This window comes from Rattus norvegicus, chromosome 16 (assembly GCF_036323735.1).
Source record: "Rattus norvegicus strain BN/NHsdMcwi chromosome 16, GRCr8, whole genome shotgun sequence".
Lineage (NCBI taxonomy): Eukaryota > Metazoa > Chordata > Mammalia > Rodentia > Muridae > Rattus > Rattus norvegicus.
In genome coordinates this window covers 9178328-9304809 of record NC_086034.1, presented here as the reverse complement: position 1 = coordinate 9304809, position 126482 = coordinate 9178328, and the positions used below count along the sequence as shown (strand labels likewise).

The window sequence follows — 126482 nt, the reverse complement described above, 5'->3', positions numbered from 1 at the left end:
CCCTCCCCGGCCCCCCAACCTGTGCTAGTCATCAATGAGTCAAGACCTGTTCAGTCCTCTCAGATGTTTGTCAGACTAAGCTAAGCAAAGGATGGAATTCTCTTGCAGAGTGCAGATTGTTGGCCTGGCTTAGGAGCTGAAGCCTAAGACCATGCAGCCTCAAATATCGTTTCTAAAGAGAGATAGTGAACCAGGGATATCAGAAGGAGCCAGACCTGGGGGAGAGGGAGAGAGAGAGGGAGAGGAAGGGGAGAGGGGGAAGGGGGGAGGGGGATGGGGAAGGAGGAAGAGGAGGAGAGGGAGAGGAAGGGGAGAGGGGGAGGGGGGAGGAGGAGAGGAAGAGAGAGGGAGAAAGGAGAGGGGAGGGGAGGAGGAGAAGGGGGAGGGGGAGAGAGAGAGGAAGGGGAGGGGGAGAGAGAGGGGTAGGAGGAGAGGGAGAAGGAGCCTCTGTTTTGTCACCAATAGATGCCTTGGGCAGCTCAGCGATCCTGAGTGCACTCTGCCCAGGACACCAATAGCCCAGGATATTTTGAGGATGCTGACAGAGGTGCTTGGAGGCCAGCCAGGACTTTCTTAACCTTCTGCTGGCTGTGTCACTGCAGTGGCAGAAGGAATCCAGACCCCCTCTTTCAGTTTTAGTCTCCATTCTCTCTCTCGATAGCCAGGAGGGCCCAAGGGTCAGCCTATCTGGGTCTGCACCAAGACAGATGAGACTCCCGATAAGACAGGAAGCAACCAAATTCATAGCAACAAAGCAAAGGACGTTCCCTCTGAGCAGCAGGGTTGAATGAGAGGCCACAGTGGGGACAGCAACCTCTGCTAGGCCCTGCATAAACTGCCCAGATGGCAGAGAAGGTGGTCCCTGGTAGCCAGTGGGCTAAAGGGTATCAAAGCTCCACTTGGGGGACGAAGATGCTGGTACAGCACCCAGAAGCCCTACAGTGGCCTCCTTGTCTTTAGGATGTAAGTCAGATACAGAGGGCTGTGAGCTGGGGTCTGATCATAATGATCCTGCTGTCCTCCTGCAGAGACTGGGGGAGGGGGGTCCATTAGCTTCTGTGGTAGTACATTGACTAGGAAAGCAAGGGCCACTTGAGGCGGGACTAGACAGGCATTTGCTTTTCCAGGACAAAATGGAGGTCTTGGTGATCTGACATGGCTTCTGTATTGTGTTTATTTGTGTCAGTTCTGCCTTGGTTGCAATGATAGAAACTTCTGTGAACCCAGGCTGTAGACCCACTGTTCTTCTGTTTTTATTTAACATATGCATTTCTTTTAAAATCACTTCTCCTTTTGAGTCTTTTGAGATTGATTTTGCTATTCATTTTCTAATGTTTTTGGTTAGATATCTATCTCATTTATTTTTCCTTTTTTTTCTGTTAACATAAACTTTCTTGGGTTACAAACTTTCTCATTTCTCCTTTGATGCAATATTTAAAAATTTGATTTGTGTTGTTTTGAGTGATTTCTCCTTTGACACATAATTATATGTCTGGATTAAAGCTTTCAATTATGTGTGCATATGTGTCTGTGTGTGCATGCGTGTGTGTGTTTAACATTCTGTTTGGCGTTGATTTCCACATTAACTGCCCTGTGATCAGATAACTTGACTTGCACAGTACTATTTCTTTTAAGTATTTTGGGGGAGAGGAAATTTACCTTGACACATGATTAAGGGAAGCCCCATTGAATAGACTTAGTAATGGAATCGCTCTTTCAATCTTCTAAATTTTGGCATGTGTTGTATTTAGTTTCTAGGTTTAACACAGAAGTTGGCAAAATACCCCTTTCTAGGTATCGTTTGTTTTATTTATCGATGCGTTCATGCTTAGAATGTTTGTCGTTTTCTTGGAGAATGAAGCCCTTCCACTAGGAACTTGTTCTCTCTAACCCTAAAAACAGTTTCCAGTGTTGAAGACTCTTGCTTCTTTCCATCTGCCCACCATCCTGGCCCTTGCTACCATTCAGGACCCTTTCTTGTTTTAGTTTTGCATATTTTTATAGGGCTTATCTCTTCCGAATGAGCTGACAAGTTTTCCCTGCCATTCTAAGTGCATCTGTCACTGTCACCATCCAGATTGACTCCTGTGTAGGGTCATTCAGTGTCACTATTCAGATTCCCCTTTGTGGGGTGTATGTGTGTGTGTCTGTCTGTCTCCCTCTCTGTGTGTGTCTGTCTCTCTCTCTCTCTGTGTGTCTGTCTGTCTCTGTGTGTGTGTGTCTGTCTGTCTCTCTCTCTCTGTGTGTGTGTGTGTGTGTGTGTGTGTGTGAGATTCAGTGTCACTATTCAGATCTCCTTTTGTATGTGCATGCATCATGGTATATATAAGTGTGTGTGTGTGTGTATGTGTATGTGTGTGTGTGTGAGAGAGAGGGGGGGGGAGGGAGAGAGAGAAAGATTCAGTGTTACCATTCAGATACCCCTTTGTGTGTGTGTGTGTGTGTGTGTGTGTGTGTGTGATTCAGTGTTACCATTCAGATGCCCCTCTGTGTGTATCGTGTGTATCATTCAATGTCACTATTCAGGGTTCTCTCTCTCTCTCTCTCTCTCTCTGTATGTGTGTGTGATTCAGTGTTACCATCCAGATCCCCCTCTGTGTGTGTAGTGTGTATTGTTCAACGTCACTATTCAGGTCTGTCTGTCTGTGTCTCTGTCTCTCTGTCTGTCTCTGTGTCTCTGTCTCTGTCTCTGTCTCTCTGTCTCTGTCTCTCTCTCTCTCTGTGTGTAGTGTGTATTGTTCAACGTCACTATTCAGGTCTGTCTGTCTGTGTCTCTGTCTCTCTGTCTCTCTGTCTGTCTCTGTGTCTCTGTCTCTGTCTGTCTCTGTGTCTCTGTCTCTGTCTCTGTCTCTCTCTCTCTCTCTCTCTGTGTGTGTGTGTGTGTGTGTGTGTGTGTGTGTGTGTGTAACTGGGAGGGAGTATTATGAGAATCTGCTCCATCCTCATACCCTGACACATTCCCATCAAGGAGACCACACCCTCCCAGACTGCTCCTAGCCAGTGGCTGGGGCCAGTGACCTGGAGGCAGGCCAGTCCTAGGAACTTTCTGATCCCCTATCTGCACTGGCCAAAACTTTCTTGCAGCCAGTACACTCTGCTTTTCTTTCCCAGTCCTTTCTTCCCTCCTTCCTTTTCGAAGACCTTTCCCAGTTGCTGCCACTGTGTATCATTCACCCAGCTTAGCATGCTGGCAGCTCTTCTACCCTCCAATGCTCTCCCACCAGCATTGGTAGTGTGCCCTGACCTTGCACCTCTGCGATCTCTTCACTTCGAGGTAACTCCTCAGTTAGCTAACTCCTCAGTGCAAGTGGTTACCTAATTGTAAAGATGTACATTGGATTTTCCGGGCATCCTGAAGATCTTATAGCCTGATGTCCATTAGCATTGTGAGGCTACTTGACTCTCAGTGTTTCCTCGTAATCCACCTGTTGAGCTTAGGGGCTTTCTAAAATGTGTTTCTCTGACCCTGACAACTGCCTGTGTAGGTGCCTGGAGCTCCAGTCAGGTGCCTAATTTCTAAGCTCCTTTCTATAAACAAAGAGATTTGCTATGGGAACATCACTGGTGGCTTGAATAAGAACACCTCATAGGCTCACATATTTAAATACTAAGTCACCAGGAGTAGCATTATTGGAAAGTAGAAGGATTAGGAGGTGTGGCCTTTTTGGAGGAAATGAGTTACTGGGCATGGTCCTTCAGGTTTCGACAGCCCACCCACGCCAAAGCCCAGAATCTCTTTCTACCGATGGCTCAGGAGCTCTTAGCTACTGCTTCAGCATCTGCCTGCATGCTGCCATGGTAATAATGGACTAAACCTCAGAGACTGTAAGCAAGTCCTCAATTAACTGCTTTTTAAAAATGAGAGTTGCCTCGGTCATGGTGTCCCTTCACAGCAATAGAATATTGACTAAGACACATGATGCTGAGAGATACCCAGGTCCTGCATTGCCCACCACCCCTTCACTTTGGTAACAGATCCCCAACCAAACTCCGAGAAGTCCTCTGAGAGTCCTGTTTGTCTCTGTGCATCCCCAGAATCACGGTTGACCTCAGAACAATTGTGTAAATGAATGAATGAGAGAAAGAACTGGGGAGTTGGGTGGGTTTTCCTTTGCCAACCATGTCAAGATCCTTAGCAATCCAGGTTCAAACATCAGGGTCCACACACAGGAGTGCTGCATCCGCACCAAGCACCACCCCGCCCCGCCCCCGCCCCCCACAACTCGCAACTGTGGAAATTCCTGGACCTACAGGATGCGACATTATGGACATCCATTCTCAGCCACCTCATTCGCAGAGACCCTTTCCGCCTCACTCCACCCCTCCTTCCAGGAAAGTTACCTAGAAGACACTTGGTGATTGTTGGCAGCCTGGAGCCTCTCTGCCATCCACGACTTGCAAAAGCAGGGAGGCAACGGATATTTCATTGAGGCCAAGAGGGCACTGTGAAACCCGCTGCGCAGGCGGCCATTCTAGCAGTTAGAGGAAAATGAGTTGAGAGCAGACGGGGTTCACAGGAACCTTTCCTGCGCCACCAAGCCTTCTTCGCTTCTCTCACCTTGGCCCCCGGAGGGTTTAAGAACCTAGAGGTTGGAGTGCATTGGAGTGCACTGTGCAACAGCTCAGAGGCTACAGAGTCTGTGAGTCACACAGCAGGTCTGAGACTGGAGCTCCTGGCTGTCTGTCAAGCTTCGGAGCCTGGGGGGCGAGGAGAGAGAAGTGGAGCTGAGAGCTCTGATCTCTGCCAGGCTGCTAAGGTCTTAGGACTCTGGTGCCTCAGCCGAAGGAGCCAGGGGTGGAGACCCTCTAAGAACCTGAAGGTCCCGCCCCCGAGGCGGGGCCTGGAATCCCGCGGGCTCTGCAGCCAAGTTCCACAACTCACGCCGGAGGACCCACAGCCGGTACCCTCATCCTGCCTCGCTGATGCTGCGGGAAAGCCCAGGTGAGCTGCGTTCCGCGGTCCTACCCGACAGACTCACCGGGACGACGGCAGAATGCATCTCTTTCCCCTGGTCTCTTCCCAAGTCCCGCCTTAGCTTTGCTGGGCCGGATTTCCCTTTCCTCTTTTCCTCTGTCTCCAGCTTCTAAATTTTTCCCCACTTCACTATCTGCTATTCATCTTCTGCCTTTCTCACCTTGTCTCTTCTTTGGTCTCTTTCCTCTCACTTTTTATTTCCTCGTAGGTTTAATATTTGATGGTGGTTCCTCTTGCAGTCCTTTTTTTTTTTCTTAAAAAAAAAAAAATCCACAATTCTGTTTTTTTCGTCCTAGACAGACTTTGTGTGTGTGTGTGTGTGTGTGTGTGTGTGTGTGTGTGTGTGTGCGCGCGCGCTGTACTTCTTGATTTCGTGTCTCCACACATGCATCCCTATACTCTATTATCCTCAACAGGGTTTGTGCTGAACGCTATGTAAGAACCACGACCCAATCCCAGATGTATTTTCCAGTAGATATCCACAAACATCTGGAAATGTAATTCAATGCCTGTTATGGGAAAAAAAAATCCATAAATGATCAAATTGTGTATCTCCGAGTTTTCAGTTTTCAGGGTTAGCAGAAGGTAAATGCCTGGCTTTGATAGGATACTGCGTTTTTTTCTTGACATCATTTTCTTCCCTAATAGGCACAGACAGCGCACCAGGAAAGCCGATCCTTGCAGTAGCATTTAGGGGACAGCTCCAACCATGCGTGCCTTCCACAAGCTGTGCTTGTCAGATTCTGGGGCACAGAGGGGGGTGGTGTTCAGGGCCTGGTTGTAGGAAGACAATGGGAGCCCAGGACTGCTTACCGTTTTGTCTACATTATGAAGGAGGGTAAATGTGAAAATATTTCATGTCACTTTCAAAGATTACCTTAGATCCGTTTTTAAAAGAAGAAACCTAGGAAAGCCAAATTGTCAGGGAGCCAAGTACATCATGTAGATCGAAGCTATTTCTGATGCTTCGTTGAATATTTAGTCTTGGCAAAGACATAATTCTATGTTTAATGGTATTTATATGTCTTTATATCGAAAAGGACATACAAAGCATACACTAAGTTGCTTGTTTTCGAGCATGTTAATTACAAATTAAAGCTTGCAGTCTTGGCTTCTTAGAGAAAAATTTAAATTGGCCTTGTAGTTTATTGTGCTGTTTTATGATAATTTAGCCTGTTTAACTTTTTTATTGATACAGAAAAGGAAGAAGTAAGCCACACAAAACTGAGCAGAAATTGAATCTGGTCAGTGAGGGTCATAGTGTGATTAGTGGAAGAGTTTTTGATGCTATACTAAAGGATTATGGGCAATTAATAAGAACGTGCTGGGACCTTTGACTTGGCAGATCGTGTTCTGCACTGGAGAGTTCAATTGTCTTGTAAGTCATTCAACCACTGACTCCAGTGAGTCTGAACTGGTAATGTCGATGGCAAAGGGGGTGCTTTTCAACTGACTTAGAATTCAGAAATCCAGGACTTGGCTAATTATATTTAAAACAGACAAACCATTAAAAAGGCATACAAAAAAGTGTCTTGAGTTTCGATGTTCTGAATTTCATTTTCCTTCATTATGTCGTGTGTCTGTATGAAAATGTCGATGCCCTTCTCTCTTTAGACAATGTTACTGTTTGAATAGAAAAGGGCCTTGTTGAGCAGCCTGGTAGATAAGCCATGCATTTTATCCTGTGACTGCAACCCTGGCTAGGGTAGGGCATTTGCTTTGCCTTTCTAACAGTACCAGGAACAGGAGTTTCCTTTATTGAGATCTTACACAGACCCCTGTTTAATCCAATTAGAAGCATCCTTAAGTGATATCACTATTCCAGTTTTACTTATAAGGGAATTAACATCCTGAACATTTGTCTTGGGTCATGCACGTAGTGGGGCTAGCTGAGACTGTAACTCAAGCTATGTCTTGGAATCTGAACCCTCAGAGCGAATTCAACCCCATATGTCCTAGCTGAAGGGCCACTCCAGACAGCACTACTTGTTGGCCAGTTGATAATGTCTATTGGAGTGCTTTTCCTTACTCTGTCCTGGCCACCTTTGGCCATGGCTAACTCTGGATGCACCCAGGAGAACCTCTGTGAACACTTGTTTTGTCCTCTGTGACATTGGCTCTGTTTCTGCAGATTCCTGGGGATGGAGGGGGTAATGATGTCATCTACCTCTATGTGGGTCCGCATGGCCAAGCTGGGTTAGCACTAGGTCAGGCCTCACTGTAGTCCTCACTGGGAACTGACTGCGTCCTGGGAACGTAGTCAGCTTTGCTGAACACAAAAGGCATTGCTCTAGATAGAACGCCTTAGCTGGATGTGGGAGCCCCAAGGAAGCCCCCATCTCTGCTTCTCCACGAAGGCCTAGAAAGCTCTTAGGTTTTCATTGTTTCCATATCCCAGAGCTAGGAGAGACCTAGAAACCTGTGCACACTCCGCTCACCATCCCTATACAAAGATGTCAGTATGTGGTTATACTCAGGAATCTTCCAAAAGAATCTTGGAAGACTCCGGAGACTAGAGACATCAGAAGACTGGGTGCACTGTTTTTGTTTGTTTGTTTATGCTTTGCTTTGTTTTAACTTGAGAAGCAAATGCAGGGGACAAGCTAGCAGGGTCCATGGTGTCACTGAACAGAACTAGTTTATGAATTGCAGCTGAGATCCATGAATGGAACAAGGGGGGAAGAAATGGCCTGGTTATTTGCTCATTCATTAGCAGGCTGTGTGCTACTTCCCTTGAGTTCTCAAGGAATGGAAGGGGGCCATGAGGTGACTCTGTCCCCTTGTGATGAGAGCAACAACAATTTGTCTACAAACTGGGTGCCGAGCCAGGTTCTTCAGCACTGTAGAGATACCAATCTAACTCACATTTATGACAACACAGTGAGGTGGGGTACCCAAATGTTCCCCTTTTGCAGATGGGAAAACAGAGGTCCTAGTGTGGGTAACAGCAGAGAATGTTGGAATCCAGGCCTTCTGTCCCTCTAGCCCGTGCACTTGACTTTGGTGATGTGAATGTGGGATGCCACAGAAGCTGGGACAACCGGCAAAGGCATAGACAGCAAGATTACATGGGAGAAAGTAGCCAGAGCCTCCCAGACGTTGGGAGGACGAGTGGGTGGTTTATACCCAAGAATGGGTAATAAGACTGGAGAAAAAATTAATTTCCCAGAATATAGTCCTTGCTGTGTTGGCCAATAGCAGCACACTGGTTAGTAGCTCCAATGGCAGAAAAGATGGGCCGTGGTAAGATTTCTACCCTGCTGCTTTGGGGATCCTGGTGTCAGACAGCACTCAAGAGCATGGGATCATCATGTAATCTGAGGTCTGGAAGAATGGTCTGAGGGTGTTGGAGTTTCATCTCTATTTTTCCAGGTAGAAGAACATGGAGTGGTTCTGAGCCATGTTTGTGCGATTCAGAGGTTGTCTTGTGGACACCGTAGTGAAAAGAACCAAGGTTGGCAAGAAAAGCCCTTTAGTGGAACACACACAATGGTGGGTCGATGAGGACCCGTAGAGGCTCAGGACGGAGAGCCCAGGATGAACCGAAGCTATTGAAGGCAGCCGAGGACAACAAAGAGTCTTTTCATAGGATGTTTGGAGCAAGAAACAAGGACTGCACAGACCCATCATTGCCTAGGGCAGCTGGCGTCTGAGGGAGGGGAGGGGGAGGGGCAGCTCCACTCTGCCCACATAACAGCTGGGCAGAGACCGATCCACAGGGAAACAGGGAGGTAGAGGCGCAGGTAAGAAGCACCGAGCACCGTGTGGGGTCAGACTTCTGTGTCTGGGATGTGGAACCATTTGGAGATGAGCTCCCGAGAGTGCAGTGGCCCTCTGAGAGGCGTAGGGATCAGGGAGACACAGATGCTGCTGAAGATGGATGAGGTTTAGACGTCTGACTCTGACCTTGGGCAAGATGCTAGCATCCAAGGAAGGGTTGAGCGTCCATTCGGGGGAGATAAGCACATGGAGGCAGCGAGGTTTCTGCAGGACTAAGTTTTATGAGTCTCACGTTAGATTCCATTTTGAAGGAGGGGCTTCCATCGGGGCAGTTTTCCTGGAGGGTAAAGGTGGGAACTGGGGCTGAGGGGGACTTTCAAGGGAACCCTGTGCACTTGCACGATTAATCCCAAGAAAGGCTGATGAATAGCCAAGTGCACACAATCACACTTACACACAAATCACACACAGCAAACGTACGTGCTAACACGTGCACACACTCACATAAACATATGCAGAAGTCTCACACGCATGTATACAAGCTCCTCTTCCTGTCTTCCTCGACTTAGTCACTAGTTTGCCTTTGTCTGCTCCTTTTCTCCTTATTTCATTTCAGTTCCCCCTTTCCTTCTTTCTCTTCTCCCCGCTTTAAGAACTGGGATGATGGCATGGATGGGGCCCGACGTTACATAGGTCGTCTAACTCTTTATTTGGGATTCTCCAGATTCACAGTGGTGTCAAGGCCATGTGGGGTTGAGCAAGATGGATTGGGGACAGATTGACAATGAATGTAGTTGGGCGGAGAGGCATGATGCACCTCCTGGCTTCTGTGACACTTATGTGAAGTCAAGCGCATGGACTTGTTGGCCTGTATGCACTTAGACCGAAGATTATCATGGCTGGTATGAAGCAGCTTGGTGAGCAGCTTTCTGTCCCACATGTCCCTGAGAAGAGGGTGGCCACATCTGCTTGCAAGCCACGGAAAGTTCTGGTTTCTGAGATTAGCTGTCTATGGTTGGAAGTGCTGCGTGAGCTGTGAAGGTCTCTGCAAAGGTGTAGTAAAGGCTGTGAACTCATGGAGTTTCAAGGCAGGATCAATGCAAGACAGGCATCACACTGTCTGAATCCAGCCGACTGGAGACGTATCTGAGATGAGAGCGAGAGGCAGAAGATGTGTTTTACTGTGCCACAGGAGTGTTTGTATATTTGTATATATGTTTGCACATGTATGTCTATATAGGTCAGTTCCCATGAATGAGTGTGTGTTTGTGTGAAAGTATATGTGTGTGTATGCGTGTTCTATGTGCATATGCATGTGTGTGTGTGCATGCATGTGTGTAAAAACATGGCCATGCGAATGTATGTGTATGTCTGTGTGAGCTCATGGAATAGAAACTTAGTGGTGGGGATTCAAACAGACATTCTATTACTTGAAAATTGGAGGAGTATTTAACTTCCTCAAAAAGCTGATGCTGGTTTAAGTTCTCTGGGGACTTCTGAAAGAAATGGGTTGGTGGGGGTGTTTGTGCTGTGTGCTTCCTGCACAGGGAGGCAGAAAGCAGCAAGATGATGTGGTTGCCCCATAAGCCCCAGAGTGCCAGTAAGGAGCCTAGCCACTTCCGGGTCACTCTGGCGTAGGGTGGGTCACTCCGGCATAGGGTAAGCTTTTCTAGCGATGAAAACTGTAGAATGCAGCTCCAGTCAGCATTGTGGCTCTGCCAGTATTCTGCAAGGAGATGGCTAGGTTCCCTTTCTTAGTTTTAAATCCAGATGACTAGGCCAATGATCAGGCAGTGTTCAAGCCTTGCTCCACCATCCCCTCAGAGAGCTTCATCTTCAATGTGCCTCCCTCACAGAATGTTGTTCCTTCTAGACCATGGCCCCTCCAGGGCATGGACAGAAGCCAGTTCACATGTAGATGCTCAGGGGTTTGATACAAGTAGACAGTTGACATGGGTAGAGGAGGAATGAGTGGGTTTAGTTGTGGAGCGAGTGGGTCTGGTGAGTGGAGACCAGGGAGACTGGAGCTCTAGACAGAAACAAGGCCAGGAGGAGAGTGGACTGTGCTCAATGTGATGTAAAGGCCCGAGAGCCCACATCCACCCTGCCAAGTGTTCCTCCAGCCCTCTGGCCACTTGTGCCTATAGAAGTTCCTGTCCCTCAGTACCTGAAGTGGCCTAGCATACCTGACAACAAGAATTAAAATCAGCATGCCAACCAGCGGGGGAAACTCAGCCCGGGTGAAAACATGTTAGGATGACCCAAGAAGGCAAGCTGGCAGGTGGTGCCGTTTACCCTGCTAATACAGAAGTGGCCACCCAATGCTCACACATGTGGGGATGGCGCCGAGCCACTGGTGCCACTGGATGGAAGCCTCCGTATGTGTGTTTGCTCCCACGTGTGCACACGTGAGCGTGTGTTGTGTTGACATTCTCCCTGAAAGAGTCCTGGAGGCACAGTCCCCAAGAGCTGGGTGAGGCTATCAGTTCTAGAACAGTCACAGTACTTAGGGTACAAGCAGCAAACATCAGCTGTGGCCAACACAGCAGAGAAGGAACTTATTAGATTATGGGGCAGGGAGGGTCCCGCCATCAGAGGGGCTGGCTGGAGACATGAACTGGAGAAAGACAGGAACTAAGTAGAAGTGTAGAACCCCAGTAACAGAAGCATATTAGACTTGGCTGTGAGGCAAGATGCTGGATTGCAGGCTGTCAAACATCGGCTCTATTGTCTGGCTTAGGAACCTTTTGGTCCTCACAGCACTTCCCGAGGGCTTGCCGTATGCCTCACCTGGGTGCCCTCTGGGGGCTATGGATTGCAGACACTGGCACAGGCCCTGTCTCCTGGGCCTGAGAGATCAGCAGGCTAGGAGAAGTGACATTCATCCAGCCCAGGGAAACCTGTACCCAGAGTCACAGCTGGACAATATTTTGACTAAGGTAGAGGAGGGCAGATGCTGACAGAAGCCATTCCTTTGCTTGATGAACAATCTCCTGAGGGAGCCTCAGGTCTGCACACTAGGGGACATCTGCAGTTTTCAAAGAAAATGGCGGTGAGTTATAGTTTCCACTGGGAGCCGAAGCCACTTCCAAGTCCCAGTTTAGTGATGAGCTCCCATAGTGTGGGAAGAACATCCATAGGATCCTGCAGTAGGATCGATCCCTCAGGAGTCTAGAGCTTTTGTCTTGTGCTTCTGCACCCCGCTGTGGCTGCCTGGTTACTGTAGGCACTTGTAACTGTGATCCTTCTGAAGCTTTCCTTTTGTGAATCAGAGAGTAGCCAGATCCAGGCGAGGTCAAAGCAGGGCCTCTCGGAAAAAGCCCTGAAGCTTCCCCACAACAAAGAGCTACCCTTCTTTCCTCTACCCCTGGCGTGGATGTCAAACCCCTAACTCCTAGGGGGGACTTGGGAAATGCTCCCTAGTGGGGACCAGAGTGGGAGAAAAGTGCATGAAACTCAGCAGCTGAGGCCACTGCGTGGTGTCAGCCAGTGCAGGGTCTACAGTGAAAAGCAGATCATGTATGCAGGCTTGGAAGGGAGTAGGGAAAATCTGGGACAAGGAATCTAAGATTGGTGCAGAGGGATCACGTGGAAGCAGGCAGGAGATGTGGAGAAATGTTAGTTTAGGAGACAGGGAAGAGAGAGAATGCTATGAGGAGCTGAGCTCACGAACGCACGAACCTTCCACACCATCACCGCCTGGTGCTGTGGCTCCCTAGTCTTTGAACACCGAGTCAGAGCCGGACGGAGATGCTGGAGACTGTGCACAGCTTCCTCCCCGCAGGGCCAGCTTGTTGCTGGGTGTCCAGGATCTCCTGTTTTCTGCCTCAGATCAGATCAGGCTCCCTTTCCTGTTCCTCCAGCCTCTGCGGCTTTGAGCCGGGCCTGGTTAATCACAGTAGCTGTTTTCTGTGGCTTCCCTGCCTTTTCCTGAACGGGGTCGTGACATATTATTCTTGTGCCATCGCTCCAAGGGTCTTTCTGGCAGGTACTGGTCTCTACCTGCTACTGGGGTCTATCTGAGCCACTCATCTTTTCTCTCCTTCTCTTTGGGACGACACCGTTCGCACTTCACAAACATCAATGTAAGGCTAGAGAAAGTGGGCTTCTCTGGTGTTGGTCTATATGGGATACTGAATGACCAGTGCCTGCCTCACTGTCTGTTATTTTTTCTTCCTGCAGAGATCAGCGGTCAAGTGCATCCAGTCCAGGCTTCACTGGGGACTTTCCTATCTCATAGCTCCTCCTGGGGGTAGGGACCAGCTCGTTGGAACCCCAAAGCCCTGTAGACAAATGGCTGCTGGAACATCCACCTTGCTTAGCCTGTCAGGCCCTACTGATCACATGGCTGAGGGCAAACGAGCTTCTCTGAGGCCTTCAGTTGAAAAGCGATGGAAGCTCATGGAACCCAAGCAGACCCAGCCGGGGATGCTCGAGAAAATGACCCTTGTGGACTCTGATGCTGCTGCTGCAGGAAAGGAGGGTCAAGATGCAGCCTACACGGACCTGAGCCTGTCAGCAGCACCAGACAAGCTCCAACCGGACAGGCCTCTGGCCTGCAAGGCGTGCACAGAGCAAAGGCAGAATACCTTCACAGAGCTGTCATGCCTCCAGGAGAGGCCAGGGGACATCCGGGCCCAGACAAGGAAGTCGGAGAACCCAGAAGGCCAGCTTGGCACTCAGCAGCTGCCCGTGAGTCTCCTCAGAGCCTCAGGTGATGGCACAGTGTGCCCGGTATGGCCAGGCGCAGCCCGGAGCGAGCAGAAAAGTGCTTTCAGAAAGCCAGCCAAGCGCCCAGCGGAGAAATCTAAGTGCTCCCCCATGCTTCTGGCTGTTGGAAGTGCAGACGACTCGTGGGAGCTCTCAGGACTCATCACCACTGTGGACATCCCATATTGGGCGCATCTGTCAACTTTCAAATTCATGGGTGATTTCTGGAAATTGCACACATTGTCACAGAACATTCTACTCTGCAATGCGTTCCAGGGGGCTCCTACACCATGGCTGGAGCACACCCAGGTGCAAGCACTCACATCCTCGGCATCTTCTGCCACAGCCTCTCGGGCTCTCTTGCCGCCCACGCTCTCCTCCCTGGGCTTGTCTACTCAGAACTGGTGTGCCAAGTGCAACCTGGCCTTTCGTCTGACAGCTGACCTGGTCTTCCACATGCGGTCCCATCACAAAAGGGAGCATGTGGGCCCCGATCCACATTCTAAGAAACGAAGAGAGGAAGTTCTCACTTGCCCCGTTTGCCATGAGGACTTCCGGGAGCGTCACCATCTTTCCAGGCATATGACTTCACATAGTTAGCATGTGGCAACGGAGAAAACTGATGTCCATAGTTTCCAGTAGGAAGTGGTAAGGCACAGGTGACTCCTGGCCTGTGCTAAGAAGGTTGTCAAAGACGTCTCCGAGACATTCCTTTTGCTTCCCAGAGATGAACAACTCAGTTATAATTCGTCACATGTCCCAGTCCTTGTGTTTTCCTGGAAAAATCAGGCATTAAAATGATAAGCTTCACTCACGGGATGGTAGGACCCATGGCTCAGGGAACAGGGCTGCTCCTGACTCTGTCCCTGGTACTCTGCAAGGAAGCACACAAGCATGACACCCTCGGCTTTGCTGGCAAGCAGGCCTGCATTCAACTTGGGCTTCCACTGTGAGCCCTGACCTTGGACATGCTCCTTCAACTCGGTGACCCTCCGTTTTCTTGTTTTGAAAGTGGTGTGATCGCAGGATGTCATCAGAGTACTGAGGAAGGTGTTGTTTGGATAGTGGCCGGCTTGCTCCCCAGTGCAATGTGAGCAGAAATCGTACGGATCATTGCTTGCACTAGCCAGCTACTTTATTCCTGAAATCTCAGGGGTGAACAAACATCGTGTTTCTCTGCAATAAGACTGGAGGTAGCGTGGCTTGGTGGACTCGGCTCAGGCTGCGTTGAAATCTAGGCCCTTTTGCTGCTGGATCATTATGCTGGATATGGCAAAGTCAGAGTGCAAAATGCCCAGAAAATGGGTCACAAGCCCAAGTTTCCCTGGGCCAACACAAATCCAGGCCTAAAGTGGCTGAGTGGACAAGTGGTCTGGCTTAAACCATAACGAAGGAGTGGGGGCTAGTAACTCCACCCCCCTGTTCTCTGGGTCTTCACACCATGAATGCGTGAGAAGAGAGAAACAGACACTTATTCTGCATGACCTCCAGGTGCCACCCTTCCTTGAGGTTCTGAGTAGGGCAGGAAAGAGCAACTGGAGAACACTCAGAATGAGGTACCCAGGAAGTACTTCATACCCTATCATCTACCCCCCAAAACGCTGCAGGACATAGACAGTGAATTGTCATCCTACTGCAGAGGAATTTAAACTTGGAAATGTTAATGACTTTCCCAGTGCCACTTAGTCAGGAGCACTGGCAGAAGAACAAAATCCCATGAACCCCCAGATCTGAGCTCATGTCTTGTTCAGCCTCTGCATGTCTGCTTAGCTAGCATGGTCACGGAGCATACTGAGGAACTTAGAGGCTGGTCTCCTTACGTTCGATTTCAACTTAACCTTGCTACTTTGCATGATGCACACATGCTCATGCATGTGCATGTGCTTGCACACACACACACACACACACACACACACACACACACACACACACACACCACTCTTCTCTTGAGCACTTTCCTCCATCCTGTATACTAAATAGCCTATCAATCTATTCTGTTCACTGTAGCTCTCCTCACAGGAATGAAAGGGAGTTTTTGGCATAGTTCCGTCATCTAGAACAACGCAGACATACAGTATCTGTTGAAAGAAAGAATAAACGTATAAGTTAATGAATGAATGATCTGCCTGACTCTGGCTTTGCTCCTGCCAACTCTTGAGTTGGCTTTGGGGAACAGGAGGTGGCCATCTGTGAAAAGCACATGCACGCTTACCTCGGGCTCATGCATTGGCCTGCGAGTTCTAGGCCGTCTCTTTGAAAGGGGACCAGTCCCGTCGCAGCATACAGGAGATGCTTAGAATTGATGTTGACACAACTTGGCTTGCAGCCGGATTTGCAAGTTCAAATGTTTAAGAGCTCGAGACTTAGAACTTGCTAGTGACACACTCCCTCAGAGTAAGCATGCTGGGCTGCCAGGCATCCCCTGGAAGTCCCGCCCCCTCTCATGTCTTCCTCCTTTGTGTCACTTGCTCCTCCTGGAGAGAAGCCATGAAGCCACGACTTCCCAAGTTATCTCTTTCATAAAGAAATAGTCTAGATATCTTCAGTTCTCAAAATTCATGGGAAAACTCTAAAGTGGGCCTTTGGGAGGCTGGATTAATGTCTTTATGGGTTCCAGACGGCCAGCTCCCCACTTTCTCTCTGAGGACACAGTTAAAAGGAGCAAACTCTGAACTAGAAAATGGCCCTCACGAAAGATTACATCTGCTGACACATGTTCTCTTTGCGATCCAGAACCGTGAGCAATAAATTCCTGTCATTTGTAAGTCACCTGGTCTAGGGTATTGTGTTATAGCACCTGTGTGGTCAGGCAGCTACCCACCACAACTCAGTTACGGCTTCTAGGGGTGTAGGATGACTCAGTAGTTAACAGTGTTTGCCGATCTTCCAGAGGACCCACCTCGGGTTACCACAACTGCCTGTAATTCCAGCTCCAGGGAGTCAATGCCCTGCCCTCTTGTGGCCTCAGGGAGCACCTGCAGACACGTGACACAACCATTCCCACTACACATACACAAAAATAATTCTTGGGAAAATTAGGGCATCTAAGAAGTCCTCAGGGCAGGGGCTACGGCTTAGTAGTAGAGCGTTTGCCTGGCATGCCTGAGACCCAAGGTTCAATCTCCAGAATTATGCAAAAGGAAAGAGAATTTGAAAATGAGGCTGAAGGAAAGCATTCTGAGATCAGAGCAACTTACTAGACAAGGTCTTTACCAACAACTCACACCCCGAGCACGCAGTGCTAAACCCAGACCGTCCTTGAAGTTTTCTTTTTAGTATTGTCTTTAGCTTGGAAACAATTAAAAACCATGCAGTGCCAGGTCCTAATTCTGAACTTGTTACAGATTCCTGGAGCTTTAGGTGAGGGGTCCTAAATGTAAACGACTGTATAATTAGAAAAACAAAGGCAGGTGAAGGAGCCAGGGCACAGACATGGTGGTGGCACACGTTGGCCGCAGGCTTGTCATGAACTTGGGCAGGTCACCTGGGGAAAGCCGTGTAGAATACAGACTATGAGGGGGTGCAGAAGGCCAGGAATTAGTGTCATTGTCAACTAACTCAGCTGCTGTTTAAACACAGACAGGCAGACAGGTGCAGGCTTTGAGCTGCTGCATTGGCCAGGGGTCAGGCCTGGCCCTCGGAACCTCACTCGTGGCCTCTGTCCCCATGGGTTCTGGAAGAGAACTGCTACTCAGGACGAAAGTGTGAGAAGGAAGCCCAACTCCGGCCAGGGCCTCCTTTCATCCCCTTGGGAGGGATGGCGCCCCCTAGAGGCATCTGTAAGCCATTTATCCAGACAGATTTCACACATCCTCACCATGTTCACAGTTTTTATTTTTTTTTGTTTTTGTTTTTGTTGTTTTTTTGTAAGTCACGGGATAGGTCTAAAGGTCATGGAGTATAAAAGTTATGAGTCCAGTAGGCCACTCCCCCTCTTAGGAGAGAGTGTTTGGAGATCAGTTTTGTATGCGGGATGGGAAGGAAAGGATTTAAATTTTAGCTTTACCTCTTAGATACATCTGTGTTTCTCAGGGCTGGAGGCAGGGGAGCTCTGGTGTCTGTCTGGTCCTCTTCTTATGCTACACTCTCAGATTAGTGGATCAGTGTCAAAGCCCAGCCAAGGTCTGTAGGTCAGCAGGCAGCAGCTAAATCCCCTAGGAACCAGCTAGGGGTAGACAAAATGCCCTCCTGTGGGGACTTGAGGAAGAGCTTCCAGGCCCAGGATTTAATACGCCTCATTTCCTTTTGTTGTAGTCTGGCAATGTGGGTGGCCCTGAGCATAGAAGGGTGAGTGAGACAGGAGATGGATCAGGAGTGTCTCTCCGGTTTTGGCCTATCCTCAAGACAGGGGCTCTGTGGGGACCCCCATTTTCTCTCTTCACCTTCCTTGTTTAATGGGGAGGTGATCCCTGATGTCTCCTGCTGGAGGGAGTCAGTCCATACTCCAGCACCTGGGCACAGAACCCCAGCCTACACTGCCAGGTCTAACATGGCCTTGTTAGGGATGGAATGACATGGTTCCTGTCCCTGGAACAGGGCCAGCAGGCATGGGCCTCCACAAATGTCATAGGTGTTAGGTTTGTTTGTATAATATGGTACATACTTTTGAGTTCCTACTTAAAGGAATGTCCTCCCTGTTAATGTTAATGCTCCGTGAGAATCAGAGACAGCACGAGTCATAGAGACGAAGGTGTGGCTAATGTCTCAGCAAAACGGTAAACGCTGGGACCTTAAGGCTGTGGGAAAAACTCTAAAATCATGGGTATAAAAGTAAATAATTCCTCAACTATGCAAAAATAAAGGATGCAATATGAACTGTATGGGGAGCTCACCAATCTAAAGGAACAGAAGAAACTATACTAGGAGACAGCTTGTCAGAAAGATGCTAAGGAAGGAGAGGGAGAGATTTAGGGAGTGGTGATTGAAGGAGATCCCACCCAGCTAAGTTCGTTGGTTTGTTCGTTTGTTTATGCTTACAAAGGCAGACAGATTCCTGAGTTCAGGGTTGGCCTGGGGCAGAGCAAGGTTAGACCCAGGTGTGGTAGAAATGGTAATTTCAGAGCAGGGTCCCATCTGGGCAGCGTAATCATCTGTGCTAACAGAGTCAGGAAGATTTCTGAATTCTTTTGCAGTGTGTGTGTGTGTGTGTGTGTGTGTGTGTGTGTGTGTGTGTGTATGCTTGCTGTGTCCTAAGAATCAAAGGACTGGTTCACCAGATGCCAATCCACAAGATAATCAAAATGAAACCTGGAGTAAATGACTGGATTGATCTGTGAAATAAAAGACTGGGCTTATGATCTGCAGGAGATGAGTTACCCAGAGACATTTTTAGAATAGCAAGGGAGAACTGTCTCAAGCAGAATGAGAGAGAGAGAGAGAGAGAGAGAGAGAGAGAGAGAGAGAGAGAGAGAGAAATCTGGAAAGCTGTCTTGAGCAGAACACAGGCCTCCACCCTGACCCATGATCTGACTTTGAGTTGATTGTTTTTGCCGCTCCCAGGCTCCCCACGCAGAACCCCTAAGCTGAGGCTGGTCCTTGACGATACACATCCTCTATCTTGCCCACCCTGGACCTGTGGGACAGCCTCTGGCCAAGGCAGACCGTGCCATCTCCCTAACCCTGCTCTTCATATCACTGGGGCCTCTCTGAAGCTCCTTGTTCTGCATCATTCCTTGCACGGTGTCTGGCCTGGCACCTGCCCCAGGAAGAGAGACAAATACACAGAAGGTGGTAGGCATAGCAGGCTCTGCATTCTGTGTTTGTAGCCAAAGGCCTCCAATTTGGCTGCCCAAAGTGTAGTCTGGGCTTTGATAGAAAGTAACAGGAGTCTCTTAGCCATGTCTTGCCCCAGAGTCAGTTTGCTGTCCTTCCAGGGCTCTTATAATCCACTAACTGTGCAGGTGATGGGAGACCTGGATCATTAGAATCATCTGAGCCCTCAGGGGGCGTTTCAGCACCCTGGACAAAGGTCAAGGGAGTTGTCCCAACCTTTTCTGTTTAGTCTTAGGACCCAGGAGTGGGGTAGGTAAGTCTGTCTCATGAGAGGAATGTTATTAGAGAACAGTGCTTTCAGTGATGATCATTCTCTTACAGCCCATAGATGAGCAAAAGGCTGGAGAGAATGTGCAGGCACCAAGCTGGGGCCTCTAGCCAAGGGCAAGCATGATAGATGCTGTCAATAGTGGTAATGTTAAATATTAACTCAACAGATTCTGATGTCTGTGTGGCAGAGGGGCCCGGGCAAGAGAGGGTGCTATCTTGGGTGTCTTCAAGTAATATATAGGTGAGTCCAAGATGATAAGTTGGGGACAGGAGCTGCCTTGGGTCAGGTAGGGCCTTAGAGTATAGTGGTAACAACTTGAGTCATGGACACAGAGTTTCTAGGACGGTGTGTGTGCGTGTGTGTGTGTTGCTTCCTTTTGTCTCTTTTATTCATTCTAGTCTTGTCTCCAAGCAGGTCCTGTCAGAAGCTCACGTGCAGGAAGGCTGGCTTGTTTTGCTATGCAGAGAATATTAATCACTTTCAAGTTCAATTTCCCTTCCCAGGCCCAGGCCGAGACCCAGGGATGCTACTGACTGCAGTGGAAACATTGGGATTTTCAGGCAGACAGATTTGGGTTCAGGTCCCACCTCGCCCCTCACCAGTGGCTCCAGGCTGCACTATTCTCTGACAGAAAACAGTCTGGCTGATGGGGCAGGAAGGGGTTTCTGAGAAGAGCCTGGGCTGCTCCTCAGAAGAGTGACCCAAGGGATCTGGCTGGATACTTGGGAGAAAAAAATAGTGTCTTAGTCAGGACCAGGGCTGAAGTCATCCTGGAGCTGTCTCCTGAGGATGCTGCTGGCAGTCTGTGACCACCCACCCTGGATCTGAAAGGACGCTGATGTGTAGGCTCTCTGGTCACTTGGTCCAGATTGAATCTTTACCTAGGGTTCCTCTAACCAACTAAAGTATAATGTCTCCCCACGACCAGGAAGTTGGGTTTCTAAGACATCAGTTTTGAAGTAAAAGAAGAATGACAACGCATGTTGGCTGGACCTAGGATTAACTGTGTTTTTTCACAGATGTCGTATCTACCTTCCTCAGGGAGACTGAGGCCCAGAGAGTGAAGTATGTTGCCTGGAACCTCACAGATAAAAGGAGGCTGGACTGTCTTCCTACTCAGGCAGGCTGACTCTAGAGCTAGGCTCACTGTTTCTTAGGAACTCTCTCCCATAAGCAACCCAGCTGGGAGTGAATCTCCACAGAGCACAGGTGCTGGGTGTGTGGCCCCAGGCAGGTTTCCAAGCTCCCTGCACCTCAGTGGCCTCCCGCATGAAGAAGGGTAACGGTGGCTTGTGCGAGAACACAGAATTTGCCAAACACCCATGGGATCTCTGCCATCTGCTGTCCCCAGAGCTCTTGGTTGCAGGACATAAGCTCAGGTTTCCATCCACAAACACCAGAAGTGTCAGACAAGGGGAGAAAAGACGTACAGATGCTATGACTGCACATGCAGTGCTGTATTTTAGGATAGTAACTGCTACATCTGAAAATAGGGCTATATGCTTATCATGAGAACCTAGGGAAAGAGCAGAGTATTAAAAAAAAGAAAGAAATACCCCTTAAAAGTCTATTACTAAGGATTTAATTTATGTTATATTGCACACACACACACACACACACACACACACACACACACACACAGAAGAAAGAAGCAGGAGAGGAGAGGGGAGGAGGGAGGTGGGAAGGAGAGGAGAAGGGGAAGGGGAGGAGATTCCTAGAATCTAAATGCTTAAGCCCTGTAGAGAAGTCACACATACCTTATAAGGAGAAAATTAGGGCCATATCATACAGATTATCACCAAATCCCCCACCTATGATCTTACTTGAACTCTCGAGTCAAGTCCTGCAATGGTATCTTGCCCTGGGCAGGAAAGAGTCTACATAGGGTCAGTTGAAGGGGGCCCCTGTAGACGTCCTGGAGTTCTGGCGGGTGTACGTGGGAGTCTTGGGTGTGGGGCTGCGTTATCTTTGGAGAGCTTTGCCGCTTTATCAGGCCCTGGGCAGCCACAGCCTTTCCAGATGCCAAGGCTGGACCATACAGGTGCATGGTCCTTCTTTTTAAAAAATCATCTTTAGTTTCCAGAGTAGTTGGGAACAAGCTGTATGAATTCCAGGGCACCAGACAGGGGTCTTGCCCCCACCGTCCTCTCTGGGCCCTGGAACTCTTTCCCTCAGATAAGGTGTCTGAGGGCTGCAGGCGGAGGGCAATGTAGACTTGAGTCCTCTTAGTCACCATTCACACGTGGTGGCCACACACCCAAGCCACGTAGCAGATGACAAGGCTTGGAGAGGAGAGAAATGATCACAGGGTTGTGGGGGAGGATGGGATGCCTAAGGAAGGGCTCCTAACCTCAGAAGCTATGAGCTGCAGGTCCCCACTGAGTACCAGAAACACACATAGGTTCTGTCACCCCAAACTACATACTACATTTGAAAGACCACACGGGGGCAGGCTACTCACCACCATTGTTACCCGGAATATTCACAAGGATTGGGGATATAGAAAGTCAGATTCATTAAACAGAGGGATTGATGGGCGGTTCGGGGATTACACACATGGGTTTGTTTTGGGTATTACATGCATCTTGACTTAGTAATATTGTCTACTAGGGGTGACCTTACAGATAACCCTGTCCTGAGGTAAAGAGGAACTGTAACATTGGGAAGTGCTACAAGCATTAAGCACTTCTTTCTTTTGATTTCTGAAAAGACCGCTACTAGAAAGAGCAGACTGCCACATGTGCCTTTACAGCTGTGGTTCAATTCCCTCTCCTGACAGAATTGATCTTGGAGACAGTATGGGGACAGGAGGCAGGCAGCTAGGAAGTGTGGATAAGAGAGAGATGGACTTCAGTCTCCCCAGAACAACCACTATGGGGGCTACCTTTGAGATGACTGAGCTCCCACTTCTCAGAGAGGGAGGCTGGTAGTGGGCACAGGCAGAGGAGCCCCGGACAATGCCCAATGCCTGAGTTCAGCGCCTCCAGCCGGCTGGCTGCCTGGGGTCTCAGGCAGGATCCCATGCTGGAGCCCCAGTAGTGGCCCAGAGAGCCTTCCACCACAGCTCTGGCCATGAGGATCCTTCTCAGAGCCCTCGGGCTCTGCCTTACGCCCTCAGGGCCCGCTGGAGTATCTCCTTGGCTCTGGTAAGAGCCAATTCTGAAGAGACAACTACATTAGGTGTCACACCCACCCCTTCCCAGGAACTGCCGTCCGTGGCGCCCACAGAGCGAGCTGTGGGGATGGTGATATAGAGATGCGTGTCGTCCACGTGGTAGGTCTGTGGTGGCTGGCAGCCTCCACTTGTCACTTCACCAACGACCAGGGCCCGGCCCAGCCTCTTCATGATGTAAGTAAATTCCTCGGCGGCGCCGGCTGTCACACCGCTGGTCAGGATGGCTACACTCTTCTTGGAGCCATATCGTTCACCTGGAGGACAGAGGCCATTCAGCATGGGGCCAAATGAATACCCTCCCACCTACACTCTCCAGATGCTACGAGGAAGGCCACAGGTTTGCTTCAGTCAGCCTCTGTGAAACGGAGACCCCCGTTCATACGGCCAAGCGCTGCCATGAGCTGTGGTGTGGTCAAATGAAAGGAAGCTTGGCTTTTCCTGAGGACTGGGCATGCAACTCGGTCTGAATAACCGTAGCTCCAATTCTCACCTGAGAGCCTTTCTGCTTTGGGCTCCCAGAGGAACATTTATTACTGCTTTATGGCTTTGTTGTCTTTTGCAAGTTCTGAGTAGCTACATTGACAAGTTTAAAAGAAAACAGGTGGAATCAACTTTAATCATGCTTTGATTAAGTAATAAGTCAAACATTTACTTAGAATGAAATTACTACGCTGAAACACGAGGTCCATCTACCTGCTTCTGCCTCCCATCCTCCCCTTTCTGCCTTTCATTTCCCCAGTAGGTTTTCTAAACCTGGTGTGGAGTTTACAGTGGTTACACAGCTCAATAAGGACAATTCACATTTAAGGTCTTAGTGGCTGACTGATGCCAATCAAAGCTATAGAATCTTTAACTCGGAGGCTCTTCCAACCTTCTGGTTTTAAATATCTGTTTAAATTTAGAATTCACCTGATTCTGCTCATTCTGAGTTTTTTTCCTTTTACAATTTTCAGTGTTATTGGATAAATCCCGGAAGCCATGGTGACAAAATGCTTACATAATGAGGAAGTGTAGAAATAAAGTGGCCAGATGCCTCTCTGGTCAGAGGAACCCTGTTGGCCTTTCCAATGGCTTCCTGTACATGGGAACACAAGCTCCCCCAGAGTCCTTGGTTCTGGGTGCTGGGCAGAGGAAGGGAGGCCATTCACCAAGAAATTAGGCTTTGAGAGTCAGGGCTCTATGGAGCTCAGGTTGCCTCCGCGCTTCCAGTCCAGGCAATAAAGGAAGGCCTGTTAGCATCTGGACATTTCTTCAGGCAATTGTGGTAAGTTGCTGCTGAGTTCAAACAAGATGAGCTCTAAAAGCGCCCATTTGACTGGCAAGGTGAGGGGGCATTCTGGATCTATATTTGTTCTATAGGCTGCTAGCTATATGGTCAAGATGTGAGGGGGGCATGGAGGGATCAGGCAAAGTAACCTTTAAATCTTGGATCTTTCAGTTATTAGCTGAGTGACGGCAGACAAGACCGTCTAGACATCCAACTCCCACTTTCTACTCTAGACCTGCACTTTCAGATATTAACGGTTGTCCCAGTCCTGTGTCCAGTGGACCAGAACAGGGACCGTATGCCCTGCTGTTGTTATTTTTATATACTCTCAAGCTGGTTTTCTCTGATTCTCTCCAAAGGTTTTGGGAACTAGAACAGGGAGAAGAAGGCTTCATGTACCTGTGAGCTGCGAGTGTGTCCAAAGTTCGCTGATCGAGTCGTTGGGCCGGTTGTAGATCTTGTCCAGCAGAACGGGAGGTGCCTCGTCAAAGAAGTAGGAGCACAGGGCTGAGATGGAGGAGGTGGGGCCGCCGATGTTAAATCTAAGGGAGGCAGAGACAATGACTCTGAGGGTGGTCTGAGAGGCACTCAATGTGCCCACCCCCCTGGAGCTTGACTCTTTGTCCTGTGAGGAAGGGTTCTAATTTCAGGGTACCTCAGCGCTGCACACCCTTCCCAACTCCACAGGAGACATGATCCAGAAGATTCCACAGAGTCCTAGCCTCTTGAGACTAAATGGGTCAGTGGGTCAAATGCTTTCAGAAAATACTGGCTGGGTGTGGCGGCTAGCACCTTTAATCCCAGTGGTTAAGAGGCAGAGGTTGATGAGTTTTTGAGAGTTCAAGGCTAGCATGTCTACATAGTAAGCTCCAGGGCATTTAGGGCTACACAGTGAGACTCTATTTCAAAACAACAACAACAGCAACAACAACAACAACAGCAACAACAACAAAAGAATGAAAAACTTAAAAGAGAAGAAAACAAAAATACTGAACCTGATATACTATATACGTATATAGTAATACCCAGATACTCTTGCATTAAAGGCTCCCTCGAGTCCTGTAAGTGGGAATTTGCTGGTGTTGCTTTCCCATGTATCAGCCATGGACTGTCCCTTTGTGTTCATACTTCCTATGACTGGAATACAGAATCCATGAAGTGTAGTAACACAAGCTACCAGTGGCTCTTGGTGTGGTAGTGAACTAAAGATTGTGGCGGTACATTGGGAAGGAGAAAGCCTACATTCAACCTTGTATTGCCCTTGCCTCTCTATCTGGCATGGAAAGTATCAAGAGATTCTTACAGCTCATGGCCATGAGCCATCCGGGCCCTTGACCTCTTCCTCTGACACCCCAACCCCAGGGACAGAAGAGTCTAAGCCAGGTGTGCCCGTAACTGGGGCTCCCTTTAAAATATGTAAATGACAATTCAATAAAAAGGATACTTGGTCCGGTGGTGTCTCTGGTGTTTGTTAAGGTGCCAAAGGAATAAAGTGATCCGCTCAGGCTTTTGAGCAAACATAAAATCTGGAAAATAATCTTCCAGAGAGGGATGCCCGCCTCACCACGGTTTGGCGCCACCTAGTGACTGTTAAGAGTCATGCAAGAGCTATAATTACAGCAGGTCTGGGTTCGTAGATGGGCTGATACTTGAGCCTTTCTCTTGCAGCAAAGACGTGGAAAAGGTTCCCACAGGAGAGAAACAGCCTGACCTTTCTCATACTCATGGATGGTGCTTGACCAATAGACATGGGGTTGAAGGGAGGCCTGAGTCTGGCCACTGCCTGAGGACTCTTCTGCGTGGGGGAGTGGGGGTGGCGAAGGGGGTCTGTGACGGAAACTCACCACATATAAAGTGTTTGTTTGTTTGTTTGTTTGTTTTTTTTTAGCAGAGGGAGGTAAATCGACAAAGATATCCAATAATCATTTTGTTATGCAAAGCTTTCTTGTTACGATGGCGTCTGTTCCTTTCCTGGGCCCCTGGCTTTGTGATGCCCAGAGAATGACTGTCTTGGGAGTATGATTTTGCAGAAGAACAACCAGAGCAGAGGGCTGGCCACCAGGATTATAGATTGTACGATCTCCCTTGGAGCTACTGCCGTAGGGCTGGCGTGGGGCCAAGGATCAGCAGGCTTATCTTTTCTGTCCCTGCCCCCCTTCTCTTTGATTTCTTTTGTTTTGTCAGACAACAGATGTGGGATAACTCTTCACCTCAAACACACATTGGGATCATCAGGGGAGCTTTAAAAGGGCTGAGGTCCCACCATCCAATAGGATTTGAACCTCTGGGCTAACTGGCAGGTAGGTTGCCTGGTTCCCTTCAGCTCCTTGATTGCTTCTTGGGGTCTTTCCCTCTGTTTTGGTCTACAGCTCCAACTGTCCTCACTCAGCCAGTGCTACAACTCAACCCACTGTCCAGCCCACTGTCCTCATGTCGACGATCAGGGCATCAGCAACTCAACTTGGAATGATGGTCCAGCCCACTGACCTCATGTTGATGGTCTAGCCCACTGACCTCATGTCGATGATGAGGGCATCAGTGTGCACGATCTTCTTCCAGATGTGTTCTACCAGCAGCTCTGAGACCTGGATAAGTAGCTCACAATCCCCAAACATGTCGAACCTCAGGTAGCCAATGTTGTCCTCAAATACATTTGTGTGGAAGGAAAATTTGATCAGGTCCTCAAAGACTTCTGGGGAGGGAATCTGGAAGAGAGGGAAGAGTCAGGCAGTGCCTGGGAGTGGGGTGGGTATGGTATCACAGGCCAGTAAGGATATGGAAGGAGTTAGTGGTGTCTGTGAGGGCAGCATGTGTGTGATGGGCTGCGGTGGGAACCACGTGTTGTGTGTGAGTCAGCCGACCAGAGACATCCTTGCAGCAAATGTTCAGGTCTGTCCACCCCTCATTTGGTGTCTGGAAGCCCAGGTATGGCGCCTTTCTGATGCTTCCAACCTCACTGGACACTTCTCGGTGTCCCTGGACCGAGCTTGTCCTCTGCTGGGATAGGGAGGGGCCTGGCCCTGGGATAAGCACTCTGCAGCCCCCCATCACACTGACAGCCACTCTGCATAGAAGACAGTGTTATTCTCATCTTTCCGGAAGCACAGACAAAGCGGCTAACTTGTCCGAGGCCTCACAGACAAGAACAGGGAAAGCCAGATGAGAAAGCCATGCCAAACTCAATCCACTCATTCACTCCATGGCCCTCGCTATTCTGGAAAAAATATACATGAGAAAGTTGGGGATTGGGGTCCTGGAATGTACAACTTCCCTCATAGGACTCTACTTCTCTCCCTAAGGCAGCTTAGGTAGAGTGGGCCTCCATGAATCCTGTTCCCTTTTCCCTTGGCCAGATCCCTTCCCTTCCTACCCCCTCCCAGCAGCCACACAGCTTAATGCGTCTGTCGCTGCCCCAGTGGTGCTGGCTTTCAAGTGTTCTGACTGCAGCCACTTTGCTCCAAATTTCCTATCAAGCTGAGCCCCAGATCAGACACACACTCACAACCTCAACTCAGTCAGGATGCACTTCATTCCGTTTGGAATGAAGATGGCTCCAAACGGAAGCCTTTGGGCTGTGCCTTAGCCCCCAGCCACTCCAGGACCTGGGGCCAGTCTCCAGACTTTGCTTCTGAGGGCACAGCAGACCCAGGTAATGTAAGCCTCCTATTTTCAGGGAAGGAAAATCTCATGTTGGAGCCTCAGAACACTTGAGACTCCCTTCTCCAGTATTGATAGTGGAGACTCATGAAAATTCTTGCCTTCTGTCTGGCTGAGATGAAAGGCCTCCCATGGCATGATTCACATTAGATCTGTTGAGTATTCTGTAGAACTGCTCAGGGACCATGGGGCCAGAGGGTGGAGAGACAGTGAGGTGAAAGTGAAGAAACGGCAGGACTAGTGAAAGATAAGCCCAGAAGTAAGCCTCGCATCGTACACATATCCACACGCACACGCCAACGTCTGGACAACTCGCTCACGGGATTGGGTCAGGCTAAGTCTCTCTTGTACCTTACCTGCATGGGCACAATTCCAGGAATTCTGTCTTTGGCATCTTCTGGGATGTGTGCCGTCTTCAGGTGTGGGTCCCCAGAGAGCATTTGCAGGTCCGCCCCCAGCATCTCTGCCAAGGCCCCTTCTGAAGTCACCCTTGCATATCGGCTCTGCAGACCGCTGAGCTTGGCAGCCATCTTGGCTCCCAGTTCAGGGGACGCATAGTTATCGGCCACTAGTTTCCCGGCTGTCTGCAGGACTGTGGGCACCTTGGCACGCAGGGCCACTATGTCCTGGGCTGTGGAAAGGGCCTCGCTCATGGGCACAGTGATGTCGGGTTCCACACCAGCCAAGTCCCAGGCCTCACCAGTGGTGGCACTCAGGGCCATCTGAGTGGGCATGGAGGCATATAAGGGGCTATTGTCCACCTGGTAGATGCCCACGGAGAGTGCCCCTCCAGCTGTGGGCTCTCCTATGACGGTGGCCCGCTGTAGATCCTGCATAGTGTGAGCAAAGGCCTCAGCTGCAGAGCCGCTGGTATGGCTCATGAGGATGTAGAGATCCTTATGGGAGCCGTAGCGTTGACCGGCAACCAGCGGCAGGGTCCATATCTCTGTGACCCTCGATGTCGCCCTGTCAAAAACGGAGTAGAGGTGCTGGCGGGGCTCTTCCTCAAAAAAGTAGGAGCAGAGCAGCGGAACGGCAGAGGAGTAGCTGCCGGGATTGTAGCGCAGGTCAACCACCAGTGCAGCCGTGTCCACCAGCCTCTGCCACACCAGCCGCACTAGCTGAGGCCCAATGGCCTTTACTGTCTCCAGCTCAGCCATGGCGTCAAAACGCAAGTAGCCCAGATGGCCTGGCAGCACGTCTGTTTTGAACAGGGCCTCTATGAGATAGGAGAGTTCCTCTGGGGACGGGATGGCAGGGGGCGGCAGGGGGACCTCCTCCGCCACCAGCTCACCGGGGCTGTGGAACACCAACAGACGGTGGTCCTCAGACACCTCCTGAAGGTCAGCAGTGAGCTGTGAGGCCAGCGACTCCAAGTCCACAGCCGTGCGGTAGGCTCCTTGGGCCAGCTTAGACTGCAGGAGATCTCTGGCCTGCTCTGCGATCTCCGGCCGGGCATAGTGAGCCTCCAGCAGGCGACCGGTGCCCTCTACCAAGGCACCCAGACTGCGATGGAAATCCAGCACCTCCTGAGCTCTCTCTAAGGCTTCCTCAGCCAGCACGATGGCGTCAGGCACCACCCCACCCCCTAGCCAGGCCTCACCGTGGTTGTCGATAAAAGTTAGCACGGGTACCGTGAGCGTCAGGCCACCCTCCGGCGAGTCCAGCAGTGGCACCGTGCAGGTGTGGAGCAGGCTGCCCGCGGTGATTTCCCCTACCAGCGTGGCCCAGCTCAGCGACTGCATGAGGAAGGCAAACTCTTCCGCAGCCGTGGCAGTCCTGTGGCTAGTAAGCAGGTACACCCCACGCCGGTTGCCGTATCGTTGGCCTAGCAGCTCCTTGTGGCTGAAATGCTCCTGGGTGATGTTGGTGCGACGGTCATAGGTGGTGAAGAGCCGTACGGGCCCAGCCTCCGGACCCTGAAAGTAGGACAGAACCAGAGGCACGGCAGAGGACGGACCCCCAGGGTTGTGACGCAGGTCCATGATGAGGTGCTCTGTGTCCTGCAGGGGCTCCCACACCTGCCGCAGCACATAAGGGCCCAGTGTCTTCAGCACAGAGGCATCTGCAAATCTGTCAAAGCGCAGGTAGCCCACATTGCCCGGCAGCACGGACACCTGAAACACGGAATCCACTAGGGCCCTCCGGGCATCTTCTTCCTTAGGCACCTCAGGGGTGACTGCTGGTGGCTCGTTAGGGCCAGTCTCAGGTCTTGAGGGGGTTTCTCTGGGTCCGGTGGCTCTCACCAGGAGCCTGGGATCCTCCGACACAGCCTGCAAACCAGCATTGAGCTTTGTCACCAGGTCCTCTTCGGAGACCACGGCCGAGTAGTCCATGCTGGCCAGGTGGTGCAGCAGGCCCGGCACTCGGTCCACTAATGTGTAATAGTCCTGTAGGGCTTCCTGGAGTCGGAGGACAACGCCTGGCAGGGCACGTCGCAGGGTGAGGATGGCCAGGGCCTTTTCTAGGGCTTGCTCTGCAGGTATCCCCACACAGGGCAGCACCCCGCTGCCTTCCCATGTTTGGCCGCCTCCACCTAGGGGCCCCAGGGACCTGGACACAGGCACTGTAAGGAAGAAGTCAGACTGACCTATTCTCAGCTTCTGGAGGTCCAGGGCGCCACCTTCCGTCCGCTCACCCACCACGATGGCCCTGCGCATCTGCTTGAGGATGTAAGCGATGTCCTCGGCTACTCCCCCAGTGTGTCCACTGGTGAGGACCACCACATCCTTGTCTGCACTGTATCTCTCCCCCAGGACCTTAGGCAAGGTCCAGATCTCTGTGGTGGTGTTGGAGGGCCGATCGTAGATGGTATCCACGTGCAAGACTGTGTTCCCAGGGTGCAAGTAGGAGATGACATAAGGGATCCCAGAGACATGACCACCAGCACAGTGACGGAGATCTAGCACCAAGGAGGAGGTGCCCGTGAGCTGCTTCCACACATGGCTCACTAGGAACTCCCCCAGCTCACTCAGTACCTCCTGTCCAGGGAGATCATCCACTCGTAGGTAGCCCACGTTATCCTCAAGAACCTCATGGCGGATGTTCCTCTGTATCTGGGCCAGCAGCTCTTCTCGGGTGAGGTCGGTGAGTGCTGGTGCTTGCTGGGGGGCCTCGAGGGTACTGGGCTCATAGGAGATGAAGAGACGTGGGTCATTCAAAGAGCTCTGGACTCCAACTGTCAGCACATGGGCCAGCGTCTGAGGGTCCGAGATGCCCAGAATCTCATGACTCTTCATAGCCTGCTCAATCGCCGCTTGCATTCCCATCAGGTTCTCGGGGAAGCAGTAGTTATCCAGGAGGACCTTGGCCATATCCAGTACCAGGCTTGGCTGGAAGAGGTGCGTGGGACCAGCCAGAACACATAGCAGTGTGGACAAAACCAGGACCCATTCTCTCATCATTGGGATCCCTGGAGCCCCAGCTGCTGGGTCAGAGCTCCCTTGACTGTGTACAAGACTGTGGCCCTGCTCCTGCAGCTGCCTTTCTCTGTTGCCCTTCTTAGCAGGCAGACAGAAGGTCTGGGGCTCAACGTGGGAGTTAGACGTGAGGCTTCCAGCTCTGGTAAGCCTTTAATCCTGTCTAATTCAAGCGCATGCATGAACCAGGAGACTCAGAAGAAGAGGCCAGGGTAGTTTGACCCGGAAGGAACATCACATCTCATCTTGCCGAGATGTGTCTGCATAGAATTACACAAATAATTGTGTTTAGTTCAAGCTCCTGCCACAGGCTGGTCCCTGTGATGTGCTTTCTATGCTCAAATTTTTTTTTACTAAAGCCTTGCAAATGAGAATTGTTATCTATAAATAAATATTATTTTCCCACTGCTGTGGGAAGCCATGGCTCTGGAATTAGGCAGGTGCAGTTGGAGGTCGGATCCTGCTACTGTTGATTCTTGAGAAAGAGTCTGATTTGTTCAGTAGGCTGAGTTACTGGGTAAATTAAATATCAATGCTTTCACAAAGCGTTGCAGGGTTTGGAGTTACTGATGAGGGCTCTATAATGAGTATCATATATATTTTATTGCCAGGGAGTTCAGTAGATAGTTCAACCCACCGTTTCAGATGGGGACCTGGGACAGATAGTGAGAGGAGGCTAAGCAAGCCACCACCATCCCAGATACTGCGAAGGCTGAGTCTAGGACCATTGTCAGCTTCAGGGATTGAAACTTGTCCCTATACCCTGATTATGCTTCTGGGTATGATAGATGTCCTCTCAGGACTCTACAACATGATGAATGAAAAGTCCGGACACCAGGAGAGGGTGTGACAGCTGAGAGGGGCATGAGATCCATAATTTCGGATCAGATAAGGTTAACTGATTTAGTGAGTTTTGTTCTCTTTGTGAATGGAGACCCCCATGAGTTAGGGGCTCAGCTTCAGCCCAGTGCTCGCAGTGAGAAGTGAGCAGTCAGTCCTCTGTGGTCCTAAGTCGCACAAAGAATTCCGGTCACTCTCCTGCCATCAGGATCGTGCCTGGGAGCCGGTTCCAGGTGCACTGAATCTCATGAAAGTGATGCGGACTTTTTCTCATGTCTGACCTGGGAATCAAAGAACACTCACCATGGAGCCTGCACTTAGAACGTCTGCTGTGTCCAGGGGGCCCTTTAGTAGGCACATTTCTCTCATTTAGCACGTATCCCTTGGTCGGCCTGTAGGGGGCGTTGTGTAGACAGAGAATAGCAGTTGGTGGGCCACTTCCTGTCCCCACCTTCTGGCTTCTTGAGTTCTATCCAGAACACATGGCTGGGCTCGGTGGATAACAGGAAGAGTCCTACAGTGCTGCATCAGGCAGCCAGGGAAGGTGGTCTTCGGGGTGGGGATGAGAGAGCTTACTCTGTGAGCTGGAAATACGCAAGTCAAGCTCTGGAAATCATTATCTGAAGATGTTTACCAAGTAGTTTACGAAGGCCAAGGAGGTCAATTAGCTAAAACAAACATATCTTTAGCTCACTGGGATTTGTTTAATACCCGAGTGACATATGGTCTCATCACCCCGCTGTTTGCAGCCAATGGAAACAAGGCAGGCTCACTGTCAGAAGGAGCACACCACGGACACAAGGCCTCTCTGAGCCTGTTCAGTCTCGACCTGGGAAAAGCCAACTCCGAGCATGCAGTCAGAGTTCCTCTGTGAGCATGTATCTGTCACTGTGGAGGCCCAAGCCAAGCTCTGGCCAGGGAGAGGGTGGAGACTACCAGGAAACACGCTGTTTTGATGCTCAATTTTTGTTTGTTTGTTTTGTATTTTTGGCAACACGCACTACAAAGATACCCTCCAAGAGTATGAGATAAGGGCTGGAGAGATGGCTCAGAGGTTAAGAGCACTGACTGCTCTTCCAGAGGTCCTGAGTTCAATTCCCAGCAACCACATGGTGGCTCACAACCATCTGTAATGGGATCCGACGCATTCTTCTGGTGTGTCTGAAGACAGCGACGGTGTACTCATGTATATAAAATAAATAAATAAGTTTAAAAAAAGAGTATGAGATAAAAGGTCCTTATGCATACAAAATGCACAGAGCTGTCCCGCATGGGCTGCAAAACTACAGGAACACGATGGCTTGATTGGGTGACATGGGATCTGGATTAGGTGTAGACAATACGTTTGTCTGTACACCATCTGTCCATATTTTGATGTTGTGTCCTTCTTGTCAGTTCCATATTTCTGTGTCAAAATGCCTGTCATAAACAAGCTAAAGGAGGAACGTCTTGTAATGGTTCATGGCTACAGAGAACTCGCCTGGCGCCGTTGCTTTTAGGCCTGGGTCAGAATGTGCTGGAGCAAGGCTGCCCATCCCATAGTGGTGGTGGGGGGAGGAGGGGGAGAGAGAGGTGGGCTGGATGAGAGAGGGAGTGGGGAGAAGAGAGAGGTGGGAGAAGGGGAGAAGGAGGGAGGAGAGAGAGAGGGAGAGGGAGCCATAGAAGCGAGAGATAAAACTCACTTTTCAAAGTCACTCCCCAAACCCTCCCTTTGAAGATGAGTTACTTGGAAATTTAAGATAAGAAGCCTCTTCCCAAGTTGCTTTTGGTCAGTATTTTGGGAAACAGTGAAGCAAAATAGCAGCCCTTCCCATGTCTGTTCTTCACTGCTGCTTCAGGGTCCTCAGGTTTTACCTCCTCCTCTGCTACATATGAGCCTGGTGTTTCTTGGGCTGGCTTCAGCATCTTTTAAATGAATTAATCATCAAATGTTGCCACTATCGCAGCTCCCTCTCAGAGAGAACCTTCCCCTCCCTTCTCTTCTGAGAGGGTGGGGCTCCCCCTGTGTATCTCACCCCCCCCACACAAGTTTCTGCCAAAGTAGGTGCATCCTCTCTCACTGAGGCCAAACAAGGTAGCCTGCTGGGGAACAGGTACCACAGTCAGACTGCAGCTTTACGGAAAGCCTCTGCTCCAGTTGTCTGGGACCCATATGGAGACCGTGCTGCCGTCTGCTACACATGTGCCAAGGACCTGGGTCCAGCCTGCGTGTGCTCTCTGGCTGGTGGCTCAGTCTCTGAGAGCCCCAAGGGTCCAGGTTAGTTGACTCTGTTGGTCTTCTGTGGAGTTCCTATCCCCTTCAGGACCTTCAATCCTTCTCTCAACTCTTCCGTAAGAGACCCTGACCTCTGTCCAGTGTTTGACTGTGAGTCTCTGCATCTGTCTGCATTTGTCTGGGTGGAGCCTCTCAGAGGACAGCCATGCTAGCTCCTGCGTACAACATATCAGCTATAGCAAAGGGGTTTCTACAGCCCCCATCTACCACCCTTATTAAGATGTTCCTTTCCTGTGTGAGGAGAAGCCCTTGGTCCTGCCAAGGCTGGACACCCCCACCCCCTATTGTAGGGGAATGTCAGGGTGGGGAGGAATGAAGGGGTGGGTGGTTGGGTGGGGGAACACCCTCATAGAAGAAGGGTGAGGGGGTGGGATAGGGGGGTTTAAGGATGGGAAACCGGGAAAGGGGATAACATTTGAATTGTAAATTTAAAAAATCCAAAAAAAAAAAGGGAACAAAAAGATGTTGCTGTGTTAGGACATCAGTACTAAAGGAACCATCAGGTCAGACACTTGTAGAGAGACTGACAGTGCTCCAAGTCAGAAATGTTTTTGTTTTTTCGGTTTCTGGATGAGCTAGGATGTGCACTAGTGGAAGGAGCCCATTCCCTGGTGAACAGTAGTGGTGAGCAGAGAGCTGTCTGAGCGGTGATCACTTATAGAGCACAGACTGCTATGAATAGAGAAAGGGGGTCTAAACAGGGTGCTGTCTGACCCAGTGCAAACCACCGGGGTGTCTGTCTCAGAGATGGCCACCGTCTCCTTGCTATCCTTGTGGAAGGTGAAAGGGACAGTGCGCGGCAGACAGTGGAGTGCACCCTAGCTTTTTCCACGGAGTCACCCTGTGGATACAACTGGCTGGCCTTTGAAGCATGGCTCACAGATTGCAGAGTGCAGAAACCCTGTGGGCAGAGACAACAGGGTCATGCATTCTGCATTAGAACTTGAATTCTGTCTCCCTAGGTTCATGAGACCTGAGACAACTCCCAGAGATCTGTCCCTCTCTTAAAGCGTCCAGCACATTTTACTCCTCTTTCTTCAGCTCTCTCCCCTTGCTGCTTGCACAGAGAAAAGGTCATGAAGGAGGCAGAGGGCAGCTTCTCACTGAGCAGCCGAGGACAGAGCTCTCCTATGGCTTCAGCCTCTCCATGCACATTGCAGTTAATTCTACCATAAACAGAAGGTGCTCTAGGAGTTGTGTCTAACATAGCATTGCAGGTGGGTCCATCAGCCATGTAGGTAGCCTGAGGACTGCTGTATCACATTTCAATGCATAGTCATGGGTTAGCAAATTTTGATAAACGCTATGTGGACATAACCCAGTGCCATGAAAACCAGAGACCCCTTGTGTGTTTTGTCCTTGTGTACTGTACCACACCAGTTTGTTCTGAGTCACAGGGCAGATTGACCCTCCAGAAGTGACCAAAGCAAGTGGCTTATGGTCTCATCTCTGGAAGGCTCATCATCATGAGCGGCACAAGTCAGGAGGGTGCCAACTTTCCATGCTGGACCTGACAACCGTGTAACAGGGATGTCGTGTGCCTAGGGATGGAGACGCTGAAGCGCAGGATGTGTCTCAGAAGGGGAAGTCCTCTGTGTCAGCTGATGAGATGGGACCGAGAATATAAGCACATGCATGGGGGCATCTGCCTCATGTCCATTTATTAAGTGACACTGAAGTAAAAATTCATGGTTTTCTGTAAGAGACTCTAACCCAAGCCTAGTCCTCTGTGGAGTCCTTGGGTGAGAGATGATCCCCAGAGCTAGAAGTTCCAGGAGGCCAGAGTGGGTGGCACTAGAGTTTGGAGGCCTCCCTCACAGGAGATGGCAGCTGTGCAGCTAGAATCTGGGAGTGGGGGTAAAACAGAACATGGGTGTGGGGATGGAGAGCAGGGATGAACTTGTGGGTAGGGCTTGGCTGGAGAGATGGGTTTCTAAGTGTGACACTGGTGGACAGACACTGGCAGAGACACCCTTGCATGCTGGGTGGAGAAAACCTAAGGTTATCTGCCCTCTCTAGAGACATTCTGCTCTGAAGTGTGTATGTGGGGGGAGGGGAGAATTAAGCAGGGCAGCTAACTTCCAGTAAACTTCTGTGCACATAGTTGTTCATGGCAGTACATGAGAGCACTTGCATGTGCATGTGTGTATGCATGTGTGTGTGTATGTGTGTATATGTGTGTGTATGTGTGTATATATGTGTGTGTGTATATGTGTGTATATGTGTGTGTATGTGTGTATGTGTGTGTATATGTGTGTATATGTGTGTATGTGTGTGTATATGTGTGTATGTATGTGTGTGTATATGTGTGTATGTGTGTATGTATGTGTATGTGTGTGTATATGTGTATATGTGTGTGCATGTGTGTGCACATGTGTGTATATGTGTGTGTATGTGTGTGTATATGTGTGTGTGTGCATGTGTGTGCACATGTGTGTACGTGTGTGTATGTGTGTGTATGTGTGTGTATGTGTGTATATGTGTGTATATGTGTGTGCACATGTGTGTGTGCATGTGTGTGTGTGCATGTGTGTATGTGTGTGTGCGTGTGAGCATGTGTGTGTGCATGCGTGCGTGCATGTGTGTGTATTTGTGTGTGTATGTGTGTGTGCATGTGTGTGTGTATGTGTGTGTGCATGTGTGTGTATGTGTGTGTATGTGTGTGTGCATGTGTGTGTATGTGTGTATGTGTGTGTATATGTGTGTGCATGTGAGTATGTGTGTGTATGTGTGTGTGCATGTGTGTGTATGTGTGTGTGCACATGTGTGTATATGTGTGTGTATGTGTGTGTGTATGTGTGTATGTGTGTGCACGTGTGTGTATATGTGTGTGTGCATGTGTGTTTGTGTGTGTGTATACAAATGTGTTCACTGACACCAATGTGCAGATGCCACACACCTTTACCCTGTGGAAGTTTTGTGCCTTCCCCTCTGGCTCCCCTACCCTGGGGAAGGTATTGGCACATCGCCAAGGGCTAATTAGAGCAGGTTGGCCGTCCTGAGAAACTGGAGAGTTTTCAGTTCTGACCTTACATTCAGGAAAGACTCATTCCAGGCATCGGACTTTATTTCTAAGTAAAACTCTCCCTCTCTCTCTCTCACACACACAGAAACATCACTGGGACCTGAAGACGGCATCAGCACCCACCACCATCTGTGAACAGCACTGCACTGCCAGGCATATATTAGGGCTTGACCTTTTCCCCAGCTCTACAGATTAAACACCAATGCTCCATTGTGTTTTGTGTTATTCCTCCCTGATTCCATGTAAACATTCAATGTAGGTCATTTAAAAAATTATGTTGGAGCATCACCCAGTGAGAATAGTTCAGATCTTTTGAGGTCCTCTGGGCCCTGAATGCCAGAAGACACGTTCCTCAAGGAAGCTGGCTGCTGCAGGCAGACTCAATGGCAGTCCGTGAGGAAAACGAGGAATCAGAGCTCTCTTTAGATGTCAGGAGCTCTCACAGGTAAGGCTGAACTTCTAATCTCTGGAGTGCAGGTCACCAGGGAAGGAAAATAGTTAAGTTCCATAGTTAACCAGAGGCACATTTGATCCTGACAGACTTGAGTCCCGGCCTTGTCCTCCATGGGGTCCTTAGGCAGGAGACGGTCAGAGGCCCAAGCCATAAGCAGTTCCTCCCAGATGGCCACAGAATTGTTAATAAAGGATTGCAACTGACCTTATATGACTCTTGGAACTTTTGAGGACTGCACCGGGGTCAAAGTGTCTCGGGTCACAGTGAGCGTCAGAGGGCTGAGGTCCTGAACTGCCTCTCTCTGTTCTGTGGTTGTTTGGGGGGACTATTTCTGCTTGGGGATATTTCTTCAAGGGAGGGGTTTTATCAGAAATCACGTGGCCACAGAGTGAGCACAGGCATGGAGCAAGGAGATCGTGTTGGAGCACAGCAAGCAGCCTATGCATAGTGGTGGATGTGGACCTGGCTTAGCCCTGCCTGGCCTCATGCTAGGCCTTCAATATCTAATGATTCCATCAACACACACTGATCTGCTAAATAGCAGGTGGCACTTGGGAAGGTCTCGGACTTTGGGAACCCACAGACTCGGAGTCCAATCCTACCTCTGAGTCACAGCCATTGGCTTGCTGAATTTTGGTTTCTATAATTGACAGTCAGAGGTCACGACACACATCTCAGTGGGGTGAAACGACAACTGGAGTCCCCCTTTCCTTCACCCCAGAGATTGCTGGAATGAGTCTCAGCTTCCTGGACCCTGTGACTCCCTTGACTCTCTGCACATCACCTGTATCTTCTGCTAGTTTCTGTCTGGTTTTCTGCTATCCCCAGATCATCTTCTGCCAGTTCCCTTCTCGTCATCTACTTTCTACCTACCAAACCTTCCAAAGTCTTCTGCTCTGCCCACAGACCCATATACCCCAGTCATTGTCACTTCAGCAGAGGAACCCACTGGGCACAGAATGGCAACTGGTCCCTTTTCTTCTCTAGGATGGCTTCAGATCCACATAGGCATGTCGTGCCCAGGAGGATGCAGGACCTTATCAGGACCTCTTCCCTGTTCTGTACCCTCACCCTGGGTGGCCGCAGGGACTACCTGCACCCACACTCGGCCACACTCATCCCCTCGTAGTGGTACTTGAGGGTTGGCACGCCCATGTCATCCTTGTAGAGGATGGAGATAGGACTCAGTTTGGTGGGGACGCAGCAGGCTTTGCCCACCTTCGTGGGGAACTTGAGATGCACCAGGGTCTGCACGATGGCGTGTTTGGTGGGTGTCACGTCATCAGCCAGCGGGAAGAAGCAGCCTCCTTTACACTCGTAGGCATCATATTCCTTGGGTGCGATGATCCAGCTGTCCCAGCCGATGTCCTCAAAGTTCACCCTGAGAGAAGTCTTCTGGCAGTGGCTGCTGGCTGCACCAGTGCTCCTCTTCCTTCTAGCTAAAAGCGGTCCCACAGCTGTGTACCCATCTATACGCTCCTCCTCCTCACGGCTCTCCCCAGCCTCCTGGTAGGCATTTTTGGATGTCTTCACAAGCACGGTCTCCTGCTCGTGGCCAATCATCTCCTTCAGCTCCAGTCTGGTCTCCTTGGTCCCATTGCTGCGGTCATTGGAGAAGACGACAAAGAAGGGCAGGTTTTGGGAGCCCGGAGGGACACTGATGTCCAGTGTGCTACAGCCCTCCCTATGTCTCTGCACCGTCACCTCCAGCTTGTTTTTGTTGGTCGTGGAGTCTGCCCTGACCCAACGCTTCACGGCACTCGACACTTCCAGGGTCTCCCAGCCCTCATCCTGAATGTCCTGGGATACCAAGAAGGTCTTGGTCCCCGAGGCACTGTCCCAAGTCTCATCAACATCCAGAACATCGTAAACGACCATGTTTCCTTCCAGCCCGTGAGTGGAGTCCACGTGATTTTGACAGGAGACATAGAGACGGAGCTCAGCCCTGGTGATCTGCTCGTGCCTAGGGATGGAGATGTTGAAGATCAGGATGTGTTTCTGGAAGGGGAAGTCCTCTGTGGCAGCTGTCGATATAGCATCTGAAATGCAAGCACATGGGGAGGGTCGTCTGCCTGGTGTCCATTTTTATGATACCAAAGCCAAACTTCATGGTTCGCTACAAGGGACATCTAAGATGATAGATTTTGTCACTATTGATCCACTTTGTGTCATTTAGAACCATAGTAGAGGGTTCTCTTAGGATTGTCCCAGGAAAAGCAGAGGCAGGTACCTTCAGCCAGTGTTAACTGTATCTACCATTTACTGAGCCTGGCCTTACACCCTGAGTCTGGGAGCATCTAGATATCATCCCAACGTTACACATGTGGAGATCGTTATCCACAGCATTGGATGCATAGCTCTGGGACTGTCAGAGCGCACACAGCTAATTGGCATCCGTACCTAAGGCAAGCCAGAAAATACACTGTCAGGATTAGAGTAAAGATTCTGCAGTGCTGGCTGGGGACCACCAAGGTCAAATATTTAATTAAAAATCAAAATAAAAAATATTTAGATAAAGTGAAACATTGCATGCAGCATTAGAGTATCTAAGTCGTTGGAATGGTGTTGATAGCTACCATCGAAAGCGAAAGTGCTTTTATTTTTAAGACAAAAATGTATCTTCATGCCAACAGCATTGTCACGTTAGGCAGAAAGATGGGGGTTTTCTCCCAGCCTCATAATTGCTTCTCACTTCTCCTGGCCTGCAGCTTGACCACAAGCATTGCCATTTGTGGGTCGGTGCCCACTCTCAGTCAGTGCATTATCCATAGGAGACGTGTTCTGATACAACCACTGGATGCCCGGAGGTACAGGTAGTTCTAAGCCCTGCACACCGTGTTCCTTCTGTGTGCACGCACGCCCGTGCTGATGCAAAGTGTGTAAATCAGGCTCAGCCAGAGCTTAACCGAGAGTAAAGAAAATGGGAAGTTTAAAAAAATATACCCGTGACAAAAGTGACTTCGAAATTATGAGCTGTTTGTTTCTAGATGTACATTTAATAGACACAGTAGAACCTCAGAAATAGGCCTAGGCTCTCTCAGATGGGTCTATTGCATGGGGAAAGATAAGCAGAGACCCATGCTACTGAGATCTAGCGACTGGTCTGGAGAATAGAGGGGTCAACCTGATGGTCCCTCACTGGGGACTTGTATCCTTGGGAAATTTTTAGCCTTTTGTTGCCTCCGTTTCCTCTCTTGCACCACAGGGCCCTTCTCACCAGTTTATCAAGGTGGCTCATGAAGCTCGCAGGCCACTCACAAGCCAGCAGCTGATGCTTAGATGACACTTCTGTCCCCTCCAACCCCGTGCAAGCCCAGTGCATGTGACAAAGCATGGCGCCCTCACTCTGGCTACCTCCACAGTGGCTGTGGAACCACTCACTGCCAGACACCAGAAACCACACACCCACGGGCATTAGGCGAGTGTTTCCTAGGTCACACGTGAACGGTGTTGATGTTGCTGCTACTGAGTACACGGAGTTAATTGCGTCAATGACATACGTGGAGGGGGTTGGGATCTCTGGCTGGGCTCACATTCTGGCCTGTGGGATATGACGACTTAGGTCCCCAATTACAAAACAAAAACAAAACAAAACAAAACAAACAAACAAAAAAAAAAAACAACCAGCCTTTACCCTAGGTAGAGATCCTAGACAAACCCAGGGGCCTGGTGACCTATAAACTATATGCTTTTTTTTTTTTATTAACTTGAGTATTTCTTATATACATTTCGAATGTTATTCCCTTTCCTGGTTTCCGGGCAAACAGCCCCCTAATCCCTCCCCCTCCCCTTCTTTATGGGTGTTCCCCTCCCCACCCTCCCCCCATTGCCGCCCTCCCCCCAACAGTCTAGTTCACTGGGGGTTCAGTCTTAGCAGGACCCAGGGCTTCCCCTTCCACTGGTGCTCTTACTAGGATATTCATTGCTACCTATGAGGTCAGAGTCCAGGGTCAGTCCATGTATAGTCTTTAGGTAGTGGCTTAAACTATATGCTTTTAACGAAGCCATTAAACAGGAAGTTTCATGTTCCTCTGAAACTTCCTGTTGAGCAGCCAGAAAAGTTGGACAGATCTGGCCGGGCCTGGCTGTGGCCCTGAACTGGGACCCTTGGGCATTTGCAAATCTCTGGACAAGAAAGAGAGAAAGGACCTGGGCTCCGGGTCCTTCAGAGCAAGATGCCAAACAGAAGAAGGGGCGACTGGAGCTGGTTTTATGCAGGATGTAGGGACGGCAACGTGACCTCGCAGTGGGTGCCTGACCTGGGTTCCTCAGCCTTGGTGACCCTAGCTCTCTGTTCAGTAACTCATTCTACCCAGATTCTGTTGTTCTGTGACTTGCCAGTTATAGACCTCGCCTCCGTGTTTGCCTTCTAATCTTCCTAAATCATGGACACTTGGCAGGGAAAACGTATTGGACCGACACACTGCCTACTGCCCTGAGGAAGATTACACCCTGGACATAATGAGGGCCTCTTCTAGTCCTACTCTATTAACTTTTTAAAATCTGGGTCTAAAGTGCACTTTATAAGAGAGAACCCTTTCCTTTAAAGCTGAAAAAAAATACAAGTTTATTGAAGGCTAAATGAAGGATCTATTTCTAAGTCAGAAGAAGATGGGAAGGGAGAGAGGAAGATAGGAAGGGAAGAGGAAGAGAAGTCAAGTGGAAAGAAAAGGGAGGAGAGGGAAGAGGAGGCGTGAGAGAGGAGGGAGGGGAAGTGGGGGAGGACAGAAGGAGATCGAAGGAGACTGAAGCAAAAATCAGGGAAAGAAAAAGAAGGTGAGGAAGTGGACAGAGGGACGCAGAAACCTGGTATACTGGATACGGGGTTAACCGTGGATATGATTCTGGGGAGGAGCCAGGCTGTGCACCGGACCCTTTAGTGTTGATGGACAGGACCCATGATTCGCACTGCCTTGTGGGGAAGCCATTAGCCACACGCGAATGATGAACAGGAAACTCGTATTTTCTCCCTATTTCACCAAGGGTCACTTCAATAGAAACCTGAAGATCCGCTTGTGGTCAGTGGCCATCCCACCCGGCAGAGCCACTGCACTGTGGGGGGCAGGGCGCACTATGTCCCACCCCATGGAAGTCCGGGGAAAGCACTGTACCTTCCACGCTGAAGCTCCGCACGATGTTGGAGGCAGGCGTGGACGACTTGTCCGTAGTGTATCTGTTGTACAAGTCGATCATGTACTGGGGTGGCTCCGCTCTGGTTTTGTCCTGAGAGGGAATGCCACTCAGGTTAAGGCTGCGCAGGAAGTCCACTTTCATGTTCTCCAGAAACATCTTCAGGTCAAAGACGCCCTCCTCTCTGCTTCCAGACAATCCCAGGGAGCTGCGGGCATTTCCCCCAGGGGATGCCTGCCCCCAGCTCTGCAGCGGCTTCTGCTGCGTGGGACAGACCAGCAGGAGCAGCGTGAGCAGGACCACCCGGAAGGCCCCAGGGGACATCTTGGGCCCTAAAGGGGGACTGCCCTGCAGGCCGTTGTGTTGTATCACTAGGTGCAATGGGGAGCCCAGGAGGAACAGGCCCACATTGTCCTGTTGACTGCTCAGCAGGGAGCCTGGCTGGCTCAGTTCTCCCCAACAGCCCGACAATCTCCCACTCTACTTATCTGGGTGTGGATGCTATGCTCAGACCTCTTATCTAAGGCAGCTCTCTTTAATGAAGGCTGTATAAACATCTGACAAGCACCAGGGGCTGGTGGGAAGGATCCTGACTACTGTAAAGGATCGACATTTCTCCGGAGGGTCATCCACCCTAATTAGGATCTTTGTCCATTTCCTTGCTGGCTTGGTTCAGAAAACTCCAGGCAGGGTACACAGACCTTCTCTGCTGGACCACAGAAACAAAGAATTCAGAAAATGAGGCTGGGAAGTTCCCTAAATATAGAAAGCTCACCAAGTACCCAGAAGATGACACGAGCTGTGGGGGTCAGGAAGGTGGGGAGGTGTGGGAGATTGCATCAGGGGTAGGCGAAGTCTGGTCCTTACGGTATCCTTACGGGACCCGGCAGTGTATCTGGGCGCTGCCCTCTGAGGGAAGAGCTCCTGAGTATTGAGAATGGAGTGTGGACGGGCCCAGGGCATTCTGTGGACAGGCAAAACAGATGATAGCTCCTGTTCCCACTGTTCCTCCACGCTGTGGCCTGGGCCCTTTGAGCTTCCTTTTAGAAGATGCGTTTGCCTACATGTAGGCCACTTCCAGCTCCTGACAGTGGGTGGTCATGTTCAAGCCACCCTCCAGTGCTGGCTCTGACTGTGCTGGGGGAGGAAGCTGGCTGCTCATTAGTCCCACAAACACATGTATCTGAGGCTCTGAGCTCCATCCCTGACCCTGCTCTGTATGGTGCTGGTGCATGCAAGTATACAAGTGTAGAAGTGTGTATGTGTGTGTGAGTGTGTGTGTGAGTGTGTGTGTGAGTATGTGTGTGAGTGTGTGTGAGTGTGTGTGAGTATGTGTATGTGTGTGTATGTGAGTGTGTGTATATGTGTATGTGTGTGAGTGTGTATGTGTGTATGTGTGTGTGAATGTGAGTGTGTGTGCGCGTATGTGTATGTGTGTGAGTGTGTGTGTGTGTATGTGTATGTGTGTGTATGTGTGTGTGTGAGTGTGTGTGAGTATGTGTATGTGTGTATGTGTATGTGTGTGTGAGTGTGTGTATATGTGTGTGTATGTGTGTGAGTGTGTATGTGTGTATGTGTGTGAGTGTGTGTGCGTATGTGTATGTGTGTGTATGTGTGTGTGAGTGTGTATGTGTGCGTATGTGTACGTGTGTATGTGTGTGTGTATGTGTGTGTGAGTGTGTGTATGTGAGTGTGTGTGTGTGCATATGTGTATGTGTGTGTGAGTGTGTGTGTGAGTGTGTGTGTGAGTGTGTGTGTGAGAGAATGTATGTATGTCTGTAAGTGTGTTTTGTGTGTGTGTGTGTGTGTGTGTGTGTGTGTGTGTATGTGTGGTATTCAGAGGATGACTTGATTCATGTCAGCAGGGAGGCCATCTGGACCAGAGTTCTCAGTCAGGAGACCCACAGAGAGGTTAGGACTCACAGGAGCAGTTGGGCAGCTCTGAGACTGATCTCATGCCCAGAGATGGCTTCTAGCCTGTGAAGGCTGCTTGAGTTAGTCCAAAGACAACGTTTAAAAGCCGTGTCCCTGTGCTTGGCCCCCATCTATTTCCATCACAAGTAGTGTTAGTCAAAGTGAAGAAAGAAGACAGTTAAAAATGTTTGGGATTGTGGCAGCCTACTCCGAGGAAGATGGAGTGTGATATTCTGTGCTTGTCAGGGCTCCTGAGGAGAGGGAATAGAGGGCCAAGAAAGTTCAAGACATTGCAGGATGGACTACGGCAAGGTGTGGTCAGAGGTCTCAGAGTGGGAGGGTGAAACCAGGAACTGCCAGGGAGAACTTGTACCCACCCTTTCAGAGACACAATGAGGGGAGAAAGGAAGGGTACAGCCGAGGAGATGCCTATTGGACTGAAAGAGGAAGTATGCTGGGCACCTAGTCCACATAAGAAGCCTAAGGGCTGAGAAAGACGACTGCAGTGCACACCGAGCCCAGGAGATGGCGCTGAAGCTGCAGAGCCAGTGGGCCAGGAGGAGCTGGAGAACGAGGTCTGTCGCTTCTTGATGTGTCATAGCCTCTAGGAATCAACAGGACCCCTCCACACTCAAGAGTTCGAGCACAAGGGCCGTACAAATCATGATGGGTTCACTGCTGTCTTATGAAGGCCACAGGAAACTTCGGGTTTGATGCCGAGAACTGACTGAGCCAAGAGCCTCATGGTCAGCACTATCTGTGATTTTCCCAGCCAGTGGCCCCTTCTCTGTGTGTGGTAGAGTTGTCTCCATAACACTGAACACATCCATGCAAAGCAAGGCCAAGGAGAAAGATATCTTTTTCCTTGAAACCAAAAGGTAACAACATTCCACACTCCCAAGAACCAAAAGGTTCCCGAACGCTACTTAGATATGCATTGTCCCTGAGGTCACTCAGCTGAAACTGTGTTGGTCTGGAGATAGTAGTTGGGTAGCTTGCCACTGGGCTATGTCCTTGAACGTATACACTCCCTAGAAGGAAGACATCTTGGAAAGTCGTTCATGAGACCAATATCCAGGCTTTGAGATGCTTCAGATTTGGCTCTGCTTTTACAGAGCTCAAGGGCGATCTTGGTGAAATCAGGCCTCTGGTCTGAGGGATTCCAGGAAACACCTCTGCACGTATTCAATATTCATAAAACACCACGAGAGCCACCCGACACCTATGCCCAACGTTGCTCCTGTAGCGAGAGTTGCTGCTGAGATGGAGACTCACAGAGTCAGGTAGAGGTGGGAGGGCATGAGGACGCGTCTTCAGAGGAGGGAGGAGCTCACATAAGAAGAAGAGCTGGACTTGGATGGAGGAGAACACCGCACGTGCCACCCGCATGTGGGCATTTGATGTTGGCGCATGAAGGAGGGTAAGAGGCGGCCTGGTTGGGAGACCGGGAGGAAGCCAGTTGTCAGGCTCTGACAGTGAGCTGTGCGCCACAGCGCTGAAATGAGAGTCCGACTTAGTTTGTTCTACTTCACCATCACCCGGAAACACAGGGCTTCACAGGCAATGGCGTCTCTCCAGCTTCTGCTCTCCTCCCAAGCTGCTAATGCTTGTTCGAGCTGGTTCCCCATCCCCTTGGAACTGTCACTCAAGTCTAAGCCCATCCTAGGCTCCCTCCTCTAGTCTGACCGCATGAGGGGAATGAAAAGGTGTTGAGTGATTCTATTTATTTATTCAAATATTTAACAATTTGCAATGCGTCAGATAACATGCTAAACTCTACAGTTGCCTCCGTGCCCCCTTGTCTATGGATTCCACATCCTTACACGCTATCACCCTGGGATTAAAAACAACTGGAAAAAAACCCTGCATCTGTATTGTGCACGCAAGAGGTTCCCCCCTAAACAGCACAGCACAACAACTTGAGGTGATTTTATTTTACTTTAAAATGTATTTTGACTTTCAAATGGACACATGGAAATTGCACATATCTGTAAGGTGCAACATAGCATTTTAACTCATATACATAATATAATGATTTGATCAGAGGAACATGCATTTTTTTCATTTCTGCATTTCTTTGTTGCTGTTTTATGCTTTTTAAAAAAGGGGTGTGTGTGTGTGTGTGTGTGTGTGTGTGTGTGTGTGTGTGTATGGCGTGTAAGTGCAGGCTCCCAGAGGCCAGAAGAGGTGCCAGATACCATGGAACTGGACTTGGAGGCAATAGTGAGTTGTCTGACGTGGGAGATAGGAACTGAATTTAGCTTTCTGAAGGAGCAGCAAGTGCTCTTGTCTGCTGAGTCGTCTCTCCAGGCCATTTAATAAAAGCGATTTAAGCATCCTCAAATTTCAGTGCATATGGGGGAACCCGAGAACCCATCTTCCACTAATTCTGAGGGACAACTGTTTTTTTCATGTTTCATTTTGTAAAATACTCATACAATTCTCCATTTTTATCAAAACTTCTGTGCTTAGAGCAAACAGAGCAAATGCTTTGCAACACTATAACACACACACACACACACACGCACTCACATATACACACAGACTCACACACACAGTCATACACACACAGAGAGAGAGAGAGAGAGAGAGAGAGAGAGAGAGAGAGAGAGAGAGAGCACACGACCACTAGCAAATAAAGGCATATTTAGTGTACAAATTTGAACATGGGCATCAGAATGACCTGCTGGGATTACACAGCCTTCTGATCTATTCTGAGCCTCTGTGTTTCTAACCAGTTCTTAGGCGCTAGTGTGGCTGGTTTGAGAATGACACTTTTAGAACCACAGTTCTAAGCAGTGTGCTGTCTGGGTACTGTCACAGGTCAGGCCAGTGGCTCAGTGCTTATCACAGGCCACCTGGAAACAGGTTCTCTGTCCCAGCTCTCCCTGTCTCTGGCTACTTTGTGCAGCTTCAGTGGGGGTGTATTTTTGTTCTTCTGAACAATCGGTCATGGTTTGTTTCTCAAGAACTGCAGTGGAGAGAGAGGTGTCCTCAGCGATGTGTTCTGAATTGCTACATTTGAAAAAGAGGCTGCTTCACCAGCTCCTCCCATTGCAGAGGGAATCTCCATTCATATTTCCGGTTTTCACCTCAAAGTCATCCTGACATGCCCAGAAGATACTGGACCCCCTGAGTACTATGCATCCGTCATGGGCCCGATCCCTTGCCTATGTCCGGATCCCAGTTAGAGCCTCTCAGGTTGCCTTGACTCATCCCAGACACCTAGAGTCAAAGATTTGGAGGGGTTGCAGATCTTTGAGAATCCCAATGGTCTCTCTAAAGTATGCATGTCAGAAAGAACTCCATGAAGACACCACAGCTATGAGAGGGAGTAAACAGTTCAATGGGAAAAACTGAGTGAGGAAGCAATGGCAGGATCTAATATGTGGAAGAAAGGGCGGAGTCATTCCAAGCCCCAGTATTTTAATTTATTTTTGCTATTCACATAATGATATTCCACCATGTTCCAACAGTATTTGACATAGCAAGCAAAACACCAAGTCTGCAGGTCAGCTCGAGACATGCACACCATCTATAACAGCTTGGAGGGACTCGTTTAGCTTCATGTGCATCCCTCCAGGGAAAAGGGACTAAGGTAGCATGTGTTGGTGGCTAATGGGCATGGATAGCTGTGTATGCACACGTCCTAGGGTGCATAGAGCATCTCAGAGGATGGGATGCAAGGATGCAGACTCCATCGAGTCCCCTTTATGTCTCTCTCACCTGTTCGGGATGCTCTTGCAGTTCACCCAGATCACAATGCTGCCGTCGCAGCCTTCTTCAGAGGCCGCCCAGGCTCTCCACGCCACTGGGGCCTCCTGAGCAGAGGGCCATGGAATTGGGATGGGGCAATTCATGGAAGGGGCAGGCTAGAAGCAGAAGCTGCTGCTTATCCATATCCCCTTCCCTAAAGCCAGACTCACTGAAGGGTTTTGCAAACAGCAGAGCAGCGCGCAGCCCCAGATGGACGTGGTGGGTGGGTGGGGGTGGTGTGCACAGTCCCTTGTCTCACCTGCATTTCCTGGAACACGGCCCGTAGAGAGTATTGAATCCAGCAGCCCCAGCTGCTTCTCTTAGCAAGCTTCGGCAGCTGTAGGTCTCTGTGCTGAGGTTCCAGGCCAGTGCTACGCCCCTAGCCCTGGCTGAATGGATTGTGGTGCATCTGTCTCAGACTGCACCTATTTTCTCCTTAACAGTTGCCCAACCCTGGACTTGCGGAATAGCCACTGTAAGGAAAGCAAATCTCATGCCAATGCTGTCCATAGTAGAGTCAGTCAGGGTGGCCTTTTGGGACAGGGATGCTGGGAGACAGCTGTGTATTCCACAAACACACAAATGAGATCAGCTGGCCTTTCCAGTTCCTCTTAAACTGTGGACCTCCTGAGATATTCCCTAACTGCATATGTCAAATCTCCTGCTTTTATTACACCAACCTGTTCCCGTCACTCAAGACAAAAGCTGCCACAGACACCTGCCAATCAACTAGGTTAGGGACATGAGGAAACTCTAGGACAGTACCCTGTGCTATCCTGGAACCATATTCCATTTTGGCGCTAGCCCAGGGTCGTTGGATTTGCAGACTGGATGAAATTCAGTTTTTCCAGAAACCACTGTACCTTTAATTTATTAGCTTTCCATAAAAACACAGAACACTCACAATCTACAGTATACAAAGTATAATTTACAAAAATATAGAATCTTGGTTATTTTTTAGTATTCCAGCATATCACTGTATTATTTTTCATACGCATGTTTAAACAGCCCACACCTAACTTTCAGTATTACGTCTGTGGGGCATGGGGGTCAACTCTGTCCACTTTGCTTTGAAATCAAAATACATATATTAAAAGAAGAAATCAGTCTCGAGTACATGTTGCGTACTGCATGTATAAAAGCATGTGTAGTGAAATGTAAGAGAAATACCCATCCATGCCATGCTTTAGGCCCTGTTTCTAGTATGCCGCTTGAGGGTTTTCAAATAAGCATTTACTGCCGTGGGGGGCGGGGAGTGCCCCGAGATTTGCATAGTCTTTCCAGGTTCTGAGAGGACAGATGCCTTGGGGTTGACATCTGTGGACACATGCTATTTCTAGGCCTTGAAAAATGTGGGCAAATTTCAGACCATGGTGAATTCCAGATTCCTTCCAGGAACTCAAAAAAGTCCTTACAGAGCTACCACGACGCGGAAGAACGGGAGAACTGTGGCTCGGTGGACAGATCTTGGTCTCAGCCTGGCTGTCTATAAGCTCCATCTAGCACCTGGGACTTGCTCGAGTCAAATCCTGGCTCCAAGAATGCCACTCTGCACAGCAGGGGTGAAGGAGGTCTGCCTTCCATCTTGAAGCCACCTTACCGACAGGCACAGGTCTCTACGGACATATTGGGGTACACCTTCAGAACCACATTCCGATTCTCGTCCAGGAAAAGGACTCCAAGGGAGTTCATCTTGTCTGGGACACAGCATGGCTCCGGGATGCCAGGGACAATGCCCACAGCTCTGACGATGCTCTGGATGGTGGCATGGTTGGACGGGCGGACGATCTGCAAGATGAGAAGAGACAGTTAGCTCGGAGCATGCGGTTTATCTCTGCTTCTCGAAGGAAGCCAGGTAAGGGGTGGCCTGGAAGAAAAGACCTCTGTCCAGAGCTGGCATGATTCCTCTGAAACTGTTACAGGCTCAGACCCGGTGCCCCTAGGTCTGCCCACTTACTCTAAATGGGATATTTTATCTGCTACATGAAACTGGCCACTTGGGGGCGCCTGCTAGGAGCACCTGGAACTGGAAGGAGGATTTTGCAAGGGAAAGCCTAGGACCAACCCTGTTGCACTCAGCCAGCAGATATGCCAGAGTGACCTTGGTTAAAACCAAAATGATATTCTAGGTATGGCATGGGTCACAGACAAGCATTTCAATATGTGCTTGACTAGGGGTGACAGGAGCAGTGTTCAGGCATTCTCTGTTTGACATCTTCTTAATTTATATGGACAATATGACCTTCATTGTCCTGACACAGATACCACAGCTTAAAATGGCTGAGAAACATGGTCAAGATGCCTGACATAGGAAGTGGCCTAGCTTGGAAACTGTGGGCACCTCTAAAAGATGAACACAGACGACCAGGTCATGGGCTTTAGCTTTTGGCTGGCTGATCAGAGCTGTGGCTGACAAGAACCTTGAGCTGTTGCAGGAGAGGGGAGACAGCAAGAGAAGGGCCAGAGCACACGTGTGGTTCACCATCCAGAAGGTGGGGAGGCAGCAAGCCAGGCTGATGAAGCAGCAGCTGTGAGCCCACATCTGTCCAGGTCCCATGCAAAGCCCTTCAGCAGATATTCTCTCTCTCTCTCTCTCTCTCTCTCTCTCTCTCTCTCTCTCTCTCTCTCTGCCAGCTGCCTCCCTTCCTCTCTCTCTTGTGCTTGCACAGACAAGGAAAGGCCCCTTAGTTTAGTTCCAGACGGATTATATGGCCCACATCTGGGCCTAGGGTTTCCCACTCAGTCTGTTTATTGAGGTTCAAATTGGATTTATGAACTGACTTTCTTCCTTGGAAGGCATACACAGGAGATTCTGCAGAACTAACTGAGAGGGAAACTGCTGTGGGTGCTGAGGGTTGACAGGGCCAACTTACTGTAGCACAGGCTGCTGCAGAGGGATGGATAGATGGAGTTAACCCAGCCTGGGGGAAGGTGAAAACTCAGGGCCAGGGAGATAGAACAGTCCAGGACTATGTGTCTTACAGATTGCTGTGCACTATGAAGGCTGGCCGGACCACTGAATGTGCCAAACTAGGGACAACTCACTCACTGGGAGAGCCACTGGGGTCAGTGCTTCTGGTTTAGGCTGAACAGGAGAGCCTTTGTCAGGAAAAAAGTTGGATACCTGTTTTGTCCACCAGGGAGCAGCACTGACTCAGTCTCTGAAGAAGGCGGCTCTGTGGGACTGCAACCCCGCCCCGCCCCCGCTTCTAGGGAAGAGATGCTTTGCTTTTAAAATCCCAAATTCAAAGCAAGGTATAGCGAAACAAGTCTCCAATCCCAGAAAGTTGGGGTTGGGGTGCGGGCTTAAATAGAAAGCTAGGATACATGTAGAGACACGGCCTTAGGGGGGAAAAAAATCAAAGCCAACACTTTAAAAAGTACTATGAAGCCAAATAAACCCTAAAGGACTACGGGGACACCTCTGTCTGTTTCTGCCTCTGCAGAAAGGAGACGCATCATCTCCATTTTGCAAATGATAAAACAGGTCAGGCAGGTAGAGAGGCGGCCAGCTGGGACAGAGCCAAGTTAGAATGAGACAAGATCAGAACACAGAAGCAGTACCTTGGGCATGGGGAACTCGCAGGCTCCAGCACAGTAGTAGGCATCAAAGGATTTGGGTGAGATGATCCATTCATTCCACCCGATGTCTGCAAAATCCACCTTCAGGTACCTCCTGGAGCAGACCCGAGGCTCATCCCACTGCCGCCTCCTGGCTTTCTGCATCGTCTTCTCATCAAAGTCCAGCACCTGCGAGGAGGAGGGGGTGAATGTATCCTGGTCTTTCTTCTTGCGGTCTTTGCGCCCGGTGCGGGGTTTCAGTGCCCGGAAAGGACTGGACCAGAACTCGTGCTTGTGGAAATGCTGGGCGTGCAGGGCAGGCGCTGGTCTTTCGTCCAGCCCTGGAAGTTCATTGTCTTGCAGGGGTTTGGATACCTGTGCCGCCCTGCGCACGCGGGGATCCGCTGAGCTGTTGGGGGCTGCTCCAGGCTCAAAGTCTCCAGCTGGAAATGGGTCGTATCTCTGTAGCGTCACTGCTACACTGTTGGGCTCCGAGATGGCCAGGTCATTTGCATAGACAAGGATATAGGGCATGTGGGAACTGGGCCGTGGCACTCCGAGATCCTTCTCTCCAGAATCCAGCTGAGCAGAGAGAAGAAGTTCTCCATCCCTTCGGGCAGCCTTGATGATTGAGGAGATGTCCTTGGCCTGCCAGAGGCCACGTGGTGGAGGTGTCAGGGCCATGGCCCCGCGGAGCAGCCCCTGAGTGGCAGTGTTCTGCGAGAGACTGCGGAAGATTAGGTGCAAGCGAGCAGGCAGACCTGGGGTCAGGAGCCGGCAGGATGCATTCTTAGCTCGGGGCTTGCAGAATACCTCACGAGCCCGGGGCCACCGTGGAGGTTCTGAGTAGAAGTGGAAGGTGGCTGTGAGGATCATTTCTGAGTCTTGCATGGAAGTCAAGTTGAAGAAATACACAGGCTTCTGGTCGATCACATCTGCAAGGGAAAGACAGACCACAACCTGTTTCATCCTCTTCTTGGGTTTCTGCCCAGAACTGGGTTGGTAAAACAGTTTCTTCTGACCTCACACTCGAGCAGGGCTCATTTCTCTTTCCTCATGCTCTGCAGTCCCCACACTGAAGGTGTGAGGGCCCCCTTCCTTACCCTTGATAAACTCGCACCATTGAGATCAGAAAGGAGGGGACTGTCTTCATTCCCTTTGAGAGGAATTGAGATGAAATAGGGAAAGGAGGGAGTTGAGAGGAGAGGCACAGAAGAGGGCAGGAGGGAGAGACAGAGGGTGATGATCAAGTGTATATAAGACACTAAAACTGCTGTTCCCTGCTTGCCTTCCGCCGTCAAAGTCCAAATGAGCGTCACTGTCACTGACAACTTCACTGAGCTCATGAGAGCTTTGCTTAGTTACAGGACCTGCCTTGGGTATTTGCACAGTGCCTGTGCTGTGCAGTTTTTAACTCTACCTTTTTTTTTTTTTTCCGGAGCTGGGGACCGAACCCAGGGCCTTGCACTTGCTAGGCAAGTGCTCTACCACTGAGCTAAATCCCCAACCCCCGCTGTGCAGTTCTTAAAAGGCTACTTCTGTGGAGTGTGAACACGCTTCTAAATGAGGTGAAATAGGAGATCTTTACGTCTTTCTTGCTGCAGTTTTAGCACTTTTTAAGGTAATATAGAATTAAAAGCAGCCATTTTTTGGTGTTTTTTATGTGCCAGGACTATTACTATTATTATTATTATTATTATTATTATTATTATTATTATTATTATTATTATTATTATTCAGTACTTGGGAGGCCGAGGCAGGTGGATCTCTATGAATTGAGGCCAGCCTGGTTTACACAGTGAATTCCAGAACAGCCAGGGCTACATAGTGAGGCTCTGTCTTGACAAAAAGCACACGATGTAAAAACATGTTTTTACGAGGACATAGCAATCTGGGGACGATAGTATGATGCTACACTCCAAGGCTCACACTGCCCTCTGGAGACACAAACCCAAGCTAAGGAGGGCCAGGCAGACACATCTGCTGTGCATTTAGAGAATGCTTCTACTCCTGCTTTTCTGGGGCAGGCAGAAGCCCTTTCCTTCTCGCCTGGTTCTACCTGGTGTTCCCCAGGGTCACCGCATCACCACAGCCTTGAGTGCAAGGCAAATTCTCTGCCACGAGGAAGTCCTCTCTAGGTTTCAGAAGAAGACACAGTCTTTTGCTGTTTCCACCTTGGTCACTGAAGGCCAGGAGAAGACCAAAGCAGCCAGGTGGACTTTCTCCTTCTTCTCCAACCAAAGTTCTACCTGCTTGGAGAGGATCAGAGCTTGTGAGCCCAAATGGTGTGTACTTCTTAAGAGACAGATCAGTCTGCATGACACCCGTGTGCAGAGAATAAGCTGGGATTATTTTTTTCCAAGAAAATAATGGCTTAGGGATGGAAAAGAGTTCAGTGGTTAGGAGTATTTGCTGCTCTTGTAGAGGACCCAGGTTCGGGGCCCAGCACCTACACAATAGCTCACAGCTGTCTGTCACTTCACTTCCACTGGATTTGATGCTCTCCTCTCCTTGAACACAAGGCATGCATGCCTAGCTACAGACACTCACACATAAACAGTAATGCAATAAAACATTAAAAATTTAAAAATTCACCCAAAAATCTGCCCAGTAGCTTAATATTTTGTTTCTACTGGGAAGGAAGCACAACTCTATTGGGAATGTCCAAATTTTCACACTCATATTTATCTATCTATCTATCTATCTATCTATCTATCTATCTATCTATCTATCTATTTATTTATCATTTATTCTTCTCTCATATATTACATCCCAACTGTGGTTACCCTCCATTTATTCATACTCCCTTAGTGGACCTTGTAACTAAGAAAGACACACCTACAGTACGCTGAGTAAAGGTTGAAGATGTTACCCTCCCCGGTCCTCACACCCCTACCAGACAGAAGCATCAGCCCTGCTGTGTGTGAAGTGGTGCTGAGTCTCGAGGACCTAAATCTGGCATCCCAGAACTCTGTGGCTTCGAGGGCCGTGACGTGGGGTCCTACTTCCTAACAGGCACGTCGGGGGTGGGGGAAGTTGGAGAAGCACCCACCTCGAAGGCGGTGTGTGAATGTGCAGACCTACTTAGCTGGAAACTACAGGGAGGTGTCCTTGCTCTGGGACCCGGCCTGGGGCTCCTGCATGTAGACATCAAGGGGAGAGCCTGTGTCACCTCTGCCTCTCGGTCACTGATCTGGGAAGCTCACTATCTGCACACACACCCAGAAGCTGGAGAACACCCAGAGGGCAAGCTCCAGGCCCTAGAGGAGAACATCATACTCTGAACATTTCTCTTCCATTACTGATCTAAGGGCACTAGAATCCTCAGCTAAGTTGATCCTTAGAGGATTAAAGGAGTGACCCGTGCTATATGCTTAGGAGACAGGGGGTTCCACAAAGGAACTACCAAGCCATTTTCATTTAGAGGACCAAGGATGGCAGAGCAAGGGTTTCCTGTACAAACTCAAAGATGCTCGCTACCACTGGTCTCTACAACATCTGACGTGGCAGCCTGTGTTTGCCTTTAATCCAGCTCAGGTATGGCCTTGTCAATACTTGGAGCCATACTTTATCAATTCTGCTCATTCAGAGTGCAGGGATGGGGGGATTCCCCCATAGGCCTGGTGAGAAGGAAGGAGCTTACTACACTTGCCTTGAATGCATTTGGGCAGAGGGAGCTCACCCCTACCTGGGCAACTTGCTCAAAAAGGCTCTCCCTTGTGGGAGATGTGGAGGCTCAGATGGGTCACCCCCATCCCCAGAGCGGTGGTTCACAATGCAGATGTCTGCATGCATGCAAGTCAGGAGCTCCAGGCTGTGGCTGAGAGTTGGAGCACCTCTAGTGTTTCCAGCTAAGTGGGGACATAGGGCACCAAGGAGAGAGCAGGAAGAGAAGTCCCTCTGCCCTACACACTGTGCTAGAGCCTGTGTGTCGTTTCTCACAGCCAAGGAGAAGACACCTCCCTCCTCGTTTCCTCCATTTATCCGTCCCATTTCCCAATAAACATTTGCAAAAGGTCTGCTCTAGCTGGACGATGTGGTGCTTGGAGTCTTGACAAAGGCAGTCCAAGGTGCTTGGAAGCCTCTTGGAAACAGAATCGTAATGAGCATAATTATTCTCGGCGTCTGGTCACATTAGGGATTTACAGATCCCTGTCTAAGCAAGACACCATATTATGGGAATATTCAAATTGCACACTTTTCTTGTTCAGGTCCTGCCACCTAATTACTCCGTCCTTTACTAAGACCTCACTTGAAGTCCCAACTATGTCTGTCCTCCCCACTCCAGGTCCCATTCTCCTGGCCTTCCTATGAGTGTCACGTGTCCAGAATGGTACCTTTGCCTTCATGGCTCTCCCATCAGTCAGACCTCTTCCAGATCTCTGCTCATATGGTATCACCCTTTGGCTCCTGTGGCTGAAGATCCACTCATCACTCTCCACTTTGACTGTCTCCAGGGCACCCCTAACATTCCGATGTGTTTGATACTATATATGCTTCCAGAACGCATTTCCCAAGAGGACAAGGCCTTTGCTAGATGTACTTCATGGGGGTATCACTGGATCCTAGCACAAGCCTAAAAGCTGCTGCTCAGAAACAGATGTGAACAATGGGATTCCTAGTGCATGCCCTGCACTGTAGGAACAGCTGAAGGGGCAGGGTCAGAATGGCTCTGTTACTTTGGTTAACAAAGGGGGAGTTCTTGACCCATCAGAGGAAACAGCTAACTAGCCTAATGTCCTGTAGCTGCTGAGAGGAGAGTCGGGTGTGGCTTTGGGTGTTCCTCACCTGGAACACGTGCCCTTTGCTCCCCAATGTGCTCTGTCTATTGTCATGACTCGCCCAAGAGAGCAGACACACCATTCAGAAGATGCGAACTTCTATGTAAGCTCCAACAGAGGCAGAGAATTATCTCTCCTCCTTCTTCCCTTCGGATATCAAAGCAACTCCAGTCACTGTTTTCTTTGTAGATGCTGCAACCTTCTCATCATGGTTTCCTTCTCTCCTGGCCTCAAGGGTAACAGTTACCTTACCACTGCCACCTCTCGATGTCCTACACATCCTTCAAAAGCATCACCTACGAGAAATGAAAGGTTAATATCCCCGCTATGTAAAGAACCTCGGCAAAACCTGCACACAGAGATCATTTCCTGGGAGGAACTTCAGAGACCAAAGGGTACAGCAGATACCCCAAGGACAGTGGTTGACGGGAATATCTGCACGCAGAAAATACAACCTATTAGGTTAATGGCTTCATGCCTGGGTATGCACAGATGTCTGTGGACATGTGTATTTTTTGTGCATGAGTTAAATGATTCTACAAAATATTATTTTAACTCCGCTTCTCTTTGGATACGTGATTAGTAATAACTTATGCTTGTTTTTATGCCTTAAACATTTAATGCCTTCTCTCCCTCCTGTTCTTTTCCCCTCACCCCTTCCCTTTTTCTCTGCCCCCTGCCCCCTCAGGGATACATGCTGGGTATCATTCCATTCTCAATAGGCAAAATCGAGGCTCTCTGGGAGCCTCCCCTGTTTCCTCTGAACCAAACACCCAAGAGCTCCACTACAAAATGGACGACTTCATTTTATATCCCACCTGCCCACTAGCTTGCTGGGATCTTCTCTGCCTGTGAAAACTACAGTCTTCTCCCTGTCAGTGCTACCTTTGGGTATCCTGCCGAGCCCCTCAGCCTGTCGTTGCCCTATCACATCTGTCCCAAGGCCCTACTCTTTTGTTCCTCAAAAGCTATTTTGGGTGAAACCAATACTGTATGCATCTCTGTGTCCTCCAAATGAAATGCTTAGGAAATGTCCCATGATATGCTTTGGATTTGGTTTGTCTCCAAGGGCAGGACACTTGGTCTTCAGAGTGGCAATACTCATAGAATCTTTAAGGGGTAGGATCTAATGGGTAAGCATTAGGTCCCTGAAGATACTTCTCTCAAGAAACCCTACTTAGTTCCCAAGGGAGGGGCTGTCACACCTGGCTAAAGGCTACCTGTCCCCTCTGCTTTCTGGTTCTCTGTCTTGCCTCCTGATCAGTCCTTCTCACAAGTCTTCCAGCCAGGATGCCTCGGTCACCCTGTGGCACAACCCCAGGGTTTACCACCACAAAATTACCATCATGTTTGGTCTTTCAGCCTCTGAGTGTGAGCTGGATAAAACCTGCTCGGGACAAGTTACTCAACTCCTGGTATTTTGCTAGAGTAACAGAACTAGGACTAACGTGCTGGAGAATGGAGTGAGCTTGGTTTGGTGGTTTTGACAGATATGTATTTTGGGGAGATCAGGAAAACTAGTTTGGTGTGACACTGGTGGTATCAAGCTTAGGATTAAATGCAGATCGTTCACGGAGTGTGAAGGTAAATGGTGGTCTAACCTACACCCTTAGGGCCAGGCTTTCCCTCCACAGATGCGGGCTAATAGAGAACAAAGTGCACTTCAGGGAGGAGTAGAAGAGGACAAGGAGAGCTGGCGCAATCATAGCTAAGAGCTAATAAATTGCAAATGAGCACACACCAAGAACTGTTCAAAGTACTTGCCGTTTCTGAGCTCCGTTAAAACTGTTATCGGTGAGGAGGGGAGTCACAATTTAGAAGTGGAAGGAAACAGTTAGAAGTCCTGTCCCTTGGCAGGATCTGGGAACTGGGTCAGGACGCTGTCAACAGACTCAGTGGCTTACTCTCAGGACCCGGGCCTCCTGCACATGAGGGGGAAGCAGCTCTAACAGGTTTTGGAAGCAGGTGCTACCCTGGGGAGGCAGCAGAAACTTGCCTATATGGACCCTGCTGGGATGGGAAGGCTCCAGGATCAGGGCCTTGGCAACAGGGTCTGCGCTCTGCTCACAATACCCCACAGACAGACCTTCAGATCAAGTGGCAGGAGCACCGGAGACTAATTATGAAGCAATGTCACTGCGTCAAGGCAAGGTACAAGCAACCAAACCCTGACTCAATGCCAGGCACAGATCTACCTTCTATTCACCACTCACCCCGTCTACATTCACACAAGCAAACATGCGCAGAACGGAGAGGTGATATGTCCCGTAACACACAGCCGGAAACCGCTCAAGTTTCTCTTAGTTTGTATCAGGGATCCAAATCAGGACTGCACCGGAACTCTGATTTCTTAAACTTGTATCTTCCAACCCGATGCTCCCCTCCCAGGTTCTGGGCTTAGTTCTGACAGAGAGACAGTGGTAGTGGGAACAGTTGTCATTGCCCAGTCTGTACCACAATGTTCTCTCCTGTTCTGTCTTTTGTCCTTATCTGTAAAATGGGAGTGCTGGATTTAAGGTGCAGTCTCCAGGCCATCACAATGTTCGCTGTTAAATTTTGTACTTGGGAAGTCTCACCACCTCACCTTGGTTTGGTGAAAACAGACAGAACTGCACCCCTCCATAACTGGGCCACAGCAGATGTTTGCACCCAGTGGACATGCTCGCTTCTTGTTGTAGTGGTGACCCCAATGACATTTCTCTTTGCACTTCAAGGTTCCAGAGACCAGAGTTAATAGGCAACAAAGGTCAAGTTCAAGCCTATGTGAACACAAAGCTCCTATCAATGCATCCTGCTCCAAGTATTACAACACTAATGATCTGGCCGTTATTACTCCATCTCATCTTCCTCCCACCCCAAGAGGGAGATGCTGCTGTGAACTGCCCATTTTATAGAGTACAAACAAGTCCACGTAGTTTTAATGATTTAACTCAATCATGCCAGATGTTCCTTAAGTGGCTTACTTTAATAAGGCTTCTTCAGAAACGAATGCCAGGTATTGAATAAAAGGTTCCAGGGAGGCCAGAGTTGGCCTAGAATCTAGAAACACATCCTGCTATGACGAAGGATGTGCTCTTTGGAAGAGATGCTCCCTTACCCCTGTTATGTCTGAACTGGAAGCCAAGATGGTACCCAGTGAGCGGCAGGTGGTAAGCTCAGAGGCTGTGCTGTTTAGGCTCAGAGTTGGCCGAGGTTTGTTCCCATCCACCTTAGGGGAGAAGACTGCACACTGAAGGATTTTTCTCCTGGGGGATGGCCTCCTTCCAGACAGAACTGCAGGAGACCTCTGCCCACATTTTCTGGAGCAGCATTCTAAAACCATGAGCAGTCACCATGACAACCAGGGTCTTCTCACCACCTGCTTCCCAGGCTTCACTTCCTCTGCACTTAGCTTGGCCTTGCAAGGGTTTCTCAGCCCTAAGTTAGTGGGCAGGGGCTCAGAGCCACCTTCCCTAAGAAGAGGGTGGAGAGAGTCTCTGTCAAGAGGCCTCTGGCAAGCTCAACCCTAGGTATGAGGAGAGTGAAGTGGAGCCTGGACCAGGAGCCAGGCAAGGTGCTTCTGGACCTTTCCTGAAACCTGTCTTCTGAAGTTTCCAGTCTTGAGGACACAGGCTCTTCTCTGAGCTCTTTGCTTTCTTGCTACCCAAATAATGCTTCCTGTCTGGGCTTAGTGCTTCACCGATGCTGCCTTGTGACCCGCTGACCATGCTCCCTGTGACCCCCCCCCCCATACAGTAAGTGTCAGGATAATGTCAGCATGGATCGACCTCAGCCAATGCCCATCTCCGTTCTGTGCCTAAAGCTTTGGGTATATGCTGACCTTTTTGCAGCAGTTGTGCAAGCTCCCAGTGGCAGGAGGTCTGCCACCAAGTACCACTTTGGTGTCCCCATTGCAAGCTCTGGCCTGGTACTAAGAACTGAGTGGATTTTCAGTGGAAGGATGAATTAAACGTCAATAGAAGAAAGGAAGGGAGAAGAAATCTGCAAAGGAACAGAGAAAACAGATAAGAGAACTGACGAATAAGGACTCCCGGTGCATCCTTTACTTACCCAGCCGGGCACGGAAGCTTCGGACGGTGTTGCCTCCTCCTGGTGGAGCGCCTCTCCGGTTGTACTTCTCATAGAGCCTGAGCATGTGGACAGCGACTATGTCCTGGGCGCCTGGACCCAGAGCGGCTGCAGCGTCCCCGGGTGACTGCTGGAGGTCCCTGTCCCTCTGCACACTGTCAGCTGCTGAAGGCAGTGAGGACCATGAGGGGACTCTGTGGCCGCAGCCTGCGCCCCGCAGTAGCAGGAGCAGCGGCACCAAGGGCAGCAGCTGAGACCTCAAGCTGATCCGAGCAAGACCTGGAGCCATGGCTGAGTGACAGTGGTGAAGGGTCTGAGCCCAGGAGGGCAGACAGGGAAGGCTCAGTGTTGGCTGTGCACCTGGTCCACGGCTGGAGTGTCTGTGGGGACTCGGACAGCCCCGACGACCCGACTCGATGTATCGGGATTGGCTCGCGGTGGCAGAGCTGCTTGCTGAGCATCCACGCCGCCCGGTCAGTGGTCACGGCTGTCCTGAGCCGCGTGGAGCTCAGCCGAGCCCGCGCCGGCGCGCTCCCTTGACGGCCTTGCGCTGCAAACTTTGCAGCCCACGGAGCGGCGCCGGGACTGGCGAGTTCGAGGGGAGGGGCGGGGCGGGGTGGCGGACAGCGCCCTCGGGGGGTGGGGTGGGGGATCCGGCTGCGGTCCCCACTCGCAGCAGCCAGGAGCCCGTCTGTGGCCCCGGTGTGCTGTGCGTGCGTCCCTGTGTGCGGGCGTGCGCGCGCCGGGGTGTGCGCTCGCGAGTGTGGGGGCCGTGGGTGTGGGCGGGCGCGCTCCTCGCTCCCCCGCCGAGAGCGGGAGACCAGCCCCGCAGCCGGCTCCGGAGTGTCGCTGCCTGCAGCTGAGCCAGGGCGTCGCGGGGGCTGGGCAGGCTTTGGAGGGGGGCCCGCCTGCAGGGTTGTCCCTGCAAAGGCATGCTATGGCTCTGTGGTTGGAAGATGACAGCTCCCCCATGAGGATCCCAGAGGCCATGTGTGCCTAGCTGTCCCTGAGCTAGTGTGTGCTCAAAACGCAAAGGTACAGTCTTGGGAGCAGGAGCTCCGGGGATTTCACAACAGAAGTCGCCAACCTAAGTTGGTAGAAGCAAGATCTCGATCAATGTATAAAATCAGAATTATCAGGCTAACTGACCCTTTATCTGGCTACGGCGTTTCCACTTGTTGAAGATATGCATCAACGGTCCGTGTAAAGCTTCGGACAGGATTGCTGAAAAAAAAAAGGACATGCTTTCAATTTGCTTTATAAAAAGTTTTAAAGCACCAGGGAGGGAGGGAAAAAGCCCATGGTTTTTTTGAAAAGGAATTCTCGATGAAGTGCTGGTGTAGGGTGTCACTGACTCCTGCTAGACAGCTTAGTCCTGGGTCAGAAGGGCCCCTGAAGGTGCTTCACTCTAGCAAAGTTACTTCCCTATAGGTAGAATTCGGGGTCCTGGTGGGGAAAAAATCTGGTAGTTCTAACCAACTTTAATGGAAACAGCAGTTTCCAATGGGATGCGAACAAGCGAGCAATTGCAGTGGTTGGTGTTGTGGCTTTTCACAGAGAGACACTCTTCAGATATTGTCATTTGACAGGAGAGGTGTTCCAGATTTCCCAAAGTAAATTTTGTTTTTGCTTAAACTATATTGAAATTACAATAACTTTTGGGTCCTGCTAAGTAAGGAATTAACAAAAATGGAATATTCTTTGTTATGCTACAGAGTGACTTTGAGATATTTTTTTTATATATTAGAGCATGGTTGGTTTTCTTTGTTAACCTGGGAATTTCATTTCTGTGCATTTAAGAACATTTAGGGGAGGGGTCCACAGAGTTTAGCTGGCTAGAAAGGAGTCCAGGGCCCTAAACATGAAGGAATCTTTAGACTCTAAATGCTGTGATCCCTTCACACAGTCCCGTTTCCGTAACCCCCAACCATAAAATGATTTAGACCCTCAAAAGGGTCGCGACACGCAGGTTGAGAACCACTGCTTTAGAGGGCCAAGATCCCCTTCAAGCCTACACTCTTCCAGAAAGCTAGTGAATGGCCACCCTCTGGCTGCATGGTAATAATTTCCACACTTGTGAACCCAATATTCTTCTTATCTGGTAACTTTGGGCTCTGGGAGCCAAAATAGTTATTTATTTATTTTTTTTTTGGAGGGATCACAGTGCAATAATTGAAATTTCCCTGGAAAAGCCTTCTGTCGCTGCGTAAAATGACTATTTATAGTTTTATTTCTTTAAACCTCAGACCGTCATATTAGAGTTCATCCTACCCAGAGCTATGAAACTTTGGCCTATAGTTTGTAGAAGCACCGAGAGGGCGTTTATTATGCATATAAATGTATAGTATTTTGAAAATTAACTCGGATTACATTCAACGTTCCATTCATATACAGTTCCCACTTGTTCTGTGAACTGGCTTTCCCAAAAGGGCTTGTCTGGAGTTGTGAGTCCATCACGGCCCAGCTCTGTGGTTGAATCTCTCCTTATAAATGGACCAGACTATCCTCTCTTATAAATGTCCTTCCCCCACCTCACTTCCCTCCTTCTCCATGTACCCTCACTTCCCCTTGCCGCCCCCTCTCCTCCTCTCCCCCAGAATGCCTCTGACCTGTGCCAGCTGGGGGTAACCTCTGCTCAGGGGTAGTTTTGTCTCTGCTGGGGCCAACACAATCGAGGTCTGTGAAAAGGAGGGGAATCTGCAGGACGCCGGCACAAGCTGGGCTATTCGGATCCTTGTCCATTAAAGCCTCCTCGCCCTCCTTAACTCATTCCGGCTCCATTCAAGCCAGCTCGAGGGTCAGGCTTTAGCAGGCTCTAAAACCTGTAGGGTACAGATTCTTTGACATTGTTTCGAAAGAATTAAGGCATCAGCCAGGGACGGCTAATATTTCTTGCCTCATTTTACTGCCGAACAGCAGGACTGTAAAGTTTTGAACACTGGAGCACTGTGGCCCCCTTTCATGTGGCCGAGATGATGGGATAAAAATGTGTTTGGTGAAGCAATTCAGATTACCACTGGGTCACATCCTCGCTAGCTCCCAGCACAGCGCTCTAAGCACCAAAGAACAGACAAGAAGCAATCTGTGCAAGCGCAGCTCGTGCTGAACAGTGTTGGAGCGTGGAAATGAGGCTAATTGTGGAGCTTGCCAATGAACATGTTTTGTTTTTAATAGCTCAGGCTGTGGCTCAGAATAATAAGAGTGGAGATGGCTGACTACGGATCTAAGCCTTCCAATCTCCCGCTTCCATAGCTTCCCACACGGTCATTCTGCTCTTGGGGCCGGGGGACTATTCTGTTAAAATCAGGCTCTTGACCTTATGCACTGGGATGCAGGCTTGTCTTCTCTGGAGATAGGGGACTTAGTTTAGGGGACTTCAGCCTTCAGTCTTCTGTGCCACACATTCTGCGGGGGGTGGGGGGAGGGTTGTCGTCAACTCAGAAGATGGTGAGAAAAAGGTGAGGAGTCCCTGCGATTGGAAGACTCACACCTCAACATGGCAGGGGATAATCTGAGAGCTCTACGCAGTAAGCACCCCAGGGTTTCTTAGAAATTACTCCCCAGGTAGATGGCAAATGCCACCAGCCCTCATTTGATAGCAGTATCCAGTCCTTCTGTGACTGAGCTGTGAATCTAACCAGTTCTGCTCCTCTGGGACAGCACCACAGTCCCTGAAACCCTGAAAGGCTGTCTCTCCCCCAGTACCGCATGCTGTGCCGCGGCTTCACGTCAATACAAGCTTGGAAGTGGGAGCATCCATGCGGCCCTGTGAAGCCATTTAGGGCTCTGTTCACGTCCCATTTCCACTATCACCCAGCTGTGTGATCCTAAGAAACTTAATCGCCTTCTCTGAGCTTCAGCTTCTTCAGCTCCGCACACAGACACGAGCAGAACACTGTGAAGTTTACAGGTAATGTTCTAAATGAGAGATGGTAGGAAATCGCACAGATGACATTATTACCACTCTTGTTGTGGGTTTGAAAGAGGTCCTGGCATGTTCAGAGTGGACCCAGACACTGGGAAGTTTGGCGAAAAGCTGTGCAGAGGAATCCCCTTTTGTTGGTGCACACTGCTAAAAGCTACATGGGAAGGGACATGTTTCCCTGGCTAGCAAGTGTTAGCCCTCCAGAATGAGCTGTTGTTATCCCGTGTCTGTGGCATGATTCACGGCTCTTCATCTAAATTTCCAAAGCTCTTGGCCCTTAAAGGACAAAAGAAACGCCAGCAAGTCCCTGTCCCCATTTGGGGCATGAGCTGTGGGGCGCTAGAGACAAGAATCTCAGGGCCTCTCCGGGCTGCCAGGCCAGGGTGTAATAAATCTGAGGAGTAACAGGCACAAAGGACTTTATAATCAATGACAGATTTTATTTTTGCTCTGGCAAAATCCATCCGTGGAGTTCACATTTTATGGGGAAATAACTACCCAGTCTGTGACTCCTCCTCAGCCCAGTATTCGCCTTCTGAAAGCCAGGAAAACGTAGGGGATCAGAATCAGCTTCCCTGGCCAGGGAGAGCATGACTTCCCCTGGACGGGAACCCAGCTCTCCCTGGACGTCCTAGGGCGGCGAGGGCCATTCATTCCTGTTTTGCTAAAATACCCGTGTCATGTGAATAAACCAGGATTACAGAACATTGTCTCGGACAGTAATCTGAGCCTGCATGGGCTCTGGTTTGATGAAATATGGTGCTCTCTGAGCAAACATGGGGATTGGTATTACTTCTCGTTAAAGCTGAACAGTGGGACTATTTAGAACCCATGCATGAATGCGGCCCTGTGGGGAGTGACAATTTGAAGGGAGCCGATTTGGAGAAGGGGGTGGTGGTGGGGGTGTGTGTGTTTGAGTTGGCTAAGGCCGGCTAAGAGGAGTCTGCTGGAGAGGCAGCCAAATAGACACTTTGGAAATCAGGACTCCTTGGGGGTTGCGTGGCCTCCTTACAACCCCCAAATAATCTTCCTCGGAACCTTTGATGGTCTTTTTTTTTTTTTTTTGAGAGAGAGAGAGACAAAGCCAACATCCTCTGGCTGGCAGTCAGGTCCTTGCCATCTGTCCTGTTTGTCTTGGGACTTTTTCAAGCTCCTCCTGTCTGTCCTCTCGGGCCCCAGAATTCAGAGGGGCCACATTGCTCCTCTCAGCCCCCTTCCCAGTTCCCATCTTGCTGCTTTCAGGTGACTTCAGTGGATGCTGTCACACACACTTGATGTGCCTCTGGGATCCTGACTCTCAAACCATTAAATGCTAGGAGACTGCTGTCCACTGAGGCTCAGGAGCCAAGACTGAGTCCCTCTTCAGGAGCAGTCAGTGAGCTGACAGAAGCCTCTTGCACGGTTTCTCTTTGTCTTTGTTTGCTCTCTCAGGGTCAGCCGAGTACAGCAGGCAGATGCAGACTGGGGAGCCCTGGACAGTTCTGGGTGACATCATGCTTCAGGGGTCACAATTGTGACAGCTTTATCACACTGGGCTTCTCCTTCTGGCCCATGTTGAGTTCCCCCAGTGCTGGACAGGTGTGCACCACCCCCCCAAAGCTCACTCTTAGGTTCAGTACATGCTTCTTTCTATTTGGTGCCAGAGTTGACCTGAGGGCATGGACTCTGAGGGTGTAAGGCTCATGTCACACGCTGGGACTTGTGGAGATAGTGTCCGGAAGCAGATGGCTATGCCTGCCTATCTCTCAGAGGTCCAAGAGGAAAGACTAATTAGAAGACTGTGTCAGGCTCTGTGGAGGGTTCTGGTCCCGTGGGAGAGAGATCATGAAAGGTGAGGGTGCAGTGGCTTTCCACCTTGCCTTCATGCTAGAATTCCCTAAGGAGTTTTTATAAAAATAAATGCCAAAATCTCTTCCAAGTTCTTTATTCAACTGGACTGTGATCTTGTCTGAGAAACAGTGTGTGTGTGTGTGTGTGTGTGGTGTGTGTGTGTGTGTGTGTGTAGGGGGGCAAAGCAGGACACCGAGGTTTATTGATCTACTACTCTCTTCTTACTAACTTGCAACGATCTCTCCATGAATTTGGCATTTGCCATTTCTTTGGCTAGGCTGGCTGGCAGCAAGCTCCAGTGACCCCCTATCGACCTGACATAAGGCAAAGGGCATCAGAAGGTCCCATGGTACGCACATAAACCTTCATTTCTTGCAGGTGATCCAGATGAGGATTGGATCCAGGTTTTAGATAGGAAGGTAACAGAGCTCCAGCGTTTCCTTATTCTTAACACCCACAAATTTGTTGTACCAAAGTCAGAGGCCTACTTGCTTAGGGAGGTGGGTTCCTGGAGAGTTGGGACACTTTGGTTGATGTACTCTCCTAAGGCATCTTAAGACTCTATACCTCTATGAATGTTTGGAGTCCAGGAAGACCTTTCTGAGAAGATGGAATAGCATGTGACCCATGACTGCCCGGGGAAGCATGGGGTCATGTTACCTCCTAGTCTGGCCTGAAGCCTTTAAAGAGGTAGCCACCGTAGACCGGTTCACATATGCCAGGACATAGGAAGGCATGATTGGTACAGATCTGGATGCTGTGGATGAAGCAGCACGGGAAGGAGAGATAATTTAACACAGGCACACTCTCTTGTGATGCATGGTTTACTCTATGGACAGCGTCCCAGCAACTGTGGCTGATAAGCTTAGTACTTGACTTTTGGTCACTTAGGGAAAAAACCACAGCTCACATTGCTTGCACAAATGGCAAAAGTGACACAGTGAATAAGAGAGGCACTGGTTAAACGCCCAGAGAAGTGAATGTATGAGGCTTGAAATGGTGCGTAGGCCAGAAAATCACCTGCCTGTGTGTTCCACAGAGGTCTCGGAGGACTCTTCACATAGGAAAGTGGTGCAGAATCCATGGGGGGGAGAGAGTTCTGGATTATTAGAAGCACAGTGTAGATGGAAGCTCAGGGTGGAAGCTCCTATTCCTGAACAGGGCCCCTGTAGAACAAAAGGAGCCCAAGGCAGTAGAGGGCTCAACCGTCCAAGGCAGAAACACCCACCAGAATAAGAGGCACAGGAGAGGTACAGCCAGGGTTCCTGACTCACACAGAGCTATGGAGATGCTTAATAAAATGCACAGTCCCAAGGGGACATGTTGCTGGCCAGCTAACAGGAGGAGTATTGCTTTATTCACACAGTAAAAAAATAAGCCAAAATGAGAACAAAGGTGAATGAGTGAGGCAGGGGCAGCCACACTGGTGTCTGATAAGCCAGCTTTCCATCCGGGAGCACAGTAGTCCAGCATCTGGGCGCTGCAAGGACAGACGGACCTAGAGACCAAGTTAACTTAACCAGAGCTAAGGCACCGTTGTCGCTATCTGTTAGAGAGGAGTTTTATATGCATGGATGTTTCTTCACAGTCAGCTCCAGGGTCTCATCCGTAGCCGTTTACTCAAGCCTCAAATGGATGATTGGAATAAGAATCCTTGGCAGAGGCCAGAACTTTGTACTGGGTTCTTGGCCTGTAGCGTAAGAGCCTGTGCCATCAGAAGGCAAGCTGAATCTTGGTGGTGGTGCAATGCTATGAGAGTTACTGTATGAGTGGGGTCCAAGAAGAAGCCTTTGAAACTGTTCTCTCACCATGCCCCAGCCAGATGAGCAAATGAACATTAATGCTATAATTCCCAGGAGAACAATGGAACTGACTACCATCCTTTGGACCATGATGTATACGGCTGACATGATGCTGTTGATCTCATCATTTAGGTCCCCAGTCCAATTTTTACAGAAACCCTACAGGGAATCACTGTGGAAGAAAAAAAGCAACCATGTGCAGTGTGCATAGCCCCAGACTAGATGTGGCTCCGGCAGACTGGTCTCAGGTACGTGGCTTTGTGGCCTTTGACTTGGTCACTATATCTATTTCATATCGTTTTAGGACGAAGCAGCAGCAGCAGCCATTCATCCACATGGATCTGGCAGGGATACAGCTCAGTGGTAGAGCGTCTGGCTGTATATGGACCTGATATCACAACATGCTTACTGGTATATGTGTTTCATCTTCTAAGGCGTGGGAGCCAAATGGACTTAGGACTTGTGAGTATTTTACCGAGTATCACACTGGGGCATATGACATTGCGAGTCACCAAGAAGTGGCAAGCACTTTGGAGATTCTGGTAAGAAACATGGGCTGTATGGAGATCTGGAGGCTATAATAATTGTGAAGCTATTAGGTGACAAGTGTCCTGAATGTGCTGGGTCATCTCCTCCAGTGCAGAGGACACAGAAGGGCATTGGCTCGGAGTGAGAGCAGCTTCGATAGCTCCTCTATAGCTTCTCTAGACTGGATGAAGAACAAGGAGCCACGTTGCTTGGTGGCCATCATGTCTCACACCCTGAGTTTTTCATGGAGAGAGCAAGTGTTTGAAGCAAGGCTCATCCACCTGCGGCAGAGGACTTTATCTTATTTGAAAGGCACAAAAGCACGATGGTCCTGTCATGGGACATGAGGTGATGTGCAACTGGAAATGCTTGTCCTGAGCTGTGTTCTCTTGTATTTACCACATCACAGGCCTGGAAAAGCCTAGCAGTGTTCATCGAAGAAGGACGTGGCCCATGAAGGTTGGGCATAGCACAGTGTCACTAGTCACAGTTCCAAAATGTGACATAAAGCGTCACACTAGTGGGGGTTGCCCACACCTTTACACTGGTTCCTACGGGGACACCCATTCACACCACCTCCCACTGGGCAGCCATGCCTCTCGTCTGGCACACGGCTGTGGCTGCATGGGACTCTGTTATGATCAGCTGGTAGGGAAGGATAATATTTGTGCTTACTTCATGGATGGGTAGTTTGCTGTTTCAAATTGACTTCAGTTGCACTCTCTCTTCTACCAGGGGTGGTACCAAAAGAACAGGGAGGGGAGCTTATGAGTAGGGTTTGGGGGGGTAGTCCACATGGGTGTCTACTTTATATGGAAATAAACCCGAGCTAAGGTAAGGATCCAAATGGATTTACAAACATTGGAAATGGTGACGTGAACGAAAGAGGCTGAAATGCATAATAAAAAGAGGCCTACAGGTAAGCATGGAGAGGTGGAGTGGAAGCAAGAAGATCTCTGCTTACACGTCAATGCCTACCAGAGAGGAGCTCAATAACTGACAAAATAAGCGCCCTTGGTCAGCTGCATTTTCTAGTTCCTGTTGTCAGTCATATGGGATGTGTGCATGGAGCAGCTGTGTCAGGAATGGAAACTACACACAGAGCATATCCAGCGATTTGGACTTCTCTAGTTCTGCCACATCTCAGTGTCCAGCCAGCCAGTGAGGACACTAACGCAAACCCCTTCATTGGCCCTGTCCCTGGCTGGATGCATGGAGTATTCGGTGGAAAGATGGTTCCGTTAGTTTGCTTCTGCCGTGGAAGGACAAGTGATTCATCCCGACTGGAGTCACATTTTCTGGGTAAGTCTGGCATTGAGACTTCAAAGCCTTAGCCAGTCCCGGTTGATTCTCCTGCCAGATTCTCATGGTAATCCGTCGAGAGCACAGTGATCACAGCTTGAGCAGTGTATGATGATCCCGGGGGGAGGGGGACATTCTGGGCTTTCCTTCCAGGTTATGCTCCTTGGCCAGAGAAAGAGCTACCTGAGATAGAAAAGAATCTAGAGCAGGCAAAAGAGCATAGAGGCAATGAGTATATGTAGTCTTGAGGTGATCTCGGGGGGGGATTAAATCCCATTTTGTAACCTTCTAGTAAGTTTTCCTGGGAATAGGTAGGATAGGGTTGTCAGGCAAAGCAAATGAGCCCAATCTGAAGAGAAGACAGGCTGCAGTGGATGGTCTGCTCTGCTCAGCTGCTCCCTCAGGTCAGAGGCCCCTACTCTGTCTCACCTCTTTCCCCTAAGGGTTCCTGAAGACACTCCCTGCTGAGACAATCAGCAGGAATTGCTTCAACTTCCTGAAGGGGGCGCCCAGCCCATGGTCATGCCTCTTCTTTCCCAGGGCCCTCTATGCTGGGTGGCCAATCAGAACTGCTCTGCTACCCTTGAAAGGCCGGGACTTTCCTGTGTTGATTTGGGATGAATTCAAGGGTCCACTCTGTCTGCTCAGGGGAAATGTCTCAGTAGCCATTTGAATCTCATCATCTTCAGTACCCTGCCTGTCCAGCCTGCATCCCGTTGACAGTGTTCTAAACACCTGACCACCTGATCTGCACCATTGAATCCACCTCCAGGCTGGTCCCTGGGCTGTTCGTGAGACGGCGGTCTCCAGGCATCCATAGTGTCCCTGTGTCCCAACATGACAATTGCTCATTTCTTAATCCCTTGTCAGCCTTTCTATGAAAAAAAAAATGTCATTTTCCTTTGGTATTTCCTTAAATATCGCTCTCACGCTTACAGGTTTCTACTTTTAGCGAAGAGCAGTCTGCTACATTGTAAGAAATTCATGAGCCTGTGTTTCTTTTTATTTATTTTTATGGTTAGCTTCTATTTTTAACAAGGAATGCTGGCTTTCCTTTTTGCACTCGAGATGTAAAGGTTCTGTTTAAAATAAATTTAAGTCAAGCAGGGTGAGCTGGTTTAAACCAAAAAAAAAAAAATACACTAAATAAATGATAGCTATAAGAGGCTCCATGAAGGTAATTAGTTTAAAACATGGTAATGTGCAAAACACCTACCCCAGCAGTTTCTCCTGCCTGGATGGCTCCCTTTGCAGCAGCGAATAAAAACAGTCTGTGGGAGCCAGTCCCAAGACGCAGTGCCTTGTGAAACCCCATAACCCCGAGAAGACGGCTATGTCCTCACATTAAATGTGCCCCACTGTGTGGACTGGTAGATCTCCATGTCTGATTCTGCAACTGGCCAGTGAGGGCCTTGGCACCCAAATCTTAATCTCATTCTGTCTTTCAGCAACAGTATCCAGCGCAAGCCAAAACACATGGGCAGGATCCTGCAGTGCTCCCCACCCCATGAGTGGGGCTGAGACCCATGTCACCTCTGTGGTAAGCCTACCTTATATGGCAATGTAATGAGGCCTCCGAAGGACTTGACTTTGAATGAATCAAAATGGAAATTATCTTGGGTGGGCCTGAACTAAATCAGAGGCAGCTTTCAAAGGGGGATTGGGCCTTGCCTGAAAGCAGTCTGCTACTGATAACCTTGACGAAGACACTGTGTGAGGTGTGAGGACCACACGGCAGGGAACCATGGGGTCCTGAGAGCAGAACAGCTGATAGCCAGGAGGACGGCAGGAACCTGAGTCTTACAGTCAATGATAGTTGGGTGGTGTTGTTAGAACTGTGTTGGGGCCACCCATCATGATGAGAATGTGGGATGACAGAGAGGGGGGAGGGGGAGGGGGAGGGAAAGAGGGAGAGGGAAAGAGAGAGAGAGAGAGAGAGAGAGAGAGAGAGAGAGAGAGAGAGAGAATATGAGGAAGAGGCTGGAGTCCAAGTATCCCCATCAAGGGCATACCCCAAATGACTTAAAGACCTTCCTCTAGACCCTGCCTATTAAATATTCCACAACCTCCCCAAAACTTCATCCTGGGATTCACCCTTCAACACATGGGCTTTGAGGAGACATACAAGAAAATGGGCAATTACTCACCCTGAGCCATGATGCCCCACCTCTAACCAACAAGAAGTAAGACTGCCTACTGGTTGGTTCTGGTGTTTCACCAATGGAGAGGGGAAGAAGGGGGGAGGGCAGCGTGCAAATCACTGTAGGCTCCTTACTCCTGTTTCCACCTCCTGTGGCAGCCATGTTCCTGTATCACACAGAAACTTTCCTATTAGGACGTTGGAATGGCCTAAGAGAAGAGGAAGAAGAAGGAAATGGAAGAAAAAAGAAGAGGAAGAAGAAGGAAGAAGAATAGGGGGGCGGGGAGAAATGTACCAGTTATTGACCGTTGTGTAATAAACTAATTCGACACTTACGGCGGCTTGGCACAATTTACGTAGTCTTTGACTTTTGGGTGAGCATGAAATGCAATCAGTAGAAACAGTACTTTCGGTTTTGAGTTCTGAACTTGCCTTAGGACATGGATATGCAGTTCGAAACTGTCTTAGTGCTGGCCTCCCTCAGTCACCCCCAGCTCCCAGTCAGCATCTCTCCACTGTGCCTTCTCTTGGAACTTGTCCCCACCCCAACCATACACTGGCACCCTCCTCTCCTCACAGACAACAGAGTGATTTTCTGCTGTCAGAGCTGATCCCGCCGCCATCTGTTTATACAGCGTCCCTGGTACCGCTCGCCTTTAGAGTCGCCTCTGTAAAACACTTGAAAAGAAGCCCCACTGCGACTTCTTCCTCCACACAGTTTCTCCTGAGTTTCTCTATCAGCCTAAAAGGTTATGATACCTTCATCAATATTATGCCACCTTCAAATCCCAGGGGAAATTTTTGTCTCATCCAGATGCCCTGCTACATTCTAAAACCCTTTGCCCCTGGCCCACTCCCAGGGATAGAGCTCCTCTATCATGCAGAGTCCCTTGAGGTGCCTTGTCCCATACATTGGAGATGGCTGATGGGCATCTGTTCTGTGGAGGGTATCCAAGAGGTAAAGAATAGTCCCAGGACATAAAGAATGGGGACCTCGACTTTATGGCTTCCTTCTTCCCTCCCTTCCTCTTTAAAATGAGAAGTTTTAATGCTAAATGGTTCCATAGTTATGGCTACTGTAAAAAGGGAGGACAATATACAACTGTCTTTTCTGTAGTCACATGGTTTGTGACCGCTAATTCAACCAATCATAGTTCAAAGGTATTAACAAAAATTGTGTCATACTGAACAAATAAAGTCTTTTTTAATTCTATGAACAATACAATGTGACAACTATTTCCACAACCTTTATGCTATGTTAAACATTATATGCAATTTCAGGGTGAGTTAACAACACAGGGTTATCTGTGTAGGTTATATGCAAATACTATGGCATTCTATAAGAGTTATTTAAGCATCCTTAGATTCCAATGTCTCGTGGCAGGGTGGGGTTTGGGGGGTGGAGGGACATTCTGGAACCTGTCTCCTATTGATATCTAGGAATAATTGTGTAAAACAAACCTATCAATATTTGTGTCCAATCTGACCAGAGACGGCATGTTTTTCCAGGGTAGTAGGTTAGAGAGTAAAGACGAAAGGACTTGGGGGCCCTGTTCTCAAAAGCAACAACAGACGAGTCAATAAGGGTGTGACTACTTGCCAATGAGACTTAATCATACAATTGCACCATTATCTCCTGTGACAGAACAGCAGAATCGGGGATCATGGTCCTCCAGCTCTGGGCTCCTTCTGCCACGGGTTATAGCCAGGAAGGAAAGGCATGACCACAGGTGGCCATTTTGAGTGTCTGAGGAGGACTCTGATGGTCAGGGGATGTTGATGAGAGTTGTCCAGCTGCTCACCAGACTATGTTCCTCTATTACCTCTCAGCCCAGGGAGCACTCTGCTCATCCCGCTGCACTGCCGAGTTTTGTGCCGCATGGTGTGATGGCTCAGCAAGTTCTAGCACCATCCATATACCTCTGGATGTGGCTGCAGCCTCTCGGAGACACTGTCTATTGACAGATTTAAAGTAAACAAAACAAAATGATACAGATGTTAAGAAGTAACAGCCTTTAGTGGGCATTTCTGTGGGGTTGTAGCAGTACGTTTTAAAACTAGGGGCTGGGGATTTAGCTCAGTGGTAGAGCGCTTACCTAGGAAGCGCAAGGCCCTGGGTTCGGTCCCCAGCTCCGAAAAAAAGAACCAAAAAAAAAAAAAAAAAACCAAAAAAAACAAAACTCTGAGTTTCTTTCTGGTGGGTGTTTGCACGCTGTATGCTGCCTGCCCCAGATGCTCTGGATCTAGGACTGAAACACACACACACACACACACACACACACACACACACACACACACACACACACACACACACACGGCCTTTATATTTTAATATGCCTTAGCTAGCTCAATGGGTGGGCCACTTCTAAGCTTCCCCGTGGCTAACACCTTCCCCCCTCCAATATTCTTGAGTGATTACTTTCTAAAATCTATACTTTATCTCTGCTATCTCAGACCCTAACAGCAAAGTGGCCCGTGGGACCGCTTTTCCGTGATTCTTACATGGTTGGTTCTCTGTCTTCCACAGCTCTCATGTTTGTATCCTTTTCTTTCCTTCTGCCCTGGTGATTCTCCCTCTCCCTGTCCTGTGTTTCCTCTTTAGAAATCCTCAAAGTCCCACCTCTGTCCCTCTGCCCCACCACTGGCTCTTTATCGATCAGTCAAAAAATGCCAATTGTTTGCAGGGACCTGCAGCGGCCGTGCGAATTCCCATGTAAGCACAAATCAAATCCCCAGCATGGGATAGTATCTTAAGTTAATCGATGGGGGAGACCCAGCCCATTCACTTGAAAACATTGAGCCTTCGCGGACTCCCAAAAGTGCAGGGGAGAATGTTTACGGGGTATTTCCACGGTCTCAGGCAGTTAGTGGTTGTTTTCAGAGTCAGTTCATTGGCTGGGCACTGAACTGTGAGTTTGTTCTGATTGGTTAGCTAATTAGGGCATTTCTAGCGGAGCGGTATAGAAGGCCGAGAGACACTGACCTCATTGGTTCCTCCAAGTCTATGGAGCTTACTGTGTTTTGGCCCTCAGCAGGTACGAGTGAAATCCTCTTTCCATCCAGGTTCTACTCTAGACCACCTCAGCCTTTATGGCTCTGTTTTCTTTCAGTGCAACGGCACCCATGTGAGCTCGTTCTTAACACTTAGCTACATTCTCGGAAGTCAACGGTCTAAACACTGGACATGGGAAACTCTGGGTGAAACGGAGGGACAGAGAAGCGATACCAGCATCAGGGTGGAGTCTTCTGTGGACCCAGGAGCTAGGTGGAGGAATGGCCTGAGAGAGGGGCTGCGTCAGGAAGTGCTTAGAAGATAAACAGGGGAGGGTGTGAGCCCAGAAGGAGGTAATGGGCTGCCAGGTTCCTCCAACCAAGGACCGATTGCACACAATGAAACCCCTGAAGGAATCAGTCCATAAGGATGAAGAGTTATTTAGCTCATGGTTTGTTCTGGAAACCCCTGACCAAGTTCAGACAGATTCATAGCTTTGGGTCTCTGATGGCAATGGTAAGAGGGATGCCTGGGAGAACAAATTGCCTATCCCAGTCACTCCAGAAGGAGAGCAAGAGGATAGACAGATCCCAGCTCTGTTGGTGGGGACGGGGCGGGGCAGGAGGGGGGATGGGGCAGGAGCGGGGCGGGCGGGGCGGGGCGATGTGGGGGCGTGGGCAGGTGGGGTGGAGTGATGTGGCGGCATGGGCGGGGTGGGGGTGAGGTGAGTGGCAGTGGGGCGGGGGTGGCTTGGGTGGGGTGGTGTGTGGGTAATCCTGCTAGGCCTCACCTCCTAAAGGTCCATAGCGCCTCTTAAAAAGGTTGAGTCTGGGGAATACACTTCTAACTATGCCCTTTGGGGGACACCATCTATCGTCTCAGGAAGCGCAAGGAGCCGAGAGCATGGAGGTGAAGAAGGACAAACCTGGCCTTGGTAGACTTTTTAAGCAGTCACAGCCACTAGGACCCTTGAGTGAGGACCTTATGGAAGGAGGAAGAGGCTGCTATGTCTGCGGAAGCTGAAACAAGACTTTGCAGAACAGTGGATAACCCACAGCAAGGTTATAGGCCGGAAGTCCGAGCTGCAGGTGAGGCAGTGAACGGAGCAACGCTTAAAGCAAGGCAGGCTCTGGCCTTGCCTCTGTCTTTCTCCTGGAGCCAACCATCTAGCTGGAGCTGGGATTCAGGAGACAGCGACCCTCTGATCTCTTTGGAGAAAGGTCCGGTTTTCTGTATACCTGGGGTGGTTCCCTGTAGACTGATGAATGGAAGGGAGCAGGGAGGTCAAGCAGCTGTCACCACCAGTCTACAGTAACGGGTAGGGGCCCAGCCTGGCCTGGCTTGATGATATTGGACGAGCTGCAAATCTGTGAGCAGAGGGTAGTGCCAGCGCGCAGCCCAGGCCTTGCCGGTCATGCTGAGGTTCTGACATGGTTCTTTATCTCACCGTTAGAGATGCTGGGTCTTTCCCTCTCAGTGAGAGAGGCCAGCCAGATGGTGTCATTCAAACTGCCTGCCCACAGCTTGCTGTGACATCTGTCTGTGCCGAGTAGTCAGTTGCGAGGCTGTGGTGCCATCATGTCCCAGACCCTTAGCATATTGGGGGCTGATCTGCGCCTCTCTGGAGCCTGCAGAGGCACCTGGCACGCCGGCAGGAGGCTTTTATGTGCCTAGTTAGGTTTTATGGCGGAGCCAGGCGGATCTGCGTCTGACGAGGCATGTGAGTGACTATGGCATCTGTATTTTTGGCTGGGACTGCTCCAGAGTAGAGAGAGGCCTGTGGGGCCACCCTGAGGATGCCCCCTCAGGTCCAACCACAGAACAGTTCAGGCCATCACTGGCTAAGAGTTGACACCCCTGAGATACCTTGTTCATGAAGAGTCAGGGCTGAGCCAAGACAGAGGGTAGAGAAAGTGGAGTGTTTGTGGGGGTGGGAGGGTGGGAGGGTGGGAGGTAGGGTGTGTGTGTGTGTGTGTGTGTGTGTGTGTGTGTGTGTATCAGTGGCTTGGGATTTCCTCCAGCTCCTGCCAGCATCAACTGTAGCTCTGAGAGGTCAGGAATGAGCTGTGGAGTTCTGTTTCACTACAGAGCCAGCCTTCCGGTCAGTGCCAAGATAGTAAGTCTGTAAGGAAGCTGGTCTTGTGTAGGCTGCAGCCAGAACTGTGGAGCAGCAGAAGGTGGGAGAGAGAGAGAGAGAGAGAGAGAGAGAGAGAGAGAGAGAGAGAGAGAGAGAGAGGTGGGAGGAGAGGAGAGAGAGAGGAGAGAGGAGAGAGAAGACAGAGACAGAGACAGAGAGAGAGGTGGGGGGAGAGGAGAGAGAGACAGAGAGAGAGGTGGGAGGAGAGGAGAGAGAGAGGAGAGAGGAGAGAGAAGACAGAGACAGAGACAGAGAGAGAGGTGGGAGGAGAGGAGAGAGAGAGGAGAGAGGAGAGAGAAGACAGAGACAGAGACAGAGAGAGAGGTGGGGGGAGAGGAGAGAGAGACAGAGAGAGAGAGGTGGGGGGAGAGGAGAGAGAGAGGAGAGACAGAGAGACAGAGAGAGAGGAGAGAGAGAGAGGAGAGAGAGGAGAGACAGAGAGACAGAGAGAGAGGGGAGGGAGAGAGAGAGACAGAGAGAGACAGAGAGAGACAGAGACAGAGACACAGAGAGAGAGAGTTAGGAGGCAGTGTCAGTTACTGCGGCTCATAGACACTTCAACAGGTAGCCACTACCGGAAGGTAGGAGGAACTGGAAAAGGCTCCTGCTTAGACTGGCATGAAAAGGGTGTGTAGGGACATTCCCGTTCATACCCATTGACCAGCCATTTTCAGGAATGCCCTGGTATTCATGATCAACTACAAGGCCAGCATACTCATGGATGCCCGGAGAGCTAGCAGTGCTAAGCTCCGAGTCCTGGAGGTGTAAATAGTCCCAGGTATACAGAATGGGAAGATAGTCCAGCCTGAGGCAGGCAGCAGGGAGGAGAATGACAAATCCATGTATATGCTGGGAATCGTGGGATGTTCTCTGGGGACACCGGTTTGGCTGTGACAAGAGAGGGAAGAAGAAAGGTGGGGGTCAAGCCTGGAGTTTAGCACAGTGGCGAGGGTGTCAGGAGTACAATTTCCAGTCAAGTTTAAGTTCAGAGAAATCTTTGAGGAGCAGCTCCAAGGTAGGGGGAACTGTGTTCCAGGCAGGAAGTTTCCAGAACTTACACTGTGAAGACACCATGAGATGGAGAGAAAAGTTGGGTGTGAGGAGCGTGGGGTGGACTCACTGGGGATGGCCATGGTAGAATATCCATGTGTCTGGGTAGGAGTGATGGTTGGGTCATAGCACCAAAACTGAACCTCACCGGGAAGAAGAATATGGCAGTAAAAACTGCAGTTCTGTCCCTGGAGGTTTCCGGTGTGAGTGGAGGCCAAGCAAGAAGCTCTTGCCCAGTAGAGGTGCAAACGGAATTCATGTAGACTTTCCTGTCCTACACAAGACCATTATCAGATGCTGAGGTCTCCACATCTCCCACCTCCTAAGGGGTCCAAGGTGGTGGGAGCTTGAGGTAGAAGAATGCAGTAGAGCCCCTGCGTGCTATAGAGAGGGGAAGCCTGCCTAAGCACCATAAAGAGGAGCCTCTGAGATTAGGGGTTTCCTGGTGCTCTCAATAGGGGTTCTGTGTCCAGGTTACTCATATAAAATGATGGGGTAGGAGGTGACAAGTCACAAGGGCAGGCTGATCCAAGGACGAAGCTGGCTGATATCTCTGTGCCCTGCCACGTCTCCACAGTGAGAGTCATCCTGTGGCCTAGGTAAACTGAGGCAGGAAATGAAGACTCTGGAGATGCTTTTTGCAACTGTGCTTATGGGGATGCTTGGCAACATTCCTTTCCTATTCTTCCTCCTAGATTTTTATCCTAGCACGTCCACTTAAAGGAGAGGCATGAGTGTAGGTCTTGCTATATCCACTGTCTACCGGTGGTCACTGTCTTTAGAACAGCATCCAACCTGCCTGGGACCCAGCCTACCACTGCCTTGATTTGTGCTCTGTGAGTATTGTCTGCTTTGTGTTGGTCCTAAAGCCCCAGTTTGGCACATTTCTTTCCCCCAACCCTTTTTCTCACCTCTCATCTGATATTGATCTTAGAAAGTAGTCCAGCTTCCAAACTGCCTGCTGGGAAGTTCAATGTCCTGTGGATTTTCCCTTCTCTTCTGCGTGTCTTCCCTTTTGCTTTGTTTTGAACTCAGTGTTTAGAATCTTCTTGTGTTTCCTTGTGTTCCAAGTCTTCAGCATTGATATGCATTGAACATGTCTTTTTCTCTATCCATTTTGCTGGACCATGGATAGACCATGAAGCATCCTTTAGATCCAAGATCTTTTTTTTTTTCTTTTTATCTTACCATGCCCATTCTCCTCCCAATTTTTCGAATCCATTTCGCTAGAACTTTCCCTCTTTTTATTTTTTTTTTTAGGTCTTTTGGATTGCCCTTTTTAGTTTTTCTTCTTTCATATTTTCCACCTGTTACTTCTTGTCATTTTCCTTCCTCCTTCCCTCCCTTCCTGCTTTCCCTTCTTCCTTTCTCCCTTCCTTCCCTCCTTCCTGCATACTTCTTTCTTGTTTAATGTCTGATGAGAATGGACTTCACAACCTCATGCACACAAGTCCAGCATTCTGTCACTGAGCTGAACCCGAAGCTACCAAAAGAGTTACTAAGCTTTAAGTCATGCCTGGGCAGTATGCTCAATTCTTATATGTTTGTAATAATTCTTCTCGATTATATTTTATTGTTATATCTTAATGTATTGGGGAGAAAGACATTTTTTCCTCCAATGTGCCTACAAAACCTTAAGAGTGTTTTTGGATTTTTTTCCCCTTCTTGCATAATCTCTGCTCCATTAGGATCCTGCCTTTCATGTGGCAAGCTTCCCTGAAATGCTTGGCTGTTCATTCAGATTGAAGATCTGGCAGCTAGCAACCTCAGAATGAAAGAGAGCAAAATAAAGCAAACATACAAGAGCTCACAGGAAGGACCAGTAACATGACTGAATTAATACTCATTAGGAAAGTATAGGAAACCAGATGGCACTAATAGAAAGGAACTTAGAAATGATGAAGAGTAATTGTGTTAGTCAATGTTCACCAGAACTAGGGGAGAAAAAAAATAAAGAAACTAGAATACATAGATAAATACATACATACATATGCACATACGTACGTACACATGTGCGTGTGTGTGTGCGCGTGTGTATACACACATACACACACATAGAGATACAGACACACACATACATATACACACATATGTATTTAGGTATATATTAGGAATGGTCTCAGATGGTTATGCCAACTTTACATGCAAACTGGAGACTAGGGAAGGCAGTGGTATAGTTCAGATGTAACATTCAGGAGTCCAGGAGTCACAATCCAGAAGCTAATAATCAACATTACAAGCATGACCAGATTGATATCTTCTGTCAAGCAGAGAGAATGCATTTTCCATTCTTTTCTCTTTTTTTCTGTTTAGAACCACAGTGGATTAGAGGTCCATCTGTTTCATTTAGCTCAACAATGTAGATGCTAATGACCCCTGGAAACATCTTCACTGGCACATGTAGACATTTGAACAACTATCAGGGCATCCCTTAGTCAGGGCAAGTCTAGTCAGGCACCAACATAAAAAGCACCAACATAAAAACAGTCATGACCGAGTTTGTTTATAGTGTCAGAACTCAAAAGGCAGGTACAGAGGGCCAGAAGTTCAAAGCCACCCTTGGCTCCATAGTGAGGTCAGCTTGTGTTAAATGAAACCTTGCTTTAAAAATCAGTATTGGAGTAAGTAGCCCCTCAGACCCATATATAAAAAGTCAACCCAATCTAGAACTAATCATGCTAGTGTTCCAAACTTAAATCTACACATCCAGGACAACTGTAACTAAAATTCTGGAAGGGTTTTGGTGAATTAAATAAATGGTTATTAACTTACTTGGAAAAGTAAGGTGATATAAACAACTAGACCATTTTGAAAAGAAGGTATCTCTATAGAAAACAATTAAAGTTAGATAAGAGAAATGAAAGTGGTCTAGTGTATATGATACTCTAGTTAATAATCACATAGAGAAGCAATTAATGTTAATCAGCTCCATCTAGATATTTCACAATGTAGGCATATTTTATTTAATATTATTTTATTGATTCTTTGAAAACTTTATACATTTATACAATGTATTTTGATCATATTCATCCATCACCACCCTGCTTGTCTTCCTCCTACCCTCATGCCTTCTTTTTTATGTTGTTAACAATTCTTAGAGTTCAGTTAGTGCTGCCTGAATGAATATGAGTATGGTGTCAGATATTAGCTAGGGCATAGGCAGCCTACAGGGACTATGATCCCAAAGGAGAGTGGCTTTTCCTTCTTCAGAAGTCGTCAACTCTGCAACCAAGGGTGGGATCTCCAGAGCCCCTACCCCATCTATGCTGCAAGTTTGATTGGCTTGATCCTGTGCAGATCTTGTGCATGTGACCACAGCCGCTGCCAGCTGATCTGTACCACAGCCGTGCCGTGTCCATCAGTTGGCATTTCACAGCTTCCTTCCCCATCTGCTGCCTCTTCTCCAGTCTTCCCCAAGCCCTGGCTGTCGGGAGTGGATGCAGATGATTCATCCGTAGCTGATCACTCACAGTTCATTATACACAGCACCTTGGCCAGTTATGAGGCTCTGCATTGACTGCTGGCCACTGCAAAAGCAAAACAAAACCAACCAACCAACCAACCAACCAACCAACCAACCAACCAACCAACCAAAAAACAACCACAAAAAACAAAACAAACAAAACCCCAAGAGCTTCCCTGACCAAAGTTGGGAGCAACACAAATTTATAGGCATAAGCATAAAAATTTTGAAAGAACTTTGACAACTCAACAATAGAAATTGGCTTTTTCTCTCTAGGGCCTGTGATCTCCACAGAAAGCAAAAATATTCTGACCATAGTGACTGCAAAGCCATGACATAAGGAAAGGAACAGTCCAAAGGACTAGCAGCCAACCTCCACGGATCAGAAAAGTCAGCGTTACATCATCCCTTCATCCCCGGTTGATATAAATTAATGCAGAGCCAACCAAAACCTATTGGGATTTTATTTTGGAAAAAATGTAAATCAATTGTAACATTGATATTAAAATTCAGCGGAACTAGAATAGCCAAAAGACTGTGCCAAAGAACAAATTTGAAGGACTTATTTAAAAGCCTACAAAGCTTCAACAACCAAAATAGCTTGATTTTCACAATCAAGACAATGCAGAGGGAGAATCCAGACAAACACAGACACAATTGATTTTGAAAACACACCAGGATGATTCAGTAGAGGAAACAAAGTCTTGAGAAAATTATCCGCAAGCACACACAAAAAAAAGAACATTAACTTCTATATTATCTATTCAGATGTAAACGTAAAAGGATTCAACTCACAGGGAAAATCTAAAACTATGAGGCTCCTAGGAAGAGTTTCTAAAAGAAATGTGCAAGATGAAAAGAGCTAGATTGGGGGAAGTGCTTGAGAAGTAAGTCTGGCTGCACAGAACCGCTGGATTTCCTCAACACGGATTGTCAGGTGTGCAGTTTGGGCGTCAGAAACAGGCAGGCAGGCACACAGAGTCAGAAGACGCTTTACTGAGTAGGAGAAGTGGCTGGAAACTAACTCAGGTATGGACAAGGCTCAGTGGAATGAGTCATTTAAAAATGAACACAATGGGATGATGTTCTAAAGCTATTCGAATGGCTACAATAAGAAACACACAACAAACAAGAAAGATTCACCAGCAATATCCCATGCTGGTGAAGATGTGAAAGGACGAGGGTTATTACGACTATTAATAATTGCATCATCAGTTATTGATACAAGTACAAACCAGCGTACCCGCTTTGAACAGCCTGAACGTTTCTTAGAGAATTGAGCACAGCCCTGCAGATGCAGAGATCTTACCCTTAGGAACTTACCCGGGTGAAAACCCCCCTTCACACCAAAGCCTCTGACTGTTCATGGCGACTCTGTCCGTAACCCGGAGTGAGAGTCTTTCAGTGGTGCCTCAGGTAAACCAGCCGTGGTATAACAGAATGTGCTTCAGAAACAGGCAACGGACTTGCATCACAATGTGGATGGACTCCGAATATACTTTAAATAATAAAAATAGCATTTACTTTTGTAAACTGTGAAATCATAAAGATTAAAAAGGAGCCATTTCTAGAGGTGGGGAGAGGTGGAATGGCCAAAAGGAAGTCTCATGAGAGAATTATTAAGCTCGTGGAATGAACAGAATGGCACTCTTTTAAGAGACTCAGTAGATGATCTATCTCTCTATCTCTTTATCTCTCTATATCTATCTATCATCTATCATCTATCATCTATCTATCTATCATCTCTCTATCATCTCTCTATCTATCATCTCTCTATCTATCATCTATCTATCATCTATCTATCTATCATCTATCTATCTATCTATCTATCTATCTATCTATCTATCTATCTATCTATCTATCTATCTATCTATCTATGTGGTCTCCCATTAGGAAATTTTAGTTATTAGGCCAACTGATCCAAAAAAAAAAAACGGAAAAATTTCAAAGATAAATACTTTGTACATCATAAATCATAAAAAGCATGAAGAGATCTTGCATTCTCCTGATTTAAGGGATGTGATTCGTCCTTTTGTCCAGTGTATCCGTGCCTTATATACAACTTGACTACTAGACACCTGGATGCTATGTCCCTTTAGTTACTTCAACATTGTCAAGTAGCCTTTATTTCATTTAATATGGCCCCAAAATTCAAGAACTGAGAAGTTAGCAAATTGGAGATGCTAATGAAATATCTTTATTTCAATAAAAAGTAAGAGCTATCCAATTTATCAAACTAAAGGAGGAAAAAATATCACATGCTGAATCTGCTAAGGTTTATCATAAGGATGGATATTTCTGCACACGATGTGCTGAAGAAGAGAAAATAGATCTGTGCTGGTTGTGACATCACGCCTCAGAGTGCAAAGGTTGCAGCTGCTATGCCTGCTTAGTGCTTCGTTAAGAGGGAAAGAGCAATTAAATCTGTAGGTGGAAGGCACAACAAGCAGAGGTGTTCTCTCTGATAATGATGTGTTGCACCAGGAAGTGTTAGGGACTTTCAGATAGCCAAGGTAGCAGGCATCTGCCAGCAACTGCGTTTCTCACACATAAGTGGAATGACTCTGTGCTTGAACCTGTCTTTAGCAAGATCCATAGAATGGAGTATCCACAATGCAAATGTTAAGAGCTAGAATGAAATACTCATGTCAATGCCCTGTAAGAAGCTAGGAGTTGGTACATATGTCATATAGTGATATATGTCTGCAGGAATGGCTTTAAGAACATCGTCATGATGATCGATGGGGGGCCGGGGACTGGATTGTTATTATAAAGGAAAAGGAGCTAACACAGAAGAGGGCAGCGACCTACGGTGAGTGTGTTCAGAGCCACACACTTCAAGCTTTTTTGTCAAATCCAGACAGAGCCAGGCAAAGCGGATAGGAAACTCGGAGTGTCAGGCCTGTGCTGGTGCGTGAGTCCAGGGCTAGTCCTTTCGTGGATCTTCCCAGATCCCTCCTAGTTATGTGGTCATAGGAGACCTTGTCATCCCAAAAGATAACAGATGCCAGTTCACGTCCTCATAGGCAGCCCTGCACTCCCATCCAGGGAGTGGATGGGAAAGGTGCCAAGGGATGGGGACTCAAGTCTAGGGGTGCTTACTCTAAGCACGGCTGTGTTCCTGAACTCAGTCTCCTCTTACATCTCCCTGAGGGGAGAAAACTGGGTATTCTGTGCATAAGACCAGGACAGAGGATATAGTCTTCCTAGTCTAGTCTCAGTCCACTCTGCCATGAGTTAGGTCATAGGGCACTAGAATTATGGTCATTTTTCTGCCTATAGCACTGTGGGGGGACAGACAGGCTTCAGAGGCCACTGGGAAAGGAGAATCTATAACCAGTGGCTTCATCCTGTTTATCTTTAGGCTCCTGGTCCTCTGTAGCAAAGTCCAGTGTGGAGACCCACCATCCTGAGTGTATCTCATGGAAGATCAGCCAGTCCCCTCTTCCTTAGACAGCTTCTCGATGGGTTATGAGCCTTCAAGTGCCATCAAGACCCATCAACATGACAGCCTTCTGCACTGAAGGGAATCGTCTCTGATACCTCCCATGGGGTCCTTCACACAGGCACAGAAAGGCTACTGCTTGTGTTTAGCCTAAATCAACTTAGTAGAACATTAACCTGATTATTAAATACACACATCCAAAGAGATAGTTTAGAGAATACCAACAGGAAAGGAATCGAATCCAATCTTCATTCCACTCACACAAAGTTGACTTCCGTTGATGGCAGTTTTCCTTTCCTCTCCCCGAGGCTGCGTTTGCTCCTCCACACAGCCGTGCTTATCCAATTGCATATTTTCATACCCACATGTTATATCTATTTTTCTAAAATGCAAGAACATATTTGCAGGCAATCATATTTTTTTTCTGAGATCACACCTAGTGGCTGAGGACACACAGTGGGCTAACGGAGCAGTCATTTACTGTTGGTCACCTAGAATATTTTAAACTTCAGATGACAAAGAATATTGAAATGACCCATTGCTGTGTAGTATCTAAGCCCAACATGAAATGTCTGAAGTCTAGAGAGGAGTGCTCTCAAGGACGTGCCTTGAGGATCTCAGTCTTCTACAGGAAATCTGAGTCTGACCACCCTGACTGTTGCTCGTCTGCGAGCAGCCTGTGATCTGAAGGAGACCATAAGGTGTTTTGTAGACCTCCTCTCTCCTGTCTCTTCACTCTCCTCTTTTGCTGAAGTCTATGGAAACTTTTGAGAAGTCATCTAGGCCAAGTGGGGCTTGAACAATCCTACCAGCAGTAGTTGCTTCCTAGCAGACTGGTCCCCACCCCTGGAATATCCTGTAATACCATGCCACACGATGCCACGCCTCGTGAGTGTCCTGTGTTTTCCAGGATGGGCCCATGGGAACAGGGTGACTAAGGAGGGTGCCTTCCTGTCTCTGCGAAGTTCACGCCGGAGATCCTGGGTTCAAAGACTTATGTCTGATTCACTTTTTCCAACTCCCTAAAGGCAATTGGGACTGAACAACACTGAGCCCCCCTCTCTCTGCCCAAACAGAAGCCCATCAGAAAGGGCTTTTCTTTTCTAGGGCTCAGGCAGACCTGGGAAAAAAAATAATAGCTTCCAGGAAGGAGGTAGCATGCGCTATTAACCTCAAGGGTGCATCTTTCCAAAGCTGCTGCAACAAAGACTTCTTCTGGAGACCTTTTCTCAGAGCAGACTCACCCTGCTCCCCTCTGTTTCTCTGGTTCAGCTTCCTCTTTGTTTGTTCTTTTGGGAGTAGGAACCATGGGAAGAGGGCTGATCTGGGAGTTAGTTCCCTGTGCCTAATGATCAGAGTCTCAGATCAGTCAACAAGGGTGAAGAAAAGGAGAGAGGCTGTGAACCATCCTTCCAACTTAACTCACCTGCCTGTGTGACCGGGGGTGGGGTGGGGTGTGTGGTGCAACCCCATGGGCAGGTGAGAGGCAGGCACTCTGATAACTGGCAAGGGCACCTAGGTGTTGGCAGGCAGCAGCTGTCACTGTCCTGTGAAACCCAGGGATGTGTGCTGTGAAGCCCACTGACTCCACAGCTGCTAGATACCTCGGGGCACAGAGCCCATAGCTTAGCAAAATTGCTGTATTTAGAGAAACCCTGCTCATCCATTTGACCTTTGGATTCCCTTTAGGAGTAAGGAGAATGTAGAGATGATGGGTGCACTCTTGCTGTGAAAGCGTCTCTGCCCCTCAAAGCCTGTCTGCTGATCGTTCTCTATTTAAAGAGTAGCCAAGTGAGGTTAGGGCCACCTTTCCATACACAGCATCCAGTGATTAAAGACCTCCCAGGCAACCGTCTTTTCAGATCAAATTTTCATATTGTACACCGCCCATGTGTTTGTGTGCGGGAAGCCTTTGCCTACCATGTTCAAGATGTTCAAGGATTAGATTCCTGTCACTGACATAAAGAAAAGGAAGGAAAAACTTCCCAATCCTCTGCGTGCTCTGGTTGTAACCCATTTACTTCCCTGGGACAAATGCCACTTTCCCTCTGAGTCTATGATGTAAAAATAGAAAAGTCTTTAGAAAACCTCTGAGGTATCCTATTGATGCCTATGCTGTGGCTTGTCTCTTGACTCCATCCACAGTTATGATTGTTGTGTGAGACAAGCCTGCAGTTAGCAATCCCTTTACCGTGAGTGAACAAAAATATTAATGTCCTTGTAAGACAAGATGTCACCCTTTTTCCAGGGTGAGATATAGGATTCATAGGGCTGAGGGAAGCACTTGCCTGGCATGCAGAAGAACCTGAGTTTGATTCCAGTACTTCCTCTTCCTCTTCCTCTTCCTCTTCCTCTTCTTCTTCTTCTTCTTCCTCTTCCTCTCTTCCTCCTCCGTCTCCTTCTTCTCATTTTATTTGAAGAGACAGGATGAAAAATAATATTATTTTTGAATACAACGTATCTTGGTTGTCCTCTTCTTCTTCTTCTTCTTCTTCTTCTTCTTCTTCTTCTTCTTCTTCTTCTTCTTCTTCTTCTTCTTCTTCTTCTTCTTTTTCTTCTTCTCCTTCTCCTTCTTTTTCTTCTTCTCCTTCTTTTTCTTCTTCTCCTTCTTTTTCTTCTTCTCCTTCTTTTTCTCCTTCTCCTCCGCCTCCTCCTCCTCCTTCTTCTTCTCCTTCTCCTTCTCCTTCTCCTTCTCCTTCTCCTTCTCCTTCTTCTTCTTCTTCTTCTTCTTCTTCTTCTTCTTCTTCTTCTTCTTCTTCTTCTTCTTCTTCTTCTTCTCCTCCTCCTCCTCCTCCTCCTCCTCCTTCTTCTTCTCCTTCTCCTTCTCTTTCTTCTTCTTCTTCTTCTTCTTCTTCTTCTTCTTCTTCTTCTTCTTCTTCTTCTTCTTCTTCTTCTTCTTCCTTCTTCTCCTCCTCCTCCTCCTCCTCCTTCTTTTTCCTCTTCCCCTCTTCTCCCTCTTCTCTCCTCCTCTTGTCTGCATCATCTGTGGCTTTTTTCAATTACGTTATACTGGGAGATGTGGCTTTATAGAAGAGCCTGGTGATCTCCAAAGGGCAAATTTCTGTGATCGAATCACAGTGTGCAGCATCTGGAACTGCTTCATAAGCACAGCCAGGCGTATGAGCCGAGAGATGGGACAAGTGCTGTGTAGTCTCTCAGTATCTGAGTGGTGTGGGGAGGACACGAGCAGAGAAAGTTCTGTGCAGCTCAGACTTAGGACAAGTCAGCAGAACATCCATGTTGACTTCTCCCTCACCGTTCCTTACCGAGTCAGGATATGGTCCACGTTCTAGACTGAGCTCTACAGAAACCCAAGCAGATGAATTCAAGTAGAGCTGTTGCTTTCCAACTATAAACTGTGTGAGCAGTGAGAGGACTTTATGTGGCTTGCCTTCTTCCTGCCGGCTGTGTTTGCGGAGTCTTTGCAAAGCTACCAGTCTCACAGCTGGTGCTGATTAAGGGAGTGTTGACAGCCTGGTTTTCTTTTCCGACTAACTGGGGCGTGGAAGTGATCAGCCACCGAGTTTCTGGGGAACAAACTCTGGCTAAGTTCTCTGTATGCCAGAATCTACCTAATTGTCACCCAGCTCTGTGAAATACAGCCCCTGTGTCGCAAGGCAATGCTGAAGATGACAGGGGTTAAGCTGTCTGTCCTCGTTGACCATGCTGGTAACAACAGAGTTTGACTTGGAGGGCAGAGCCGCCCTGACTCCAAGCCCCACAGGCTGTCTTTGCTTCAGCTTCTAGACCAGTTCTGCCCAGTAGAAATAGAAGGCAAGCCACGGGGAAAAGCCAAATGAGTAATTTTATATTTTCTCAAAGCCACATTAGAAAAAGGAAAACCACGTGACATTAATTTCAATTTTGTGTTATTTAACCCAAAATAGTATTTCACCATGCAATCGATATAAAAACAATCAATTTTACTTTTTTTTTCTTGTGGTCCTTGGGAACCCATTGTATAATTTTCAAAATATAACACATCTCAATTTGGACTCTCCATATTTCAAGTGCTCCGTAACCATATGTCATTGGTGGCTACCACATTAGACAGCTCATCTATGGGATTTAAAACTAGCTATTTTTGGTTCCTCTCCTAGATACTCTTGAAAAAAAATTGCATTTTTTCCCTCAAAGTCAAGTTGAAGATTATGTGAAGTGCTCGATGCAGACTCAGTATGTAATTGAAACGCTTTTCATTTAAAAAAAAACCTGTATTAGTCAGCTTGGGCCACTATAACGAAATACCATGGGTGGGATGAATGGTTTAACCAACAAGACTTCATTTCCTTAAAGTTCTGAAGAGTGGGAGTAGGTCTCTAAGCACCAGCTTAGTTAGAGTCTGCTGAGGGCTCTCTTGCTTTTCAGCCAGCCACCTTCTCCATCTGGATCATCAAAGAGAGGAAGGAAGTTCCTGCTGATTTTCTGCCTCGGTCTCTCAAGGGCTGGGGTTACAGAATTTCCATGACGTTGCACACCCAAACCTTTCCAGCATTTCTCTTGACCTCATCTAATTCTAATCATCTTTCCAAAGCCCCATCTTCAAATAGCACCGTGATAGAGGCTGGGACTTCAATAAATGAAAGGAGGGCTAATCCCAAGCTATCTCTTAACAGAGCATCTCACGGTGATCAGTGAGTCTAGCTGCCTTTGGCTTCTGAGAGGCCAGTACCCTGCAGAAATGTCTGACAACATTACAGTTTGCGTGCAGATTCTGCAACTGTGCAACTATGGCGTAGGCTTCCTCCACCTCTTTACAATTGTGTGTGTTGAGGGGGGCATCCTTACTCTGTGTTTGAAGATTCAGAGGTGAGCTCCAAGGTTAGTGAGCTGTTCGAGTCACACAGGTAAGGAGCTGAGACTTCCCTCGAAGGTTTCCTGAGCCTAAAGCCCTGACCCAGGATCCTTACATTCTGCTTTGGGAACAGGTTGAGACCTTGTTGCTGTGTCTGAGGAGGGCCAAGGTTCACACGGGTCTTGTCTGCTCATGCACCTTGGTGGCTTCTTGGCACATTAAGCAGATGCTTTAACATGGACTGGATCATTAACTGTGCCAAGTTCTTGGGGCCTGGCCATGTGGGCTTCTGTGTTGGTTCCCACTGAAGACACAAGACAGCTTTGCATATGGACAAGACACATTTTAGGAATCGATGTCTGTGTGGAGAGTTATGGGTGGATGTTTGAACAGGCTTTAGTTGTCTCCTGATTGCTGTCATTATAATCTTGTGCCACTCTTCTTTTCCAATTTGGTTTTTAAGTCTCCTGAGAGTTGCCACCTATCAAAGTGGTCACTCTCTAGGCCAGCTCCGGCCAGGAGGAATTAAGTTCTTATGTATGTCACCTGAGACCCAACATGGGACCAAATACACATAACACTTACTACTCAGGGATACCAGAGGGGTTACTGGCACAGAAGGAGGTCATCTGGGAGAAAGCAGCAAAAAGCTTACATGGAGGGATGAGAAGACAGAGTCAGAGGGACAGAGACAGCAATAGCAAGATAGCAATAGCAAGGAGAGACCCGTGGGACCCTGCTTTCATTAAGTTCTTTCTCAGCCTTTTTCTCCAGGCTATGCACTGACTAATTGATTACTTACAGGACTGGTGGAAATCACTAATTTTTATTCTTGTCAGCAGTTATTGGGTGTGTCAGATTTGGGGCAGAGTGGGATGAGGAACAAGTGTGCCATGTCATTAACAGCAAAAAGGGGGTGTCAAGCAGCATGTCTCCTGCCCTCAGTGAACAATGAGGTGGCAGCCATGGGAAGTAAATCTGTAATAGCTTTTCGAATGAAGCTGTGGTCTCTACATCACTGTATCATTCCAAGTGTAACTGAGGATGTTTACTTGGGTCCCCTAAAAGGTGTGGAGCGGCCTATCCTTGCCTAATAACCAGAGCCTGGGCGCATAAGGAGAGAGCTGAGATGCTCTTCAGTGGGAGCATGCATCAACCAGGAAGGGATCAGTTTACCAGCAGATACAGGGGCTCTAGAGCTCCAGGGAGGCACTGTTGCCTGAGAGATAGAGTTTTAAACTAGCTCAAAACTCAGCAACAGGATCTGACTCAGGAAGATGGATGTCACCGGATATGGGTAAATGAGTAACGGGTTCTGTTCTGCCCCCGTGATGTTTGTTCAAGCCCCCATTGTGCCCTACATAATGTTCCAGCCATTGTGTCCTGCAGATAGTATTCCAGGAAACTGGGGCCAAAGCCTAACCAGATGTGTATCAGATGCAGATGCCTCGTCAACTCTGACAAACATTTACCCTAAAGGACAGGAATCAAGATCTGTTCTCAGGAGAATGAGGGCTTGACCTTTCCCCTGATTTAAACCCTAGAGTCTTAAGAACAATCCTGTGACTTTGAGAGTTTCCCCTTGTGACATTTTTGTTATTTCCTTTTGACATCCCCTCATCTCCTGGGGCTTGTGACTTCTTCCTTTAAATAGCCCTTCTCCCACCCACTCAGGGTCGACACCTCTGTCTCCTGCATGGAATACGTGTCGACCCGGAGCTCTCCGTAATAAACCTCGCCTCTGTGTATTGCATCAAGATTGGTCTCTCGTGTGTCTGGGGTCCGAGACTTCCCAAGACTTAAGTGAGGGTCTCCCTTTGGGATCTTTCAGCCCAATGGTCAAGGCTCTGAATAAGGAATTCAGGGAGGGAAATGAGGTGAGTAACCCTCAGCCTGGAGAAGCCACCCAAGCAAAGGGAGCTTATTCTTCATTTTTTGTTCTTCAAGCCCAGACGTTGTTAAGGGGGGCCTTCAGAGACAAAGATGAACACTATTCACTGAGGGGCTAGGATGTGCCAGCCACTTGATATATGCCACTCCGTCTGGATTTCAATGTGGCGTATTAATGACAACTCTAAATTTCCATGTTATGGTCCTAACCCTCCTAGCACCCTAAGTAGGCATCGATGGAGCTGCAGTCCAGTTGTTTGAGTGGGCGCCATATTGAAGAGATTAAGTGTCTTTGTCCAATGGGAAAACTGTCAGACAGAACTCTATGGGAAAGTGAGTGTAGAGATGGTGCATTGTGCCCGTAACCGGAGGAAGCTGGAGATGAGCTGCAGAGCAGATTCCTCCTCACGGCCCTCAGAGCGGCCAAGCCTGCTCAGTCCAAGACTTGGCCTTGAACTTCATCCTGCAGAATAGTGAGACAGAGCTTCGCTTAAGCTGCACGGCATGTGACATCATCAGGCGCATCCCGGAAAACAAATTCACCATTCCACTTAATGAGCACCGCACTCCTTGGGGAAATGTCTCACCTCTGAGTTAAGAAGAACACCCAGGTCACAGGTGTGGCACAGGTGTCATTGGAACTCCATTTCATGCCAGTCTGTTGCTTCCCAGGGACTTCTGTTCAGCCTTCTCATGAGCACTTGGCGTGAGCAGCACATCCTGACTCTGGATGGCAGAGCATGCAGTGAGAGACAAACCAGTGGCCCCTGGGGTATGTGAGCCTGAGTCATGTGTTTGCACATCTTATACTTTCTTGAGGAAACTGACCAGGAGCAGCTGAATCTCTGAAATAGTGAGTATCAGCTCTCCCCACCATTTCCTTCGGCTCTATACTTCAAAGGAATACCAGGAAGGCCCCCAGCAATCCCATCAGGACACGGTGCAGCTTGGCGTATTGGTGACAAGTCACATATACAGCTTTTGTTTGGGTGTGGCATCTAGCTCCCGGCGTGGGGGCTTTCTTTCTGGCCAATTTCACTTCTCTGATGGAACGTTAAAGAACTGGGGTGGTTTTTAAACAAGATGGCTGTTGACTCTCTGAAGGACTTCTCAGCATAGCTCGGGTTCTAGAGGCCTCGAGACAGAACAAGGCTTCACACCTCCTCCCGCTTTCCTCCACCTTCCCGTGTAGGACCTTGTGGAGCACAGCTCAAGGCACAGCCGCACCCAGCAGGGCTCACAGTGATTCACCACACGAAACATCCCTGGAGAGAATTCCTGTCATTGTCAATCCCTTTCTACGTTTGGATTTTCCAAGAAAATCAAAGGAAAAGTGGGCTGCTATGCAATATTACTGTGGAAGGGGTATGCAAGGAAAAGCACATAGACAGCCACCTCCCAGCAATTAGTAAGTAATTTAAGAGCAGTTAAATCATGCAATTATAATGTATTTTCCCCATTAAAGAATAAACCTTGGTCTTCTCTATCAGTGAACCAATTTCAATTTAATGGTTTTCCCCTTTGACTTTTTCTCCTTTTGTGTCGTGTTCTGTATTTTTATTACTTTGGAAGTAAATGCCCCCTGTTAGTGATACTCAGATTATCTATATCTTGGGGTTTGTTACTAGTAATCCAGTAATCTCTACTAGGTCCTAATAATATAATTGTGTAACAAATAGTTTTGGTTTTGCTTTTGCTTTTGAGGCCCCATCATTACCATGTACTCCTGACTGGTCTGGTACTCACTCTGTACACTGGATAGGCCAGATTAGCCTAGAACTTGAGACAATTCTTTTCTCAGCTTTCTAAGTACTGGGATTACCAGCATGTCTTAACTTAGCTGTCTAAGAAATAACCTTTCAAGTAGACAGAAATCTCCACTTGAAATACTAGGAAAACCCTAAGTTTCCCATCTCTTCAGTGCCTCTTTGTGCTGCCCAGTAAAAGAGAAAGGGATTTTAAGAGAGCCCTTCCTGTGGATCCTGTTCCCCTAACTGGGCTGCCTTGTCTGGCCTCAGTGGGACAGGATGTGCCTGGTCCTGCAGGTGTGCCAGGGTGGGTTGGTACCCAGAGGGCTCTCCCTCTTCTCGGAGGGGAAGGGAATGAGAGATGGAGGGGCTGTGTGAGAGGGAGCTGGGAAGAGAGGGGGACTGGGATCTGGATGTAAAGTGAATAAATACATAAATTAATGAAGAAGAGGGAGAGCCCTTCATCATCGCTGCATCATCCTTTGAACATCGGGTGCCATTTACGGGCTTTTGCTAACTGGAAGGTCAAAGGTGGCATTTGATTGCTTTGAGCTTTGATCCCCAGTTACTCCTGTCAATGTCACCAGCCTGCCTGTTTCTTCTGTGGTGTCCCTTAACACACTGCGCCTTTCCATCTTGCCACTGGATGACTTGAAGTTTTGTGGTCCAGTCAGCCTTCTACTTTCATGACCAGCTGGCTGGGTTCCCGCCAGCCTACATTTTCTGCTGTCACCCAGGGTTAGAAAGCTCTTTGCCAGTCAGTTTTCTTGGTCCTGGGGACTAGAAGACAGCTTTATTTAATGTAGGCAGAAAAGGTGGACACCTCAATGAAGGGATTAGGTGTTTGGAAACAAGCCTTGGGACAAAAGTCAGAGCAGAAGGAGACCAGAGAGCCAAAAACACAAGCCACACTGCAGGGCCGTCTGGGATTGCTGGCATGCACTTCCTGCTCTTGGATTCACTTGTCTGGACTCTTGCCATGCTCGACACTTTTTCTATGGGGTGCTGAGGTCACATCATCTCTAACACCATCACCTCCACCAGTCCCCCACAATCCCCGGCACCCTCATTTCCTTTGCCTAGGTACTGCCATCTCCTGCAGTCCAATTGTCCCTGTGCTGTCTCCTCCACCTCAGCCTTCATCCCCTCCCTGTCCCCAACTCCAACTTCTCTTTCATCACTGTCATCTCGCCACAATCTCCTGTCCTACCATCAGCTCCACCACACAACACCATCTCCTCTCCCACTGTACTCTCCCCTGTCACCACATTACTGTCATCCCTCCCAGTGTCATGACCCCCGTCACTGTCTCTTCTGCTGTCCTTACTGCCACATCTAACACCATCTCCTCCATCACTGTCACCATCTAGCATTTCCTCTTCCTCCCCTACCACCTCTTCCACCACCATCTCCTCGACTATTAACCTTCTAATGCCATATCTCTGGTGACCCCTACCTCGCCGTGACAGCTGCCAACATTGCCCACCCCCATCACCCTACTACCAACAAGCCCCGCTAACAATAATTCCCCTACAATGAACACTTCCCACCACTGCCAACTTTACTGCATCTCCACAGCTCTCCCACCGTCTCCATTGGGTTATAACAATTACAGTAAATTCTGAAGTGTGCCCAAGTTAGAGCCTAATAATTTGTATACAAGCTTCGGTAGTCAGTCAAGGAGACTAATCAGACATCTAAATGAATTGGGACAGGATTGATAGTCTATATTGTGTTTTATGTATTGGCGAGTACTGTACACTGTCTACTCTATCTTCCCGGGAGTCTGGGACCATTTCATGTGTTATAAATCCTCACTTCCACTGCCATTCTGTCAGAGATTCCAACAAGTTTAGAATTCCAATTCTAACAACATGGTTCCAGCAAGTCTTGTTCATAGATGCCCGTGATATTGGCAGAACGGGAATGGTACTTTTCCATGTTCTCGACTTTCAATGCATCCCTCGCATTTTAAATGCGATATGGTATTATTCCCATTCATTCTAAAAGGATCTCTGAGCGATATTTGGTATGAATTTCTTTCTGGTCTTTGCCCTGTGTGTTGGAAGATTGCCTCAACTATATCTTTTGGTTCACTTACTGAGGATTCTTCTGAGAACAGGGAGGAGTAGGTAATGTTCCAAATACCTCAAATATGATTCCTTCCCAGTTTATTTCTATGAACCTGAGTCACTGAGTGCTTAGTTTCTCTCCTCTTCTGGTCTTCACTTTGCCTATGTTCCTGGTTCCATCTGTCTGGTGTGCTGTGTTGGCTCCTTCAGGCTGCCGCAGCGGCGAGTTTCAGTCCTGTACTCTGCTCTCCAGAAAGATTTTCCTCTGGCTAAGCAGGCAGTTCAGGATTTGGACTGCTGAGTACCTGGGTATTATGCACAGGGCACGCAAGGAAGCTGGTCTTCAGGTACAAGGCTGATATCAGAAAGGGGAGCTCGCTAGCTTTCTGTGGAAGGCTGATATCAGGAAGTGGACCTCCCATGCTTGTAGTGATCTGTCTCTTCTCCAGTCCTTTGACTGACCAGGGATGTGCCTGCTACGGGAAGATGTGCCCATGCCGATTTGTGGAGAGGAGCTGACAAATGGCTCCCTCTGTGTTTGCACTTTCTGCTGGTGAATTTCCATTCCATTCTCCAGTCCGTGCCAGAAATAACATTTCACACTTGTCTGACACCCCTTCTCCTCTGAGCTCCAAGCAGTTTACAAGCAAGCAGTTACTATTATTGCCCTCCGAACTCTGTGTGACAGAAAGGTTTAGGGCTAGAGGATCAAAGCTGGCAGAGTTGGGATGAAGAGGGGGACCCACCCCCGGTACCTGGGTAGTCATGGTTCCTGAAAGAATCAGAGAGTTGACCTAGCCCCACTAGATGAATAAACTAAGGAACAGTTATCAGCCATGGGTTCTCAGAGACCTCCCTGTAACCCTTCTATCACAGTATCAGGGTGATGGACTGTCCCCCGCCAAGGCCATTTGAAGAGTGGAACGCTTGAGACCACCACCTGCTCGTAAAGGTGCGTGGATCATCTACAGTCGTCTGGAATGAGAAGATCCATGGCCTCCGTGGCATTATTGCTCATCCTGAGGAACATGAAGTCTGTGTGAGTTGTGTGTCCCTAGGTATGGTAGCCAGACCCACGCTACAGGCTCACATTACATGAAGCCCTTGCTGGCCCAGAGAGTCCCCATCTCTGGTGAATACAAGAAGCTACTCTAGTCATTATTGTCCTGCGCACTGTGCAGTAAGACATGGAACTGGCCAAAGTCTACTGTGTGGGGCGCGTGCACAGAAGGCCATGTGCACCCAGCACATGCAAAGCCAGACACATTGCTGGGCTGCAGTTTGCTTACATCTCCTAACTCTCGGAGAAGCGTTCTGACTGAATTCTGTAAGCACAGGATCAGCACTTACTGTCTCCCAATTCCAGTACCATCCAGGAACAAGATTGAGGCTTATAACAAGTTCTTTGATACGCTTTCATCTCTGAAGAACGGACTGCCTTAAATACCATCAACAAGGTCTCGTAGATCCTGCTTGACTGGCCTGGAGTCTTTTCTGGTTGGTCAAGTCTCAGGTCCCAAGCTCTTTCCCAAGGGCTGGCTCTGTCTTCCACACCCGTGCCAAGAGGTTTCTCTGGGGTCCGGCCCCTCAAGGACTTCACAGATACTTCAAAGAATTTTGGGCCTGGGCCCAGGCACAGCAGGGCAGCCCTTGTCCGGCCCTGTGGTTTGTGATCCGGCCATTCATAACTAGCTCTGAGCAGGCACTTATCATTCTTCCCCGACCACCCAGTCAGCGCATACAGCATGCAGCTTGGAGGCACAGTCTGAGCTGCCCAAACCAAGGCCGCTCAGTCCTCAAGGGCCCTGATGCTCTGCCCACCCGCTGTTGGCCACCCTGCTGCAGACAGCCAGGTCCGCCCAGCCAAGTGGACACTGGAGCCCAGAAACAGCAGGAAGTGTGCATCTCCCACAAGCCACAAAGGGGGATTCACAAATCAAAGGGGCCGAGAGAACAAAGCTGTCACATCCGTCCATCACGAAGCTGGATCTCAAAATAACACAGGCCGGAGTCCTGTAGCAGTGAGTCAACCCCAGCCAGAACAAGCACCATGGGCCCCTGGCCGCATGGAAAAACACCCTGGTAGCCAGCTGGCTGTTCTTGCCCAGACCTGGGAGGTTTGGGTGTCTGTGGGGTCATTTTGAGCTTCTGTGTCACAGTGGGGGCCCATAGGGTGGGAGAAGACGAGGGAACATCATAGTTCAGACCTCATCTCCCAAGAAACCCAGTTCCAGCTCCCTCCAGCCCTCTGGCCCTGCTTCAGGAACGATGAGCAGGAGGCTGGCTTCCATGCTGGCTCAGCACCATATTAGAAGCCCCTCTCTTACCCACAACTCTGGCCCTGCTGTTACCACCTTTCCACAGGAGCGTGAGGAACCTCTGAGAGGAGAGAGGAGACCACTCAGAGGTTGAGGCATTTGCTGCACAGTTCTGATGACCTCATTGAGTTTGGATGCCCAGAACCTATGTAAAAAACACAATAGTGTATGTGTCTTTAATCCTCCTCTTCCAACGGGGAGATAGGAGGCAGAGACAGAAAGCTGCTGAGGCCGGGGTCAGCTAGCCTGGCATGTGCTGTAGTGAATAAAAGAGAGCCCATCTCAAACAAGATAGAAGGTGAGGTCAAACAACCGAGGTCTTCTTGTATGCATATGTGCTGCACACCACACACACACACACACACACACACACACGCACGCACGCACGCACGCACGCACACACACACACACACACACACACACTTGCATGAAAGAACATAGACAGACAGAAAGAGAGGCAGAAAGAGAGACAGAAAGTCAGAGAGACACAGATAGATAGACAAGCAGGCAGGCAGGCAGGCAGGCAGGAGACAGAGATCTCAGATGGCCAGATGGCGCATGCCAGTCACTTCCTACTCTCAAACTCAAGACCCAGGACGCTTAGAGACAGACATAGGGACACACAACAGGGCGCTGCCATTTCCTCCTAGACGAGCGTTTTCCAGGGTCGATGCTGTCCGCCATCACTCCATACACAGATCTTCTTCCTTCCTCTCAGCATCCTTGAGTTTTTGTGGTTTGGAAGCCAGGGGAAATGTGTCAATACATATGATAAAACACAGAGTTGTGCTCTAACTCCGTTGACAAATCATTTCTCATTCCTAGGCCTCATTGTCAAGATGGAGACCAAGAAGAGACCTGCAGGGGAATTTCAGCTTGGAAATTCCAGCACTGTGCATGGTGACGAGGCATCTCACGCGGGAAGCTGCAGCAAGCAGTCTGTGTAATGGAGAGTTAAAATAGGAAGTTAGCCTGGCACTTTCTCCCTTTGAGTTCCCCTCCATGTCTTCTTTGACGACTTCTCTGTTCTGCAGCTGCAGCATGGTCAGGACTAGGTAGGGCTGCCTGCGTGGCTGACAGACTGTGCCAGGGCTCTCGTTCAGGGTTCACCTACGACTGTGCTCTGCAGAAGTGATCTCCCCCAGCAGTTCAGGGTCTGCTCTCCCACTGCTCAGGACTGACCCAGTGCGGATTGTGAGCTGTGGCAGCCCTTGAGGATGTATCAAGCATCCACTATGCATTATGTATTTGGCCCCTTTCAAAGGCCCACCAGCTTAGAAACAAACTTGGCCGCCAAGCGTGGGCATTGCGTGCCTGATGCTTCCCTCTATCAGGATGAAAGCCTGTAAGAGAACTCACCATGAGTGATTTCTGCCCATCTGGGCCAAGGATGCCCTTACAGAGTGAGGATGGAAGGCTCAGGCAGCTGGATGAAGGCCGCTGAATGGCGGTTCTGCGCTGTCTAGAAGACAGAAGCCTCTGGCTCCATGTGCAACGTGAGGCCACGGGGTGCTGCCACCTGCCAGGCTATGAGAGCTGTCTCTCTGTGACTAGCAGGCGGGCATCTGGGATATTTCTGTGCTCTGTGACCTGGTGTTTTTATACTGGGTTGCGAATGTGAATACTACTAGTGTCTACTATCACCCAGTCAGTTGCTTACTCTTAATATAGAAACTGCTACATTTAGTGTAGCAATTGTGTATCACTTGGGCTGAACCTAGAATTTCTGTTTGAGCAGACACAATTGCCTTGTTCCTGGTTTCTCTGTTTCAGGGAGCCTGGGTGACAGAGGTAACTGTGACTCCACAATGACTTTAAAAGTCCACGAGACCTTTTAAAGCATGGCCTGAAAATGCGACTTTAAAGACAGAGGCGAAATGAGCACGAACCATTAAAAATACCAAGTCAAGTACATTTAACGCCCTCACAACGTGCACCCGCCAGGTCACCAGATGTGGAGCTTTTCCATCTCCCCTCTGACAGCCCCACACTCATTTAGTGATGCCTCTAGCCTCTTGCCTGTCATCCCTGGTACTCCCGTCTGTTTCTATTTCTGCACTTTGGCTGTTCTGGATGGGTCATAGGGAAGGAAACACATATTTAGTCTGTGTCTGTTTGGCTGCTTTGACTTAGAGCACCATCCTCAGGCTAGCATTTAGCACTTAGGTTCCAAAGCTCCTCAGTATTGGAGCTCACATCAGCACTTCCGTGTCAGAGCTGAGGACGAGCCAGCCCTGGTCCAGCCACACATCCCTTTATGGATATCTGGGGCGATGCCACCTTTTGTTGATCTGTTCTGAGTAACACTGCTCCACACACATCTGTAAGACACTGTGTGGACACGAATCCCTCAGGCATGTGCCACACAGTGGACCATGCAGCATGTTTAAGTTTTTTGAGGGACTTCCAACTTGTTTTTATTTTACAGTCCCCCCCAGCAGCGAGCGAGGTTCCAGCCTGTCAGCCTTACGAGCCCTGGCTTCAGGGCTTTTCCATCCTACCCACCCTAGTGGATGTGAAGCAGTATCCCTCATTGTGGTTTTGATTTGCATTTCCTTAATGATGGACTGGGCCAGTATCTTTTTATGTGCTTATTGGCCATTTGCATATCTTCATTAGAGAAATGTATATTTAACAGTTTTGCCTATTTTTTTTAAATTGGGCTGTTTGGTTTTTATGATTGGGGTGTAAGAATGCATCACACATTCATCAGACCTCCATCAGCTATGTACTTGGCTGTTGTTCTGTTTTCCGGTGCTGTGGATAGAATGTGGGGGCCTTATGCCTGCTAGGCGAACGCTCAACTTCTGAGATATGCCCTCCTCTTCACGTTCATGTTCTTTCTTTTGTATCTCAGGCCCTCTACCACCTCTGTGGCATAGGGTCTCTGCTGGTTTACTCTCCAGAGCTTCATTCTCTTGGAAATACCAAAGCCAACGGCTGCCTGGGCTGCTAATTTCCTTCTTAGTGTAGATGTGTGGGGTGTTGTGCTGTGGGAGAAAAGTCAGACTAAGGGTGTGTGCTCAACAGTATCATTAGCGTCTCAGAGTTCTTATTCACTCTTAGCTGGCCCCTCACCTCCCTCCTTGCACCCATTCTGGGACCCCCCCCCAGGTTCTCTCCTCTTAATACATGATATTCTATGTCCACGTCTTCCCATCTGTCTTCTAGGCCTTGCCCTTGGTGATCCAGTGTCCTCATGTCACCCTTTGCTTCCCCTTCCCTGTCACTGATCCTGTCTTGCTCTTTTTCTTACAAAGATCCCAAATTCGCTTCACTCGCCAGGTCCACCTCTCCTGTCATTGGCTTCTGGTCCACACTTTCAGGTGACGTCTGCAGCCTCAGTCAGTACCTTGTGTTTGAATCCAGCCAAAGAGCCTTTTCCAGCTTTCAGCTGTCATGGCGACCTGACACACTGGAACATGCAGACTACACCCCTCCCTGGCCATGTGGCAACACTTCTTTCTCAGCTCTTCTCCATAGTCCCCAACACGGTTCTTCTGTTTCTGCTGTGGTCTTCACCTCGTGACTTAAGGGTTAGGTCTCCGTTGGCTCTGGTCTTCCCATCCTCTCTCTGTGTCTCTCAACTCTGAATCAGTCTCCTGTGATCCGGGAAGGCCTGAAGGCTGTCATTCCTTCCCATTGTGATCCTGGCCTGATGCGGGGGTTGTGGTCCGCTAGGCTTTCCGTAGCATAGTCCAGGCTGGGAACATCTGGTGGATCTACCAGGAGCCCCGCTAACTATGTCCTTTGGTGGCAGAAGCCCGTCCAGAGAGCAGATTCTCGTGAGCTCCTCTACCCTAGCAAACATATGACTTTTGGGGTAGCAGTGTAGACATCACTTGAGAGCTTGTTAGATCTGCAGGGTCTCGGCTCACCCTAAGCTTCTAAAATCTAAGGTCGCCAGGCCTCTCCCTCACTTGCCCTCTGAGCAGCAAGAGTCAAGGAATCTGGCTCTTTTCAGATGGTTTTGCCTCAGAAAAATAGAAACCAGCTTCTAAGGGAGAGTTTGATGGAAGGGTTCCTTTATTTCATCCACTAGACTCAAAGCTTATGCTCTGCAATAAAAGACACTCTAATTGAAGACTAATTCTTGCCCTCACTTGATGGGCCACACAGGGTTTGAGTTAGAGGAAGCAAGGAGCAATAGCACAAGCCAAGGTGTGCCAGGCTAGACCCCAAGGCTGACCTGTCCCAGTTCACAGTCAGGGAACAGCTGGGCAACATCCCAGGCAGGGAGATGAGGAGGGTTTGGGGGTTTGGGCGGTCTGCTCTCACATGAACCCACGATTCCTAGACCAGCCCAGGTTATTGTCATCAAAGCTGTTACTGGGGCATAGCTGGATCTGTCCTCTGCCCCTCTGGCCCGTGTTCTGTCTCCTTTGCCTGTGAACTGGGCATGTGGAAGCCGAGAGCATGGGCTTGTGATGGGTAATATGAACCAAAACAGCCCAGGTGCTTGACCAGTGCCTGAAGTCTGAAAAACAAAGCAAAACAAAACAAAAATGCCCCAAAATAGCCCTTCCTGCTTTGTGTCAGTGTGGTTTGGGTTGGACTGGTAGCTTAGCCAGTCACCAGTTCTACCTGCACCATGAGCATCCTCCAGCTACTCTGGGAAGGCAAAGTTGTTTACAAGAAACAAGAACTCTATCGTGGGACCAGCGTATCTTGGTCCCACTCACCAAATGATGATGGGGTGGAGAGGAAGTGAACCTGGGACAGCATCAGGATTCTCTGGTTTTTAGAAATAATAAGGACAGTGGTTGGGGGAGCTCCTGGTCAATTCTTAGAAGGGACTGGGTCCAAGTTTCCAATGTCCCTGCAGCTGCAGCTCTAAGCCGTTGCTATGGTAGTCATCTTCTGACATGCACGTACTGAGTCTTGCCCTGGAGCTCTCCCCTTACCCTCCTGGGTGCCTCCCAGTCATTATGTAGCCCCTAGCACTGACTTTCTAACCTTTGGGGCCTCTAAGTCTTCACTGTGCTCTGCTCCCTATAGAGCCTCACCTTCAAGATTCATGTGGTGGGGACTGAGAAAACCTGTCCTTGCCCTGCTGCCCATCTGTCAGAGGGACAGTCAATTGATAGCTGACCTCGGGTTGCTCCTAGCCAATCACATTCAGGGGCATCACTGGTCGGTAACTAAGAAGGCAGTGGTCAGGCATAGCGGCTGCTATGCAGTTCAAAGTCTCTTAGTCGTTAATTTAGCTCCTAGAAACTCCATACCTTTGGAGACATTTTCCTGTCTTTGTCCCATCCTCATTCTTTCAGGTAAAACTCCAGGAGAGATTTGCACTAGACTAGTTCTCCCATTCCCCAGAGAACCCAATTCAGCTGGACCAATACGTTTTTAGTACTTGGATTCTCTAGGCTCCTCCAAGGGCTTCAGCGGTGTATGAGGACAGATGCGTGCATGGGTGGGTCGTTGATGTTGCTATGCTGAATGCACATCAGCACACCCCTGGCTCACAGAATGGTCTGCTCCACAGTCAGAACTTGGAGAAGACCGGACTGCCGGGAAGTACTTATGAGCCGTGAGCTTCCTTTGAAACATACAGTTGCTGAGTCCCAATAGGGAAGTAAGGAAAAGGCACAGGGAGACTGACTGGTGGTGAGGGTGACATGGATGAAGTGAGCCAAGGTATGCGACCATCATTGAATCTGACAGCCATGCCAGCCTTCAAGGCAGACAGGTTCAAACCCAGCTGTCAGCAAATTGTGGACCGTAGTCCCGTTAGTAGAAGGTGTTAGATGGTCGGCTAGCCATTCTCCTCTGGGCTTTCAGAGACCGAGGCTCAGGGCAGTTTACAGAGGCAAACTCAACCACAGCACTTCAGAAGTACGTATCAGGGAGAAGTGTGTATGTGTGCATGTACGCACATTGTGTATGTGTGGTAATATATGTACATGTGTACCTGTTTGTACCTATGCATGTGTCGGAGTGCACCACAGTGGTTATGTAGAACCTGATGTGCTGCTGCGTCCAAGGCTGAGAAAGGCTTAGAGAGGAAGCAGGTTAGAGCGCCCCCTTCCTTCTTCTGCATACGTCAGATATGAGGGTCTTATGGAAAGCTTGAAGGCTTAGACTGTAAGGCCATCATCTTCTCCAGAGGTCTGGTGAGGGTGATATATGATAGACCAGAAGAAGGTCTTGACTTTGGGTCCTCTCCTTGCTTGTACTTCAAGGCCAAAGACTACCATGGGAAGGCCTTCCTTTGAAACTACACAACTTTGATTCCGAGGGCAAAACTCGTGAGAATGGGTTAAGACTCTCTACATTGATTTAACCATGCAAAAGTACCTTGGCTTTTAACACCAAACTCAGAAGGCTTTGGTCCTGACTACTTACAGAAAGTCTTCTCCAAGCACAACTGGTCATGTCCATCTGTCCCAGTGCCAATGCTCCCTGAGTCTGGGCTTAGTTTCCCCACTACCTGGCACCCTTAGATTTCTTTAAGCATAACCTCAATGAGTGGAGACGGGAAGGTGATAAGGGAAGGTAATGTCACTGACCATGACCAAAGTTAGTTTACTAATGATAGAAGGCTGTATTCTGAACAACCAAATCCCTTTGCTGTCTTCTTATTGTGTTCATTTTATGAGGGACACCATGCAGTGAAGGAACTTGCTTTGGTGGTGGGAAATGGCCCCATGCTCCAGCATCAGGACAAGTGAGGGGTGGACTCTCAAACACTGAGGCTGGCAGTCCACAGCCTTTAGCCACACCACCAAGAGCTCTTTGTGCCCCTTCTCCCGTCTGGCCTGTATTGCCCGGGGGATTCTCATAAAGGCCTGGGAGCCTGGTGAGGACAGGAAAGGACACTCTGGTCTTGGGCATCTGTTTTCAATGAAGTATCCACATTGTCTAGACTGCAGCCAGCCTCCTTCCTGCCAAAGAACCAGCTTCAAAGGATTGCTCAGATTGCCGGGGCAACCACCCTCTGTGGTGCTGGGCTAGCCATGTGCTCCGGCTGCTGAAACCCCTCTTGCAGGCCTTAGGCATTAGCACTGGCATGGTGAGCCTGGGCACAGGACACTTGAGCTAGAGAGCCATGCTCCTGTCTCACCGAATCACACAGCACTTCCACCATCTCCACACTAAAGGTGAGAACAGAGCTCAGATGTTGCATGTTTTCGCAATGGTTTTCATGGCACGGCAAGGCCTGCTTGTGTCATCACGTTGATGATCAAATGAAAAGCAGAGTGAGGCAGGGAGCAAGGCTTAGACTCATTACACACACACATGTGGGCCTGTGCCTGAGTCACAGCTGTGAGGCGCTAAGGCCAGCCATCATGCATCAGTAGATGGCCTTCAAACGCAGAGCCCACCATGCTCCACACAAGTTTTCTGGCTCATGTAGATCATTCACTCTGCTCTGAATGCTTTCCTCAGGGTTGTTCTCATGCAGGAATGGCTGGGGATCCAGGGGCAGGTCAATCCTTAAGCCAGAAAGTTCTTAGAGATCCCACAAGTCCTCAAACAGTCACCTTTAAAGTCAAGGGCTGGACTGCCAGAGTCTGCTGACCTGTGGCATGGACTCCTTGAGCATCAGTCCTCTCCTCTGTAAATTTGGAACCAGTCTGCCTTTCTCATAGGACAGTGGAGAGATCATGAAGGTACTTTAGGAACTTGAAGACCTATGAACTACTGCAAGTTGGGCATCCCATATCTAAGACATTTAAGTAGAGAATGGTGTTTACTTAAATGTTTGCATATACACAATGGGCTAACTTGAAGATGGCAGGCAAGTTTAAACACGAAAGTCATCCCCAGGTCTCAGTCCAGAGCTGCAAGTGACCTCTATAATAATCTCCATAGTAGTCTGTTTATGGACAAAACAACGTTTCACTGTGCGGGAATCTCTGCTTGTAAGGGCATGTTGGCGATGAAATAATTTCAAATTTGAGAGCATCTCTTAGGTTTCGAAAATTCAGGGTAGAGATGCCATGTGGCTTTCCTGAGCATACTATAATAAAAACCAGAAGAACAACCCAGTTCCAGCATTCAGCAGTGGAAACAGCTAATTCCGTGTGGCAGGACTTTTACACTTTTGCCGGAACCCTCTCTGCTACAGCTGAGAATGTTCCTCCTCCCTTCAGTGTGTAAAGCCAGTGTCAGGACAATGGGCTTGCGAGGGACAGTCTTGCTCTGGCAGCATCGTGATAAGATGTCTTCTTGGTTTTCATTGCGCTCTATCAGGACCATCAGCTAGCTAAGAAGTAGATGCTGGACCTCATGGACTGTGTCCACATAAGCATTTTCTGGTGACCAATCAGAACTCTGTGTAAGGACTTGGGGCTTGGTGGGCTGGGGGCAGAGTTTCCCTGGAGTAATCCATAGAGGCGGCCAACTGGACTGGAAAGAGAGACCATTTGGTCGCGTTATTCCATTTCAAAAGATCACAGGCTATGAGTAATTCTGCGTAAAATGCTTCAGCTCTGTCCCGGGGGGCCTGTAAGTCCACAGAGGACTGAGCGTCTTGCTCACCTCAACTATGGCTTCCCTGAAGGCAGAGACTGTCTTTCATATCTTAAGAGGCCCTTCCAGACTTTCTGTTTCTCAGAGGGGTCCAGCCTGGCTTCATCTCTCTGTGTTTCAGAGCCTAGCTGCTTTAACGGTGGGTTATGGCCATATCCAGGGTTGTATAAATAAATGGAGGGGTCCATGAGCAACTTAGCAACAGTGAAAGGTTTCTGAACATTCAATGACCAAAACTTAATTCAAAATCAGAGACATGTGATGAATCCAAGGTGTTGCTGGAAGCACTTTCCCATAATGCACTGCAGGAACTCTCTATAGTTGCTGGCAGCACTTTCCCATAATGCACTGCAGGAACTCTCTATAGTCTTGCTTCCAACCATACCACACATTCACTGAGCAATGCTCACATAACAGGATGGTGTTGCCATCCCGCATAACACAAGCAAAGGCTCTCAGAAACACCTCAGCTCAGATCCCAAGTGTTGTGGGTTGTGAATTGTAATGTTTTTACTGTAAAGTCAAAGTTTTCCACTCTAAAAATACCATGCCCTAATTATGAAAAAAAAAAAAAAAGAAACAGTGTTTCCCTGCCATTGTCCTTAGCATGTATCAGTCTGTAAAGTGTTACAATGTTTGTGTTTCTGACCTTAGTTTCACTTCTAAAAAATCATAAATTCTTTGGCTTGAGATTAGGGCAGAATTTCCGATCACTTCTGAGTAGTCCTAAACACATGCCTGTCATTCCATGCAATGTATTTATGTGAATCACTCTTGGCATTGACTACTATGAAAATAGAATGTTGATCAGCTCTGAAAGACACTGAATATTCTCTGCACCCTGCAGCATTGAATGTTCAGCCAAGGGTATAATGGTTTATGGAAAGAATCAGAAAAACATATCCATACCTTTAGTCTGCAAATTTTAATAAAGTCTTTCATCTTTAATAAATGATAAAATTGCACGAACACCAAGTCATTGTTTTAAAGTAAACTTTATGTTTTATTCTCAGGAAGGTTATGATTTCTATACTCATTTGATATGCCTATACACCGAGAGTCATATCAGATTTTCTCTGGTGGAGAGGGGTCACAGTAAGGCCAGTCAGCGTGGACTGAAACAGAACGGTGAGAGAGAAGACGATCCCTTTCCCTTCACACTGGTTATCTCCCGTCCCGTCCACTGACTGTAGCATAACAGCAGATTTATCTAACAGGGGCCCTCTCGAAGAACAGCTACTGGGCTTCCACACAATGACCAAACCTTCCGTAGAGGATAGCCCAGCCCACGCGGAGTGAGTGGGAACTCTGGCTGTGCTCTTGCTGAAGTTGGCAGAGATATGGGCTGTCAGGCTGTGAAGGCTGTGCGTGGGGTGGGGGTGGTGAAGTGATGCTCTTAATATGTATATGGACCTTTGCTGTGTCCTGTCACCTTCAGAAAGATGTCCAAACACTGGCCCGCTACAGATTCAAGACAATCCCTGTCAAAATTCTAGAAATTGGAAAAAAAACTTAAATTACATATGTAAACATTAAAGACTCAGGCTAAAGCAATCCTGAACAATAAACAAAATGCAAGAGGTATTTAAGCCATACAGAGCTATTGTGATTAAAAACAAAACAACAACAACAGCAACAACAATACCTACACAGTGCTGGCACAAACCAGACACATTGATCAATGAAATAGAATAGAGGATCTGAACGCGTAGGATTAACACCTTCTTGTTTTTCAAAGAGGCCAAAGAATACACAATGGAGAAATAACAGCATCTTCAACAAATAGTGCTGGTCAAACTAGATAGCTGCATGTAATCTGGATAGCTGCATGTAGAAGAATGAAAGCAGATCCTTGCCTCTCACCAGGCACAACTCAACTGCAAGTGGATCAAGGAAGGACTTCAACATGACTTGATACCCTGAGTCTGATAGAAGAGAAAACAGACAATACGATTGAGCATAGAGGCAGAGGGAAGGGCTTTCTGGACAGGACCCTCATAGTACAGTCATTAAAAAAATGGGACCCCACACACAGCCTTCACATGCCTGAGAGCCCACATCTCTGCCAACTTCAGCACCGCCAGAGTTTCCACCCACTCTGTGTGGGCCGGGCTATCCTCTGTGGAAGGTTTGGTCATTGTGTGGAAGCCCAGTAGCTGTTCTGTGAGAGGGCCCCTGCCAGATAAATCTGCTGTTATGCTACAGTCACAGAAAAGGACACCGTCATTTGAATGAAGAGGCAATCTATGAAACAAGAGATCTTTACCAACCAAATGCCTGATAGAGGGTTAATATCTAGACCATATAAAAAACTCAAAGATGAAAAAAAATCACAAAAATAAGGCAGTTTAAAGATGGGGCATGACATTAGACAGAGGGTCTTCAAAAGATGAGCTACAAAATGGCTGAGAGATATTTTAAAAATATTCAAGATTTTCTTTCTTAAAGAACTTCCTTCCATTCTCAGAACAGCAGCACAAGGAGGGTAGGGAAGAATTCCTGTTTCCTCTACACAGCAAGCACTCACTTCCCCTGGTGACCAAAGTTCCTGTGTTCCCACAAAGTTCTCAGACTAGAACTTTTAATCATTCAGCTTCAAAATAAAACCCACAGTATTGTTTTGAAGTACAAACCATCGCTGTTTATTTTAGAGGAAAAAACTGGGATCCTGAGAGGAGGCATTTGTCTAGGTGAAGGTCCCAAATTTGCTTCCTCCCACAGCTCTATCTTGTAAGTTCTGGGAGTGCGGAAAGACATCCCAAACTTACTTAGTTGAATCTGAGTTGTTGGAAACCTTCCGGCTTTCCTTCCATTGCTCCTTTGCTTGTTGGTGGGGATCCTGTGACAAGATCCCGTTATGTTCAGAGCCAGATTTCCAGACTGGGCTCAGGTGTCCCTCTTAAGTAGTTTATATCCTACACACAACCCTTTTGACCATGTAGATCCCAAGGAGGAGACAGTTCCAAGTGGTCTTAGCTACATCCTCTGATCATCTCTGCCTGTGTCTATCAGCAAGACTCTTGTTTCTACCTCCCAATAAGGACTTGAGAGCAGTGTTAAACCGAGTTCCCTAAACCCCAACACTTAAGCATCTTACTTGTCTGAGACTTCCAGTAAAACTCTTGCATGAAAACTTTTATCACCTGACCCAGGGGACCTGAGATACAGTGGGCTCCTCTGCTCTGAGGGAAGAGCTGGACGGTCCAAAGCTCCTGAGGGTCTTGTGAGAAGTTAAAGAAGGCTGGTTCCAAAACTCCTTGCTGCCCTCCAAGATGATGAGGGTTAATGTGATTGCAAAGTAAGGCAAAAGCTCTGGAAACTTCTTCCAAAATCATGTAAGAGGACATTAGGGGAGCTCTGTTTCCTGCTTCAAGAAATCCTGCCCCAAGGGTCTCTCACTAGAGCCAGAAAGAATTCTCTCTTTCTACTTTTCACCTGACCCTGGAGGGTTATAAATCAAAGGGGACCTCTCTCCTGGCTTATACTTATCTTGATTGGTGTCCAAAGTTTCAAATCTCTTTGTATTTTACGTCTGGGTCTTAGGTTAATCTGAAAGTCTACTGGAGACCACCCACCTCCCTTAAATAAGCAGCTCACCTTTCAACCCAGAGCCGCTCTCTGCCTGAGAAGTGTGAGAGGCACAGTCCCACCTATCATGCTTAATTAGCTGTCAGATCTGCCCTCAGATCTATGGCCCTTTCACACATGTTGGAGCCAGGAAGCCCCCATCGCTTCCTCTGAAAGTCATTAAGACCATTCTCTGCAGGCAGGGCACTGAGGGCAAAGCTGAGGAAGCAGCAGACTTAGGTCTTTGATCAAGTTGGAGTTAGTTCTTGTGCAAGGTGTTAGACGCGGTCTCATTTCATTCTTCTGCATGAGGACATCTAGTCTTCCCAGCACCACAGTTTTTTGCCAACACTGTCTTCTTTCCAGTGTCTGCTTTTGATATCTTTGTTGAATATTAAATAGAAGTAGTTAAGCATAATAATCATGCTTGGGTCTTTGATTTGGTTCTATTGGTCTACATGTCTGGTTTTTTGTGCCAGTACCATATTGTTTCTATTATTATGGTTCTGCAATATATCTTGAGGTCTGGGATGAAAATCCCCCCTGCAATGCTCCCTCTTGCTCAAGATTGTTTTGGCAACTCAAGGTCTATATGCATTTTAGGATAATTTTTTTCTATTTCTGTGAAGAATGAGGTAGAGATTTTGATTGGGATTGCATTGAATCTATAAATAACTTTTGGTATAATTTTCATTTTGGCAACATCAGTTCTACCAATCTGTGAGCATGGAATGTCTTTCCATTTTCCAGTACTAGTCTTTATCTCTTTCTCTAGTGATGTACATTTTTCACTGTAGAGGTCCTTCACTTCCCTGGCTTGGCTTGTTCCTAGGTGTGTTATTTTCTTTGAGACAGACTATTATGAATGGAAGTTTGTCTGTGATCTCTTTCTCTGGATATTTGTTGTTGGTATATAAAAGGATATCAATTTTTCAAGTCATTTCTTTGTCTTGCTATGTTGCTAATAATTTTTAGAAAACTAATACAACTGAAATTTTGAGATCTCTTATGCATAATATGTTATCTACAAATAAGGAAAGTTCTGTTTCTTCATTTTCTATTTGAATCCCTCTAATTTCCTTCTCTTGCCTTATAGCTTCAGCTAATTTTCAACAAGACTTGAGAAAATGGAGAATTGGGAAACTGGATAGTGGACAGCCCTATATTTTTTCCTGATTTCCTAACTTCAGTAGAACAAAGGCCTAAATGTGAAACCTGAAGTACTAATACTGCAAATAGAAAACATAAGCTGTGCCTTACAGGATGTGTAAGTCAGAGACAACTTCATGAATGGAACCACAGGATGTGTAAGTCAGAGACAACTTCATGAATGGGACCCCATTTGTTCAGAAATTGAGGCCAACGATAGGCAAATGGGACTTCGTAAAACTAAAATGCTTCTTCACAGTTAGAGGAAGGATCAAGTAAAGAGGAAGTTCATAGAATGGGAGGGAATCTTTGCCAGCTATACATCTTACAGAGGATTAATATCTAGAATATAGAGGGAATTTGAGGCTAGAACAAAAAACGACACATTCAAGAACTGGTCTTCACAGAGAGTTCTCAAAAGAGGAAAGAAAATGTGTTAATAATCTCAAAAAATGTTCATCATCTCTAGCAATTAGGGAAATACAAATTAAAGTAATTTTGAGATTCTTCTTACTCCAATAAGAATGGCAAAAATCAACAAAATAAGTGCTGGACAGGATAGGGTATGGGGTTGGGGGAGGAACATCCACTTACTGATTGTGGTATTGCAAATTGGTCCAGTCACTCCGGAAATCAGTGTGAGGAGTTTTCAAAAGCTAAAAATAAGACCTAGCATATGACACAGCAGTACCACTCCTTGCATGTGCCCAAAGGTTTCAACATTTGACTTCACAGATACTTGCTTAGCAATGCTCATTGCTGCTTTATTCACAATAGAAGGAGTGGAAACAACCTACATATCCTTCCAGTGACCAACGAATAATGAAAACGTGGTGCATACACACTGTTCAGTTGTAAAAAAAATAATAAGATGGACTTTTCAGGAAAGTGAATGCAACTAGAAAAGATCATATTGAGTAAGGTAACTCAGACCCAGAACACACATGGTGTGTTCTCTCTCATCTGTGGTTCCTAGTTCTAAGACCTCAGATTTACGTATACAATCCGGATTGACTGCAGAAGCAAGGCAAGGAAAAGGGAACTATGTGGGAGCAAGAGAGGGGAATAACAGGGTACAAATATTTTAGATAGAAAGTGGGGGAAATGGGGGGCTTGAAGTAGAGAAGGTAGAGATAAATACAGAGGAAAGGGGAGGGTAAATATCATTAAAGGTGTCTGAAAAAGTTATAAGGTACCATATTGTTTTCTACGTATCTAAAATTATATATAATAATTATATATATATCATATACATATACATATATATATACATACACAGTCACATACAGGCATACACACATACACATATATTTATATGTGCGTGCGTCCGTGCATGCATGGGTGTGTGTGTGTGTGTGTTGTTGTTATTGTTTAAATAGAAATTTCCCATCTGGCCTGGCAATGCTCTCCCCAAGAACCATAGGATTCTATAACAAAAAACTTATCACCAGGCATGAAAAGCCCTTCAAAAAGGTTGTTGGCCAGAGTTTTCCAAGAGACTCCCCAAACGTTACAGTCTGTTGCTGTTGTCATTGGTTGTCTCCTGAGGGTGCAAGATCCTATTGTGGTTTGCATTTGGGGAGTGGCAACTGTGGTTCTTCACACCCTGGCTTCCCCGCTCTCTCGGTGTCCAGACACTGACGCACACGGTGCTGAAAGGATAAAACAGAATCCAAAATGGGTGGAGTTCTGCAGGATCTTGCTCCGGTTGGAGGGTGGATACTGGGAATGAGAGGGCTGAGGAGAAGGCCTTTTCCAAGGATCTTAGTGTTATACCTCTTTTAAGACTATCCAGGTTGGGCAGAAGTCATTGGCTAAGGCTAATGTACTGAGATGCCCCATTAGCCTTGGGAGGCATTCCATGACTGTCCAGTGCACGACTGTGACATTCCTCAGGTAGAGGGTATAGGGGTTTTAAGCTCTTCAGACAAGGTAAGAGAAGGAAAAGCCCTGCTGGTAAAGGGAGCCCCTCAAGGGTGCATTTTGCACCAAGCTCAGAAGCCTAACCAAACAATGATAGAATTTGACCTTAATTAGCAGTCCCAACACCCCATTATTAAAAATTCCATGCAGACATAGAGCCCAGAGACTCCTGAGCTGGATGTGACCGGAAAGCCTTCTCCATGGAGACGAGCTTTCACACTACCAGAAAGCTCCATGGAAGCTCACAAGAGCAGGAAGCAAATGATATTCCCACCTTGCTGTGATGCTGCATTATTCAGAGTGAAACAGAACTGACAGAATTTACTAGATCTATTAGAATGTGTTAGGGGCTATAGTCCAGCTAGTCCAACAAGGGCTGTCCAAGGATTCGGGTCAGTACACAAGGCTGGATGTCTCAGCAGGTCTTTAGTATACACCAGAATCCTGAACGAGTATGTTCTAATGCCAAAGAAGGAATGGAGATGTCACCGACAATGAAGGCAAGCAGGCAGTGAGAGCAAGCCTCCTTCTCCCATGCCCTTTACAGAGGTGAGGCCCAGAGTAAAGGTGGATCTTCCCACCTCCAAAGGTCAGGATTACAATTGGGTCTGCCCACGTCAAATGATCTAATTTAAAAAAAAAATCCCTCACAGGTGTATCTAGTCACTTGGGTTTGTTAAAGTGTAGCCAAGCTTTCAATGAAAAATAGCCATCACAAGCCCACCGCCTTGTCAACTGTACACACAATCATAACTCCTTATGTCACATGTGATGTCTAAATGAAAGCAACAGGCAGGTCATGGTTATGTCTAACACGATATAACTATTTCTCCTACAACCACAGGCACATTGTAAATTTAGAATAGGTGCCAATCTCCCTTGAGGAACATCCTTTTGATATTTCAAAACATAAATATTATAACCACTAATATTCTCTTATTTGGTGTTATATGATAAAAAAAATCAAGGGAAGAAAATACAAATATCTGTACATTCTTAGTACTATATGACAAAAACACTCATGCCAATTATAATCCTCATTTACAATTTCTGAAGCTGGTTCTGTGGCCTTAACTATCTTTCTCTGTAGCCCATTCTGTCTCTCCTCCACCCTCAGCCAGTACCTCAGCACGATTTGGCTCTTTTCCTGGCAGAGTGACCCATATCATTCCTGATGGGTCTGTGCCCTCTGTCATCCTGTCTGGATTAGGGTGTTGTAGTTTCCCATTGGCTTTAATCACAGAATATGGTAGCACCAAGAAACACCTAAAAGGATCTCCTGAACTCCAGACATAATCTTTCTTACCTCCATTATAGAGAAGAAATCCAATCTCCCATTGGTAATCTGGGTCACCTTACTGACATTGTTATTTCTTTCTTGGCCTGTTGGCTTAGCCACGTCAGAAGCCCGAAGTAGCCAGGGAGAAGTCTGAACTTCCAGTTCGGTGGGAGGGTTACAGTGATTCATGGAAGGAGTGTTCCCTGATTCAAATCCAAAGCTTCTAGGCCAGCAGAACTTAAGGTTGCAAGGACAGGAAACAAATATTTTTCTAATGGATCACCAGGTATAATAATGAGTGGAATTATTCCTTTTCCATCCCTTGATACCTAGACCCATGGATCCTAGGTATAGAAGAAACCATATTATATATTGGATACTGATTCAAATTATACATTGTCTTCTGGAGAACCCTGCTCCAGCGTGTCAGGCTGTTGCTACCTAATTGGTACCACAACTCTATCTTCAAAAGAACATCCCATTTTTCCAGCTGCTTTTCAAGATAGTGGAGACTAGGGTAAGACCAGTGGAGTCCATGATTGTGGGCCTAGTGTTGCACTTCTCTGGCTGTGAAGTGAGTTCCTTGGTCAAAAGCAATACTGTGTGGAATACCATGATGGCAGACAAGGCATTCTGTAAGTCCACAGATGGCAGTTTTGTTAGTAGAATTATGTGCATAAAAGGAAGATCCACAACCAGAATAAGTATCTACTCCAGATAAAAGTATCATCTTTTCCATGGGAGAAGTGGTCCAGTGTAGTCAACCTGCCATCAGGTTGTTGACTGGTCACCCTGGGGAATGATGCCATATCTGGGACTTAGTATTTGTTTCTGCTGTTGACAGATCTGGTGTTCAGCAGCAGTTGTGGCCAGGTCAGCCCTGGTGAGTGAGAGTTCATGTTGGCGAGTCCATGTATAACCCTCATGTCTGCTACCACAGCCACTTTGTTCATGGGCCCACTGGGCAATGACAGAAATGGCTGGGAAAGAGGCTGAGTATCCATAGAACAGGTCATCCTACCTACTTGTTTACTGAACTCCTCCTCAGCTGAAGTCACCTTTTGATGAAAATTTTACATGGGATACCTCCAAACCCTTCACCAATTTAGAGGAATCTATCCATACACTTCTTCCCCAGAGGTTTTTCTCATCAAATTACAATCATGCTTTTCCAAGTGCATGACTATGTAACCAATGTGTTGGCTATAGCCCAGGAGTCAGTGAACAATTGCTTATCTGACCATTTCCTCCTTCCAAACAAGCTGTATGACCATGGGTACTGCCTGAAGTTCTGCTCACTGTGAGCATTTCCCTTCACTGGTGTCTTTCAGGTTTGTCCCAGAAAGGGTTGCAATGGTACAGCTGTACACTTCTGCATGGTGCCAGCATAATGTGCAAAGTCATTAGTAAACCAGGTCCTAGTCTTCTCCAGTCAGCCAATCATAGGACATACCTGGTGAGGATATAGATATATGCCTGGGAGCAGATGATATTGTACCAGGAATAGAAACAATAGGCTGTTGGGCAACATCTCCATATTATCTGCTTGTGCCTTGAAGACTTGCTCAGTCTGGATAACATGAATACCACTTCCATTGGACAGCATATCATTGCTCTGCACATCTAACTTTAAGGCATGATGGATCAGATAATAATGCTCAGCTCATGATGAGCATCCCAGGTCATATAATAACATGGTAGCCCATTGTCAAATGTTCAGTTTCTACTAAGGTCCAATAGAAGGCCATGTGTTGGCCTTCAAAGGGAGAACAGTTGTTTGCAGATGATGATAGAGTCTTGCCCCCAAATCCCAAAGGTCTCCTCTGTGATTCTCCTAGGGGGCCTGTGAAAGGCTACAAACAGCATGACTATTTGCTACTGTACTTAAAATACCATTGGCCTTGTTGGATCATGTGGTCCAAATGATAGAGCAGACTGGACCTGTTGAAGAGACTTCTCCTGTTCTGGGTCCCACACAAAGCTAGCACCTTCTTGAGTCATTAGTGTGTGGGTCAGAGTAGCACACCCAAGTGAGGAATGTGCTGTTTCTAGAATCCAAATAGACCCATTAAATGTTGTGCTTCTTTCATGGTGGTAGGTGGGGCCACATGCAATAATTTATCCTTCACCTTAGAAGGAATATCTTTGCATACCCCACACCACTGGGCTCCTGTTCAAAGAATTTCAACTGAAGTAGAAGGCCCTTGAGTTTTGGCTGGATTTATTTTCTATGCTCTGGCACAGATACGTGTTACCAATAAGTTCAGTGATTGATACCTACTACTCCCTTGATGTAATCAGCATAATGTCATCAACATAGTGCACAAATGCACTATTTTGTGCAAAAGACAGATGATCAAGATCCTTTCCAATTAAGTTATGCTACAGGGCTGAAGATTTCTATACCTTTGAAGTAAAACTGTGAAGGTATTCGCTGGCCTTGACAACTGAAAGCAAATTGCTTCTGGTGTTCCTCATGGAACAGATACCAAGGAAAAGGCATTTGCTAGATCAATAGCTGTATACCACATATTAGGAAATGAATTAATCTGCTCAAGTAAGGATACATCTGATACAGCAGCTGCAAGTTGGAGCCACCACTTGATTGAGTTTTCAATAGTCAACTGTCATTCTCCATGATCCATTTGTTTTCTTTACTGGCCAGATAGAAGAGTTAAAGGGAGATGTGGTGGGAACCACAATTCCTTCATCTTTCAAATTCTTGATGGTGGCACTAACATCTTCAGTTCCTCCTGGGACATATTTTCTTTGATTCACTATTTTCCCAGTAGAGACAACTCCAATGGATTCCATTTGGTCATTATAACCATAATAGTCTTTACTCCATAGGTAAGGGAACCAGTGCTAAAATTCTGCCAACTTCTAAATGTTCCTATCCCACTTATACTTTCTGGAACTGAGGAGAATAGCTACAGGATGAGTTTGGGGACTATGCGATCTACTGTGAGTTGGACTTTAGTCAAAATCCCATTAATCAGCTGGCCTGCATAAGTTTCTACCATAGCCAGAGGAACCACAGTGTTTTGTGGGGTCTCACAGAATTAGTGTCAATTCAGAACTAGTATCCAATAGACCCCAGGAAGTCTGTTTCCCTTCCCCAGTGCACAGTTACCCTTGTGCAAGGTTGTAGGACCCTCCTAGGAAGGACTATAAAAAGGCTAACAGTAAAACTGTTAAGTATTTTATCAAGGTCCTTCCTCATGGTAATCTGACCATCATTTCAAGGATTCTTGGTCTACAAACTGGCTCAAGTCTGGAAATGGGTTAATGGGCTGAGCTTCCCTTTTGCCACAAACCAGTGTAGTTTTTCTTTAATATGGTTAACATTTTCTGCTAATATGGATCAAACAAAAATTCAATAGGCATTTTATCTACCTTATGATTGCGAGCAACATGATTGACTAGCTAGTACTGAAGATTCATAGGAGTTTCTCCACCATAAAATTCACTTTGCCTTTGCTGACCTTTAGGGATCAAGCCATTATTGATATTGCTTTGTCTATACTGTCCATTATGATAACTATGATCATCTTTTGCAATTCGGTGCTACCACCTGGCCCTTCTTACTTCAGGGTCCAATTAAATACATTACATTTAATTCATCTAATTGAGAAGGAGTATCTCCAACCTTAAGGTCTGGCACAAAGGAAAGGGAAACAGCAAAGCTCTTCAAATGTGCTGGTGTTCTTCTTAACATCTTGTGTCTTACAGGATTAGTGAAGGGCATGTCTTCTGGGTCTCCTAGTGGAGGATTCACACAGGTTTTACACTCTTGAATTGGAATTTCCTCCACCCTTAAAATTCCTTCATCAACACTAAGCCATATCAGGCATCTTCAACTTCTTTTCAGTAGGCTATCTTTTCACAAATGTTAGGCTAATCATTTTGTTGGCATAATGTTATTCTGCACTAATATACAGTTTATCCTTGTATCACTCAAATGATGATCATTGTTCCCCCATATCTGGTTGTAATCTGAACTTGGCATTTTAATGCTTGTCCTAAGAAAGTCCTGTCACAATGTTGTATAAACATTGCTCCCCAATTATCAAATTGGTCAACAAAAAAGATGGATAAGCCAATGCCTGGACAGAGGAGATATTAAAGTAAAGCTTCCGATTCCAATCTGGGGAATGATAGAGAGAAGGAAGAAAAGAGGTGTGCCATGAGATGAGACATCAGGAGCCACCATGAGAATACACAAGGAGCAGAGAGACCCAGATCAACACTAAAAGGCAAGTACCACAGGGACTTTGGCTGGAAAGTAGCTAATTGGTTTACGAAATTAGAATAGATTAATATCTGCTCAGTTATTGTGCCTTAAAGTTTGTTGAATAAATCTAATAGTCTGTTTCAATTATTTGGAAGGGAGCTAGATTAGAGGGGCAAAGCACACCACTTTAAAATTTTCACTAAGATCATTCAAACAAACTTTTGACATCTTTTAAAACTATGAGCAAGGCTCCACCCAGCAACTGACTGAAACTGATGCAGAGACTCATAGCCAAACATTAGACAGAGCTCAGGGGAGGGTTGTGGAAGATTTGGGGGAAGATTGAGGGACCCAGAAGAGATAGGGACTTTAAAAGAAGACCAACAGAGTCAACTAACCTGGGCCTTGTAGCTCCCAGAGACTGAACCACCAACCAGAGATATACACGGGCTAGGACTAGACCCCCCCCTACCCACACATATGTAGCAGATGTGCAACTTGGTCTCTAAACAGGTCCTCCAACAACTGCCTCTGACTCTGTTGCCTGACTGTGGATCCTGTGCCCCTAACTGGGCTACCTTTTCTGGCTTCACTGGGAGAAGATGTGCCCAGTCCTGTAGTGATTTGATGTTCCATGGTGGGTTGGTATCCAGGGGGTACCTCCTGCTTCTCAGAGCAGTCAAAGAGGTGGGGATGGGGGAGGGGCTGTGTGAGGTGGGAACTTGGAGGAGGGGCACTGTGATCATAATGTAAAGTGAATAATAATGGAATGAAACCATGTGAGCTTCCATATTAAACCTAGAATTAAAGTGTGCCTGATCCAGTTTTACATTCCTTCTACCAGTATCCCACAGTCTTATTTGGGGGGGGGGGGTCTGGAGCTGGGGACCGAACCCAGGGCTCAATCCCCAACCCCAGTATCCCACATTCTTACATGTTCCCTAGACTGATGCTCAAAAGGCCTAGCAAGTTCATTAAACCTTTTAGTAGTGTACTGAACCTCCTCATGGACCACACTCTCTACCTCCTCTCCAGGAGCTGCTTAGCCTTCAATCTGGTTATAGATCTAGAGGCAAGTATTGGTGGGCCCTGGGGAATATCAATAATGTCTTTCCTGGCATCTCCTCCCAGGACAGTCACTACTGGTTAATCAGACAATGAAGGATTAATTTCCTAAATCAGAGGTGAAAAAGGCAATATTTTGGGAGTAGGAGGGAGTACATCTCTGCTGAGGGTAGAGAGACTTCTCAGCTAAACCCTTGACAATCTCAGGGTTCAAAGTTCTCAGGCTCAATAGAGTCATCCCACATGTCTCCCTCCTACATTACAGGAGCCCATGGCAGGTACTAACCTTATTTGAACAGAGGCTGGGACTTGAATTTTCTCTATAATTCAACCAATCTTATCAGTGAGGGCTTCTGCTTGATTTTCTGCCACTTGAGCTGGTAGAGAGAAGACGCTCTTCCAGGGCACACTAAGAAACATTTAGAATGTTTATGCACATCTTGAGCAGCTCAGTTCTATCTGAGTTCATTGTTGTCCTCCATTGTGTTCTGAAATGCTAGAAGTTCGTTAATTTCATTATGGAGCACATTCTTTTTCCTTTGCAATTTATTCAGAGATGCTAGGAACAACCAATCAGCATGATCATTTTCCTTATGTTTCCACAATTAAAAAAAAGTTTTATAAACAGAATCACCAAATCTATTGCCTCCTCTCACAACTGGTGAATTAGGATAATTGCATGCATTTGTTTCCATAAGTGCATAAAATAATCAACACCATGGGCTTTCAGTACTCTCCAAGCTACTGGGCAAGGCTTCAGTAACCAGAAAGTCTTCAGTAACTGTAGATGTTGACAAACTGGAAAACCTATTTTAGATACTTAAAAATTTGATCCTTATACTTCTGGTCCTCTAGAATCACTTCCAGTACCAAAATTTGTTCTGGTCATGGTTCTCTAGAGGAACAGAACTGATAGAATACAGAGAGAGGGGGGGAAGAAGAAGAAGAAGAAGAAGAAGAAGAAGAAGAAGAAGAAGAAGAAGAAGAAGAAGAAGAAGAAGAAGAAGAAGAAGAAGAAGAAGAAGAAAGGAGAGGGGAGGAGGGGAGGGAAGGGAAGGGAAGAGAAGAGAAGAGAAGAGAAGAGAAGAGAAGAGAAGAGAAGAGAAGAGAAGAGAGAGGAGGTTTTATTAATTATTAGAGTGACTTACAGTCTCGGTCAGCTTGTTTAACTATGACTATCTATCAAGGGTAAGTCCAAGAATCCATGTTCAGTGAATAAGGCTGGATGTCTCAAGTTGACTTCATCATATGCCAGAATCTTGGAGAAGTAGGCTTTCATGCCAGTGAAGGAATAAACTTGACAGCAAGAGTGGGGGAAAACAGGTAAAGAGAACAAGCTTCCTCCTCTCGTGTTCTTTATATAGACTGCTACCAGAAAGTATGACCCAGATTAAAAGTGGATATCCCTACCTCAAAACATCTGGACTAAGGTGTGTCTTTCCACCTCATGGTTAAATTGGGCTGTCAAACTTTAAATGATTTAATTATAAGAAACCTCTCTCATAGGTATACCCAGCTACTCGCACTTTAGTTAGTTTTAGATATAGTCAGATTGACAACTAAGAATAGTCATCATAGATAACTACCGACCATAAGAATGAGCAGTACAGCACAATAACCCTGAGTGTGCAACTGTGGCTTGCACGCCTTGACAGTAACCAACAGGCCTACTCAACAAGAGGAAAGTCACATCTGGTACTGGAAACCTAGACAACTATTTGGGACTAGTGAAGTCATAGATCTTGGAGATAAACCTACAACTTCCACTTTATTAAGCGAGAGGAGAGAAATGGTCTCCCCCAGGGAAGACTCTACCCTGTAGCCAGAGTTTATGGCTACTTTATTGGGTTCCCTTTCATCTACCACCCTACTTCACCATGTCTTTCCAATCCCCCCACTAGGTAGGAGAGAAAGAATGTTAGACAGGGAAAGGGAGCATCAATATCATTAGACTGCTTCCTGCTGATCAGGTTATTTGAGTTCCTTGGGACAAGTTCAATCTTTGTTGTGAGGCTATCTTCAAGCAGCAACTAGCAATCCAGAAAACAGCAAAATCAATCAGCACCCAGCAACACCAGCAGCAGGTACCAGCAGCAGCAGAGGGAGCAGCAGCCCTCTCCTCTCTCGGGGCTCTGGAATTTTATACTCTCAAGAGTCCCCAGAATTCCAGGCAGAATCTTATCTTCAGCTAGCAGAATCACACCCCTGCCAGAGCACGAGACAAATCATAGTCAGCTGCTGTGGACATAGTCAGCTGCTGTGGACAGTCTGAAGCAGCCCCACATCCACACCTGGGATTAACACAAAGAACATGTTCACTTAACACAACTGGGTTTTTAAAGGAACCAAAATTCTTGCTACAGCACCCCCTTCCCCCAAGTTGATTAATCAATACCAAGTAGTCACCTCTAAGGTGATGTAATATATATATAATATTTGTACATATTTATACATATAAATACATATATACATAATAATATATGTGTATATTAATATGGGGGCTGAATAGATTGCAATTATATATTTAGGAAAACACACACACACACACACACACACACACACACACACACACACACACAGTCAACAACAACAATTAAAGAAAAAGAGACCATGAATTTGAGAGAGAACAAGGGGAATCATGGGCAAAGTTGAAAGAAGGAAAGGATGTAATTATATTATAATTTCAAAACAATTATCATGAAAAATAAAGTAGAAGAGGTAAGAATTGCATCATATCCCAGGATGGGGGATAACACAGAATAGTACAAGGAATATTCTAGACCCTGCCATAGAGCTGGGTGTTGAATTCCCACCTGCTTTGGGGGATGTAGGGTGGGGAAGGTTTGAAGGGCTCAGAGTTTTGGCCTCAAATCTGAGAGCTGCTCCTAAAATCAACTAAAGAAGAAGTCATCACATTAGGCAAACACATTAGGTATGAGCAGGTATAGCCTGAAGCCACTGTCATCTGCTTATTAGCTATTATCAGTGTCCCTGCATGGGACCCATGGAAAAAGCTTGTTAGATGACATTGTGTTTACCTGGGACAGAGTAGAAGGTTCGGGGATTAAACTAAGAGACAAAATGAAAGGAAGCCACACTTAAACACTCATGAACTCTGCACAAACTATACTTTCTAGTCAGGAATATTCAAAGTCTAGCTGCCTGAAGGGTCTATGAAGGTTCTCAGTTGAATCATCCAACTAAATTTAGCACTTGAAGGAACACTTTGAGATTTCTGTCCATTTGGCTCTGGTTGTCTCTGCTGCTGGTTCTCATTTGGGCTGCCATGACATTGTAGCCAAAGGTCACCCTGAGAATGGGCAGAAATATGTGAGAACTCAGCCAGGCAGTCCCTGGCTGGTTGTTACTGTGGGCCTTTGACAGCTGGAGCTGTCAACACATACCTGTGGCCTCTCCATGTGGTTGGACTTTCCATGTGTGGGTTGGGGTGCATCCCATGGGCAAGTTGTCAGTGAGACCCAGGTAGAAACTGTAAGGCTTCTTTCAACCCAGTAATGAATATCTTAGTCTGTTGCTTCTATCTTACTATGCCACCCAAAATGTCACTAGTGTGGCCCATTCTCAAGAGAAGAACTGCCCAGAACTCTGGAAGATGTCTATGCCTGAGAACCATTCTTCCTTCCACTCTCTAAGGCCACAGGTTATAGAATTCTCACCATAATTTAGTCCTGTTGGAGAACTACTTATCTTCCTAAATCTCTTATACACAAAGTCATACTTTATTGAAACTCTGTTTTGAGCATCTCCATGTTTCTGATCACTACAAGATACCCAAGACAATTATTTTTATAAAAAGACATTTGTTTTGGCTTTTGGTTCTGAAAGATCCAGTAATAATCTAGTGGTCTTACTGTTCCTTGTAGTGAAGACTGGGAAGGTCTCAAAGATAGAGAGACCAGACAGGGACCCCTTGATTCAGTGTTTCCAAACTCTTGTCACCATCAGAGAACAAATTCAGTGACAAGACAACGTATGGAGTCAGGAGAAACTTAAGTGGCAAGATGACAATACACACTGGGGGGTTACAGGCTTAAGTGAGTTTTATATTGAATCTGAGAGGTGTGGTAAAAGGTTATATAGCTTGTTTTTGACCAGAACTACTTGTAAAGGAATACCAAACCAGGGTATGGGTTAGAAGATGAGAAGTGATGTTTCTAGTTGGGGTTGTTTCTCTTCGAACACAAATCCCAATTTGACAGCTTATTGATCCACCTAGATACTATATGATTTACAGCCTGCAAGTTTCTCTTGTTATACACATCTTGTCTGTCTTTAAGCTCTTCCCATGTGAGCTCTACTTGTTTCCCAGGGGCTTGTTGTTTCACATTGCTTTGTGGCTCCATCCAAGGTTGCACATTCTCTCAGAAGTATGTGGTAGAAAATGACTTATACTTATGATAAAGGATGTAGGGGTGGAATGAGTGGGTCAGGGTCCCAAGTTCCCGTAATTCTTTCATGTAAGTGCATTACCGACCAAATAACCTTCCAGGAGGCTCAACCACACAAAGAGTGGGCATCTATCTGAAGTGTCACTCCTTTATCCTCCCTACCCCAAGGCCCAGAACCAGAAGTGTATCTTTGACATTCACACTGCCTGAAGATCAAAAGGGACTACCATCTCAGGCACTGAGGACCCACAGGAGGAAACCATTTAGTTTAGGAGCCTGAGCTCAGAAATCTGTTAAGCTCTTGCAAGATACTGAATTTGCATATGCAAATATTGGTTGTCACTCTTAGTGCCTTTGAGTTCCTAAAGCAAGAAAAAGACTCCTGATCTTTGGCACTATACACAGCCCTAGGGAATCCCAGATCAATTTAGTCAGAACCTATAAAGGTGGGGTCCAGACATTAGGGGGTTATTTAATCTTTCCAGGAGATTCTAATATTCAAGTATTTTATGGGGATAGCAACCAGATGTACAGCCTGGTTCAAGGGGCAGCATTTGGTGGATCAGCAGGAGCAGAGTCTTGGGTTTCAATTCTGACATTACACTATCATCTCCTGGGCTGGGGGTATGGTGAAACAGACCTCTGGCCCCTCCCAGGGTCTGATTTAATTAGTCTGGGAGTGATGAGGACTTTGGGATCCTTAAAGTTTCCCTGGTGACTTTTGCATAAAGTCTAGATTGGAAAATCTGTGGCAGGAGAGAAAGGGGCAGCAGGCTGTAGAATGTGGATACCTTTCCAATGTGAGCTGCTAGATCCAGAAAGGGCAGAGTCTCAGCCCTAAGGCAGCTTGTTCTGGAAGGCAAGGGAAGTTCTTTCTGTGAAAATCTGGGCCAAAGTGTTTAGCACTCAGGATTTGTTAGGAAGGTTTGGCTTTTCAAGGACTTTTCAAAATATCATACAACTCCCTGAGTTCATAAAAATTGATACCAAAATTTGCCTTTGATAGGCTCCTTCACCATTTAGATGAGGAGCATTAAAAGAATGAAAATGACCCTCTGGGTTCAGGATTATGGAAAATGTCATTACTGGTAATGAAATTTACAGGAAGGCTTGCTGACGCCTGCCCTCTCCCAAGACTAACATGAGAGCATGTTTTTACTTCTGATGCAATAATTAATTTTGCCCAAGAAAACCTCTCCCTGTGCATGCCTTCAGGCAGGGCTAAATGAAGCCTTTAATTCATTGATAAATACGATCGTCTCTGTTCATGAACCCCACTGAGGCAGACAGGATCCTCCAGGGGATTCACTCTGAGTGGTTATGTGCTAGGAGGCTCTGGAGAAAGGATTAGAGATCCCCCAAGTCCTGAAGAATTGGCCTTGTCAGGATATGAAAGGTTTGAAATGACTTTCAGAGCTAGTAGGAAATCTAGAACCAGTCTGGAAAGTCAAGGAGACAGAACGGTAACAAAGCTCAGAGTGCCCCATCAGAGGACTGGGGATAAAATTTAGATGGACTCAACTCAGTGAAAATAAATGTCTGAGCTGAGCAGGTTTGGAGAGCTGTGTCCAGCCCTTCCCATCCACGGGGAAGGCCATTTAATGGAGGATAGACAGATCTAAATGCAGAGTCTCCGTGCTTCATGGTCATACTCAGAAAACTGGCTCAGACTGTGACCGAAATTAAGGAATGGAGGTGGAGTCAGCAGAAACCTCAGCAGGAATGAAAGCAAATATTAAACACGTTATGGCTTAAACCTGTCTCTATAAATGGTTGATAAAGTTTGTCCCCCAACAACCCTTTGTGCTTAAGGACCTGCAAACAGTTTAGGTATGCTAATAAACTGAGGCTAAACCTGAACTTTTCTAACCAAGCAACTGTGTTTAAATTAATCACAGCAGCTGAGCCTCCAGCCAATCAGAGATCAAACTGAACTGCCAAATAAGGGAAATGTCTGTCATAAAAAAAACAAAATGAAACATAAACAAAAACAAACAAAAACCCAACCATACCAATGGTGGCAGTAGATAATTTTAAAAAGTGAACTCCATCTCACGCTAACGCAGGCACCAGTGGGTCACGTGGCCTCAGCAGTCTCATTTGGTCAGCCAGACTCAGTAGACTCTTTGGCCCAGGCTCTCAAAATGTCTCCACCATGACTCACTAAGTTC

General features: G+C 47.9%; 4 protein-coding genes across 5 annotated transcripts; 1 reads left to right on the top strand and 3 right to left on the bottom strand.

The window, feature by feature from the left end:
• The first annotated feature begins 4881 nt into the window (after window positions 1-4881).
• On the top strand, window positions 4882-15524 carry Zfp488 (zinc finger protein 488). The gene is made up of 2 exons (NM_001399139.1): window positions 4882-4942; window positions 12878-15524. The coding sequence occupies exon 2, from the start codon at window positions 12989-12991 to the stop codon at window positions 14003-14005; it is 1017 nt and encodes a 338-aa protein (NP_001386068.1). The 5' UTR covers window positions 4882-4942; window positions 12878-12988; the 3' UTR covers window positions 14006-15524.
• Window positions 15525-22554: 7030 nt separating this feature from the next.
• Rbp3 (retinol binding protein 3) lies at window positions 22555-31023 on the bottom strand. Its single transcript, NM_001191832.1, has 4 exons — window positions 27904-31023; window positions 26405-26595; window positions 24290-24432; window positions 22555-22877 (listed from the first exon to the last, which is right to left on the bottom strand). The coding sequence occupies exons 1-4, from the start codon at window positions 30949-30951 to the stop codon at window positions 22555-22557; spliced, it is 3705 nt and encodes a 1234-aa protein (NP_001178761.1). The 5' UTR covers window positions 30952-31023.
• A 6108-nt stretch (window positions 31024-37131) lies between these two features.
• On the bottom strand, window positions 37132-43131 carry Gdf2 (growth differentiation factor 2). Its single transcript, NM_001106096.1, is given in 2 exon segments — window positions 37132-39599; window positions 42672-43131. Coding segments are annotated over 2 exon segments (1293 nt in total). The 5' UTR covers window positions 43015-43131; the 3' UTR covers window positions 37132-38649.
• A 4890-nt stretch (window positions 43132-48021) lies between these two features.
• Gdf10 (growth differentiation factor 10) lies at window positions 48022-61376 on the bottom strand. 2 transcript variants are annotated; one of them, XM_039094852.2, is made up of 4 exons: window positions 60753-61376; window positions 52297-52856; window positions 51925-52110; window positions 48022-50148 (listed from the first exon to the last, which is right to left on the bottom strand). In XM_039094852.2, the coding sequence occupies exons 1-4, from the start codon at window positions 61057-61059 to the stop codon at window positions 49957-49959; spliced, it is 1245 nt and encodes a 414-aa protein (XP_038950780.1). In that variant the 5' UTR covers window positions 61060-61376; the 3' UTR covers window positions 48022-49956.
• Window positions 61377-126482: the final 65106 nt, after the last annotated feature.

Bases quoted from the DNA above. Each gene is read 5' to 3' on its own strand.
- Zfp488 (NM_001399139.1), top strand. From the start codon at position 12,989: ATGGCTGCTGGAACATCCACCTTGCTTAGCCTGTCAGGCCCTACTGAT.
- Rbp3 (NM_001191832.1), bottom strand. From the start codon at position 30,951: ATGATGAGAGAATGGGTCCTGGTTTTGTCCACACTGCTATGTGTTCTG. The intron at 26,596-27,903 runs GTAAGGTACAAG...CCTCTCTTCCAG, and splicing joins CTGGAATTGTGCCCATGCAG to ATTCCCTCCCCAGAAGTCTT. The intron at 24,433-26,404 runs GTCAGTGGGCTA...TGCCTCCCTTAG, and splicing joins GCCCTCATCATCGACATGAG to ATTTAACATCGGCGGCCCCA.
- Gdf10 (XM_039094852.2), bottom strand. From the start codon at position 61,059: ATGGCTCCAGGTCTTGCTCGGATCAGCTTGAGGTCTCAGCTGCTGCCC. The intron at 52,857-60,752 runs GTAAGTAAAGGA...TTTCCCTTGCAG, and splicing joins AAGCTTCCGTGCCCGGCTGG to ATGTGATCGACCAGAAGCCT. The intron at 50,149-51,924 runs GTACTGCTTCTG...CTCATCTTGCAG, and splicing joins GCGAGTTCCCCATGCCCAAG to ATCGTCCGCCCGTCCAACCA.